The sequence below is a fragment of the Tiliqua scincoides genome, chromosome 6 (genome assembly GCF_035046505.1).
Source record: "Tiliqua scincoides isolate rTilSci1 chromosome 6, rTilSci1.hap2, whole genome shotgun sequence".
In the NCBI taxonomy this organism is placed as follows: domain Eukaryota; kingdom Metazoa; phylum Chordata; class Lepidosauria; order Squamata; family Scincidae; genus Tiliqua; species Tiliqua scincoides.
The window spans coordinates 66361468-66496556 of NC_089826.1; the positions used below are offsets into that span (position 1 = coordinate 66361468).

The 135089-nt window shown below is 44.5% G+C and overlaps 1 protein-coding gene and 3 pseudogenes across 1 annotated transcript; 3 read left to right on the top strand and 1 right to left on the bottom strand.

Annotated features, from left to right (window-relative positions):
* Positions 1-14487: 14487 nt before the first annotated feature.
* Positions 14488-60611, top strand: KDR (kinase insert domain receptor). The gene is made up of 30 exons (XM_066631879.1): positions 14488-14755; positions 19880-19970; positions 20805-21001; positions 22660-22802; positions 23815-23983; positions 25138-25292; positions 25975-26146; positions 27689-27800; positions 28458-28621; positions 30392-30548; positions 34489-34612; positions 35314-35422; positions 37303-37647; positions 39956-40102; positions 40303-40434; positions 42927-43033; positions 43457-43589; positions 43939-44043; positions 44918-45031; positions 46045-46133; positions 48917-49073; positions 50005-50105; positions 50958-51080; positions 51216-51327; positions 52226-52325; positions 52599-52704; positions 54184-54335; positions 58252-58348; positions 58444-58532; positions 59242-60611. The coding sequence occupies exons 1-30, from the start codon at positions 14686-14688 to the stop codon at positions 59453-59455; spliced, it is 4086 nt and encodes a 1361-aa protein (XP_066487976.1). The 5' UTR covers positions 14488-14685; the 3' UTR covers positions 59456-60611.
* On the top strand, positions 41683-41802 carry LOC136656263 (5S ribosomal RNA; annotated as a pseudogene).
* Positions 60612-65342: 4731 nt separating the features above from the next.
* Positions 65343-65463, bottom strand: LOC136656764 (5S ribosomal RNA; annotated as a pseudogene).
* Positions 65464-78510: 13047 nt separating this feature from the next.
* On the top strand, positions 78511-78628 carry LOC136656564 (5S ribosomal RNA; annotated as a pseudogene).
* Positions 78629-135089: the final 56461 nt, after the last annotated feature.

Sequence of the window (135089 nt, forward strand, 5' to 3'; positions counted from 1 at the left end):
TAGTCAGTGTCCAATTTTCCTAACCCACAGTTGGGGAACTGACTGTTGCTTAAGTGGTTTGTCAAAGACCTCAGAGCTTTTGGCATTCTGAATAGCTCACGGTGGCCACCATTGTATATGCAGTCCATTGTTGACTGAAAGGTCATGTCATGATATGAAAGGTCATACCTATATATAATTTCACTAATCCTCATAAAAACCACAAACTGTTGTTACTTTAGTCAACTTTCTGGCTCATGACCCCATTTCACAGCCATTTGCAGCTACATTATGGAAGTGTTTTCCTGTTGGACTGAAGGCTGAACCTGTTTGATAAGAAGTTCTAGATTAGAATATTTACTGCACCTCAAGGATGCGGGACAGAATTTCATGAAAGTCAATGCTGCAATTTTTCAGCTTTCCATATGTGGACAAATACATATGGTTTTGCCCAGTACCTTATGATTCTTGAAGGGCCTGGTGAACTCTCATTCCCTAGGAATAAATGATGACTTAACATATCATTTTGGTGTATCTGGAAGGTTAAATGCCATCAATCAGTCAATCATTTCCTCAGAGGGTTCTATTTGAAAAAGCCACTCCATCCAGTAGAAATCCCAACTAATGGCTAGATCTATATCGGGCCGAGTCAATGATAAGATTTTGATGACCATGTATGAATGAACAAATAATGTTTCCTGTAAACATGAATCTAGTGATGGCTAGACACTCTAATAACCTCTTATCACAATTGTCACTTTGCAACTAGTCTAGAGAAGCGTATGTCATGACTTTGCCGCACACCAGCATGGCACAATTTCAGGGATGGGCAATGCTGACATGAGAATTGTAGTCCAGCATAGGCTTCCCATGGGTTTCATATTGCAAAGGCAATGTGAGAAAGCTTTCACTTGGAGCTCATTTTCCTTCACACACAGTCATAGTTAGATGGGAGACCATGATGAGGTGTACCTGGAAAATCTCAACTTGTTAAGTGTTTCATAAGGATGTGCTAAATCTTTAATGTTTCCTCCTTTCGTGTGGGGAGCAGATATGGGGAGCCTTTGCTGGGTGGAGAAAACACTGTTCTGTCTCACAAAATACATAACAATCCTCAAGAACTTGAGAGCGTGTTCTAATTATGGAAACCAGCACTTAGCAGTTGGGGCAGATGTTTAGTGCTAAGTAGAAATAAGGGTGTCTCAGTTTCAACAGAGGAGCTACAGTTCAAAAACCACATGAAGAGAACTCAAGAGAGGCAATTATTGTGTATCTCTTTCCCTTTCCAGCAAAACCATTTCCTATGAGCTCAGGCATGTTAGGGGAGGCTACTGCCACAGGTATTGGTTACATTGAGCATCTAGGACTGAATTTGTTTTAGAACCCGTAATGTAACAGCTAAATGATTTTTTTGAGCTTTGCTTCTGGCAAGGATGATGCGGCAGGCAAACCAAAACACCAATGCATTGTTCTTTAGTCACAGACTCTCTTCTCTCTTCCCTCCTTTCTGCCTCTCCTGTGCTGCTCATGTCTCTGCCTTTTCTCTTTCTATGAGGGCCCTCTAGGGTCAAACTTCTGAAAAAAAGACACTGGAAAGGAACTACAGCTACAAGGATATGATACAGTTGTTGCACTGTCAACCTAAAAATTATTTTCTGCTCTCTTTCCTTTTTTCTTTTTTATCCTTGGTAAGTAGTGCCAGGTTTCCTAGAAAAGCAGTGGAAAGGTATGGAGCTAGAAACTCAAAAGAAAGGCACAGTAAATGGCCTAAATCCATGTTTCTCAAACTGTGGGTCGGGACCCACTAGGTGGGTTGCAAACCAATTTCAGTTGGGTCCCCATTCATTTCAATGTGTATTTCGTTTCTAATATATGCTGCCATGGTATGTGACTACATTTGGGGAAATGTTACAGATTTGTACTTTTAACAGGCTACTACGTATATGCTTTTAACAATGATAGTCAATGGGACTTACTCCTGCGTAAGTGTGAGTAGGATTGCAATGTAGGATTGTCAAAAACTTTCCTGCTTGATGATGTCACTTCTGGTCCTGACATCACTTCTGGAGGGTCCAGACAGATTCTCATTCTAAAAAGTGGGTCCTGGTGCTAAACGACTGAGAACCACTGGCCTAAATCATACATTCCTGTTATGGCTATTTGCACTACATACTTCCAGCACTGCAGCACTCTGACCAGGATGAGTGAGGATTCATGTCTTCCATAACCAGTCTACTCATGCTGTGGACAGTGATGTTCATATTGGGTGCCAGATTGGGGGAGAGTAGTGAACAGGGTCCCACCACTCCTTCTAGTCAACTGCTGACAGAGCTGGCCTCCTTACCTGCCCCTTCCTCCATGAAAGCTCTTTAATCAAAACAGAAAATGCAGAGTGTGCCACGACCGCTCCCAGCATGCTCCACATTTCCTGCTTCATTGAAAGAGCCTTCATGGAGGAAGGACCAAGATCACTGCATTTCAGTGCTTGGAGTTCAGCAATATGGCCCCTTGCCTTCTCCCTTGGCTCCTTCCTCTGCCAAGTTCTTTAAACAACACCATGCATTGAGTCCATTGAGGAAGGGGCAAGGTAAGAAGGCAAGAGGTCAGGCTGCTGCACTCAGAGGATTGGAACACAGTGATCCTGCCCACTTACCTGGCTCCTTTCATTGCATGGGCTCTTCAAGAAAAGCTGGAATGTGGAATGTGCTGGGAGTGCATGGTGAAGGCTCACGTCAATAGCAGTCAGAGCACATGGAAAGCTACTGCCAAAGTACCAGGAAAGATTGACTAATTGCCAGGAACCCTATCCACTCAGGGAATACAGGACGCCTTGAGTCCAATCCAGAAGCAAAGTCCTTTTTCTTTAACATGATTACTGTTCATTCCAAAGTGATATTGTAAATCCTGTTGTACTTATAAAAGACATTCCTAGCCAAGTGCCCAGATTTTGTTGTATCTTAAAGGACCTTAGAGGTTCACCCATTGTTTTACCAAACCTCCCAGTTAAAGATGCCCTTAATGGGGATGCTGGAATTCAGACCGATTGTGGTCAAAGACCATCGAACAGCACAGGATGACAATCTTAGGGGCAGCCCTACAGCTGTTGCAAGAGTTCAGAAAAAGCCCCATCAGCTCTTATAAACATGCTGATGTCAACTCATTTTAATTTAATGGGCAGGAAACCTCCACCCCATTCTCTCCTCTAGCTTTGATCACATCTATTCAAAAGCTTTGCTGTGGTTTGAGCAGGATTGACCATTACTGCCTAGCTCTCAGCAGAATATCGCTTCTCTACCTTGCCTCATCCTGCACCCTGCATGATGCAAAGCAGGGGATGGGTGTTGTGTTTTTTTGGCTGGTGCAGTGTTTGGGAAGAAACTGTGGGTTTAATTGGGCCAGTCAAAGACCTCCTGACACCTGCCAAATGCTGCCCCCCTGACATGACGTCAAGGGCTAGTGAAACTGTTAATAATGGTGCCCTGGTATGTGCAGATCACAGATTGACATGCAAATCAATGTAATAATTTCATTTCCTAAAAATTTTATAGTTTCGTAATTGTAAAAATTCCAACTTCCATCAATATCTGAAATGCATTCTTATTTATTTTTCAAACATCTTCCCATGTAAAAATGTGTGTGTGTGTGTGTGTGTGTGTGTGTGTGTGTGTGTGTGTGTGTGAGAGAGAGAGAGAGAGAGAGAGAGAGAGAGAGAGAGAGACTATCTAGGAAATATCATAGAAATATCTTCAGATAAGCAGAATGGTGTAAGATCCTTTTGTCACAGGGTTCCTTTTATGTGTGTGTGATATATTTATTAAGCCTTGCTGCTCGTTAGGTGATGAAGCATCTGAACTGGTGTGCCCATAGGGAAATCAGAAAGGGAGAAGAAGGAATGTTTACAGTGAAAATGGTGCTTAATCTCCAGGAATGACAGGAAAAGATTATGCAAGCTGCAGATAACTCACCTTATCATAAAAAGTAAACATGCCGAAGGTAATGTAAAATAAATACACATCTGTCATTGAAACACTTTCTGCAACAAACAGCCCAATCCTATCTTGCGCTGGAACAGGCAGGTCGGTGGGCCTGTATCCAGCACAAGGTTCGGGCAGTTTATGGCTCAGTCTGAAGCAAGGGGAGGCTTTTCCCCTTACCCTGGGGAGAGCCACTGCAGCCCAAATGGGGCTACTTGGATCTGCACCACCTAAATTGGTGGCCCAATCTGAGCAGCTTGGGACTGCCCCGGCTGCCCAGGAACAGACTTAGGATCCGGCACAAGCGCTGGATCATGGCCCCGCCTCCCACTCCCTGCCCGCCCCCAGGAACATAAGAACATAAGAACAGCCCCACTGGATCAGGCCATAGGCCCATCTAGTTCAGCTTCCTGTATCTCACAGCGGCCCACCAAATGCCCCAGGGAGCACGCCAGATAACCTCATCCTGGTGCCCTCCCTTGCATCTGGCATTCTGACATAGCCCATTTCTAAAATCAGGAAGTTGCACATGCACTTCATGGCTTGTAACCCGTAATGAATTTTTCCTCCAGAAACTTGTCCAACCCCCCTTTAAAGGCGTCCAGGCCAGACACCGCCACCACATCCTGTGGCAAGGAGTTCCACAGACCAACCACACGCTGAGTAAAGAAATATTTTCTTTTGTCTGTTCTAACTCTCCCAACACTCAATTTGAGTGGATGTCTCCTGGTTCTGGTGTTCCCCAATGGCTCCATAACACTGACATCTCTAACCAGGTTCTGTGTACTGCACAATATTAAATCCAGAGTCACCTGTCCTCTGGTGGGCTCCATGACTAGCTGCTCTAAGGCACAGTCATTTAGCATGTCAAGGAATCTGGTCTCCTTTTCGTGACCGGAACACAAATTGACCTAGTCTATATGAGGATAATTGAAGTCCTCCATGATTACAACCCTGTCCCTCCTTGTCACCTCCCTGATCTGTTTCCTCATTTCAAGGTCCCCTTCTGGTTTCTAGTCTGGAGGACGATAGTGCACCCCCAGTATTACATTGCTCCACAGGCCTGGTAATTTAACCCTCAGAGATTCTACACTGAAGTCGGACCCGCCTTCAATCTCTACTTTGCTGGATTCTATCCCTTCCTTAACATAAATGGCCACCCCACCTTCAACATGCCCCTCCCTGTCCCTCCTGTTTATAGCCCACTGTTTATATCCCACTGATTCTCCGCATTCCACCAGGTTTCCATTACACCTGTTGTTTGCCCTCCCCTTGCCCTGGAATGCCTCCCTCCTGCATCCTCCCTGCCCTCTCCACACCTTCCCAGTCCCCCGTCCTGGCTGAGCTTGGCTGGTGCGAACTCACCCATCCCCAGGGCCTGTGTCTGTGCAGGGAGGCCAGTGCACATCTGTGTGCCAGCGCATCTCCCCGAAGAGTGGCGCGAAAGTGCTTTACGGCACTTTTGCGACACTCTTTGGCTGGTGAATAGTCTTCGTTATGCAATGAGAAGTTAAGGGAAATACATCATGAAAAACATTTGTTGCACAGATGCCAACGCATAATACAATACAAAGTCAATACAAAGTCTTAGGACCACCTGATGCTACACGTTGGGCATAATGTCAGAGTAGTAGTTCAACACAGGTAGGTCCAATCTGTACAGCAAGCAGACTCATATACTTACAGCTATACTGTAGATACTCAGCAACCATTTATAGTATGCCATTATCAATAATGCCTTGAATTCTACCACCCACACTTCCTTTGAACAGTCACTCTCACCACCTGGTTCTCATTAAGACCTGGATGCAAATCCTATTGACTCACATACATTAGCACATCTTCATTATCAATCTAAGCTGCTTTGGAACTGATAACTCTCATGGCCATTCTGCAGAGGACCCAGAGAATTGTGTGATGTTGTTGTGGGTGTTGTTTGTAGTTAGAGATACTTAGGCCTCCCACAGAAGTGAGCACCAGGCTTGTTGCCTGTGGAAAGGTGGTATAGAAATCTCCTACATCTAAATCTCATGTTGCCCAGTGGTAAGGTGAACATGTGTCACTCAGAGTTCATATAGTTTTTTGAGTTCAGGAATGGCACCATTCAACAAGTGCAGCCATTTCAGTACCATGACAGGAGAAGCTTTCATAAAGTGTAAGAACATTTGGCAGGAGGAGTGTAGTAGGTTCTGGAGGGCTGATGAAGAGGATTGCCAGAGGTATGCAATAACTTTGCCAGGAGAAAGCCATTCTGCTTCCGGGTCACTAACAACACCAAGTCAACCAGTTCCTGCACCTTTTTAGATGGACCTTCACCTCTAGCTGAAGTGAAAGACGTGAACATAGGCAGGTACTGCCTATTAAGTAGACAGTGCCTGTCTCTTTTAACATATTTCACTTCCACCATTTGAGCTAAATGTGCTGTTTCTGGAAAAAAACAAAACATGATATGAGATTCCAGGGGGGAAAAAAAACCCTCATCAGATGCTTTACTATAAAGTCCAAATCTATGATTTGTGATGTGGTCATAGCCACCCTACAACCTCCGAGGCCTGCAGATTAGAACGAATCCACTATCTGGCTCACTTATCTTAAACTTCAGCTTTCTGCTATTGCTCCCTCTCTTTGTAAACACAATTAGGGTTTTACAGATTATAGTTTCAAAAATAAGGGGTGCCTTGGAACAGGAGTGTTCTTGAAAACAGGGCATCCCTTGAATTGCAGGATGTCTGGCCAACCTAATCATAATGGGCTCCTACCTATCGCACTGTGCACATTGTACTTTGAAAGCAATAAATCAGTGTCAGTCTTCAAACAGGGATTTTATTACGATTTTAGAGGATTTGTCTGTTGCCAGCTAAGGAGTCATGAATATTGGGGTCTGCTGGGAGGCAGGATTTAGGCTACTTGACAGATATGCATTCACTGGGTGAATGGCATGGCTACTGGGTTTCTGGCATTTTGGTCTGTGAGCTTCATCTGAGTCCTCATTCTCACATGCAAATTGTGGTAAAGTAGGCACTTGGAAACGCAACACTGGGTAAACGTTAACAACCCAATCCTATGCATATCTGCTCAGTAGTAAGTCCCATTAGTGCCAATAGGGCTTACTCTCAGGAAAGTGTGGATAGATTGGGCTGTAAGGGCAACCTAAATGCAACCCCCAGGCAAGGGAACAAACGTTCCCATACCTTGAGAAGGCTCCCCATCACAGGAAGCTGTGCATACCCCATTGGCACAGCCGCACCGGCACTGGAAAATTGGATTGGGCCCTAAGTCATTTGTGTGAAGCAGCTTTCCATGCAGCTTAGGCTACCTTTCTCACATCAATGCAATTCCCCCACTCACTTTCTCTTAACTGTTTCACATAGGAAGTTGTGAATGCAAGTTGTGAAAGGACGAAATGGAAAAGGTGCAAAAGAGAGCGAGTAAGGTTACAATCCTAACCCACTTTCCAGTACCGACATAAGGCAATGCAGCTTATGAGTAAGGGAGCAAACTTTGCCATACCTTGAGGAGACCTCCGTGACCCCCCCCCCCCCAACTGCAGAACATAGCACATGCCCTGCTGGCACAGCTATGCCAGTGCTGGAAAGTTGGTTAGGATTGTGCCCTAAGGTTATTACTTGGCTGGGGCACCTTCCTTATGAAGAAAGGCTATGGTGTTTGGGCCTCTTCAGCCTAGAAAAGAGGTGCCTAAAGGGGGACATGATTGAGACATACAAAGTTATGCACGGGAAGGATGGAGTAGATAGAGAGATGCTCTTTGGAATCTCACATAACACCAGAACCAGGGGACATCCACTCAAATTGAGTGTTGGGAGAACTGCCAAGATCTGTAAAGAATATTTCTTTACTCAGTGTGTGGTTGGTCTGTGGAACTCCTTGCCACAGGGTGTGGTGATGGCATTGGGCCTAGATGCCTTTAAAAGGGAATTGGACCAATTTCTGGAGGAAAAATCCATTACGGGTTATGAGCCATGATGAGTATATGCAACCTCCTGATTTTAGAAATGGGCTATGTCAGAATGCCAGATGCAAGGGAGGGCACTAGGATGCAGGTCTTTTGTTATCTGGTGTGCTCTCTGGGGCATTTGGTGGGCTGCTGTGAGATACAGGAAGCTGGACTAGATGGGCCTATGGCCTGATCCAGCAGGGCTGGCTTGATCTACACATGCAACAGAATGAGGATGTAGAACAAACTGCACCACTTCAGATGCTCAGGGAGCAGTCATATTTAAATATAATGTGTGTGAAATAAAATCCTTGAAAATAGAAGACCAATTTGGCAGTCAAGGGACTTGATTAACAGATAGGCTGTTTTTGTTTTGTTTTGCTCTTGTTCTTTGACAAGAACATTTGACAATGGAGCATTTGACAATGGTGATATTGCCTACCTATAGTTTGAAGTGGTACAGTCCATCACCCCTGAACTCTTCTACCCCTTCCCAAGATGTTCTGCTGCCTGCTTTAGACCAACCTCTTCAGTTGTGTTTGTAGTGGATTTGCTCTGGTATCTGCCTATGTGTAAATTGGCTGCAACTTTACTGTCTCTTGACCTGTTTCCATGTTTTCTAGAAATGTCACAGGTGTTTTGCTTTTCGCATCTCATGGACTTTTGACTCCTCAGAGCACCATATTTTCCCCAAGATAGCCTTCAGCTGCAAAAAATATTAGTGTGTCAATTGGACCTCTGTCATGGCTTAGTTTTCTTTTAAATGAATGAGAGGGACTGCAAGGGTGTCACTGGTTTAGGAAGGAGTCAGACAATTGATCCATCCGGCTCAATATTGCCAGCACCGAATGGAAGCAGCAATCCAGGGTCTCAGGCAAGGATCTTTTCCAACCCTATCTGGAAATGCTGGGAACTCAACCTGGGACCTTCTGCATGTCAAGCAGATAGTCTAGCTTTGACCTCTTGCGGGTTGGAATGAGGCCTATGGGTCCACTGTATCCACCAGACTAGAAGTTTACAAAATACGTCTAGCCCATGGAAGCCTGTAACAGAATCAATTTGCTATTCTGGCCACCATAGGATATTTGTTGTTTAGCTTTTCTTGATGTCAGTGGACCTGCTTTCCTGCCTAAAAACACTAGTACATTGCAGTGGAGAGGCTGTTGTTCAATGTGCAAGGTGGGTGGCCTGATCTATGTACAGACTGTTTCCCATCTACCAGGCTAGTGCAGATCCAAGGAGACCCATCTAAGGAGACCATGGCAAGGCCATGGGTGAGTAGAGATTAGTCTTACTTCCCTCTCCTATTGCATCATGGCAACCTCTCCCCTGCAGGATATAGCTGAAGCCTCCTTGGCGCTACTGCATCAGAGGGAGAGAAGGATAGGGTTTGTTTGTAAAAGCCCAACAACTGTAGTAGACTTTTGTTAAAAAAAAAAGTTTCTGGATATGTGGACATTGTGATGAAAGGTCTGAGGTGCAGGTGGCAACCCTCCCAGTTGAGAAAGCCGATAGGTCAGGAAACATGTGGACTTAATGGGGAGGAAGTGAAAGTAGTGATTCTTCACTCAGTTTCCTGATGACATGATTGTTCAAAGGGAAGACACACAGCTTTGGAAAACGGCTTTCACTGGTTCTGGACACCATGCAGGAGTAAGAAACCTATTCTTTGTTGCAAAGTCCAGATAATGTTTTTGGTTGAATGGGATGATGTGGTGTAGCAGTGGGCTGCCTTCAGTCTTGAGTGGCCTGCTTTTTTGTGGCCCATTGATAAATGCTATATTTACAAATCAACAGTGCATACTCGGGATCTTTTAACAGTTAAGGCAGTGGTTCTTCAAACTAGGGTGTTGCAATGCCCCAGCTAGAGAGCCCTGGCCTCTGCCCCCTTAAGGATGGGGAGGGGAGGAAGGCAGCGATGCAATGTGCTAGACTGCACCGCTTTGGAGGGGTGCAGGGGCTTGCTGGCACTTGCCAGAGCCTCCAGCAGCCTCCTGGGGATGTGGGGAGCCCCAGCACCAGCCTCCGCAGGGCTCCCCAACTTGCAGAGACAGTCAAAATAGCAATTGTGAATGCAAAACTGGAAGTGGTCACAATTTTGAGAATCTCCGCAGCATGGGGAGCCCTGCATCCCAAGGAGGCTGCCCTAGGCTCTGGTAAGTGGCAACAAGCCCCTGCGCCCCTCCAAAGCAGTGCAATCTAGCGCATCGTGTCGCTGCCTTCCCCCCACCCCTGCACACACTTCCTGTGGCTCAAAGGAAGCTCTTTTTACAGTAGCTCTTTGGCTTGTGGTAAGTGTACCATGAAGAAGTGTGTAGGAGCTCAGGGACACAGGTGTGGAACTACAGCTGCTGCAGAAGTAAATTTTGGTACCCACGGGACACTTTCCATTCTAGTGTGAGGCTAAATACGATGATGCTAATTTAGTGAAATTATTGTTTATATTTAAAAAGATTTTGAGACTTAGGAGTGTGTTTGGTTACTATATCTAGCTGCCGACACCAGAGAGGTGGTTATACTTGGGCTCCACATCAAGAATCCTGGTAGACCTGGCCTCCAAATACTTTTCTGACTGTTGCACTGCCCTGCTATGTTTTGTCCCTCCCTTCCCCCTTGAGAAGGGGCCCAAAAGAAACTTTGTATCCCCTAATATAATAGTCAGTCAACAGTCAACAAAACCTTTATTTGGCATAAACATTTGATAGGTGAGAACTCTGTACAGAAATCGTAGAGAGTATAAACCTAAATAGTACACTAATATATGTATCAGTACACACCTATGTGTACAGACAGATACAACGTACATTACATTTTACAAACAAACATGAATTATTTAAAAGACAGAAACAGTCAGTTATTCTGCGGATCTTGCCAGAATGTAGCCTACTCAGTGATTACTTGGTACAGAAAGCTTGGCTCGATTCAGGATACTCAAATTTAAGAACTGTGCGACTGAGAGGGTTGTATGTTCTACATCACCTGCTAGAAGGAATTGAATTATATCTTTCTCAGAATGCCCTGTTTTGGAATGGAGCAAGGGAGAGAGAAATTGCTGCCTTAGTACTTGATATCTGGGACAGTGCAACATGATGTGTGTGGATGATTCTACTTCGCCTAAATTGCAGCAACATAAACGCTCTTCCCTAGACCCTAATATAATTCTTCTCAGATGCTCTGAGTGTGCACTTACCGTTTAAAATTCTATTTTTTGAACAGTTTCCATTGTTGCCACCACAAAAGATCCTGCTTTCTGAGTAGGAAAATGGGCTCAATAACCTTAACTTTTCACCCAAATCTTACAATTTTATGATTTTATTAAGAAGGAAGATAATTGGCTTAGGGAAATGTTAGTAGTTTTCCGATCTTCTGCTCTGAATTAGAATAGCTCACCAGGACTTGGAAATGGAAAGCTGTCCGTATTGCTCAGAGATCAGCTAAAAAAAGTGGGTTCTGAGTGGGAGACATCTGCGCCAAGACCCTGTTCCTTTATTTCTTCAGGTTTCTTTATTTATTTAAAGGCTGTTTAAAGATTGTCGTTTTCCTCAATTAAGCAAACAAAAGGCAGCTTGTTGTCATCATCCTCTGCTGCCCATTCTGGCCAGGCTCCTTTCGCCAGGATGTGTCTGCCAGTGCGGTGCTGCTGGCAGCTCTGGGAGAGAGAAATCGTGACTGATTCAGGCAGCAGGAGGTGGGGGAGTGCAAGAGAAATGACTGGGAGCTGTCAGCCCCTTCCTCCGTCCCTGCAACACCTTCGAAGCATTTTTTGATCAGCTTCTGGTGTTCTTTATCCATTGTGGGTAATGAGAGTTTGGCAGTAAAGTAGCAGATGCACCAATAAAAGATGGTGAGCTTCCAAGTTTAGCTAATAGGAAATGCGCAGCTCCCTCCCTCCCTCCCTCCCTCTCTCTCTCTCTCTCTCTCTCTCTCTCTTAATCCTACTGAATGCAGGCTAGGCATTTTGGAAAGGAATCTTGAAGTCCACTTCTTCTGCAGCAGTCTTAAAACGGCACATCATTCCTGAGACTGAGATCTTTATTAGAATGCTCACTACATGCAATTAGATGGCCTTTTGCCCAACTGATTATAATTATTTCCTTTATAATGTGTGTGTGTGTGTGTGTTTCTGTCTGTCAGCTGAGTAGACTAAGCCCATCCATTAGGCCAACTAAGGTGGTTGCCTCAGGGAGCAGATGGGGGGTGGTAGTGCCTGCCACTTATCTCTACTGCCCCTTTCCTCTCCCATCTCCTGAATTAGGAGCTATGCAGCCTAATTATAAATATTTTTGAGGTTCACAGCAAAGGTCAGTAGAATCTTAGAGTTATAAATAACATTTCTGCTAGACTTTATATCTCTATGGTCGAATGTAAAGCAATCACAATTTGCTCTTAAAAAGGGCCTGTGAGTTAATGAACCAAACTGATTTAAGCGCATTTTAATATCAAATTGCATACATGGAAGCATACAAACAAACAAACAAAATGTGTACCTTACCATTGATAAGGAAATCGTTACAAAACCACTGTGGATGGGAGGCAGATCCGGCCCAGGAAGGGGATAGGATTGGTGGTGGCAGTGCACACCGAATCCTAACTTCCCCACTTCTGGGCTTTGCAGTCTTATATGGGCTGCTCAAGTTTGCACCAGGTAAATAGCTGACACAGATCTGAGTAGCCCCATTGGGCATGCTGAGGATTGACACAGGGTAAGGGGGAAAATATCCGCTTCCCCATGGTGACCTCCAGCCTGCACTTAACCTGTGCTGGATACAGTGGAGGGCACTCAGCCTGGCTGTTTCAGCACAGGTTAGGATTGCACTCTGAGTGAGTGAGGAGTGTAAGGAGGACATGGCATCACCATCAGTGGTGGAGGGATGCATGTGTACATTAGTGTTTTTTGCCAGGGTGTCTAGGTGTCTTTGCACCAATTTGGGTAGCAGATCTGCTCTGACTACAAACCCCTCTTTTCCACATTTCCTTTTTTTTTTTTTTTTGCATCCTCTTCTTCCTTTTTCAATCCAGGGAGTGGGAGGAACAGAACCGGGTAAAGGGCGGGCAGCATTTTACATGGCACCTCAAGTGCCAGGAGGTCTTGGACAAGCCTGTAACTGTGGATAACACTTCATGCATCTGGTGTTATCAGCTCTAGTCCATGTCACAAAAAATTCTGTTTGTCTTTAAGGTGATTTCACACTTGTGATTTTTGCTATCACAGATGAATACCACTGTTCCTCTGCAATACGACTCACAGCTAGTTTCGGGTTTGAAGTAAATTATTGCCAAGATGGTGTAGTAGTTTGTGAGTTGAACTTAGACCAGGAAAAGTCAGGTTCAAATTCTTGCTCAGCCATGAAGCTTCCTGGGTGACTTTGGTGACCAGGTCACAATCTGTCACCTACCTCACCTCACCTACCCTAACCTACCTCACAGGGTTGTTGTGAGGTGAAAAGGAGAGGAAGAACTATGTATATCACCCTGAGCTCCTTGGAGGAAAAGAGGTATAAAAACCTGAAAAATAAAATATATAGATAAAATTTATTGTGGGAGAGGAATCAGAGACTGTGGGGGGGGGGGAATCAGAATTATTATGGCCCTTATACATCCATCACAATGTGATTTTGAGTAGATATATATTCCTAGTTCTCCCAACTGCTAGTAGAACTTGAAACAGACCATTGTCCATCACTCCCTCAAAATGGAAGACAGGAAGCGTATCCTAAAAGGGTTGAGGCTCTTTCGCATTGGTTGGAAAGCTGACATCTGAGCACACGTCATCTTATCCCAATTGCTGAAAATGTGTGAAAAGAGGACATTTGTGGTAACCTCTTGTCAAAGAAGACATGAAGGGCATGCCAGACTGGTTGATACACTTCCACACTTGCTAGGAAGATGAAGCATACCTAGCCCAGGACATGCTGTCTCCAAACATTAGATGTTTTGACACAGCACATCAGCTAGCACTGTGACTAGTACCCCAATCTTTCCCTTGCACAGTGCATGAAAGGCAGACTGGGAGGAACAGAAGGCTAGAGCAGTGTTTCTCAAACTGTGGGTCAAGATCCACTAGGTGGGTCATAAGCCAATTTCAGGTGGGTCCCCATTTATTTCAATATTTTATTTTTAATATATTAGACTTGATGCTACTATGGCATGTGACTGCATTGGGGAAATGCGTCAGATCTGTACTTTTAACCGGCTACTGTGTATATGCTTTTAACAATGATTTACTCCTGGGTAAGTGTGGGTAGGATTGCAGCCTAGGATTATTAAAAATTTTCCTGTTTGATGATGTCACTTCTGGTCACGGCATCACTTCTGGTGGGTCCTGATAGATTCTCACTCTAAAAAGTGGGTCCCGGTGCTAATAATTTGAGAACCACTGGCCTGGAGGAAGAGTCAGATGATGTTTCTGGTCCAGCTGAACCCAGAGGATGAAGGGGGGAGACATAGGTGGCTTGGGGGTGGAGCTAGAAGTTGTGTGGGGCGGGGCTTGAAGGTGGGGCTGGCAAGTCTCGCTCCTCCTGCCTGCTCATCAAGAGGCGCTGCTCTTGGGGGCTGGTCTGCACTGACTTTCCAAGCCTTTCCTGGACGGGACGGTCTTCCTGGGCTGCTCTGAGCGTGAGAGCAGCAGCTGGAGGGAACCTGCAGCGCTTTCTCCGCATCAGCGGCTGCCTTGGCTTTCGCCCCCACCCGATGCCTGGGCGCTAGTCGCTTGGCCAGGCAGCCTCTCGCCGCGATTGGGGTCTTTTCCTCCCGTTTGCTTGGGGGGAGGAAGGAGAGATGGAGTCGGCCGCTGGACTGATCCTCGCGCTGTGCTGGCTCGTGGCAGAGCCCCAGCTGGTGTCTGCGGGTAAGAGGCGCACGAGTGGTGGGATGCTGCGTCCTTGTCGTGTTCTTTGGAGCAGTGGCGTAACTACAGGGGGGCAAAGCCTTAAGTTTTGCGGGCGAATAGCCTCCGTTTTGCCCCCCCCCCGCCTGGAATGGCTCCAGAGGGGAGGGGAAGGGGCCCCTTGCACGCTGCGGTGTGGCTCCTTGCAAAACTTAGCGCTTTGCCCCCTCTAGCTACGCCACTGCCCCGGAGATCCCTTCCCAGCTGGCGCTGAGCTCTGATCACCCACGCTGGGCTGACATAGATCCCCTGGAGCAATTCCGCTCAAGGGGGCAGCGGTGCCCGACCCATGAGTAGCTGCTGGGGGGGCCGTGAGGGAGAGAAGGGACTGATCCCAGGGAGACGAGACGCCCAGTTAGGCAAGCAGCTCTCATCCAGCAGCCCGTCCTCCTCGACGTGGCCACGTTCTCCTTCGCACTTTTGCGGGGTGCTGCAGTGGAGCGTAAACCTGCCCCAGATGGCACAAGGGGTCTGCTCTGATCGTCTGTATGGACTCCGGGGCTCTGCCCTTGGAGGCCTCTTTCTGCCTGGGAGGAGTGGGGGGAGATAGGGAAAAGGACTCCCTCCCAGGGGCAGAGACTCTTGAGCAATTGAGAGCAGTGACTCTTCTCCCCCTGGGCATGGAGAGCCAGGTCAGATGTTGCTGGGAGTTCTCAATTCCTGGGGAATTCTTGCCAAACCGGCGCAGGGGAGGGGGAGTAGGAAAGGAAAAAGATCTTGTGCATGGAAGGATCTTGAAGAAGCTACTGGACTCAGGTCTGATGTGCTGACTGCAGCAGTGGCTGCTGGAGTGGAGATGCTTTTTCCTTGGGATATATTTCTGATGCCTTCTTATTTGCTTTTGTCCCACCTTCCAATTTAAATGGCTTTGGAAGTGCTGTTTCCTCCGTTTTATTGTGTTGGGCTGCAAATGGCAAGGCAAGGCAAGGTGTCCATCTTTCCAATCCATCGGTAGGGCTGCTCTCTTGGCTCAAAAGAGATCATCCTTGTTTCTCCAGGAAACTGCTTGGAGTAGACCCTGAGCTCCTTTTCGCCCATGGGGTATTCCCCAACAGCAGTGTCATCTCTGTGCAGGGAAAGAAACATGCGCAGGGTGTACCACCTCATTTGTGATGAAAAGGGGTGTGTGTCTTGCTGCATGCAAGATCATGAGAAGCCATTGCCAACTGCAACAAGAATGAACACGAGTGTGTGCTTCACTTGTGTTCATAATAATAATAAACAACGTTTATTATTAGTATTCACGTGTCATCAGCACATGCGGAATGGAATCTAGAATGCTGCACTAGTGGAAACAACAACACTCTCCCCACCCCACCTTCTCTACTGAAGTCTCTAAGTCACACTGAGGCCTCCCCCCCATCCTCAGCAATGACTTTTCAGAAGGGGGACTTGGGGGCTTCTGAAGGGAGAAGGGGATAGAAAAGTGGCTTCTGCTAGTGTAACACTCTGGATTAGTGATTTTTGACCTTTTTCATGTCACTGCACAGTTGACACAAACTGTCAAGGCACACCATTGGTTTTTGGATAAATAACAAAGCACTGCTGGCTGGGGGCTCACATCCCCCAATGATCCTACTAATATATGACCCTAACCTGAACTCCCGTGGTGCACCTGCAGACCATTCATGGCACACCAATGTGCTTTGGCACACTGGTTGAAAATTGCTGCTCCCATGATGTGTAAGTACCTGCACAAATCTTCTATACAGAGATGATTTCCATGCAGGAACTATCTCTTACCTGGAGTGGCCTCCAAGAGTCCAACTCTTTCCCATGCTTAATCCATCAGGATCCTTGCCCTCTTTACTTTGCTACATCGCAGGCTTGAGAAGTCAAGAAGGAATCAGATTGAAACCACTACTTATTTACAACTGTTTAATCAGGAATGCCATACACATTGACAGTGGCAATTGACAATTATGTGAGCTATCACGAAAAAGGAATGATGAAAAGCATAAAAAAAAACTGATCAAAACCCAACTACCTTCATGTTGCTTAAGGAAAGGAGGTTCTTGTGGGACTGAATTAGTCATCAGGACCACAATGGAATTTCTACAGTGCCAGAGGAAACAATCAATATAGCATAAGTACAACAAATGTTTGAAGGAGAATCCTATGGTACAATCTCTGCTCCTATCACTAGCTTGAAGCATGTGGAATGGTGTTTAATTTTAATGTTTTTGGTGTTACTGTGGTGGTAAGCTGTTCACCTTAACTTTGTACTAATCTAACATTAGATAATAAGGGATATATGTGATACGAACATTAAATTCGGGTGCACCCATCTGCAAAGGACAATCCAACTGGTACAGTTCATATACATTTTCACCATTGAGTCAGTGACTACAAAGAAGAATTTTAAAACAGCTTGCACCAAGGACATTTATATGTAGCAAGTCTTGAAATTGTTAACATATCTAAAGCTGGTTCTTTGGTTTTTAGATCCATTTGGTTTTAGTCATTTGATCATGACTAGGGTTGCATTCCTATGGACTCCCATTACTTGGGAGTAAGCCATGTTGAACCCAGTGGGAACTACTCCTGAGTAGACATGCACTTATGAAAACTGCAATTTTTACAGTGCAAGCCTAGGCATGTTTATTCAGAAGTCAACTCCATTGAGTTCAATAGGAATTACCCCTAGGGAAGTAGGATTGTAACCTTAGAAAGCTGCTGAAAAGAAGAGGTCTAACTCTGTTAACATTTCAGCAAAAGACTTCTACTATTTTGCTGTTAGTTATAGGAGAAGCACATATTATTTAAAGGCATTGCATCCAGAGAGTGCCAGTAATGTGGTATTGCCCACCAGCACTTTTCTAGGAGAGGCAAAATTCTTGTCTAAGCTTCTTTCCTCAGTTTGATTTCTAACTTGACCAACTGATTATTAAAATTTTACTTATAAAAACAGAGACACCTCAATATCAGAAAAAGCAGCTTGATCTTCTTGGCAGACCTAAGAATGAGACAAATGTAATGAGTGTTCTCTCATGTGGGTACCCTTATGAGTTAGTAGACTGTTAGTGGGACAACAGATTATGAATGTGTATACTGTATATCAGTGGTTCCCGGCCAAACCTTTTACCACTGGGACCCACTTAAAAATTTAAACTCTGTTGGGACCCACCTAGATTTAGGAGATTAAAAAGAAGTTTCAATTTACCAGCTGTTCAAACCCCTGTTTTACTATTATGGGTGTGGGGGTTATTCCTTGACAGCTATCAGCTTGTCAGTTCCGCGACCCACCAAAAATTGGGTCATGACCCACTGGTGGGTCCTGACCCACAGTTTGGGAACCACTGCTTATGTGGATTCTGCACCACAGTGTTCTGCTTTGCTATGACTGATGGTCAAGAAGACTAAAATATTGATTATCAAATTTATTGATATTAGTGCAAGCGCTTTTTCTTTTTTTTATTTCATTTAACTTCATCTAGTTTCAGTTTTGATTTATTGAATTAGTTTTAGGACCACATGAAAGTTTTTGCTTCATATACAGTATAGGAGATATAGGACATTGGTGCTACTTGAAGTGTTACTTAGAAATTTGACTAATTGAGAAATGAGAAAAAAGTTTACTTAGGCTGTAATCTCATGTACAATTTCTTGGAAATAAGCCTCATTAATACAATAGGATTTATTTATGAGTAGGCATGTCTAGTATCATGCTAATAGTTTGGTAATGAAGAGGGCTGAATATTAGTTATTATTTTCATGTGTTACAAAATTACATTTATTAGACAGACTTCCAATGCTGTTAGAACAATGATGTTCAACGAAAGTTGTAATCAGTTATGGATGAATAGTTGGAATGGCTCAGAACATTAGGGAGATCTTTTTGTGATCTTGTTTCATACTGATGAGTCTGAAGGTGGTTTGGAAGCATTGTAAGTCTACACAGTTCAGACTGCCCCCTTTCTTCCATGTAGATATGGGGGAACTGATTCATCATGCAGTATTGATTTTTATGCAATATTGCTGCATAATGTTCATCTTATATTAGTAAGTTATATTATAACTTACATTATAAGTTATGCCTTGCCAAGGGACGTCTTATATTAGAGTTATGCCTTTTTTATAATTTTAAAAATAATGCCTAGTCTTTGATGTACTCACTGACTTTGGTAGCAGGATATTCACATTTAATAGCTCTACATTATTTTATTTATTACTATTATTAATAATAATGTATTTATTTAATATAATCACTGTGCATAGTGGACAAGGTGTCTCTGTAGGGAAGCTAGCCTACTATTATTGATCTTCTGAATAATGAACTTCTGATAAACTTCAAGGAACAGCTGTGTTTTTTGGAATGTAGTTTAAACATCACTGTCTTAATACACACCCTTACAGTGCAATTTTTTGCATGTCTTCTCAAAAGTAAGCTTCATTAATTTCAGTAGGACTCGCTTCCAGGGAAATGTGTATCAAATTGTAGTGTTTAGTTCCACTAAATGCATAGATCACCTGGCCTGAAATTGTGATAGGAACATAAGCCCTCTGTAATTCTAGGCTTGGGTAACAAAGGAAATATACTAGAAAATATGAACACTAGGTCAGCAGACGTAGCTTTACGTCCGCTAACTTTGCTTGGAATTATTTGGAGACATTAATTAATTAGAAGTGTTAGCCAATTATTGTCTAAAGTATTTTTGTAAGAAAAAATTGAAATCATTCCCAAATGAATGAGATCATTATGTGAAGCCAAGTTCACCATTTCAGTGCCCCACATCCTTTAGCTGGACCTTGAAGTTAGCAATACAACAAAACAGGAACTCCACCCTAGCGTTGTGAATTGCAGAGCAGAGTTGCTCATTTATGACCATCTGCCTATTCTTCCTGTTATGACAGAGCTTGGGGGTTTATGTGGGATGAATATGTGAAAGGCCATTTTTTTGTCCTTCATAATTTAACTCTTTAAGTACACAACCCCAATGCCGTGGAGGTCAGTGGTGGAATTCTCTTTTCCATACATGCATAGGCTCACTTTAAATATACTACTGCAATAAGTTATGCGTGACTTAGTATAATCACATTGAGTACCTCTGGCACATTCAGTTATTAGTATTTGGTATTTTGCAGACTCGCCTGTATCACTTGATCCTCCATCCCTGAGCATCCAGAAAGCTGTCCTTACTGTAACTGCAAACGATACATTGCAAATTGCTTGCAGGTAAGTATGGGGGATCAAGATAATGTCTGTTTTGAATACACAGTATGTCATTAACAAACTGCTTTCCTTTCCTTCATACCTACTATGACTTCCTTTACTATAAAGGTGCATTGCAGGAGGTTACATACAATACACTAGGTCCACTAGGTAACACAGTCCACCATCTATCATTTCACCCATCCCACAGGGTTGTTGTGAGGGTAAAATGGGGAGAGGAAGAACCATGTATGCAGCCCTGAACACCTAGGAGGAAAGATGAGTTTTTTCAAAAGAAAATTAAATACATCTAAAATTAAGTTCGTTGGTTTCTTGGGTGGGGAATGCTTTTCCTTCCCTCATTGCCTAGTTCCAAGCCAAGGAGTCAGATCAGATCCTCATTTCTTTCCAACCCACTAACAGATTAATGTGCAGTCCAACACAGTGCGCCCCAGGTAGTCTGCAGAGACACTCACAGTTCACTCCAGCAAAAGAGTCAAACCACGCATTGCATGGAAAGGTGAAACCCTACAAGAGTACTGCCAGCTCAGTCTGAACGGAAATGCAGGAAATACCTTCCTGATGTGTTCCATGATTCTTCCTGCATCTCCCCTATAAAGTCTGGTGAAACAAGTTACATGACATCATGTCATTGCTCACAGCATTTGGAACCAGTAGCCAGTGACCGGGGAAACATGGAGTGCAATACAGTCTTAACACATTTTGTGCAACTACTGTTACCAGGAAGTCTTGGGTTGGTGCCAACCACCCATCCCACCTAGTTCTGGCTTTGGCGTGTGCCAAGCTTGTGTCTGACATTGCATTTGAATCGCTGTACCCTTCCATTTTTCTCCTTAGTGGCGAAAGACCTTTGGAATGGCTTTGGCCAAACAACCAGAGCAGTGCTGAAAATCGTGTAGTGGTGACAAACTGTACGGGCAACGCCTACTGCAAGATGCTCACTCTTTCAAAAGTCATAGGCAATGACACAGGAGCCTACAAGTGTATTTACCAAGACAACCATGCAATGTCAAGCATTTATGTTTATGTGCAAGGTATGTGTTTACTGGAGTATTACTTTCTTGCTGTTATAGGATTGAGAAATTAAAGATTAAGGTTGCAATCCCATGTATCATTTCTTGGCAGTAAATCCTGTTTACTCTTACTCTGTGAGATTTACTTTTCTGTAAACATTAGGGAAGGACAGTAACTCTGTGGTAGAACACATACTTAGGATTCAGAAGGTTCCAGGTTCAATCCTTATGCCTCCAGGTAGGGTTGGGAAAGACCACCATCTGAATCCCTGGTAAATCATACAATATACAGAGCTGGTTTGTATACTTAGACTGGTTTAACTCGGTATAAGCTCTGGTTTCATATGCATTAAATCAGACATTAAGGTTATTTTTGACAGGGCCCGTGGAGTCCCATACCCATTTGCTGCTGTGAAAACCAAAACTTCTTTGCCTGTTTTGTATTCTCATAAACTACCCTGGCATTTCCCTTCTCATGGAAGATAATGGGTGTTGCGGCCTTTGAATATCAGAACAATGGTTTGTTTGTTTCTTTGGTACTCAATATCATCAGTTAACACAATAAGCTGTGTTGCAAACTGCCACTTGCAAACTGTGTTGCAAACTGTGTTGCAAACTGCAAACAGGTAGACCACAGCTGCGATATGAAGACATCTGCAAGAGGGATCTGAAGGCCTTAGGAGTGGACCTCAACAGGTGGGAAACCCTGGCCTCTGAGCGGCCCGCTTGGAGGCAGGCTGTGCAGCATGGCCTTTCCCAGTTTGAAGAGACACTTGGCCAACAGTCTGAGGCAAAGAGGCAAAGAAGGAAGGCCCATAGCCAGGGAGACAGACCAGGGACAGACTGCACTTGCTCCCAGTGTGGAAGGGATTGTCACCCCCGAATTGGCCTTTTCAGCCACACTAGATGCTGTTCCAGAACCACCATTCAGAGCGCGATACCATAGTCTTTCGAGACTGAAGGTTGCCAACAAACTGCCACTTGCATCTTCTTATCTGCTGTTCTGAAGCACGGCTTTCCTACTCAGCTATAATGTCCATGCAGGAAAATCATCTTGTGTGAAGCAGCCCATGGTTAGGATTGTGTGGAATTGGGTAAGTATTGGAGTATGGTGGTCCCATAAATAGAGGTGTTTGTTTCTGATGAGTAGGATAAGTGTACAGCCCACGTTTCTTAACACAATGGGCTTACTTCTGAATAAGGTAAATAACACCAATAAGGTAAATAATAGATTTCAAAAATCTCTACCCATAAAAGCAAGTGATATTGCATAATACCTTCATTTCAGTTTTGTATACATATGCAAATGACACAAATATCTGCCTAGTAGAAAACGACAAAATTATTATAAAGAAAGGAAACTACTATGTATGTGAGTGTGAAGAAGGATCAGAGACAAATAGTACAGTAGCATGCTTTAAACATTGTTTCTCAAAGCAACTCCTCAACATTTTTTTTTAATCCACTTGAGCATCTAATCTGTCACATGCTGTTGCAGAAAGCCACTCTATGTTCTGCTTAGGACAGTGTGCAACACCCAGCCCATTGTCCAATTCAGAAACATGATGTGTTCTGATGGATTTCAGTCTACCAAGGAGTTCCACTGATGGGCTTCAACCTACTAGGATGGAATAATTCATTTATATTCTGCAGATAATTATTTTTTTTAATTCTTCTAGATTTTACAGATCTTCCAGATTACAGATCTCCATTTGTGACATCAGTTAATGATCAACTTGGCATTGTATACATAACAGGAAACAAAACTGTGGTAATACCATGCCTTGGGTCCACATCAAACCTCAACATAACACTCTGTGCGGTAAGATAAAAGGACAAATTACATTTTCCAGTTGTTTCAGCTGTATTGCCAAATTATTATTGTTATTGCCACAAAACGCATCTGAACTCTGAAGGAAAATGAAATCGTAATGGTATTTTTGTTGCACATTGTTCAAGTTCTTTTTTTTTTAACCTATTGTGGTGTCTGTCTGTCCCCTAATATCCCCTCACCATTTCTAAAATCAATGGGGAGGATGATATTTGAAGCACCAAGAGCAGATATGAAGGAATTCTTTGAGTCTGTACAAATATGGTATAAATTTCTTTCTCTTGGAGATTTGTTAAAAGTCCAAATCCGAGTATCTCTTGACATCACCTACCTATTTGTCTGTCTGGGTATTTACATGCCACTTTGCCACCTTCCAAGAGGCTTTCAAGGTTGTTCATAATTTGTTAAAAACAAAATATAATCAAAACAATGAATTAAAAAACAAAAAGAAATATCGCATAAAAAGGCTGCAAAAGAAAGTGAGCTCAACTAAAAGCCTGTGGAAACAGTAAAGTCTCCACCAAGTATTTTATTGTCAATTCTGTTGTGAATGAGAGTGGGGCAGAAACTGGCTATGAATGTGATCCAGCCAACCAGAAGTACTTTTATATTCCTTTGATTTCAGTGGGAGAGTTATAGATGTGCTTAAAAGCCATAGGACTTAGGTTCCAGCTAGATGTTACATAGAATGTGGAGTGGTGGTGGTGGGTAGTGCGTGCGTGCGTGTGTGTGCGTGTGTGTGTGTGTGTGTGTGTGTGTGTGACAGACAAAATTTCTGGTTTAAATAGTGACTGGAGACCTGCAAACACTTCCTTATCCCGAGAAGACCCCAGTGATAGCTTTGCCGCCCACAGGATGCATCCGTCACCATTTTGGCACCTCTGTAGTCCTGGGCGCCGGAGGCATTCAGGATTGGGCTGTAAATTATCCCCTTAAAGTGATTTTTATTTTCTGTTTCCAAAACTGTCAGAGTTTAAGTGGTCATTGTACTGTTTTCATACAGAAATATCCAGAGAAAGTATTTTTTCCGGATGGTAAGGCAATAACCTGGGACCGTCAAATCGGTTTCACGATTCCCAGCATCTTGATCAGTGACGTGGGCATGGTTTTCTGCAAAGCTAAGATCAACGATGAAAGCTATCAATCTGTGATGTACATTGTGGTGGTGATAGGTGAGACATATGCTACGAACTGTCAGCTTCTCATTGATCACAGAGATTTTATTTAATATCATGGAGGGTAGGACAGAATGACAGCTGTACTGATTACAATGCAAAGCATCACTATGATTCCTGAGAATTCATATATATTTGAACTATACATCTGTCTGGTAGAGGGGCAAAAAAAATAAATACCACACATATTCAACAGAAGTGAGTATACTCTTGGAAGTGACCCTGAAAATAGAAGAGTTTCCAATAGGAAACTCTTCCTGTTTTACTTTATCATCTGCCTTCAAATTCAGCCATTTCTCATTTTGGTGCATCCTCTCTCTGTGTTGTACTTATTTGCACCATCAAAAAATTTTTTTGGTAATGCCAAGTTGTATCAAGTATCAAATCTACACTGTCTCAGTTCATATCATGTCAAGAACCATGACGTTGTAGAGGTTCCACCTCCTTTCTTGTACATGTGTGCAGTTGTTCCTGTGTTCACACTGAAGAATTCAGCCTACATTTTTTGGGTTTAATTATATCCCTTGCTAGACCTGACAGTGGCATTGTTTGTGTCTTGGAATGTGGGTTATGGAGCAGAATTTGAAGGCAAGATTGGAAGATGTGGGAATTATTAAGACAACTATTTCTCAACAAAAAATTTCACAGTTTACATACCTAAATAAATAAATGGCTCCTTATCTCCAACAATTCAGGAAATCAATAGCGCAGTCCTATCCATGGTGGCGCTGCCAGGTGCAATGGCACCAAAATGGCTACTGCTGCATCCAGCAGCACTGCCAGGGCCACCGGATGTTTCCCCAGGGGAAGGGGACTTTCATCCCCTTTCCCCCAGGGAAAGCCCCAAGCCCCACAATGGGGCTTCTCAAGTCTACTCCAGCTATTTTGCTGGCATAGGCTTGAGAGACTCCGTGTTGGGCTTTTCAGCTCTTAATGTGCATAGTTTATGTGGGTCACATAATTCAGTTTTTGTCATTACAGGATTTGCTACTTTGATTTTTATGTTTTTCTTGTTATGGACAGGCCCACTTTCCAAAGCCATTCATTCATCCAAAATTTGACCCTTGTGCGTTCCACTGAGGGAAAAACAATATTTTTTCCAACATTCATTGTGGCTTTCATTCACAATTGCTTTGTTTTTATTCCTTCAGGTTATAAAATTCACGATCTCACTATGAACCCTTCTCACCAAGTGGAGCTGGCAGTGGGAGAGAAACTCACTATAAACTGTACTGCAAGAACTGAGCCCAATGTGGGAATCGAATTTGAATGGGACTACCCCTCAAAAAAAGCAACAGCAAGCAAGGTAACTTCTGTTTAAAGGAGAAGTTGTTTGACTTGAACTTTAAAAGGTGCTTGTGTGTTCACTTTTCTTTTGTTCAGAAGGACGTTGAAAACAATTACATATAAGTCATGTCTAGTTATCCACTGGGGTTCTGTTCCAGAACCTCTAGTGCAGGGGTGTCCAAAGTTTTTGGCAGGAGGGCCACATCATCTCTCTGACACTGTGTCGGGGGCTGGGGAAAAAAAGAATTAATTTGCATTTAAAATTTAAATAAATTTACATAAGTTTACATAAATAAATATATTAAAGATGAACTTATATGAATGCATGAGGGTCTTGCAATAGCTCAAGGCCTATAAAAGGCCTGGCACAAAGCAAGGCTGGCCTTTCCTTTGCTTCTTCTACTGCATCGCAGATGTGAAACAGCAAGCAGTGGAGGAATCCCTCATCCCACAGCTCACGCAAGTGGTCAAACAGTCACTCTTACGCTGAGAGCAGTTGCATCGGGCCAGTGCAGGTTCCAACAAATCTCCGGAGGACCAGGGTCTCATTGGAAACTGGGGGCTCCCTGAGGGCTGCATTGAGAGGCCTTGAGGGCCTTATGTGGCCCCAGGGTCGGGGTTTGGGCACCCCTGCTCTAGTGGATAAAAATAATCCGTGGAGAGAACAGTTTTGGAATGAACAACTTTGAACTCTGTTCTAGAAAAAGCATGTTTCCATCCGGGATATAAAGACTTCGCTGGGTACTGAAGTGAAGAAATTTGTAAGCACACTCACCATAGAACAGGTGACCTTAAATGACAGAGGCCAATTTAGCTGCACAGCATCCAGCAGCCGAATGACGAAGAAAAACAGCATTAACGTCATCATCCATGGTAAGGTAGTCCTCTGGCTTGATTTCTGCTTGATACTTAGGGTAAAGAGAGCCTGGGGGAAAAGGAGACACTGAATAAAACACGCTCCTAGAAAACTCAGAAGAGTTAAGTTAAAGTGGTACCCCAACTTTTAAGAGATTTTTGGCATCCTTCCTGTTTTGTGGAAGGACATTACTAAGCATGAGGAACTAGGAGCCAAGGAATGAATGATGCATACTTGGACCAGGGGGTGAAACAAAATGTTACCAAAAGCACAGGGCTGCTGTGAAAAATCTGACCTTATCTAGTATATCTGGTTATTTATTTTTCAACTTACATCCTACCACTCGCTTCTAAAAAGTGTCAAAAACCTTCAGCATTTTAAAATAAACTGAAATACAATCAATGCAATATAATAAAGATCAGTTTTAAAAAATGATCACTTACCTTATCACAGATCCCAGGAAACTTGAATAAAGTTCACCCTTCCCCCCTTGCTGAACAGTATCCTCTTAAAAATCCAAACCAAGTGGATTTGCTGCACCGGACTAGGTAGCACCACGAAGTGTGTAGCATTTGTGGCTATATAGACAAATGCTATACATCTGGGGGTGGAGACAGGACTTTGGGAAGGCTCTATCTTGCCTCCTCTCCCAGCGCATGGAGACTAATCAATGGAATGTAAAACCTACAAGTCTGTAGAGTTTGGCCTTTCTGATGACCTAGCACAGGGGCTGCCAAACCACAGCTTGTGGGTTGGATCCATTATCCCCAAATTACCATCTGGGCGTGACGCAGTAGTGATGGAGGTGTTCCATTTTGCCCTGCAGCCCCTTTGTTTTGTCGCCAATTTCTGTGGCCCAGGGATTTTGGAGAACATCCTTCAAATACTGTGTACGAGGTCAGTAGTCTTCAAACCACAGCCCACTGTGCCCCCAAATTTCTGTCTGTCCAGAGGCTTTCCTTCCATGCCGCAGCCCCCTTGTTTCATTGCCGATTGTCTCAGAAACTTGTGCTGGGCTACCACTGCCCATTGCTCCTGCAGGCTCTGCACCTGGATTTCCAGGTGGAAGCAACTTTCCAGCATGTGTTCCTGAGATGATCATTGAGAAAACAGGGGGCCCTGAGGCATGGAATGAAAAGCCTCCACCCAGCATGCAGCACCCAGACAGTAATTTGGAGACACAGGCAGCCGCACCTTGGAGACCACTGACCTAGCGCATAGAGAAGTTAGTATTTGAGGGCTGTTCTCTGGCATCCCTGGACCCGAGCCCTTTTAAAGGTCAAAAGGAACATACTGGATTACACCCAGAAACCTGCTGGCAGCCAATGTAGGTTTTTCAGGCCAGATGTCATGTGCTCCCTCCAGCTGCTTCCCACCAAGACAGGCTACCGCCTTCTGCAGTTTCCATCAGCCTTCAAAGGAAGCACCATGTCTTGTTTAAAGATGCTGCCTTTGGCCTCCATTTCCCATCTCTGAACAATCAGATAATTTTCATTTCTAGAGGAGAAGAAATGAAATTCATTGTTTAAAATGATTGCCTTCTGTTTTGATTTTGTCAGAAAAGCCTTTCATCACTTTGTTCAGGATGCAGTCTTTGGTGGAGGCGAGGCTTAACGAACCAGTCAGAGTTGCTGTGAAATTCTTAGGTTACCCACCTCCAGAGGCAAAATGGTAAGAATCGGAGCAGATCTTTCTCTATATAGCCAGTGTGCTATAATAGCCCGAGCATCATACATAGTTTCTTTTGGGCCCCTTTGCAAAGAGGGAGGGGTGAAACAGAGCGGGGGAGGGTGGTGTTGGGCAAACAGAATAGGGGCAGGAGGGGCAAAACAGGGTAGGGGGAGGGTAGAGACAGCTGGAAAAGTCTTTGAAGCCCAGGTCTACCAACCCATGTGGCATCAGTAGTGTCCCCAGCATCCCCAGTCATTGTAGTGTCCCCAGCAGGCAACAAGTCTGAGTAGATAGGAAAACGTAAGATCCCAGGAAATTTCTGGGCCCCCTCCTTTGGCTCCAGGGCCCCCCTTTTGACCCTGGGCCTGGCTACAAATTACCCCCCTCTCCTAGGCCCTGAGCCAGAGTATCTGGTTCAGATGTGGGGTCCCAAATTAAGATTCTTCTTCAGTTGGATGGCTGTATGGGCAAGGCACTCCTTTCTCAACATAACCTACTTTGAGGGAATGTAGTGAGGACAAAAAAAAAAAAAATTCTTCCATGTCTTCTGCCCTGAGCTCCTCAGAAGATTAGTTTCTTATAAATGTGATGCTGTATTTATTCTGTATTCTGCTACATTTAAAACCTACCTACAGGTCTACCACCTTTCTTTTGCAGGTTTAAAAACGGCAAAGCCATTACTGCAAATCGTACCATTAAACTTGGTTACGCCTTAACCATTACCGAAGTGACTGAAAGAGATGCCGGCAACTACACTGTGGTCCTTACCAATCCTGTTAACAAGGAAAAGGAGATGCACACGTTTCATCTGGCTGTGAATGGTAAAGTCCTTTGTCCTAAATCTTTGCTCTTTTCAGATTGAAATTCTGCTCTTGTTGCAATTGATGACAAACTGAAATGTCATTCTCTGTACACATTTGGCAAATCCTTCCTAGGTTCAAATTTACAGACAACAAGGGCTACCATATGGAACTCATATCTTGACACATCTTCTGTAGCAAGCCTTTATAAATTGTGACCCACTAAATTCAACACAATCCACAAGCTATGAATGACTGCCTACCAGTCATTCAAAACGTATTTTTTTCTGTGCTTCACTATACCCTGTTTTGGTAATTCCAGGCAGAACTACTAAGGCTGCAATCCTAAATACACTGGCTAGGGACCAAGTTTCATTGGATATAATGTTTCATTGGAAACATTGGTAAGTTTCATTGGGAACTTACTTCTAGTGACATTCCTAGCCACTAGTGTCAGGGGGCGGCACCCCTGAAGATGTGTCCAGGGCCACACCTCCAAGGATACCACTTCCCCACTTGGAGGTGCTGCCCTCTTGCACCTGCTGCCTCATCCCCAGAGGCGGTCTGAGGGCTGGAGAGGCCACCTGCACTTTCCATGGCCCTCAGAACACCTCTGGGAGGAGGCTCTCAAGAGGCAGCCCTCAGATTGGAGTACTGATACTATTGGTGGTGAACTGAGTGCTGTGGAACCACCATGCGGAGGAGTGGATGGTGGCATGGTGCCACCCCCCCAAGCATGGTGCCTAGGGCATTTGACCCCCTTGCCCCTCTCTCAGGTATGCCACTGCTTACTTCTGATTAATTATGCATAAAGTTGGCCTGTGTTGTGGGCAGTGGTCCCCCACAATGGAAGACTACAGAGTTGTGTTCACCAAGTTGTGTCTGCTTCCTCTAACTGCTTATTTCCAGCATCCTTCTCAGTTTATTTTGGAGGCTTTTGATTTACCCAGTTGTTGTTTTATAAAAAGTTTTTTTTAATTTACTGTGTATATTCTTTAGCCTTTGTGTCCTGCTCTTTTCCTGTCTTCAGAGCTCTCTCTGACTCTGTGACATCATGCATTCTCTCCTTCTGTCCATGTGGGCCTCACCCATCCTCTTCTCTTCTCTCCTGACTGTCCTGTTCAGCTTCACCCCTTAAGGCTCCTCCTCTGTTTGGCAACTCAAGAAATATTCTTGTCCGCTGCTTCCAAAATAGCTAGTTTTTAAGACAACAGCTGCCCTTGGGTATGGTGGCATCGTGATGGTATATAGACTATGTTGGCTGGACCAATATCTGTGTAATAGCTTGATATGACAAAAGGAGAAAAGAGTAGTCTGGATGACAACAGCCAGATTCTGCCAAGACTCTTAGATGGGAGTATATAGCTTGCAACCCGTCATGTAGAGTGCAGTTCACCAGATGCTGGACTAAATATCTGTTTGTGCAAGTCCTAGGATTATTGTGCAAGTCCTACAGCAAAGCCGGGATTATTATCATGTCTGTAGTAGGCTGTCATTTATAGCCAATAATTGAAAACAACTATCTTTTGATAACGTGAGGAGAAGTTGTGCGTAGTTGGCCCTTGCAATCCTGCTGAACCTTGCACACATTTGCTCTCCACAGAGAGTAAATATCTAAAAAAGTTCTGAGTATTTTGTCACATCTATCTCAAACTTTTTTTAAAAAAACCAGCTTGGTCTGAAAAGGAGGTGATCCTCTTCACCCTAAAAAATCAAACAACATCCTTCATAAGCAAGATTGGATTGTAGGAATTCACTAAGTAAATCTTGTCTCTCTCTCTCCTCCTGCAGTTCCACCTCAGATTGGGGAGAATGCTCTTTTAGCCCCTGTGGATTCTTATAAGTATGGCTCCACCCACACCCTCACATGTACAGTCTACGCTGTTCCCGCTGTGGCCAAGATTCACTGGTACTGGCAGTTGGAGGAAGAATGTTCCTTCAGCCCACAGTAAGTACCATGACTTGCTAGTTATTTAGCACCGATCCATTGTGCTGGCTTCTTTTAACACCCACTTCTAAAAACAACTCAGCTGATGAATGAATGTACTAGTCACCCTTTTCTGGTTTGGGTCCAACATACTAAAAAGGCTGTTTTCTCTGTTGTGTTCCATAAGGATTCCTGTGAGTGCCCTGTTTTATAATGCCATCTGCATGCCCAAACAGAGTGCTGGACATATGTAGAGGGGCATTAATCTTTCTTGCCAACTGTCCTGATACTATAGAGTTCCTTTTCCTCTGCCCAGGTTCAAGCCTGAGCAACATTTGGAATGGCTGAAGCTTTTATCCACATACATCTTTGTCAGGACACTTCTTGCTAGACATTGCCCATATATTGCAAAGTATTTCTTCATAGTCGTATGAAGTCACGCTGGCTTACCGCTGGCATGCACTGTTGCAAACATGCCATAAAGCATGTTTGCAGGGGTTAGTGCTGGCTGAGCACCAGAACTTGCCCAGTGTGAGCCCGCGCTGGGACAGCACCGGTGGGAGGCTGGTGATCTGCTGCTAGGCACTCCTTGTGAAGTGCCTGGCGGCAGAGAGGTAAGACGGGGTGGGGGGAGGTGGAGAGGAGGTGTTCCAGGGCAGCGGAGGACAAGGTGAAGACGTGGCAGGGGAGGGAGCATGCAGGAGGGAGCCGGGACTGGTAGAGCTCACCTCTGTCAGATCCAGAGCCTGTGTTGGACCATGGGGCCCGACATGGGAATCCTTGATTCTGCACTGGGTAAAGAGCCGCCGCACATTTGAGTAGCCCAGTTGCAGGGCTATTTCCCTTACAAAAGCCCCCGTCCCCCAAGGAGCCACTGGCGGCTGCCCACTGCATACAAGATACAGAGCTGAAAATACAGGTTACAGAACTGCTGGGCAGGGTGGTCTCCCTCTGGGAGAGAGGCATGGTGCTTTGAATAGCCCTAATGGGAAACTGGAAAGGAAGGAGGGCTCTCTGGTTGGAGAAGGAACCAAGTCTGTGTTCTGCTTTGACTTGTGCGCTGGAATGGTTGAATTTCAAGCTATGCAAAATAACATCATGAATGCTGTTATTGGAACCTTTGGCCGATGGGACCTTTGTCTGATTGTGGCTTAGGTTTGAAGTCTAAATTGCTGATATAACTTCTGGCCATGACATAGACTTCTGGGTTAATAACATCACTTTTGGTGGGTCCTGAGAGATTGTCATTCTAAAAAGTGGGTCCTGGGGCTAAAAAGTTTGAGAACCACTGCTCTGTCTAATGCACCATATGCATTGATGGTGTACTGTGTAACAATAATAATAATAAGTTGATGACATACAACATCCATAAGCCCAAATAATGGTGAGGAAAATTCTTCCTCCCCTTCTCTGAAGGGAAAATACTTTTATCCTCTTCTCAGTCACCTCTGAAATATCTCCAGAAGGAAGATTGCTTTCATGTAGGGGGAAGATGCGGATTGGCAGCTTTCATAGAAAAAGCATATCCCACAAATTCCCATTTCAGGTCTGTCCTTGAATATTTAAAACCTTGAGCCTAACTAAGGGCCCAATCCTATCCAACTTTCCAGCACTGATGTATTTGTGCCAATGAGGGATGCGCTGTGTTCTGCAATGGAGGGACAGTCACAGAGGCTTCTTCAAGGTAAGGGAATGTTTGTTCCCTTTCTTTGGGCCTGCACTGGTGCTGGAACGTTGGTTAGGACTGGGCCTTGATGGTTAAAAAAAAATTATTTCGTTGAACTTTGTTCACTAAAATCGCTCTTGGGGATGCTGAAGCAATACCTAATTTTGGGCTGGAGGACGAGCAGAGACTGTATAAAAATATTCACTTCCACCTTTTCCTGGCAATAGACACAACTTCCTCCATCTCTGCTTTGGCTTTGTGTTGAAGCAACCCCCCACCCCACCCCACCCCCAAAAAAGCAACGTCCGGCAACATAGGTTGCTGCACACACAAATTAGTGGACGGCTTCCCTCCCCTCCTCTTCCTCACTGCGCTTTTTGTGGCAAAACTCTCTGTGATGTCATTGGAATTTCCAGCTTACTGTTGATTTGAAGAAACAGACAGTATTGTACTGTGTACCAACACTGTCTAGTTCAGCGATTTTCAACCTTTTTAATCTCACGGCACACTGACAAGGCACTAAAATTATCAAGGCACACCATGCTGCCAGTGGGGGTCTCACATTCCCATTGGCCCTACTAATAAGTGACCTTCCTCCAAATTCCTGTGGCACACCTGTGGACCACTCACGGCACACCAGTGTGCCATGGCACACTGGTTAAAAATGGCTGGTCTAGTTTAATGTGGTGGGCATAATGAGGAAGTTTATCTTATGTCAAGGAAACCCCAATTCCTGCTTCTCTGGTTGTTGTGTATGTTTTCTTGATTAATGGCTCAGTGTTCTGTTGAATTTGAAGCCCCTCCCTCTTATTCTCTGGATTCACAGTCGTCCTGGATTGAAAAGGTACATCCCAGTCAAGCTGCTTAAATCTCACTGGAGGTTGGAGGGTTTTAGCTCTCTAGGCAAAGACTAGTAGTCAGATTGGTGAAATTCAGAATGCTGTGTTTTTTTGTTTATGGTTATGAGAGATCCTGGTGTCAGTAGCTTAGCCGGGGAGGGTGGTGGGCAGTAAGTATCGCAAGCACCACAACATGCCTTGTAAGCGGCCCTTCCCAGTCACTATTGGGGTAACCATTTGGGGCAGGCTACTGCCTGGTGGTGTTGCTCTGGTTTACTTACAGCCCTCCCCCACCAAATGTGATGCTGCCTCTTACCTTTGTGAAAGTGTATCTCAGAGGAAGCGCCTTGGCGGATGTTGGAGAATGATAGAAAGAATCCCTGGCCAAGGGCCACTCCACTTCCCTTATCTGCGCTTTACATAGGGCCAGACTTCCTTTTGGGAATATTTTTTTTTTTAAGTCAGGAAAAATGGTCCCCTTTCCTGTTGTTTTAAAAACAACAGCCACTGTCCTTTTCCTTTGGTGCCCAGTCATTTCCTGCAGAAGGTCTAGTGTCCTCGAGAAATACTTCAAGGAGTTCAGTGATTTCTGTGTCACTGTCTTCTTTTTGCACCGAATTAACTCTGATTGTTGATTTTATGAATGGAGCTTTGTTCTTAAAAATAACTGCTTCCCTACTCCCCACCTCTATTCAGTAACCGGATTGGTCTGACCTACTCTGAGTAATGAAGATATTTACCTCTAGTCCCAGGGAATTTCTATTTTTATGTAACTGGATGGTCTTGGATAGTTGGGTGTAATCTGAGCTTATTTACACACACACATGTATGTGTTTTCTTACATACAACTCTTTTCTTGTTGTCTTCTGGTTTACATGGTGTTCCCCATGGTCTTGAACCAGTAACATAGCAAGCCCGGTGCAAGGGAGGTGGACCACCCCCGTGGTGTTCTGGGGGTTTGCTGCACTTTCTGCTTGGAGGAGGTGCCCTGGGCTCACCACCCAAGAACTCGGAGTGGTGAGTGGAGCAAAGATGGGCCCTTCTGCCCACCCCTGTGTCAGTTTGGCTCTAAATCTGAACCATTCTGGATGTGGGGGGGAGGGGGGATGTGACGCAATGATTCTGCCATCATCACATTCCCCCTCCCCTGGCACCGGCCAGCCCAGCTATGCTACTTACCTGATTCTAGACACTGATCAGTTCCTTACTTGATAGACTTCAACAGTATTAATAATTTCATTTATTTATTTAAAATATTTATTCCACCTTTCTTCTCAGTCGGATGTTTGGGTGCTCCCAGAGTGTTCACTAGACCGTAAATGTTAAGGCATGTTCCTGTCTGTATCTAACCCTCTCTCTACATAAGAAGCATATAACTTGGCTATTTGGTTCCTTGTCAAAATAAAAATAAAAAATATACTTATTTAGTTAATTTTCTATTATCTTTCTCTTTCAGTCAAGCCGGACTGGGCAATAATCCCTATGCCTGTAAGAAATGGAAAGTCATAACAGACAAAAAAGGTGGAAATGGGATCGAAATAGGAAAAACCCAGTTTGTTGCTATTGCTGGAAAAATGAAGGTGGGCCTTTTGTCTATATGTGAAATGTTGATTGAAAAAAAATTTGCAGTAGAACCTGATTCATTTGTTTATTTTGACAAAACTCCCTATCCCTCGAGAACTGGCAGTTCTGATGGTGTAGCTGTATGCAGTGGTAGCCATTTTGGGGGTGCCCAATTGTGCCACTGGGAAATGAATTGGGCTGTAAGACTGCAATCCTATCCACACTTTCCTGGGAGTAAGCCCCATTAACTATAATGGGATTTACTTCTGAGTAGACCCGCATAGGATTGGGCTCTAAGGCTGCAGTCCTAAATACCCTTACTAGAGAGTAAGCATCATTGAACTCAGTTGGTCTAACTTTTGTATAATCCTGCATAGCAGTTGACCTGTATGAAACTGAAGGAATGGTGGAGAAAGGGTTCTATTTTAAGAATTATTGAATTTAAGGCTGTTAATATAGACAATCTCTATTGTGGCAAGATGGTTTAGAAAGGTTAAATAATTTCACTTTTGTTTGCCAGAATGGTTAACCAGAGGGCCATGTAAGCTTCAGATTCTAACAGGATACCTAAAACAATGGTGGGTTGTGTTGCAGTGGAATTTATGGTAGCCTGGATAGCTACATGGTAGCAACATGTTCAAGTGACTTATTGTGCGAGATTTAATTAAGCCCTTCAGCATCAACGTGGCATGAAATTGCTTGACTTTTTCTCTTGTAGACTATAAGCACCCTTGGAATTCAAGAAGCAAATGTATCTGCTTTGTACAAATGTGTTGCTAGTAACAAAGCTGGAGAAGGCGAGAGGGTCATCTCTTTTCATGTTACGAGTAAGTTTCATTCACTGATTATATTAGTGTTTCTGATGAATGTGTCTGTTTCATTAAGCATACTGGTATCTCCTTGCCCTTCTATTGCGTATCTGTATATGGAAAAGTATACAAACAAAGTTGAATATGACTCTGTTGTCTGTATGTAAAAGACACATCATGAGTGTATGGAAGACGGCTGGTTCGTGTGCATTTCCTACTTAAAGTTCAGATCAGAGCACGTTTTTTGAAGACTCATGCTATTTGCTATAGAAAATGATACCCTGATAATGATAAATGCAAAATTGTTACTTATTTTTAGGATCATTCTTACAAATTTATTCTACAAGTTGAACTCTGAACATTGCCTATTCTGATCTTTTGTAAAAAGTGAAATTTCAATTAAATTATGCCCTTAATGCCACAGAACAGAAACTGATGGAATCACAAGAGGAATCATGTTAAAGTTGTCTGTCTTGATATCAGTGATTGTGATTCTGGATCATCTTAGATCCTCTCTGATGGGAGGATACTATGCTCTGAAGGATACTATGCAGGGTATCCCTGGGGGCTGGGGCTAAGAATAGGCCCTCAGTTTGGCTGTACTTGTCGTAAGAGGCGACTAAACAGCCACCGGGTAGATGGGACTTGTTAGCCTGGGAAGGCAGCTCATCTGAGAGAAGGAAAACTCTGATCCCAAACCTCCACTGCCTTGTGGCTACATCCAGTTATGGAAAAGGCTTCAGGAGTCAACCTCAAGGCAAAATCCGGAGCCAGAGTCCATAAGGCAGTTCATGGCTGAACACAGTCACGTTCTGGCAACTTCTGCTACGCTGCTGGAACCAACCATACTGGCTTATGCCTTTCCATTGGACCATTTCAGCGATGTGGAGAGGGGGAATTTGCTGCATGAGTATATCCTCCATATCTACCTTACCCAGGCTTTGCGCACTGGAGAGGACACTGTTCCAGAACCACTGTTCAGAGCGCAATACCATAGTCTTCCGAGACTGAAGGATGCCAACTATGCAGGGTGAAAGGAACCTATACAGTGGCTGTAGATGTGCTGTGCACTTACTGCCATGTCTACAGTTAGCATTGTTGGGTCTGACTGCACTGTTCAACTGTATGTATGTGAAGGGGGGGAATGGTTGTAGTTATCCCCTTCCCCAAATTAGGAGTTGTGTGAGGAAGGGGACTTCTGATGATTGGCAGGGGGATACATCCTTAAAGTGGTGACGAGAGGATAAGTGATTGTCAGTTATTTTCTGTAGACAGAATCATAAAGGTGAAGGGTCAAATTCTGCCAGACTGCTTTGAGTATTGCAGTATTCATTAATGTTTTATTTTTAGGATGTTGGATTTCCGAACACTTCTGTAGCCCTTTTTGAGTAACACTCAGTGTGCATGTTGCTAACAATGAGTCATGTCTTTATTTACCTGTCCACTTGCACAGAGGGGTTTGTGCACATGGCTGTGAAAGTGTGAGGTTCTTGAGCCCAGAAATCCAAATGGACTCCTGATTTGGCTTTGTGCTTGTGCAACAGCTTACACAATGCATTTTGCAAGATGTCGCATGCAAACGGTTGGCACCTCATTGTTGCACAGTTTCTTCTGTGTGGGCTTACGTGACTACATGTGGGGCAGTACAAAATGCTGCCATATTTTCACATATGCTTCTCGTGATAGAACCCATGGTTTTTTTAGCCTCTTTGCTAAGTTAGATTATTGATTCCTTGCACTTAGTGCTAGCAAATACACAGATCGAAGGTAAGAAGAAGTTCTTTTCCAAACTGCTAATGTCACCCTGAACATTATTAAGTATCAAATCTCCTGAGGGTTAATGAAGTTTCTGTGCACGAGTGATGCATTCTTTTCTAATAACTTCATTCTGTTCACAGGAGGCCTTGAAATTAACCTTCAGCCGAAAAGTCAGCTTACCGAGAAACACAATGTATCTTTGCAGTGCATGGCTGACAAACGCACTTTTGAAAACTTGACCTGGTACAAGTTTAACCCTCGTTCCTCTACGACACGGTTGGGTGGGTTACCCATGCCTGTATGCAAAAACCTGGATGCTCTTCAGAAACTGAGCACTGTAGCAGCCAGTGCCAACAGGGAGAATGTGACCATGGAACTCCATCTCCGAAACATTTCCCACCATGATAGTGGAGATTATGTCTGCATAGCCCAGGAGAAGAAGACCAAAACACGGCACTGCCTAGTGAAACACCTCACTATTCAAGGTAATTCCATGCTTGGTGAAAACAAGACGGATGACCTCCTATTGAATAGTGCATTGCATTTGGACTGTGTGTGGTCTTCAGTAGAGTTTTGTGAAGCTTATGTGTTGTTGCTAAAATCTTGAGTGTTCTGGAATAAATGCTTGTTGATAGTTCGGTTGGTTCACAGGTGGTAAGTTGACTGTATAGGCACAACAGCACAGAGAACAAAGAAGAGGATGAAAGAAATGACCTCTTTACACAACATACAATTCACTCATGAAATTAATTATTGCCAGATATAGTAATGCCCAAGGCTGGCCCCAAGAGCATCCGAGCCCAATGCAGGACATTCCTGCGGGGCTTCCCACCCTTTCCAAGGGCTCCCACTCATCATGTAGCCGTGGTGACTGCCACCACAGCAAGAAGAGAGCTTGTGGTGCTGCTGCAAGTGAAGCATGGCACCTGGAAATAGTTATCAGGGATGTGATGATGTCACTGCCAACTACTTCTGGGAGACCCATTTCAGAACTTTTGGAAGTGAGAGTGGGTGGGTGACCAAATGCACGAACGCTCCTCTCACCCACCCAGCCCTCCAGGATGTAGAGATACAGGTTGCGGCAGCAGCTGATCCGCTTGCTGCCTTGAGTCCCCCCCTCCCCCCCAAAGCGCAGGGCCCGATGTGAGGACATTGCCCAGATTGGACTAAAGCTAGCCCTGGTAATGCCTAATAACTTAATGCGTTCTTAAAAGAGATTCAACAAATTAATGGAGGATTATTTTATCAATGGTTACTAGCCAGGATACTAAGAAGGAAACCTCTCTGTTCAGAGGGAACACACCTTTGATTACCCTTTACAGGACTGACTATATGTATTGTGGTTTTCTTCTAAAACCATCATGTCATCTCCCTGTCCACTGTTGGAGACAGAGTGCTGAAACCGATAGACTTTTGGCTTATGTCCAGTAATCCTTACGTGTTAGAGATGGTCCCATTTATTATTCTTTCAGATGTCACAGTTTCTAAGCCTGTCTTATGCTTTCCAGAAGCTGACTCATCTGTTTGAACATTAAACATTATCAAAGCCCTTCTTTATCCCAACTAGTAAATCTGGGATCAGGCAAAAGGAGCTGCACCTGCATTCCCAGAAAGAGGTTCTTCCCAGAACTTGGAACCTATTCAAAAGGCAACTTAGCCATTTTGTGTTAATCATCCAATAAAGAAAAAGGTGCCTTATACAGAAATGTATACTGTACTGTAGTGTTGGAAGAGTTAGAACAGGCAAAAGAAAATATTTCTTTACTCAGCATGTGGTTGGTCTGTGGAACTCTTTGCCACAGGATGTGGTGATGGCGACTGGCCTGGATGGCTTTAAAAGGGGATTGGACAAGTTTCTGGAGGAAAAATCCATTACGGGGTACAAGCCACGATGTGTACGCGCAACCTCCTGGTTTTAGAAATGGGCTATGTCAGAATGCCAGTGCAAGGGAGGGCACCAGGATGAGGTCTCTTGTTATCTGGTGTGCTCCCTGGGGCATTTGGTGGGCCGCTGTGAGATACAGGAAGCTGGACTAGATGGGCCTATGTCCTGATCCAGTGGGGCTGTTCTTATGTTCTTGTGGCAGGGCCTGATGTTTTTCCTGAGGTGAATACATGGAGTGTGCAGGCAGTATATAACAATCCATGTAATTGCACTAGAAAGACCCCTCCTATTCACTGCCAGAGAAATTCCGAGCAGTGACGGCAATGTGTAGGAGATGTCGGTTAATTTGGTGAGTGCCTGCGCGTTGCCGTCACTGCCTGGAAAGGCTCCAACAGTAAGTGGGAGGGGCCGCTTACACAGCGCATTGCGACACCTGCAGTGCTTACCATTTCCCTCCTCTAGCTATGCTACTGGTCCAGCTCAGGAAGGGTTGTTTGAGATCTGGCAGCCGCTCGCTCTGCCTCACCCCACCCCGCCCCACTCTCTGCCTATTTCCCACCCATCTGCTGGTTGGGTTATGCTTGGCAGCCAGTCTGCTTCCTGTTGCTTGTGGCAAGTGACTATCCAGCTGCTGCACTGGTATCTTCTGCAACAGGCAGGCCATTGTTGCACTTGCATATCGTGTGGTATGCCAGCATTTGCTGGGGATAGAATTGAGCCATTAGAAAGATATATGCCATTATTTTAGTACTAGTATTTTTGGAGTTTACGTTGTGAGGGTATAAATGAGCTTAGATTTTCAACTCCCAGTTCTAATTCTTAACCACTGTGGTACATATTGCTTCAGATGTGATTCAGAATTCCATTTTCAAATGCTCTATCTTCCTTATTTTCTTCTTTATCAACAGAACCTGTGGCACCCACAATTATAGGGAACCCTGAGAATCAAACAGCAAATATTGGTGAAACAATAGAAGTATCTTGCATGGCTCATGGAATTCCTTCTCCACTTATCACATGGTTTAAAAACAATGAATCCCTCTTTGAGGATTCAGGTAAAAGTGAATGTTCTCTGTTGCAGTTTCACTTGTAGAGTTGCTTACATAAGATTCCCCATTGACTTCATTTTGCCTAATTTACAACTTGTCCAGGAAGGGAATTTAATGTGATTTGCCTTGCGTATTCCCTGCTGTGGCATATGGTCATCTGGATGGCAGATAGACTTACCGTTTTGTGTGTTTGTGTCCTCTGCAAGGTATTGTTTTGAAAGATGGAAACAGAACTCTTATCATACGAAGGGTGAGAAAAGAAGATGAAGGGCTCTATGCTTGTCGTGCCTGCAACATCCTTGGGTGCACAAAAGCAGCTACATTTTTTGAAGTGGAAGGTTGGTACCAATGGGGGGGGGGCAGTACCTCAGTGATAAAGCATCTGCTTTGCATGTAGAAGGTCCCAAGTTTGAACCCCAGCATTTCCTTGTAGGGCAGTGAAAAAAAGTCCTGTTCGAAGTCTTGGCAAGTCATTGTAGACAACACTGAGCTAAATGGATCAGTGGTCTGACTTAGTATAGGGCAGCTTTGTTTTTACGTCCCTGGTTTCTTGTGTCCCTGGTAAGCCTCAGTTTTGCTCCCCCCACCTGGAATGGCTCCAGAGAGGAGGGGTAGAGGCCCCTTGCACTCTGCAGTGAGGGTCCCTGCAAAACTTAGTGCTTTGCACCCCCTCTAGCTAAGCCACTGCCTAAGGTCTTTCACAATATACTACGCAGTTAATTTTTTTGACCACATGCCAATTCACATTATGATATAAATAGTATATTAAAACAAAAACAAAAATATGAACACATTATCTCTACATACAGTCTTTAAAAACTGTTGTCAAATAGCAAAAGAAACCTTGCCCCGCTGTGGTCATTGTTGAATTTTTACCAAGCAAGCCAAAGCTACATCCTGTTATTCTCTTCTTCCCCAGCAGGACATTGGGGATGAGGTGCCATGTGACCTATTTTTGTTGGATGGAAAGTGCCTGTAAACAGGACTCATGTAAATACGTGTGTTATCTAACAAATGTGACACACTGAAATCTAGCTTAGTGTATTTCTTAGAACTGGAGACACAAGTTTAGTTCATACAAGGGAATTTACGACCTGTCATGTCATAGGTCATGGCATGAAAGTGAATCAATGAACCATTGTGAGACAGAAATTGTGTGAGGGAAGAGCTGAAATATTAAAGCACATGTTGAGATCTTGTGTAGAGATAACTGCAAAACATGTCATTGCAAAAGGCTTAATATGTTTTTGCCAGAGTAAAGATATTTACCATAGAACAAGGTCAGGGCTAGGCACTTAAGGGTTCGGCGAAGGGTTAGGCACTCTCTCCTCAAGACCAACTGAAGATGTTGCCTCAGGTAGCAGATTGGAGGGGACATCCATCTCTGTCTCCCCACTTGCCTCCACTGCTTCTCCTTCTCCTTCCACTCCCTGGTTTGGAAAAGGAAGAGGGGAATAGAGAGGAAGGAGAATATGAAGGGGAGGAAAGTACTGAGCTAGAATTTTGGTGAATGGGAGAGCAGAGGCTAGCATGTCATGGGGCAAGGAGGGCATCTGGCTGACTGACCTTAGGACTGACCTAAGGTGTCAAGCAGCAACTGTTACCCTGCACGTGCCCGATCTCATCTGATCTTGGAAGCTAAGCAGGGTCAGGCCTGGTTAGTACTTGGATGGGAGACCGCCTGGGAATACCGGGTGCTGTAGGCTTATACCATAGTCTTTCGAGACTGAAGGTTGCCAACCAAGTAGGTGTCAAGAGGTGTTGTGCTGGCTCTGACTAAGAAAAAATTGAAGTGGAAGTGTCCAGTAGATAACCAGATGCTCTTGGCTCTGTCAGCACCATCCCACTTGGCGTATATCATGGTAAATTACGTACAAATAGCGTCTCCATCATTCATGTCATATATGCTCATGGTCAAAACCAGCCATCCTTTTCTGGATTCTGTCACAAACATCCTCCCATGAACACCTTGCACTGAGCATGGGCTTCATCCTAGAACGGGATCTGTGTCACGCACATCTCTTGTTCAGGCTGGTTTTACTGCTCTCTTCACCCAGATGCTTCCAATGATGTGAAGATCTATTGCCAGTCACAATTTTTTTAAGCATTCAACCTGTCTCCATTTATTTCCTTCCAGAGGTATAGAACTAAGAGAGATTTTTCAAGAGTTGTGCAAATATAACTGGTATCAAAGGGCATCTTCAGTCAAAGTTAAGCATCTTTAAGTCCCTTTGGGCACAATCCTAACCAGGTCTACTCAGAAGTAAGTCCTATTTTGTTCATTGGGGCTTACTCTCAGGAAAGTGTGGTTAGGATTGCAGCCATTGTTTTACTGGGTAGATTTAAGCATGTACTTAAATTGTCAGTTGGAATCCATGAGACTTATAGCACAGTCCTATACATGCTACTGAGAAGTACGCCCCACTGAGTTCAATGGGACGTACTTCCAGGTAGGTGTGTATAGGAATGTGGTATTGAAAATGCTTAACTTTGGTCCTCGATGCCCAGCAAATGTTGCTTCTAAGCCAGTGTGACCCCTTGGTTTATTTCATATTCAAAGGAGAAGATGAATCCAATAATGCATTGACCAGCATTATGGATTGCTCCAATCACCACACTTGGGTTATGGTGGGGGTATTTGTGTTTAAATACTGAAGGGTCCAGGCTTCCTAGGTTTTCCTTGACACATTTTTGTCTTAGTTGGCTTGTTGCAAGTGGGCTTCTAAAGTTTCTTTCCTGAACAAGGAGACCCTTTCAGTCCTTCAACTGATGACCTATCCCAATAGGCTCTCAGCAACTATCTATGAACTGTTCAATTGTTTCTTCCCAGGCACTGACGAGAAAACAAACCTCGAGCTCATTATTCTGGTTGGGACTGCAGTAATTGCCATGTTCTTCTGGTTACTCCTTGTAATCATTCTCCGGACCGTTAAACGGGTAATGAAACCATCCTCCCTCTGTCCCATCAGCATCAATCTTGCATGACAAATGAAAACTGACTGGCACTCTTTTGTGTTGTTCCTTGCATTGTCCTTAAATCAACAGCCACATTTTTCTCACTCTGTACCATCACATTCTTGCCTGGAACTGGAGGCCAATAAAATGTTTGCTTTTTAATTGACCAGGCATTTGCTGCAGGGGAAAGAGTCCTTTTTTATATTAATAAAGCAAGTAATTAACAATGAGTTGTGGGTGCATGTCTGCTAATGCAGCTGTGGGGATTGGGGTTTGCAAAATTGCATTCCTGTAGACAAAACCCAAAATTGTTCTAGATCTTAATGAAACCAGTAAACGTGACCAACTGCGCATTGCCCAATCTGTAAGGATAATTTTATTTAACTAGTACATTCTTTTATTCAGGCCAATGGAGAACTAAAGACGGGCTACCTGTCAATCATCATGGATCCTGATGAAGTCCCTATGGAGGAACAGTGTGAACGTCTCCTTTATGATGCCAACAAATGGGAGTTCCCCAGGGACAGGTTAAAGCTAGGTGTGCCTTTTTCCTGTGAATAGAGAGCTGAAGTGCCCTTCAGAGCACAATCCTATACTTACCTTCTGCCAGCACAACTAGCGCAAGGTCAAAAACGTTACTTGATCCACAGGGGTAGCTTATGTGCTGGAGTGGGCAATGGAGTGGCACAGTCTCGTACTTCTGTGATTTGCATTCTAATAACCAGCACTGATATAAAGTTAGCCTAGTATAGCAGTGGTGTCCCCACACTACTTCCTTATGTCTGCCCCCTTCATAGGCCTGCTTAGTGATTGGTTAGCTTTCTTCCCCATAACTTTGGATAGTGGAAATTTAAAAAGTTACCCTGTACTGTTCCTTTTATGTTCAGGTAAACCCCTTGGTCGGGGGGCATTTGGTCAAGTCCTTGAAGCTGATGCATTTGGAATTGACACGACGACTACCTGCCGAACGGTTGCTGTCAAAATGCTAAAAGGTAAAAATCAAGCTATAACAGCCACACATGGACTATGTAGGCAATTGAGGTCACCACCAGACTTGTAGCCTGCAAAGAATGAAATGGGTTGGGCTGTCAGCATGTATGTATGACAATGTAAGACCTGACTTGATTGTAGCAATTGGGCAAAAGGGCATGTTGGGCAATTGGGCAAAATTGGGCATGTTGTATGCTGCTCCTTTGCAGCTTTAGACTTTGCAGATGTTCCACATCCCATTATGTAGAACTGACCAAGTATAAGTTGACATTAATGTGCATTGTACTGTATTCACCTTACTGGCAATGTGTACATTCACATGAAGTCATGGAAAATGTGCGCATATTGACCACATCAAAAGGGAATTTTACAGACCCTGTTCGTGCTGGGGGAGGGCAGGTGACAGGCAGGCCAGTGGGTGGGCCGGTCCTGGGAGTGGGCTAGGACTGACCGCTGGTGCTTAGACTAGATCCTAACTCCCCTCCCAAGCAGCCTAGCATTACACAGGGTTACTTGCATCTGTGACAGCGATTTTGCTGGCACAGATCTGAGTAGCCCCATTGAGGTGGTAGCCGCATGACATGGGTAAGGGGAACTAAATCCCCTTACTTCGAGTTGCATGGGATCCACCACCTACTCTGTGTTGGATAAAGGGCAGGCCAGCCGGCCTGCCTATTCCAGCACAAGATAATATCGGGCTGCCCATTCTTTCATGTTATATCTAATAAAAAACTTCCCGCTTACTATGTCACTGAGAAAAAGCTGTTCAGGTTGTCTAGGATTGTAAATGTCTTCCCTTTCTAATTTGATGGAAGGTTAATTTCTATTTCTACTGTTTGTGCCTAGTTAGGGCAACATTTCTCTTTTGGTTTACAGAGGGTGCAACTCACAGTGAACACCGGGCCCTGATGTCTGAACTCAAAATCCTGATCCATATTGGTCATCATCTCAATGTAGTTAACTTACTTGGAGCCTGCACAAAACCAGGAGGTAAGTGTTGGAAGACCCTTGACACTTTGTGGAAGAGGCAGAACACAAGCATGGTTCTTTGGTTTAATCTTCAGAGTCCATCATCCATGAATTCAAGCAGTCAGGCTGGCAAAGACTTCTGACTGTAACTGTGGAGAGCAACAATCAAGGAAGAAAAGCTACAAAAATAGAAATAATCATATAAAAACAAACAAAAACACAACAGAATAGATGCATGGATGTGACTGCAATCCTAAACATGGTGGCGTAGCCAGAGGGGGGATGGAGCGCTCAGTGTGGCAGAGAGCGTGCAAGCGGCCCCTCCCCTTCAGAGCCATTCCCGGCGCGGAGAGCAAAACGGAGGCATGCGCCTCCGTTTTGCTCTCCGCGCCGGGAATGGCTCCGAAGGAGAGGGGCCGCTTGCACGCTCTCTGCCACACTGAGCGCTCCACCCCCCCTCCGGCTACGCCCCCACCTAAACACACTGACTGGATTAAGCCCTAGTTTAATTAAAGCCCTAATTAATACACTGGGACTTACTTTTGAGTAAGCATAGGATTATACTGCATATGTCAACATATCAAGCCTTCTTTCCTTGGCTACTGTTGATTTTGTAGAGTTGCCTTCTCCTCTAGTACTTCTTGTGCACCCCTGGAAAACCATCCTAATTAGAAAATGCATGCTATCGAATGCAGCACCTCCTTCCCCATGCAAGCTACTCTCACCTTTTTAGGATCAAACTAGATGTTATCACAGCAAATGCATTGTCTAAGAACTGGATTTTTGTGGTGCAAACGTGTGTGACATTTCACCAGAGCAGGCCTGTTCAAGTTGTGAGTCATCCAGCACAACAGAAGGGAAAACCCAGAAGCCATACTAAGCTCCTGGCTGGCTGCTATTCATGACTGGCAGAGTGCATACAGTTTGTTGGGCCACACGTTTTGCCCATCTGCCACAAAGCCCTGCTATAGGAGAAAGCTACAAAAGAAATATCTTTTTATAAATCTACAGTTATTCTTGTATTATTGATACAGGTCCACTCATGGTGATTGTGGAGTATTGCAAGTTTGGAAATCTGTCTATGTATTTAAGAAGCAAGCGAAGTGATTTTGTTATGTGCAAGGTAAGTTCCATGCATATTGTATTGGCAACCTTCAGTCTCGAAAGACTATGGTATCGCGCTCTGAAAGGTGGTTCTGGCACAGCGTCTAGTGTGGCTGAAAAGGCCAATCCGGGAGTGACAATCCCTTCCACACTGGGAGCAAGTGTAGTGTGTCCCTGGTCTGTCTCCCTGGCTATGGGCCTTCCTTCTTTGCCTCTTAGCCTCAGACTGTTGGCAAAGTGTCTCTTCAAACTGGGAAAGGCCATGCTGCACAGCCTGCCTCCAAGCGGGCCGCTCAGAGGCCAGGGTTTCCCACTTGTTGAGGTCCATCCCTAAGGCCTTCAGATCCCTCTTGCAGATGTCCTTGTATCGCAGCTGTGGTCTACCTGTAGGGCGCTTTCCTTGCACGAGTTCTCCATAGAGGAGATCCTTTGGGATCCGGCCATCATCCATTCTCACGACATGACCAAGCCAACGCAGGCGTCTCTGTTTCAGCAGTGAATACATGCTAGGGATTCCAGCACGTTCCAGGACTGTGTTGTTTGGAACTTTGTCCTGCCAGGTGATGCCGAGGATGCGTCGGAGGCAGCGCATGTGGAAAGCGCTCAGTTTCCTCTCCTGTTGTGAGCGAAGAGTCCATGACTCACTGCAGTACAGAAGTGTACTCAGGATGCAAGCTCTGTAGACCTGCTCTTTATAGCCTTCATAGATCTCATAAAGGCTTTCGACCTGGTCAGCAGAGACGGCCTCTTCAAGATTCTCCCCAAGATTGGATGTCCACCCAGGCTCCTCAGCATCATCAGATCTTTCCACAAGGACATGAAGGGCACTGTTGTCTTCGATGGCTCCACATCAGACCCTTTTGACATCCGAAGCGGAGTGAAGCAGGGCTGTGTTCTTGCACCAACCTTGTTTGGGATTTTCTTCGCTGTCCTGCTGAAGCAGGCCTTTGGAACTGCAACAGAAGGCATCTATCTCCGGACCAGATCAGACGGAAAGCTCTTCAACCTCTCCAGACTGAGAGCAAAATCCAAAGTCCAGCTGAAATGTTCCATGCATAGTGCTAGGAAATAATGCATTTCTTTTTAATTTCCTCCCCACTCCTGCAGCTTAAGCCCATTAGATCCAGTCTTCCTCCCTGGGGCAGCAGAGAACAAATCTTTGTTCAGCAGAAGCTTTGGGGGGTGATAGTCTACTTTATCAATTGAAGTTGACTACATTTCACCAAAGCTTGACTGAAATAAGCTGGTTGATTTTGCTGCAACAAAGACAGCAGACTGTCCCTCTGGAAATAGCATGGAAACCATTCCAAAACTAAGAGGTCACAAAATGGAATTTGGAATGGAGAGCTGTGTTGCTTGTAATTAGGCAGCAAAACTATCCAACAGGTACCTGGGACATTTGCCCAGACACTTTCCACACCAGGGCTGGCTCAACACCTCCTGGCATTGAGGTGGTGCACCAAATGCCATCCCGTTATCTAGTGGCACACTTGCAGCCTCCATCACTCCTCTTCCTCTGCCCACTCTCTGAATTTGTAAAGAAAGAGGGGAATGGTGCTGAAGAGGAATTGTGGAAGTGAGAAGATTGCCTCTGCCTGCCTGTTTGTCCTCTTTTCCACTTGATTTGAAAAGGAAGAGGAGAATGAAATAAAAGTGTGGAGAACAGTGCTAGGCTAGGCTATCTTTTGCCAATCTGTTGCCTTAGGAGACCATCTCAGTTGGTCTCATGTGTAATCCAGACCTGTTCCATACAGCACTCATATTAGCAATGAATGTATTACATGGGCAGCCCAATCCTAACTTTCACTGGAACAGGCAGGCCAAGTGGCCTATGCTGTATCCAGCACAAGGTGAATGCCAGTTGGAGTGCAACTCAAGGTAAGGGGATTTTCCCCCTCACCCCATGTCACCTACCAGCCATCCCTATGGGGCCACTCAGATCTGCGCCAGGGATTTAACGGATGCAAATCTGAGCGACCTGTGTAAGGTTGATTGGATTGGGAGTGGCAGTTAGGATTTAGCCTGTGCTGCTGTAGCTGCAGCTGATATGAACCCAATCTGCCTTCTATGCTGCGGCCCCTCCTGGACCCAATCTGCCTTCCAGTCCGTCCACTCCTCCCCATCCCTGGAATGCCTTCCTGCCACCCTCTCCAATTCCCTGCCCCAGCCTGCCTTGGCCAACCTGCCTGCCTTGCTGTGCACAGATCCAGATCTGGCATGGGAATGCTGGTGTGTATCCCAGCCTACTCTAAAGGAGGTGCAAATGTGCTTTACGGCATGCTTGCAACCCTCCTGGGCCAATGCAGGGACTTGTGCTGGCTGAATTCAGAGACAGGATTGTGCTCTTAGATGCTCAGAAAATCTTATCCCTGCAACAGAATGCTATTCCAACTGAAGGTATTTGAAATACTTGGTGTATTTGCAATTAATACACCAAAAAATGATCACGCTTGGTCTCCTTATTTGTCTGATTGCATCTCTTCTTCCCTGTTGTAACTGAGCTAAGTATATGCAACTACAACAATTGTAGGTTTCCCCCATTCTACATCTCCTTCCCCCACCCATCCTTGTTGCCTCCCTTGTGTCAGAATTCTAGACACAATTCTCTTGGGGCAGTGACCTATCTTTTCACTTTGTGCCTACAGCACCATTCATCTTGGTGGCTCTGTATTAATACTGATAAAAAATCTAGTTACATTGTTTCCAATAGTTACTTAAAACAGCCTGTTGGGTTTCTGCTGTATCCACCCTCTGCTACAGCAGGCTACAGAAAATTCCACTTACCTTTTTTCAACATCATAGACCAAAAATTCCCGGTTCAGGCAAGGAAAAGACAACTGTGTCGCTGAAGTCCCAGCAGACCCCAAGAAACGTTTGGACAGCATTGCAAGCAGCCAAAGCTCCACGAGTTCAGGGTTTGGTGAGGAGAGATCCCTTAGTGAAGCGGAAGATGGAGAAGGTGAGATTTATCTTCCAACATTATCTAAGAGCCCAGTCCTATTCTTTTCCAGCTCTGCACCAAAATGGCTACCTCTGGGTGGAGGTTTCCTCTGAATAAGGGAACTATTGTTGCCTTACCCAAGGTAAGTCTCTGCAAAGTGGGGCAGGACAGGGGTATACTTGGACCTGCACTAGCTAACTAACAGGTCTGTGTGGATGCATGCTATGGAATCAGGTACAGGAACGGGCTTAGGATTTGGTCACTCCTACCCCCAAACTCACCCTAGACCCTCCCTTCCACACCCCTGTTCCATTGTCTCCCCATCCCCTTCTGCCACTCCTGCTGACGTACTTGGTCTGATAGGCAGCAGGACAACTAGTGCAGGTGAGAAGGCTCCAGCCTTCCTTCTAGCATCCCCAGCAGCATGCTATTAAGTGCATTGTCAGAGTGCCTTTTACAGTAGTGTGGACAGGTCAGTGTCAGAGACGCTCTAGCTTCAGCCAGTGAGTATAGGATTGGGCCATTGTCATTAGCAGGTTAAGCCTCAAAAGAATTAGAGGTCAAAGATAAAACCTTCATGAGCTTACATTCAAAGCAATGGGTAATTTTCTAGTGAAGTGAGCATCTCTTCCTAAACCTTAAGCTGAGATGAACTTTTAAAAAACTCCATCTTTTTTGTGCCATATTGTGTCCATTCTTTACCAGAAAAAACAAGATGGAGTCTTCCTTTAACAAAATGGCATCCTGACTGCTTTTCTTCAGGGTGGTGCTGACAGTTCATGGTGCTGATGGTAGTTGTACAGGTCCAGCACCCGTAACTGCAGAAAGCAAGAAACAAAGTAAGGCAAATTGGAAGTCAGGATTCCTGTGTGCCAATTCCAGCACCATGCAGCATATTGTGTACATTGTAATGTAACACACTTGTCTGTGTTAATCCTTCCTTTTGTAGCCACTTCTGAAGATCCTTGCAAAAACTCTCTGAGCCTGGAGGACCTCATCTGCTACAGCTTCCAAGTTGCCAGGGGAATGGAATTCCTGGCTTCACGGAAAGTAAGGAATTTTTCACAGGGAAATGACATTTGTTATTTGTAAGATGACTATTTCCTTCAGGAAATGATGGAAGGAAACTTGTGTGCTCGTGCCTGGAGTTCATTCAGTATGTTCTGAACACTCACAAGTCTGAGCAATTTGTATTATAGTACAAAATGGCATACCTTAGTACAAAATGATATACCTATAGTACAAAATGCATTTCTCAGCCAGTGGGTTGGGACCCTGTAGGTGGGTTGTGAGCCAATTTTGGGTGGGCCCCCATTCATTTCAATATTTTATTTTTAGTATATTAGACTTGATACTACCATGGTATGTGACTGCGTTTAGGAAGATGTTACAGATCTGTACTGTTAACAGGCTACTATGTATATGCTTTTAACAATGATAGTCAATGGGGCTTACTTCTGGGTAAGCGTGGGTAGGATTGCAGTCTTTGGGATGTTTGGGGAAATTTTTGAACAGATCAGTAACTCCATGGGAGGGTTTAGGAGGGTTCTGCTTTATTTTAAACAACCAGGTTCTTTGTTTACTGGTCAACCACAAACAACAACACAGTAGTCATAGCTACTATCTAGGACTAAATAGCCCCTTCAAGTTGCTGAACTCCATTCAGGAGCCCCCTAAGTGATTCAGATGTTGAAAATAGAAAATTCTACAGAAAATAGAAAATTCTACAGGCCCAAAATAGGGGAACATCAGGGATTTGGAACTGGGCTACGTGGAACAACATGGATATGTAAGCGCCTTGTGTGGTAATGCCAATTAAGGGAAGCTTCTGCAAAACTGGAAAGGCAACCAACTTTCTGGAAGAACTTCAGTTTAATGCTCCTATTTTTCATCTTCTTGCAGTGTATCCATAGAGATCTGGCAGCTCGCAATATCCTCTTATCAGAGAGCAATGTCGTCAAAATTTGTGATTTTGGATTGGCTCGAGATATCTACAAAGATCCAGATTATGTCAGGAAAGGAGATGTAAGTATCAGTGACTGAAATATGGTGAAACCGACCTGCAAATGATACTAACCATCACATCAAAGGGTATATTTAAGGGAACCCCCCCCCCCCGCCATCACTTTACTGATATACTGTTGCATCTTTAATGTTTAGGCTAGGCTACCTCTGAAATGGATGGCACCAGAAACCATTTTTGATAGAGTATACACCATTCAAAGTGATGTATGGTCCTTTGGTGTTCTGCTGTGGGAGATATTTTCATTAGGTAAGTAATGTTTCTTTGCTGCTAAACTTCTCAAGGTTTTAATAGACCTACTGAAATCAATTTATATTTAGCTTATCTTGCAGAATTATGACAAATACCAAACTTGAGCCAAGGGGGTAAAGTGCCCATTTTTGGGAATGGGCTTATAGCTCAATTCTCTGCATGCAGAAGCTCCCAGGTTCACTCCTTAACATCTCCAGGTAGAGCTTGGAAAGACCCCTGCCAACCTGGAGACCTGCTGCCTGTCAATGAAGGCAGTCCTAGATTAGGTGGACCAATGGCCTGATTTGGTATAAGACATTATAAGACTAGGTAATGAAATTCTAATGAAGGCTAATGAAATTCTTGCCAAACACTTACAGTCCAATTCTATGCATATCTACTCAAAAATAAGTATGTGCGCATAGGATCAAATTCTTAGTTTTTTAAAGAAAAGTTTGGGAGCTTGCGATTTGGTCTTCAGTAAGAAGCAAGATGGAAATGTGGAATGGGTTAATAGAATCAGTATGATTCCACTTGAGATGAGTGATAGAGTTCCCATTTGGAAATGTTGACAATGATACACAGTTCAATTCTCTTGATGTTTGAGCTGTTCAATCTATTAAAAAGGCTATGCTTCTACAAAGTGAGGATATTCACATGTGGTGCAAGCAACCTCTTTGAAAATGAATAGCCTGGCAAATTTGTTCTGAAAACTCAGATAAAAATCCAGATATTTCAGAAGCATGATCTGAATGTTTACGAGGAGGACCAAGTTGTTGTCCCACTTGCAGGTCCAATCTCAGCAATCCTGTACAATGTGTGCTTTGTTAAAAAGCAAAGCTGTGAAATTTACTGAGCTCAACATCCAGGCCAGAATTTTGATGACACCCTATTCAAAGGAAATCTGTCCTTTTAGGGGCCTCGCCATATCCTGGTGTAAAAATTGATGAAGAATTTTGCAGAAGATTGAAAGAGGGAACAAGGATGAGGCCCCCGGACTATACAACACCTGAAATGTAAGAACTTCTACTGGTATGAATGTGCTTTGTTGCAGAAGTGGATATCTCCCTTTGGAGTGGCCTAGGATCAAATAATTTCTTGCTGGTATTAGTGGGGTAGAAGGGAGGAGCTGCTCAAAGCTCTTGTTTTCCCATCTGTCTGCCCTGCACAATTCTGATTTATCTACTATTTCATTCCAGCCGTAACTGTCATAGTGATAAACAAAAGGAATTGGTTGAAGGTTGGTTCATCTTTGGAGCAACGTTGTAACTATGAACTTATTTCTCCAGGTATCAGACAATGTTGGACTGCTGGCATGGCAATCCCAAGCAAAGACCAACTTTCTCAGAATTGGTGGAACACCTGGGAAATGTACTGCAAGCAAGTGTTCGTCAGGTACGTTGAAGCTCCTTCAGTGGTCCTCATCGATGGCAGACTCTGGCACAGTGGCATCAAAATTATACAGCAGAACACATGTGGTAATGATGTATTGGTAAAATATATAGTGGAAACGCAGCATACAGATAAGAGAGTGGGCCCAGATCTCTGTAGGTTTGCCACTTCACCCACGTAGCCATAATCTGTTGTTGAGAGAAAGAAGCCTCTGCACTTGTGGGGCTCTAGTTAGTACTACATATGTGCAAAAACTGCATCAGAGGATTCAAAAAAATATTGACCTGAATTGCTGATTGTGGCCAATGTTTACCTCTTCGTCTTTGTATCTGTCTCCTACTTTTCTGCCTAAGAGTATTCAGAGGCAAATGAGATATTGACAGAGAATGAAAACACAGGACAATACCAATCCAGTGTAAACCTTAAAAAAAATACAACTAATGCACAACTAAATGCTTTTTAAAAAATTCTCCTGTATAAGCTCTCCAGGAATATTACAGTGAAGTGATTTTAAAATAAAAGCATACTAAACCAAAATATATCCACTTCCCCCTGTTGAACTTTCTGAAAGAAAATATTTAAGTGGTGGCATAGCTGGGGGGGGAGAGCACCCGGTCTGGCAGGGAGCCTCAGTGGGGCGGGCAGGGGCCGCTTGCCCGCCCCGCTGAGGCTCCCTGCCGGACCGGGTGTTCTGCCCCCCTCAAGCTATGCCACCGTACTTAAGTTAGAATTGTAAGATATGTTTTTGTGCATTCTGAGTGCAGAAGTACTTCACATTGATTTATTAATGAATTGATGTATTAATTATTATGGTTAATCTTCAGATGTATTATCTTTACAACAACTCTTTGGAAGAAAAATATTCTTGTCCCCAGTGGCACAGCTAGATGGGATACAGAGCACTAAGTTTTGCGGGGAGCCTCACTGTGGTGTGCAGGTGACCCCTCCCGCTTGGAGCCATTCCGGGTAATGGGAGCAAAACAGAGGCAAATGCATCCCATCTAGCTACTCCACTGTTCCCATATTCCAGCCAAGACTGAGAGGAAGTGGCTTGCCCAAGACCTACCTGCTGAGTTCATGGCAGAAACAAAATTTGAACCAAGGAAGTTCTGAGCTCAGTCCCTCAGTCATTACACTAGACCACAACTGGACTTAAGGTAGACATACATAAGATTGTGCTGTAAGTGGTCTTGGCTTTCTTCTGGACTAGATGTTCTCTCTTTTTCAGAGAGCTGAGCATTGTTTAAGAGAAACTTCACTCCCAATGGTGTACACGCCTTTTGCCCACTGTCTCCTCTGCTTGAACAGGTGTTGCAGGTTTTGGAAATCATACCAAATCTACAAGGCCAAGTGAAAGTGGGAAGGGTGTCACCAGTACAAGCAGCAATCGCTCTTTTAAACTGCAGCCAACTCCCTGGGAAAGAAAAAATTTGTTTCCAGTCGTAAATTCTGTCAATTACTATTTTGGACTCTGTTTTACAGGATGGTAAGGACTATATTGTCCTTCCTCAAACAGCACTGCTGAACATTGAAGAGGATTCTGGGCTCTCGCTACCAACCTCACCTGTTTCCTGCATGGAAGAAGAGGAAGTGTGCGATCCTCAATTCCATTATGACAATGCATCAGGAATGAGGTTTGTAACACAATGAGCATTCCACTGGGAATGTTGGGTATTCCCCCCATTTTTATTTCTGTGTGCGGGGGGTACACCAAAGGCATTTTTGCTGGTTGTTATTTACGTTTAACCATTTTCACTAGGACTGTGCTATTTAGTCATGAATCAATTAGATGTATTGATTAAAATACATTTTGGACTCCTGAAAAGGTGAAAATGGCTACTTTTAGGATAAACAGCAGCTGGGGGTGGAGAAGCTTTTGGTGTGAAGGGAGTTCTGGAGGAGAGGATTAAATCCTCCCTCTCAGTGCTCCATGCTGCAGTCTGAAGTGGGACCTGCCTTCCCAGGCTGCTTTTGGTTAAGAGGAACTTCCACTTTAAGCATGCCTCTTAATCTAGTGATTAGAGAAATGTCCAGGTGGTTTGACTCTGGTTGTCCAGATTACTTTGTAGCACAAGCAAACATGGACTGTCCATACTATTGATTTAACCTGATTGAGTCCATAGCTTTTCTCCAAAGATTCTCTTCAAGCAGAGATTGTCAGCACTCACAAAACTATAGTTCTCAGGGTTTTTATTGTTATTTTTGAAGTATGAGTGTGTGCGTGCACATAGTAGTTAATCACTTTAAAACTCATCTTTCTACTACAGAGGTGCTATAGGAGGAACCAAACTGCAAATGCCAAATATTAATGTTGTGTTACAATGGAATAGATCTGTGAGCAGGAGTGTTTATTTTCCTATCAGTGACTTGCAGTCAGAGAAGGCAGACCTGCCCCTGTCATAGTCCACAGAAAAGGGCCACAACCTCCTCTGCGATTGTGCATGCAGAAGTCAGAACACATGCAGAGTCAGAAAGTGGGTGCAGCATGTGTGCAGTCACCAGACTCATGGTCTATGACAGGGGCAGCCTCCTCTGCCTCACCTCATTGCACATCCCTGTTTCCTCTAAGGCCCCATCACTGCACTCTAAATTAAGTGGCTCACAAAATCCTGGCTCAGAAATGCTTCATCATGCATGACAACTACTTCTATGCGCTCACCTTTTATGCACTCGGGTGTAGCACCAGAAGCTTTCCAGGTTGACTACTGGTGAGTGCCCACACCACTTGACCAGGCTGATTCCTGAACCCCCAGGACTGTAGGCAATGGAGGTGTCCAGTAGGCTGTCAGAGGGCAGTTGGGGTTGTCTTGGGGGTTCAGGGCTTTACTCCCTGATCTCCAGCAACCTGGTACTGTCCCTGTATACATGTTAGTAGATGTGGACTACATATGGCTCCCAACTTTAAGGAGATCCTACTTTCATCATTTTCAGAAACCAACTGTCTTTCCCCCTTGAGCCTCCACTCCCCTCCCCTCTTCATATCTCCCCTCTTCATCCCAAATAAAGCATGCCCAATTGTCATCTGTCAACTATGGCATTGTCAACTTGGCAACTATGAGAAATGATGTGTGTTTGTCAACTTGGCAACATTGTCAACTTGGCAACTTAAGAGAAATGATGTGTGTTTGGGAGCAGAATCTTCCCATATGGCCCCTTCTCCCAAACCCAGTTTGACTTCAGCCCAAACCATTGGGCACAAATGGAAAGAGAGGTCCACTGGACTCATTCTGGCTGGTGACCATATACCTCCTACCAGAACATTGTCTAAGGACTTTAGTGCTATCCAAGAGCAATCTTTGTATTGTTTCTGCATGTTTTATTCTGATTGGAAACAGTCAGAGAAGAAGCAGCTGTCAGGCATATTATTGGTTTATTTCTAAAGTACCTAACATTGATGAGGTGCTGTATATACGTACATAGACTTGAAAGATGTTCAGTGAGTCACATCAATAGCTATTGCTTTTGGGTGCACTTAATTTTCTGGAGGCCCAAGATAATATTTTAGCATCATAATATGTTTTTTGTTCACATTCTCAGTCTCCTGCTAGGAGCTATTCTGGTTTAGTTAGGGAGGAGGTTGGTTTTGGATTCCACCAATCTTGCTACAGATCTGCCTACAGGCTAACTGCCATTTCATGTTATTTGTCTTGATGGTAATCCCTACTTCTCCCACTTTGATAGTGGTGGTAGGCTTTTGGGCCCTCTTATAATGAGAAAGCAGTGTGTTGATTGTCAGAGGAGTTCTTCCAATTCAGATAGTTTATTTTGGAGGAAAGCCTTTGGGAAAGGGAGACAGTGGAACATTCAATGCCAACTTCAACAACTTAACAGAGGGAAAGTTTGTTGAGTTTGCTTTCACTGTCCCTGGTCCAGTCGGAGGTCTCAGAAGCAGGGGTCTAAGTCTTCTTCATTTTATTTTGCAAAATAGTGTTGAGAATAATGGAATAACATCCTTAACTCAGAAAGCAACTGACTTAAAACAATTCTTTCTTGGGTTCACTTCAGGGGAAATATTTTCAGCATCAGAGGAATGAAGGACTGTTTAATACAAACTCTCTGTCTGGTGACACTTACTTCTGACTAGGTTAGAACAAACTTGAGACGAACAGTCCATCTGAACTGTGTGCTGTAGGCATAAACCTGAATGCTCCATGCCACTAGCCAGACCGTATTTAGTTTGAAGTGGCATGAAAAGTTGTGGGTTATGTTCATTGGAAATGAATTGGACAAGTTAGTCACCTAGAACATCTTATCCAGATGGGAAGAAAAATGCCTGGCCTCAGAACTAACCAGGCACAGAAACATAAGCCCTGCTGGATCAGGCCAGTGGCCCATCTAGTCCAGCTTCCTGTATCTCAAAGTAGCCCACCAGATGCTTCAGGGAACACACAAAACCAGGTACCTGTATCCTGTTGTCACTCGCTTGCATCTGGCCTTCTGAGGTTGCCTACTTCTAAAACCAGAAGGTTGCATATCATGGCTTTTAACCTGGATGGGCTTTTCACCATAATCTTTCCAATCCTCTTTTAAAGGCATCTACACCAGGTACTATCACCACACCCTATGGCAAGGAGTTCCACAGATTGCATTTTTACTCCCATCTGGATGAGACCTTATTCTAGAACTTGTCTGAGTAATTTGTGATGAAAACAAACCCACAGCATTTCATGCCACTTCAAACTAATAGGGTCTTTGCTAGTGGCCTGAAGCATTCACGTTTATGCTTACAGCAAGCAATACAGATGAGCTGTTTGTCTCAAAGTATGTTCTAATCCTGTCAAAAGGAAGTAAGCATCAGAAGACACTTTCCTTGCTGACATTTTCCCACATGAAACTCATGAGCACTCTGAAGATCGAGCCTGTATCATCAAACTGAGCACACCTCAACAAATTGTGAGAAAACTGTATTGTGTTCTTCCAGATCCAGGGTGTCCAAACTTTTCGGCAGGAGGGCCACCTCACCTACCTGACACTGTGTTGGGGGCCGAATTAATTTACATTTCAAATTTGAATAAATTTACATAAATGAATATATTAGATATGGAACTTATAAAAATGAATGAGGGTCTTGCAATAGCTCAAGGTCTATAAAAGTCCTTGCACAAAGCAAGGCTGGCCTTTCCTTTGCTGCCGCATCACAGACATGAAACAGTAAGCAGTGGAGGAAGCCCTCATTCCACAGCTCATGTGAGAGGTCAAACAGTTGCCTTCGCTCTGAGAGCAGTTGCTTAGGGCCAGCATGGGCTCCAGCAAGCCTCCAGAGGGCCAGAGGCTCATTGGAGACTGGGGGCTCTCCGCGGACTGGATTGTGAGTCCCCGAGGGCCACAAGTGGCCCCGGGCCGGGGTTTGGGCACCACTGTTCCAGATTGATGGAGCTCCTTGTGGTCTACCATACATGGCTGGTGGGCTCCATTTGGTTTAGTTGGTTACAAACTTTGTATGTATAGCATAGGAAAATGGTGTTGATAGGCAACAACAGGTTCAGGCATCCTCTCTTTGCTGTTAATGGCCACATAAACACTCAAAAAGACAACGTTTTTGTTTTCCAGCCAGCACCGCAAAGGAAGCCAAAGACAGAGTCGCCCTGTGAGCGTAAAGACTTTTGAAGACGTTCCTATAGAACCAGCAGTAAAAGTAGTTCAAGATGTAAGTTGGCTTCACGTCGCTTGTGCTCTTTTGCCCCTCTTTGTACTGTTCCACTGATGGATTGTTTGTGGCCTCTCTTTTCTGGGGCCTTTCAGGACAATCAGACGGACAGTGGGATGATTCTTGCATCTGAAGAGCTAAAGACACTAGGAAATAACCCTGAACAATTGATGTTGCCCTTTAGGTAAGTTTGTAGAAAAAAAAACCTTAAATATTTTTATTTTGAGTTTATTTGCTCACTTCCACCAAAATGCTAAGCGGCCACATTTTTCTTGTTTTTCCTCCATCTCCTTCTTTGGTCATGCTCCTGTTCCATCTCTTCCCCCCCCCCCAATATGGATGCTCTCATCTTTGTTTTGCAGTAGCTAAGCACTTCCAAAATGTGCATCATGTGTATGTTTTTTAGAGCAGCGTGTCCAAGATGGCATCACCTTACAGTATCAGCTCTAGCTATCCTGTACATCACGTGCATGACAGCACCATTGTGAAGTCACTCCACGCCTTCCCAGTGGCATAGCCAAGAGGAGAGTGGCATAGTTAGTACTGCAGGTGCTGCAAAGCACTGTGTAAGCAGCCCCTCCAACTCGTCACTGCAGCCATTCTAGGCAGTGATGGCAATGCGCAGGAGATGCCTTGACAGTGCCTGTGCCTGTGCATTGCCGTCTCTGTCCAGAATGGCTTCGACTGTGAGTGGGAGGGGCTGTTTACATGGCACATTGTGGCATCTGCAGTACCTACTGTGCTATCACCCCTCTGGCTATGCCACCCTCCTTCCCATTGTAGGCTTTAAGAATTTTTTTTTAAAAATAGAAACTTGTTCAGAAAAGGTAATCAGAAGTAAATGTTCAGAGAGTGATGTAAAGTTGGTAAATCTGGATTTTGATTTTTTCCAGTGGACTAGTCTCCAGTAAAAGTAACGAGTCTGTTATGTCTGAAGCATCAAACCCCACAAGCGGATACCAGTCAGGATATCATTCTGATGAGATGGAGACCATAGTTTTCTCTGGTGAAGAAACAGAACTTTTAACCCTCAGGGAAGATGCTGCTCAGACTTGCTGCACACTGGCATACGATACTGGGATTCCACTGAGTTCGCATCCTGTTTAAGACATGGGGACCGGAAAAACCCTTCCAAAACAAGTAATACCTGGAACTTGTTCTGAACATTGCCTTTTTCTTAAACCAGTGGTATTCAATGCCAGAACATTCACAGGATTAGAAAAAGTATGTGTTGCCTACATCTTCTTTGATAAGAAGGACACAAAGTGTTATATGGAGTACTGGAACCAAAGGTCATTGTTTAAGAGAGAGCTTAAAACCCTATCTAGGGTCACCAAGCACTGGTTGTTGCCCTGACTAGATTGGCTTATATAGTCTGCTTACAAAGACAACACTGTGAACTTTGAGACGCCAACGACATAATCTGGTGACATTGCATTTTGATACAGTCGTATGAAGATGGAACCATGCTCCAATAGAATCTTTTAGATTTTCAGATTTGTTGGCAGTGAAATTTCTGCAGTACCTTCGCTCACCTGGTTCTGAGGGATATAATCTTGATAAGATGAAAATTGCCAGCCTCATTGAATTCCCTTTCATTTACATTTCCTCTTTCTAAATTACCATGATTAATATTGGTGAACAATTCTCGTGAACAAACTGGTGAATTCTGGTGAAAAGCAGGCAGAGTAACTGTCCTTCATTTCACGGTAGCTCAGATTATGGCTGTGTGTGCCTTGAACGGCTATGGTTGTTCAGATGAATATTTTTCCGCTGAAACAAACTATTCTTTCTTGGCTTGGTCAGTACATACAGCAGCTGTTAAATGATCCAGGAGTTTTTACTTTAGGTTTTCATTATCTTTGCTTTAATTGATCAACTAGGTATGATTCCCTTTGAGATACAGATTCAAGCAACTTGTTGGGGAAAGAAAACAGCCTTGGGGTAGTTCTAAAGTTATCCAGCAATGAATTTTGTCACAATAAACCTCTGTGTATCAATGACATGTTATATAACTGGCTACTCAGATATTTTGAGTGATGTTTTTTTAATAGTAATTGTTAAGTTTCAATGAATTTTTTTTTTGCCCAGAGTTTTAACAACATTTGATGTATATTACAAGATTTTTTTTTTACAAAAGATATTGTAAAGCTATTTTGACTGGTGCTACTTTTGCATTTTTGTTTATAGTCATGTTTTTCTACTGTAACATTTCAGGAACAGAGACCTCATGAGTGATTAGAAATAACACATACAGTATTTATAGTATGGTTGTTTAGAAAGAAATGTAATATATTATTCAAATAAATATATATTATATACAATGGAAAATGTACTAGTTACATTTTGCATCAGCTATATCATGAAATGTCATTATTTGCTGCAATATTTAGGATTGATGCACAAGTTTTGCTTGTGTATTGCATGTCTCCTGATCAATACTGTAAATTCTGAAGGGAGATGTATGTTTGTAAACCACTGTTGTGATATAACAGGACACTGTTTTCATTGTTTCTGAATGAAAATGGGAGGCATAGTCTCTCTGCCACCAGAAAGGTTGGCTATAGGAGGACTGAAAATTACCTGCCCATGGAACAGACTTCTTTTTCTCGGCATGAGTCAGTGTTATGGCCTTGCCTCCTTCCAATGGGTCTGGATACTAGGTGGGTAATTCTGCTGTCTCTGTGTTATGGGAGAGATCAAGTAAACACACCTGAGGCAGACACATGACATTACTACCTGCCTCCCACGCAAACTGATATGGAAGGAAGGCATATGACCAGAATGGTGGATGTTGGAGAGATCAGGCAGCAGGCCTCTTTTGTGAATGGGGGTGTGAGGGAGCCCAATCATATTTCCCACCAGCCTATAGCATGCAGCACTGCTGCCAGAGCATATGTGCATGCTATGGGGGGGATCAGATGGCCAAGAGAGGTAAGTTAAAATCTTTGTTACTTACCATCCTGTAGGCCGCCTAACCTCCAGTAGGTCTCCTTGGACTTATGCCAGCTACTTAGTTGAAGTAATTCCAAGAAGAGTAGGGGCAGGGAAAGAGGGGCATGTGTGGCTGCCACTGAGCACCTCCTCCTCCCACCCCCTACCTGGCCTATTCCCCTCCCTGGACCACCCTGATCATCCCCTGAACTTTCTCCATCGCTGACCTACCTGCTCTGGCAGGGCATCTATGAACTGCTGGTTGTGCATGTGGAGCCTCCAGCCATCTGTGCTGGTAGCCCCTGCATGCATGACAGTAGAGCAGTTTTCACACTGTCTGTCTGGGACTTATGGTAGCAGAATACAGATCCATTACAGAAGCCCTTGATAAGATCAGGCTGTCAGACTCACAGGTCATTAAATCATTTTCTTGCAGTTCACTAATGGTTTTCTTTTACACCTATGGTGAACATTCTTGATTCCCTCCTTTTTTTGCTGTTTCCCCTGTTTTTTGAGCCTGTCTAACCTCCTGCCCTGCAATAATTCTGTGCTGCGTCAGCATCCTAAAAGAGGCTACAGAAACATCCCACTGCCACTGTCCTGGGTTGCTTCCAAGAGAGTTTTGTAGTTCAGTGCTACTGCAGGAAGGTCACATAGAAGGGTTGAGAGGTAATTTTTGGATTGCTTGTCTCCATGTCTGGCTTCCCCAAGAACAAGAGACCCTGACCAGCCTTCCTGCTGGCATTGGCATGCGGCCATGGGTTTAGCATGTCAGGTAGGTGTGCCCAGGTTGAGAATAAGCCACCCAATTAGATGGATCCATGACATCATCCACCCTAGGGTTTTTGTATGTTCACACAGAAAGATATGGGGGAGTGTTGCCCCCAGTCTGTCCAGCAAAAGGCCTGGCCAATCACTCTGTGAGTTCAGGGAGCAGGTGCCTAGGACAGCATAAATAACTAGGATAGGGATAGTGTGTTGTTGGCATCCTTCAGTCTCGGAAGACTATGGTGTCATGCTCTGAATGGTGGTTCTGGAACAGAGTGTCCTCTCCAGTGCGTGAAGCCTGGGTAAAGTAGGTATGGAGGATAGGCTGTTACCCATGCAGCAAATCCCCCCTCTCCACGTCGCTGAAATGGTCCAATGGAAAGGCAGAGACCAATACGGTTGGTTCCAGCGGCGTTGCAGGAGTTGCCAGAACGTGACTGTGTTCAGCCATGAACTGCCTCAGGGACTCCGGCTCCAGATTTTGCCTCGAGGTTGACTCCTGAAGCCTTTTCCATAACTGGATGTAGCCACAAGGTAGTGGAGGTTTGGGATCAGAGTTTTCCTTCTCTCAGATGAGCTGCCTTCCCAGGCTGACGAGTTCCATCTACCCGGTGGCTGTTTAGTCGCCTCTTACGACAAGTACAGCCAAACTGAGGGCCTATTCTTATCCCCAGCCCCCAGGGGAAGATAGGGATAGTATTCCATTAGTTTCATAGTGAAATCTGTTTTATTAGCTGCTTGCTTTATCTTCTTGCCACTTTTTGCCAACTCTTTGTTAGTCCTGTTGGATTTTGATATGTGTCTTGCTTTGATCCTTTGCACCCCCTCCCCATTTTTAATAAACTTCTCTTTTTATGGCCTGACCTAAGTTCACTCAGGAGAAAGTGGGCTTGCTCCAGACTCTCTCAGACTGTCACTTTCCACTAATGTTGGTGACCTCGGTCTAGATTTAGGGGCTCTCTGTTAACCTGGGATGGATCTATCCAAGCCATCCTAATTCTGTCTGGGCTTCTTAGACTTGGTGGCAACAGCATGTAGACTACCAATTTCCCAGTAAATCCCAGTCTGACCTGGAAGAAGAGTGAAAATCAAGGGAGAAAGAATTGTTGCTAACAAATAAGCCAGAGGTTTTTTTTTACATTTTTCTTCTCTGACATCCACACTGACTTCCATGGTCTTCTCTATGGTCTTTGCCTCTTGTAATGTCATTTCCAGCTTCTGGGAGGCTTATCTGGGTTCTGCAGCTCTGTTTCTGCGACAACTCTCTGTAGTAATGAATTGTCTGTCTCTCTTCCTCCACCAACAGAGCTGCAGAACTCAGAAGAGTGTTTCAGTAGTTGTCAACCACTGTGCTCCAACCTCCCATTGCATACCTGCAGACCTGCAAAGATTTTAAAAGGATTTATCTCCTACTGTGAAAATTCTTACAGTGATTTACAAACCATATCTATTATTTTCTAGAACTACTCTAGCCTACCAAAAGAGCAAGACCGACAGCCCAATCCTAACCAAATTGCCAGAGCCGATGCAGTCACAGTGCAACCCCTAGGTAAGGGAATAAACATTCCCCTACATTGAGGTGACTGCCCCCTACCAAGAACACAGCATGTGCCCCATTGGCTCAGTTGCATCTGAAAAGTTGCACTGAAAAGTTGGTTAGGATTGGCTGTGAGTGATGTGACCCTGGCAGCTGAAAGTTTGGAATCCCCTGATCGAGTGGAAAGTTCATTTGCACAAATAAATTGAGTTGCCCAGGCAAAAGCCATTGACATTTCTCTGGGGAACATGTGCAACAGCCAGGCTTTCTTTGATTTGCTCAACACATTCAGACAACCAAATCAGCCCAAATTAAGGCTACAATCCTATCCACACTTTCCTGGGAGTAAGCCCCATTGACTATAATGGGATTTACTTCTGAGTAGACATGCATAGGCTTTAAGCTGCGTCATCCCCACATAGCTTGGCCAACTATTCAGCCAGGGAAGTAGAAATTGTTGCAAGCAAAACCATATGGTTCCTGCAAGATGCTTTGTTTATTCACATGAGGTGTGTGAGTATAATCACAAGCTGTTTCCTTGCCATTCCAACTCAGGAATCCAACTCAATTTATCCAGGATTGCATGACTGAATTGTAGCCTGGTATTTCCATCGTTTAGAAATGCCCAATCTTTTACCAAGTCTACATTCTGGAACAAAGCTCATGTGCACAGAAGCACACTTTTGATGAGTGTCCCTAGCTGAACAACAACCACATATACAATAGTGCACTGGATGTGTGGCTCATTCTTTATTTAGCTGTTGGTGTTAGACCTTCTGATTTTATTTTATTTATTTATACAGGTATATATATACCGCCTTTCTTTGGCCGTCAGATTTCTCCTCAGACTTTAATCCAAGGCGGTTTACATAGGCAGGCTGTTCTAAACCCCCAGCAGGGATTTTTACAATTTACAATCCCAATTAAGCAGGGATTTTTACAATTGAATAGTTCTAGCCTTTCATAGAACTCCTCGTTCCAGCTGGATTCCTTCCCGGTCTGGCCTCTCTCTGTCCCTTCTCCTCCCACGCTCCACTGACGGCAATTCCTCTCTGCCACCGAGGGTCAGCTCATCAGTATATCAGCGTCGTCAGTTCTAGGGTACTTCCGGTTGTTTCGAACTTGCAGCCTCAGATCTTCAGGCATACAAGGCGGCAGCTCTACCAACTGAGCCAGACCTCCTGCCCTAAGGCAGTATGCCAAATGCTACCCCCCTTACCTGATGATATGCCAGCCTCTGTTCCTCCCAATGGCCAGTGTTCTAGCTCAGCATTCTCCTTTCCACATCTCCTCCTCCTCTCTATCCACCTCTTTTGCTTTCAATCTAGGGAGCAGGAGGAGAAAGAGCAATGGAGGCAAGTGGACAGAGATGGGTGCCTTCTACTAATCTGCTACCTGAAGCAACTGCTTCAGTTAGCCTCATGGATGGGCCGGCCCTGGTACTGCATATGCATAGTTCTATTAGCATTCAGGAATAGTGCCACTGTGCTGTTCAGAACAGTGTCTGGGACTTGGACTTCATAGTGTGCCTCATTCGCTTCTTGCTACAGAACAGTTAATGGGCTTATTTGTTTTTTTGTCAGAGAGCATTGTGTGCGCATGGTGGACATCAGAGACATGCAGTGCAGGGGTGGAAGGTGAGGCAGAACTGCCCCACTGGAGTTCTTTGAAAAGTGCTGCCACCCCTATGATCACGTGAGCAACCCATTGGCTCTAAGTGGTTGGCAACCTTCAGTCTCAAAAGACTATGGTATAAGCCTACAGCACCCAGTATTCCCAGGTGGTCTCCCATCCAAGTACTAACCAGACCTGACCCTGCTTAGCTTCTGAGATCAGACAAGATCAGGCATGTGCAGGGTAACAGTTGCTGATTGGCTCTAAGTAGCTGGTGCCCATGGGATGTAAGTGTTTGTGTGATCACAGCCACCACAGCGGAAGTGACTGCACTTTTGAAAGAACTCTGGTGAGGTGGTTCTGCCTCACCTTCCACCCCAGCACTGCATGACGCTGGTAGACATGGAGGAGCAGCAAGCACCTAATAAGACAGCGTTGGTCTTAAAGCAGTATTATCTCTCTCCCTCCCCATAAGAAACATCACATAGCCCTTGACAGCCACTTATGGATGCTAAGAATTCTTTCTACTTCTTGGCTACTTCTAAGTTGTAAACTATCTCCTGGTACATAACCTGGTTTGCAGATTTAATCTGCATGATCCAGTAGTGCTGAATAATAGCTTACCACTCTCAAGCAAACAAGCAATACGAGAGAGAGAGAGAGAGAGAGAGAGAGAGAGAGAGATCCTGATCTCTGTGTGATACTTTTGCATTCTGGCTCCAAATATTTTTCTTTAAAAGGTTGCATATAGCAGATCCATTCCCAGTGATATATCACATTCCCTATGCATGTCTACTCAGAAATAAGCCCCACTGTGTTCAATAGAGCTTACTCCCATGAAAGTGTGCATAAGATTGCAGTCCCAGTGGTATAGGACAATGTAGTCCATTTTCATATGCAATGGGCCAATAAAGCCAATTCTTTACCATTTGCAATGACATAAATTTTTAGATTTTATTAGGCAACCAATTTGGTTCCACTAGTACGAAAACATTTTAGAAATAAGCCCAGTGAGAAAGAGAACAACCTCACAGCTGCATGCAAAAGGAAACTGGCTTTGCTTCTGTTTTTACATGTATTCCATTTCTGGAACAAGTCAGAAATGTGTTGATCTATTTAGTCCTTGTGTCTGTAGTTTTTCATTGATAGGCACCTGGTCTGTTAAATATATATATATATATCTTCTCAATGTAGTATTCTTGGCTAAACACCAGTTTGGTCACATCTGGCTCTGCAGATGTCAGTTTGTAAAACATTTTAATTATGATATGTATGGTAAGAATGACCCAAGTAAAGATTGTTGACTCATGATAGATCGTATCCTTCTCCCTCTCCTCATCATTTTGATATTTAGTGGGGTAGTTGTACTGAATGCTACAGTTGTCTCACTCAACCTTTTTCACTGCATAGTAGCACCCAGAAAATGGTTGCTTCTCTCAGTCCTTGGCACTGATTGCCATCCATGGGCTACCAAAAATGCTTGGATAACAAACTTTGCTTTGCAGTGATGTAGCAAAGTCAAAACCTATATGCACTGTCAGATATAGGGGACTGGTTTCCTAGAATCAAATGGATGATGACAGTTAAAATGAGGATGCTGGGTTAAATGGAATTTGATCCTGTTCAGTGATGGGCAGCCCAATCCTAGTCTGTGCTGTATCCAGTGCAGAGTTGGGGCTGGCTGAGGCTCAGCCCATGGCAAAGGGAATTGATTCCCCTTACCCCAGGTAACATGGCAGCAGCCCCAATGGGGCTACTCGGATCTGCACCATCTAAAGAGGTGGTGCAGATCCAAGCAGCCCAGTGCTGTACTTGGCTGTCTAGGAGTAGGGTTAGGATCTGGCCCAAGTGCTGGATCCTGGCCCCACCCCCACTCAGCTGAGCTGCCCATGGGCCCACCCACTGCCTGCTCTCCCCTGTTCCAGAATGTCTCCATTCTGCCCTCTCCCTGCATTCCCCAGGCCCCCCCCCCCCGGCCAGCCTGATTCAGCTGACATGAACTCACCCATCAATGGCAGGAGCTGGCATGGAGAGATTGGTGTGTGTCCTTGCACCAGCTCCCCTAATTCACAAGGAGCTGTAAACATGCTGTAAGGATTGCACTCTGAATCTCCTGAATAGAATGGGCAAGACCTGGCCCAAGCCAAGGCAGCATCCAAAGGGGTGCCCAATTTTTCAGCTTCCCTTTTTGGCACAAAAATATGTGCATTAGTGCATGCACGTTCCTACTGCCTCCTTACCTCTCTGCCTTTGCTTCCTCACCCAGTGCTTGCCACTTCTTCAAAATAGGGTGGGTAGGAATAATAAGCTGAGAGCTGAAAAGCTTATTCCTGCCCAGCTTCTTTTTTTTTTGAAGAAGCAGCAACTAGGTGGGCAGTGGAGGAGAAGGCATCATGATCCTTTTTTGATCACTCTCCTGCTTCCTTCTCCAGCCCCAGTATTGTGATTGTTTGCTCAGGGCAGAACTGCTGGCAGAAAAGGCCTGATGACAGCACTCCAACCCTCTTCTTCATTGCTCTCCAAGAAGAGTATTGGGGGGTGAAGTGATGGAGTGGCCAGCAGGCCAGTAGAGATGACATAGAGCAATCTACCCCTGCTAATTGGGTAAGAGGCACTTTTTCAAGTGGGTGCTCCTTTTTTTTAGCAGGGGGAGAGTAACTGGCCCACCTCACCCCAGCACTGTCTGTTCTAGTGGCTGTCTGCTGGTATTCATTTGCATCTTTTTAGATTGTGAGCCCTTTTGGGACAGGGACCCATTTAGTTATTTGATTTTTCTCTGTAAACCGCTTTGTGAACTTTTAGTTGAAAAGCGGTATATAAATACTGTTAATAATAATAATAATAATAATAATAATAGAGGTATGGGGCACCCCCCCTACCAGTTTGTCACCTTTCTCATCCTGCTGCTTGAAGCACCTGCTTCATGTGGCTTCTTGGGTGGCACAGCTCTGATGGGTAAGACTTCAACCAGAGCGGGGCGGTGCAGTAAGTATGGAAGGTACTGCACCAGGCTGTGTCAGCATCCGCTCCCACTTGCCACCAGAGCCTTTCTGGACAGCAATGGCAGTGCATTGCTGTTGCTGCTTGGAATGGCTCCAGCAGCCAGTGGGAGGGGCCACATACACTGTGTTTCAGTGCCTGCCTTACATACTGAGCCATCCCCCTCTGGCTACACTGCTAGGAGTATGAATCCTGAGTATGAAAAGTGACAGGAAGGCATGAAAATCACTTCCGCACACAGTTTCACCATAATCTCCAGCGTTTCACAGATGACATCAGAGACATCACTTTATGAGCCTCAGCCTCTTCTATTATGCAATGCTGAAGGCTGTCCACTGCCTGCTGGATGCTACCTTCATTTATTTCGCAACACCTTTGTGCTTTCTAGCGATTTAAAAGCCAAGATAATATTTGTTCTGCTTGTTAACCAATTTCTGCCCAGCCCACAGTACATATTTGATGCTTTTTGCATAGTTGCAACGTTGGGCAGAAATGGCTTAAAAAATATACGAATAAAATGAGACAATGTGACATCAACAGTTCAAAATATATTCAAACAACTGCAACATGTGAAATGGTGAGCTGTGTGCTGCACGGGGCCTTAGTGTTCATGTATATGTACTTTTATGTTTATATGCACTAGAATAGTGGTTCCCAAGCTTTTTAATACTGGGACCCACTTTTTAAAATGACATTCTATCTGGACTCACTTAGGTTTAGAATACTTTAAAAAAAAAAAAAAAACCTAGAAAGAAATAATATTTTTATTTATTTACATATTATAATAACCAGAAAAAGATGCTCTGACATTTATCTCCCTATATTTACACATGCTTGCAAACTGCAGCAGCTCTTTGCAGGGCTATTCAGATTTTTGAAAAGCCTCGGGGTTTGAGATCTGATCACCTGTATTTTCTATGATGTAATAATAATAATAATAATAATAATAATAATAATAATAATAATACAGGTATTTATATACCGCCTTTCTTGGTCTTTATTCAAGACTTTATTCAAGGCGGTTTACATAGGCAGGCTAATTTAAATCCCCGTAGGGATTTTTACAATTGAAAGAAGGCTCTATCTTTCAAGAGCCACAACAATTCAGATGTTTTGTTCTGATCTGGCCTCCATCCTGGCCTCCATCCTCCCACGCTCAGAGCAGATGGAAATAACTCGGCTCAGCTTGTCAGCTGCTTCAAGGTCGCACGGTGCCAGTGGCCTCGAACTGGCGACCTTGTGGATGTTATCTTCAGGCAAATGGAAGCTCTACCCTCTAGACCAGACCTCCTATGGAGGCTCTGCTCAGCTGCTATGGGATCCAACAAAAATCAGATAGTGACCCACCACTGGGTCCTGATACAGAGTTTGGGAACCACTGCCCTAGAAAAAAAGATGCATTCGCCTACCAACTCAGAAATAGAACTTTCTATCTCAAAGAGTGAGTAAAACCCTAAAGTGGGCCAATGCCAGCAAACCACACTAGACAGGATGAAGAATGCACCCTCCCAAAAGCAAGAAAAGGGAAAAAGTAGGAGCAGATCCCCCCTCCCATGACTTTCACCTTGAAATTAGGAAAAGCTAGAGTGTACAACTTAGAATGCCTTATATTTAATTGTAGATTTCTAATAAACCTTGTTAGAGCTCTTTGCCTATGGCTCAGGTAGTTGACAAAACTTCTGCGGGAGGAGGACTGGGCCTTCTTTCAGAGCTTTCCAATATAATGTGCCATCACAGCATTTATGAAATGTACAAAGGACTGTGGCCAAGATCAGAGGAAACATTTGATCCATCCCAGTGGAGAAACAACATTTTTAAAAATAGCCTTCTTGTCAAACAACTTTCTGATTATGCAAGAATTATAGATTTACCCCTCCGGCCATTCAAACAATAATTATAAGGCTGCAACCCTTTGCATGCTGGCCAGGGAGTAAGTCCCATTGATATCAATGTGCTTTAGTAGACTTAAGCCTAGGATTGTGCTCTCAGTCTTGATCAGCTCATGTGTTGTGAAAGAACCCACACTACCATGAAGTGCAGCTTCTTCACTGCTAGGAAAACAAAGCTTTCACCATAACAGCTCAAACCAAATTCAGCACTGAAACTTTGCCTGCATTTCCTTGTATTTAAGGTCTGCTACAATTAGGTTACAGAGAGAACTTCTGGATGATAGAATGCCTTCATTCTTTTCAGCTGTGTGTTTTCCTAGGGGTGGGTGGGAGTTTAAATCTCATCCCACTAGCCTTTCAGACAGATTAAATCCTGGCAAAGCTTCCATGGAGTCATTTGGGAAACTGGGAGGAGGCCTTTAACATATGGTGCTGATAAGCATCTTAGAATCTGAGATAAGAAATTGTTTAATGAGATTTGAGGACCTTTGTGCTTTGTTACCTTAAAGCCGGCCAGCCTAAAGCATAATCCTTACACTGATGTAATTAGCTGTAGTGCTAAACCCTCCAGGTTCATACTGAGATCTGCTCTGCTAGCTCCTGAATTATAGCCCAGTGATCCCCAGGAATCCTGCAGAGTCGGTTGAAATTGTTCAAAAATGAATAATGGGCTGTCTGATCCTCCATTTGCCCCAGTTAGCAGCTCCTATCTCGGAGGAGCAAGGAAGGGATGTGGTGAAGATTGAGGGCCCAATCCTATCCAATTTTCCAGCCCCAGCACAACTACAGTGCAGCCCCATGGTAAGGGAACAAATGTTCCATACCTTAAGGAGGCCTCTGTGACTGCTGCCCCACTACAAGATGCAGTGCATGCCCCATTAGCACAGTTGCACTGGAAAATTGCACTGGCACTGGAAAATTGGATAGGATTGGGCCCTCAGTCTTTAAACATGATCACTGCCATGTATGCTTTACAGTCAAGCACTAGGAACATCTGACTCATGTGATGGCTGATGCTGCTGTGCAAAACTTATTTTGTGGGCTTATTTTGTAGCTATGAAATTTCCAAATGTTAACTGTCTTTGTTATCAAGTTTCATGTTTGTTATTGTTGCCAACAGGTGCATTATTTAGTGCTTTCTCCTTAAGCAATTCCCTTACCCCTGTTTCTTCTCCCGCTCCCCAAGCTCTTACCTGCCTCCTTGAGCAGTTTCACTTTAAAGCTAGCAAGTGCTTTTCTACCCATGAGATGCTGACTGTTTGCAAGATCAAACACACACGTATGTGTATGTGTGTGAAGGGGAAGTAGTGTAAAGGAAGAGTTGCCAGGGAAAAGTGGTGGTGGAGGAAGATATAAGCACATCCTATCAGGGTTCCCAATCCTCCAGAACTGACCTGGAGTGCCTAGGAATTATCATCAATCTCCAGGTGACTACCAACAGCAATTCTGGAGATTTCACTTGGCCTCTCTTGCTTCAGGGCCCAATCCTATGGGCCTTTGCACCAGTAGTATGCTGATACCACTGGCCCTGGGTATCACAATAATAATAATAATAATAATACAAGTATTTCTATACTGCCTTTTTTGGTCCTCAGATTTCTCCTTAGACTTTATTCAAGGCGGTTTACATAGGCAGGCAAATTTAAATCCCCGTAGGGATTTATACAATTTGAAAGAAGGTTTCTATCTTTCAAGAAACCACAACATTCAGATGTTTCTTTCTTGATCTGGTCGCACATTCTGGCCTCCATCCTCCCACACTCAGAGCAGATGGAATAGCTGGCTCAGTGTGTCAGCTGCTTCAAGGTCGCATGATGCTGGTGGCCTCAAACTGGTGACCTTCAGATGTTATTTTTAGGCAAATGGAGGCTCAACCCTCTATACCAGACCTCCTGCCCAAGCATGTAGTACATCACAAGCAACCATCACAAGCATGCAGTAAAGCACGTTTGTGGCACCTTATGCATGAGTAGTGCTGGCAGAGAGGCCTGCACCACCCCATCGGTGCCATGGAGGAAGGCCTGGCTGCTGTCAGTGACCAGGTAAGCACTAGATGGCTCAGGGGCATATAGAGGGAGGTGAGAGATTTTAGGGCAGCAGAAGGGCTGAATGGGGGAAGGGACCTGTCCAGGAGGGGGATGAAATTGGCAGAGCCTCCTCTACTAGATCCTATGCCCTGTGTTGGGCTCAGCCCATGCAAGACTCTGGGGAGGGCAGGGAGGAGATGGGGAGGAGGGAGGGGGAAGACAGTCTTGGGGGCGAGCGGGAAGGCAGGGAGTGGGAGGCAAGGCTGTGACCTGCTAGATATGCTGGATCCTAGCTCCTGTTCGGGAGACCCATTGAAGCTGAGGTGGCTTACATAGGGGTAAGGGGAATAGTTTTCCCTTACCTTCAGCTGAGCCACTTTGGGCCCCTATCTTGCACTGGATATAGCACAGGCCTCCTGGTCTGCCTGTTCCAATACAAGATAGGATTTTGCTGCACATCTACTACTATATCTATACCAACTATGTCTACTTTATTGGCTGAAATTAAGGAGCACCTAGAAAAAATGATCCAGAAAGATGAAAGTGAAAAAAGTAGGATTGAACCAGGGAAACGAAGGTAATGACATCAGCAGCAGATGGACAAGTGATGTCAAAACAATGAGGAAATTGAATCAGTCCAGGATTTTATCTTCTTAGGTTAAAAATTGTCCACAAAGACAGTTCTACACTTGAAATTGTAACACAGAATAATTTTAGGTGGCACTGCAATGGTCTGTATGAATAAGATCTGGTAAAGCAAAGACAATTGCCCTAAATACAAAAGGTAGGCTAGTTAAAGCAATATTCTTCCCTATAATGTTGCACGTGTGTGAGAGTTGGACAATGGCTGATCGTAGAAGAATTGACTCATTTAAACTGTGCTGTGGTAAAAATTGTTATGTATAACCACAGAGAGCCAGAGAAGTGAGAATATTTTACAGTTGTTCACAATGAATAATGGACTTATCAGAAGATGTCTGCTGTATGCTTGAATATGCTCTCACATATTCAAATACTACAAACCCAGTGAGACAGACTTGGTCTGTCTTATTCTCCAAAGTCCTGTTCTAACAGAGGTATGTTAATTGATTATTCAGTAGATGCTTCAAACAGTCTGTGGATGGGCAACAATTGCTCACCCAACAGAAGGTGCTAACTCATGCAAGAAGGAGATCCGATTTATCATGGTAGATGTTTCAGGAATAAAGTAGCGTGATAAGAAATTGGCTGCTCCTGGCAACAGTTTAGTTGAACTGCCTTGAGAATCCCCTGCCTGAAAGCCAGAAGACTCTGCTGTGGACATTTTAGTAGCAAATAAGTTGGGAATGCAGGGAACAGGGGTAGCAGAAGGGATGGGTAATGTAAGGATATGTTATTGATGGTCTACTTGTATCCATTGAGGGCCCACCTGGCCAGGCCAACTTCTGAACCCTCAATATCAGTGCCAGTGTCCAATGTGTCATCATGACGGGTGAGGGGTGCCATGGGGGACCCAGTGCAGACCTTTACAAGTAACCTGGTGCTGGGATTGCTAAGGAAACCAGGAAGGTGAGCCAGGATGCTGTAGTGGTTCAGGAGATCAGTTCTTGGAGGATTACCTTAAGGAATATAACAATGAGATCAGTTCTTGGAGGATTACCTGCACAGATCGCCTGAATACATGTGATTAATTCTGCACTGAAATGGGCCAAACTAGGAAATGCAAACCATTGGAACGGAGAAATATAGCCTTTAGTTTGCACTAATGATTGTTGAATGAGCTTTGTTACGAGGCATAAAATTTAATGCTTTGGCTACGTGGGAGCCTTCAGGAGATAATTTTGCAATAACAACTCATTGAGCATGCTTAAATGTTTAGTTTTAAATTACAGTCGCCAAGGCTTCTATACATGTTTCTGATAAAACGGTTAAACTGCCAGCCACTGTTTAAAGTCCTAGCTTGGTTAAGTACTAAACCAGCATGGTGTATGCAGATAAGGCAAATGCAATTATAAACACAAAGACCAGTGGTATTATTCAATCACCAGCTTTTTCAACCACGGTCCTCCCATTAACTCTGCTGTTTCCTTCATGAAGATAATTAGGTCTTATTAGCAATTTGCAGTTCACATTAATTTTATGGGCATTGCAGATAGTGTTGCTGTATAAGGTTGATTTGCCACAGTGATTACACCCTGTTCGACGCCATCTTAAATGCATAGATTTATGCAGAAATAGTGATGGTCTGAAAGGATCAGTGATGGCATCCCAAGCTGAAAAGCCATGTTGAAATAATGCAGGTGGCTTCTAACATAGGGTGCATTCCAGGGCCCATGAGAGGGAGTTCAGGGGGTAAATTATATCAAGGCCCAGGGTCAAAAAGGAGGATCGGGAGCCAAAGGAGCAGTTGTGGACCCCCCCCCAGCCCTGTGCCCTGGGGTAAAGGTCCATGATGGCACCCCCCCCACGCAGATGTTGCTGAACCCCCGCGTGCAAAGCCACCCCCTCCACTTACCTGAAATTACAGAATCTTGCATGACCCCAGGCTGCAGCAGGAAAGCTTCTGGAGGCTTCCCCGATGCTTTAAAGTGTGCTTTCAGAAAATTGGAAGCCTAGTTTCCAAACCTGTTGGGAGCCTCAGAGAGGCTTAAACAGGGTCCTAAAGGCACGCACCCGGGGCATTTGCCCTATCAAATGAATGGGAGGTCCACCACTGCAAAGGAGGGGCGCCAAAAGTTTCCTGGCATCTTACTTTTTCTAATCTCAACAGGGCCCATGAGAGAGAGAGGTGCAGGGAATACATTATACCTGGGCCCAGGGTCAAAAAGGGGACCGGGGAGACAAAGTAAGGGAGCTAGAAATTTGCTGAGATCTCAGAAAATGTTTGCATGTATTGTGTGAAGATGTTTGCATTCACATTTTGTGTAGGCCTACATCATTCTAGATATCACAATGTGTAGGAATTATGATGCAGTGATCATATGAAATTATAATTTAATGGAAAAGGGAACAATATGCTACTGCCTTCAGGCTCTGCTCAGCAACCTCCATGCTTTCATCCAAACACAGCCTACAAGATGTACAAACTCTCTCATCCTTATGTAGTTGGGGTTTTATTTTATAATACAACAACAGTTTTCAAATTGTGTTCCAAGAAACCCTGGAGTTCCTTTGTTCTGCCAGATTCCAAGACCAAGCTCTGCCTGGAGAATTATGCCCACTTTAAGCAAATTAGCTCCCCTTCTTTCCCCCAACAAATGACCCTGGTTCTGCCTTGCAGTCCTGCTGGACCCCACCTCCAGGGTAGCTCGCCTGTTCAACCTGCAAAGGTCCTCTCTCCTGCCAGCAGCCTCCCACCACTACAGCAGCCCCTTGGTCCTCAGCAGGTCTTGGGCACAACAGCCACACACCAAACTCCAGTGTCTCCAGCAGTCTGTTCCAGCAGTCCCTTAGTCAGTCCATTGGTCACAAAGTCAGTCAGAATACCCAGGGCAAAGTCAATAAGCCAAGTCACAGTCTGAGGTCAGATTCCAAAGTCAATAAGCCAAGTCAGTCTCCAACCTGCACTCCTTCTACAAGCCACAAACCCTTCCTGCCTCAGGTGTTCCTTATATCCCTGAGGGCCCTATTGCCTTCAAGTGGCTGCAGTTGTGCAGCACACTCTGCTGGATGCCCAGGCCTTACCCTTAAAGGGGCCACTGCTGACACCACATCTACCTCCTGGCCAGATCTTCTGCAATTCCAATATATCCTCTGAAGTTTGACAGGGTTCTGAGTAGTCATTGAGAAGATCTTTCATGTCAGACAAGGTTCTTCAAAAGACAGCTTACTCACTGTAGTTGACCTGCAGCTATGATGCTGACCCTTGAGAATGACTCTGATCACATTCTATGCACACCCAAAACATTTGGAGGAGGCACAGTTTTCATGCTATTAATCATAATATAAAATATTTCACAAGATTTTAAAGGGTGGTTACCAAGTGCCAGGTTATTTGCTCTGTTGCATGGAGTGCACTTAGTACACCTGGTAAAAGAATTTGGCCTCATCATTTTCATCTCTCCGTTGTAAATACATCCTTAATACTTCAATTCAAAGATGTTACAAGGCCATCAGGGTAGCAACAACCTTCAACAACTGTTGTCAACGGAAATCAACTACAGACTCAGGAACCATGGAGCTTCCCATGCATTCTCAACTGGTTGGGAAGAATGCAACTGTTCTAACTATAGATATCCTGTACATTTCTACTGCCTTGGCAATGGCATCTTCTTTTTTTGTTTTTAAACTGAAACTAGTGACAAAAAGACAAAAATGAAACCATTATTGAATGAAATGTGGAAGCACCAATTGCTTTGCTCGTCATTCCTCATTTTCATTTTGGATTTTAAAAGAGCCACCAGATGTATTTGCACATCCTTTTCTGGGATGTACAGTATAATCAGGAAACAGTTTCTATTGCAAAAAAACACAATTCCAGCTTCACAAAGACATATGAAGCAAGTGTTCTCTAATTCCTAAACATTCTTTGAAAGAGTTCCACATTCGTACAAAATCATTATACAGTACTCTCATAACAGGTATTTATAAAATTTTCCTGAATAACACAGGCCTACAAAATTGAGGGTCAGAAAAGTTTCTTCCATTTATGGTGGTTTGATATGAATCTGGGGTGCAGATTCCAAAAATGGCATCCTTTTAGTATAGTATAGTATATAGTATAGCCTATTTAGTGAATAGTTCAAGCAGCTTCCTCACGAGGAAGCTGCTTGAACCATTCACTAAAGAGGCTATGTCATGTCTCCCAAACTAGACGTGATAGGGCAAAACGGATGCCATTTTTGGAATTGGCACCCCAAATATACCCAGGAATTGGTGCAACGTTTAAGGAAGTAAAATGTGTGTTGGCCTGTGTAAGCACTGGACTGTTAAGGTAAAAACTAGACACTGCTTCCCTTGGTCAGCCAGCCTTCTCTGGAGGATGAACTTTCACTACAAATACATTGCTTTTTCCATGGAAGCAGCTCTTGATCATGAGTTCCTGAGTTGTGTGCAGGCATTGGTGTCGCTAGGGGATGTGGGCCACAGTGGGTGACACACTCAATGGTTGGCAACCTTCAGTCTCGAAAGACTATGGTATAAGCCTACAGCACCCGGTATTCCCAAGCGGTCTCCCATCTAAGTACTAACCAGGCCCGACCCTGCTTAGCTTCCAAGATCAGACAAGATCAGGCATGTGCAGGGTAACAGTTACTCAGGGGTAACACAATTACGGGCCAAAAAATTTTAAATCTTTGTATTTTTTAATAATACCATCATGTTATATACCAATTTATGTGTAATTACATGCAGAATGCAATGAAATGAACTGAGTTGAAATAGATCTATTCTAGCAAAAGTTATAGTCAAGCAGGGGTGGGGCAATGCGACATCACTATGCACATTGCCAGGGACATTGCTCCACCTACTGCATGGGAGAAGGTCCATCATAGATGATGCACTGGCGTCCTTCTGTACCGGGTGATGCAAACCCTAGTGATAACACTGTGTGCAGGCATTTGTGAATCAGCCTTGGGTTGTTCTAATTTCTTATCCTGCAATGTTTGAAAATGCTCCTTGGGAAGAGGAGGTTGCTTTGTTTCTTTGGTAGGTTCATTCCACAAAGTAAAGTTCCTTCCCCCCCCTTTTTTTGTTTTGGGCGATGGAATCCCGAGGCATTTTCTGCAGACAAAAACAAGAGTATGAAAAACAATACCCCAATACCCTTGCTACAAAACAGCCCTGCACTGAGCTTCCCAGCCCAGCTAAAGGAAGCAACAGACAGGGCTGAGAAGGTGAACTTAAGAACCAAAGGAAAAGAACTTCAGGCATTTATAAAAATATCAGAGGTTCACACGGAAACCAAATTACAACACAGACCCTCCCAAGGCTATTTGAGGATCTGAAGTTGCTTGCCGATTTTCACGTAGCAGGTTTATTCTGGTGTGATTGTGTAATATCTATAGGCTTCTGAAATCTTCATTTAACAAAACTGTCAGCTGTGGTCTTCTGGCTGCCGCCAGCAGCAATGAGGTGAGCAGCTTACAAACACGAGGAAAGCAGATTGAGTTATAAATAAGCCTCTTTTTCCATTAAAGAGGAATTTTGTATGATGCACGATGTAACATTTCACACATAACACATCCAAAAGCAAGTCTCAGGGAGTTATAAAGTGGACTCTTCTGCAGATGGAATCACTTTGATTTGTGTAATCCATGTAGCCTAGAGCAGTGGTCTTCAACCTTTTTCATGCCATGACCCCAATAAATAAATGAAGTAGGAGACTGAGGACCCACAGTTGATCCTGCCCCCTTCCCAGCACCTTATCTACCCACTTCCTGACTCCATAGCCACCCACTTCCTGCCCCTTTACACCCTTTCAGCACTGTTCACTGCACATGCCCGATCTCGTTTGATCTCGGAAGCTAAGCAGGGTCAGGCCTGGTTAGTACTTGGATGGGAGACCACCTGGGAATACTAGGTGCTGTAGGCTTATACCATAGTCTTTCAAGACCGAAGGTTGCCAACCAGCACTGTTCACTGTAACCAAATATGTATTCACATTAGAGACAGCAGAAAAAGTCACCATGAAACCTGGCGCTAACGGAAGCTATTTGAGCACAATTGCTAAGAGCCTGAGCAGAACTTGGACACAATTTCCTGGTACCTGAAGGGGTACACCAAATGCCTCCCCCTTTACCTGGTGATGCTCTAGTCCAGTAGTCTTCAACCTTTTTCATTCCTGCAAGTTGCTGCGACTCCACAACTGAGGCTTTACCATGCATTCCCCAATAAATACAGCCGACAACAGGTATGGGATTAAATGGGCCACTTTATTAACTTACAACAAGTGCAACAAGGCAAAATAGGAAACACTACCCAAACTAAGTGCGGGGTTCTAAATGGGGGAAACGGCCTAGCCGTCTACGTCCCCCAGTCTCATAGGGCGTCCACCCAACTCCAGGCATAGCTCAATTGTTATTAAGCCCGCCTTTCACTGTCGCCCAAAGAGGGTAAGCCAGCCAAACTACTCTGCCTTCAGGTCACCCTTGCAAGGCCCCAAAGTTCAGACCAGGGGCTAGCCAGCCTGCCTCCCCGAGCCGGTCAAGCATCCAAAGAGCGGTTCTGGTTCACCCCTGCCCTTGCTGGCTTAGATTGGACGCCGGAGAAGGTCTTCTGTCTACCCACCCCGCACTTCTACCGCCACAAGGGGAGGTCAGCCTAGCGCTTGGCCTTCCCTGCACCCAAAAAGAGGTTCAAGCCTTGTTGCAACTCTGAAAGAAAGCGCCCATAACCTATAGGAGAAAGGTGAACACCATCGCCACGATAAAGAGCAGGCTCCTCAAAACCAATACTGGGATGATGGATAGCCGCTCCACCAAGCTCCGTGACGACCTGCCCAGGTAAGCGTTGATCCTTTTGCGTGCTACCTCGATTCTTTTAACACTACTCGCCCACCGCCAAACTCGCCTAGGCAGCATGTCAGACCACAGGATAGTGATCCCGGGAAACTGACGGACTAACGAGTTAAAATCCTTGCGGGCCTGGAGCCTCAAGGACATGGACGTCCTCTGACCCAGGTCATTTTCGCCCAAGTGTACCACGATTACCTGCAGCAGGGGGTTGACAGCAATGTACTCCAAAACGGCCGGGAAAAATTGGCCCCAGCACATACCCTCTTGGCCAACCAGTCAATGTGCGCAACATCACCCAGCGCCAGCTGAGAGCCAAAACTGGATGACATGGCATGCTTCCGAGCCCAAAAAACTATGGAGTGTCCGCAGATCAAGACCCTGGCTGGGCAGCTCCTTCGTGGACCTGTGGGAAAAAGAAGCATATCGTGAGATAAGCTCACTGGGCAGGCCAAGAGAAAGGAGGAATCCTTCCTCCGCTCTAATACTCACTCCCATGGCCAGTCACGGTCAGTGACCTGGTCTGCCTTACTAGGATACCCCACCTACCCATCACGCCGACACTGGCGCGGCAAACGCCCTCCAAGCGCTGCCAACAGAGCCTACGCGGCTCTGACACATCTCGCCAACACTGGCGCGGCACATGCCCAATAAGCGCTGCCAACAGAGCCTACGCGGCTCTGACACATCTCGCCAACACTGGCGCGGCACACGCCCTCTGAGCGCTGCCAACAGAGCCTACTCGGCTCTGACACATCTCGCCAACACTTGCGCGGCACACGCCCACTGAGCGCTGCCAACAGAGCCTACTCGGCTCTGACACATCTCGCCAACACTGGCGTGGCACACGCTCACTGAGCGCTGCCAACAGGGCCTACATGGCTCTGACACATCATGCCAACCTGGCAGTGCACACATTGCGCCCACTGGCGTTGCACACGGAGCCCTGGGGGCACCTTTACGCACGTAGTATTTAAAGGCACCAGAGCGCCATCTACCGGACAAAGACACCGGCTCGGAGACTGTTACAACTGAATCCACTGCCCACGCCCTAACAGGTATGTTATGGAGGGATAAACTCCCAGACCGTGACACACAGTCCCCCCACTGAAGGACTCTGTCAGTGGGGGCAAACTGTGACCTAACCAAAGCAGCCGTGGGGGCCCAGGATCCGGATACAGCCTGGCCTCAGGGCCAGCAGCCGAAAGCGTTCCCCCTGAAATAGAGAGAGAGCGTCGGCTATGCTATTTTCAAGCCCAGGTCATGTCTGGCTGACAAACAGTGGTGATAGCAAGACACTGTTTGACAAAGACTCCAACCAGATTCATAACCCGGGACCCCAGGGCGCTAGTCAACATCCCTATCAGATTATCTAATTTGTCCCTTGGCAGGCAAGGGACTGTGTAACCGAGTCCAGCTCGATACCTAAAAGGTGAGCTTGCCAAGGGGGGGGCCTCTGTCTTCTCGTGTGCCAGGGGGACCCCCAGCTGCTCACACAGCGCTGTAAAGTCACCCAGGAGCCGAGCACAGACGCCAGATCCAGATGGTCCCATAAAAGGTAGTGGGCAGTGGATCGTAACACAGTTCTGAAACGCACAGTCCATTCCAAAATGTACTGGACGCCTCAAAAACCGAACAGGAAATTGAACACCCCATTGGCAACGCCCTATTGTCTGGCAGAAATCATGGGGGTGCACTAGAAGCAATCAAAAGGCAGACTGAATATCTGCCTTGGCCATCAAGGCCCCAGGGCCACACTTCTTGAGGCAGGCAACCGCCTCGTCTAAAGAAGTGTATCTGACTGAACACCGGAAAGGACAGGTGGTGAATCAGTCTAAATTGGCCCTGGGCTTTTTTAGGCACCACACCCAGGGGGATACCTGCAGTTCCTCCATGGAGTAACCGCAAACGGTCCAGCTACTCTACCCGCTTCTAACTCCTTGGCTATTTTTACCTCGCACCACCTCCTCCATGTCAGTCACGGACTGGAGGTTGCAAGCGAACGTGAGGCTAACTGGGGCGGGGCTAGGATCTTGAAACCAAGCTGAAAACCCTCAAACAATGCTCTGGCTGCAGAACGATCCGTATAGAATTGTAGCCTGTAAACCAAGGAGGGAATCTCAATTGGCGTCGGGCCCTTTGCCAACACCAGTTGAGGGAACACCACCCGGCTTTTTTCCATGGAAGGGGCGGAAACCTTGCCGTGGTCCACTAATCCGTGGACATTTTGCCACGGGATGCCCAGCCCCACACATGGGGCAGCCATGGGAAAACGAACATCCCGGCCTTTTGCATTTGCCCGTGGCATTAAATTGGAAGCAAGCACGAGGGGTTTGACCCCCCTGCACACCCTCAGGTGCCACGGGCTGCTCGGGTCTGGAACGAGCAATCAAATGCCCGCTATCCGCCCTATCCCCCAACATTGCCCTAGCCGGCAGGACTAACTGCACCCAGAGTTCCCACTGGGGTATAGTCCAGTCCAAAGATGGGTCCTGCGCAGCTCTGATGCGAAATTGACGGTCATAAGCCATCCAAGCCGCACCAGCATGATCACGCAAAGCGCGATGAATAATGTCCAGGTATTTGAATAGTTTCCCCGCCTTTTTGGGGTGCAACTGGACAGTGACCCCAGCATAGACAATGAACCCATTCAGCCAATTGGTCCAATTCTTGTCTATCTTCCTCTGCCTGACGGTTTCCTCGTCACGCACAGGGTCTCCCACTTTGGGGGTAGGCTCAGGCTCAATGTGAAGGAGACTGAATATGTCCACAAAGTCACCCCGCCATATCTTCTCCTTGACCGACATGGCGAGGTGAGAGCCCAGAGGGATGGCGATGATGCCATACGAAACCGTAGGCTTCTCCCTCTCCACCACCAATCCCAATGACTCTTCCCCCCAGTTCACATCCTGCTGGTCCAACTCTGTGTCGGTCGTGGCAGGATAATGACCACACTGGGGGGGGGGGTGCCCTTCTGGCCCTGGGACCAGATTTGGGACAGGGATATGTCCAACCCAGGGCCCAGGGGTACTGGGGGTAATTGGGCCCCTGCCAGAAGGAAGGAGGCCCCCAAGGAGACCAGGGCTGATCTGGTGTAGCCCGGCTAGGTGCCCAAGGAATGCCTTCCTTGTCTTCCCACACAGACTCTACATTGTGAGCATAAACAGAGGGTTTATGGATTTGTGCTATTATACCTTTGAGCTAGTTTTATCATAACCTATTTTAACACAAAGAATGCAAAGAGGGAAAGGGCCTAACAGTTTTCCCTCCGAATGCAATAAAATGACATTTCTGGCTTCAAAACAAGGGCATTTCCTGAGGAAATGTAAATCTGACATCCTGCGCAAGTCAGGTGGGCATGAGCATTTGACTACGCAGGAGGTGAAATAGATCCGAAGTATTGAATCTGGGCATTGGGGATAAAACTGTGTTTCCCACTAATCACCCTAAAATGCTTGGCAACTGTAATCTCAAAGTCTGGGGAATAAGCCTACAACACCCAGAATTCCCAGGCATTCTCCGTGGTATAAGCCTACAACACCCAGAATTCCCAGGCATTCTCCGTGGTATAAGCCTACAACACTCAGAATTCCCAGGCATTCTCCATGGTATAAGCCTACAACACTCAGAATTCCCAGGCATTCTCCATGGTATAAGCCTACAACACCCAGAATTCCCAGGCATTCTCCGTGGTATAAGCCTACAACACTCAGAATTCCCAGGCATTCTCCATGGTATAAGCCTACAACACTCAGAATTCCCAGGCATTCTCCATGGTATAAGCCTACAACACCCAGAATTCCCAGGCATTCTCCGCGGTATAAGCCTACAACACCCAGAATTCCCAGGTGTTCTCCCTGTCCAGCAGTAACCAGGCCTGGCCCTTGCCTAGTAACAAAATGGCCCTGGGCCCTTATGGCCCCCCCGTGCCATGCGGCCACCCTAAAATGCCTCCGCTGCCCATAAGGCGTGCGGAGCCCGCGGCCTCCATGCCGGGTGTGCGACTATGCGGGCGAGCCTCAGCCTCCCCCTGCCTCGCCTTTCGACGGGCCTTTTCTTTTTGTCTCGTGTCGTAGCAAGCCAAGGCCTGCAACTGTGGCATTTACTCCTTATCATCCGATAAGGAGGGAGGGAGGGGAGGGGGGGCCATGCTAGAACCATTTTTTTTTTTTTGTGGCCTTGCCTCCCAACTTCCGAACTTTCATCCCCTTGTCCACCCCCCAGTGACTGAACATCCCCAATGGGGGCCCACCACCCCTTGTGTTCTAATTTGACAGTATACAATACGGTAGCCCACGAAAGGGCACGATCCCAGCAGTGACGCCGCAGCAGCACTTTGTCTCGCCCCACCGTGCTTGCATGTTGGTTGCTGGTAGACCATCCAACCCTGCAAAGGAAAAGGCCCCTTGGGATGCAAAGCTCCTAAAATGGCCACCAGGCTATTTTTAAATTTGTAAAATGGCGGTGCACCATGAGGCAGGAGCCTAAAATGGTGCCCAGCCATGAGACGCCCCGCCCAATAGCCGCCAAAATGCAGCCTGAACCAAGTGCCCCAGGCAGGCAAGGGCCCCTTGGGAGGCACCCACAGCTGCCACTCCCCGCAGCGCCACAGGCAGGGTGCGCAGCAGGCCACCCTCTAACATTGCCACTCGGGCAGAGCGCGCAACGGGCAACCCCCCACTAATGCCGCTCGGGCAGAGCGCGCAACGGGTTGTCCCCACTGTGGTCGCTCACGGGGCTCCGCGTCCTCCGCGCCCCGCAACGATTGCAGAGTGCGCAGCTCACCTCCCCTGGAGAGGCTACCCACTGCCGCTGCAGACGGGAGCCTGCAAGCATGGGTCCCCGCGCTCCAAGCCCCGTCGTGGGGTAGCCTCTCCTCCGCTCCTGGAAAAGCGACCTACTAGGTCACTTCCAGGAACGGAACTGAGCCGGGTTCAGCGCCTACGCGCTAGATCAGGCTCAGTTGTCCTGCCCCGCAAGGCCAGCCAACCAATAAGCTGGCAGTAAAGACCTGCTGCCGGCTGATAGGGGAAGCAGCCTGGCAATCATTGCTAGCGTGCCTATACAGGCACGCTAGCTGCCTTTGCTTTGCTTGGGGTCCCAACCCCAAGGTTGAAGAACGCTGGCCTAACTTTACAACATGACAGTCCAAAGTCTCTTTTAGTCCTGCTCCTGGAGGCACATGCATTCCCAACATTTACCCCTATTTACGTGCATATACACAAAGGTCTCCTCAAGGTAAGCGAATGTTTGTTTCTTTACCTTGGAGCTGCATTACCCTTACTTTGGTACTGAAAAGTTGGTTAGAATTGCACCCTTAGACTGCAATCCTATCTTACTAGAAACAAACACCTCTAGTTATGTGGTTACATGCACAATTAGGCTGCAATCCTATACACCTTACATGGAAGTAAGTCTCACTGAAATTCATTGGACTTACTTATGAGTAGGTATGCATAGGATTGTGCTATAAGTTGCCTAAGGATGGAGACAGTTAGTAATGAGGTGGGGGGTACCGTTGAAGGTGACTTGAAAGAGGGCTTGCTGTTCATGATGGAGGGTACAGTCATTCCAATTCTGCATCTAGTAACAGGCTTTGAAGATTTTTGTGGTTAAAAAAACAGCTTAAGGATTGTTACTCAGTGGTAGAGCATCTGCTTTACATATAGAAGGTTTCAAATTCAATGCTCAAGTAGAAGTAGGAAAGACTCCTGTCTGACTCTCTGGAGAGCCCCTGTCAGTCACAGTAGGAAATACTCATGTAGATGGACTAATGGTCCAACTCAGTATTAAGGAGTTTCAGAAGTTCACCAGCAGAACAAAATCAATGTATGTATGTGATGCAAAACCACCACTTCTCTGAAATCATATATTCTCTTTTAAAAGTATTTACCTGCCTTTAGCCTGACCACTTGGAAAATAGCCATCTGTATTTAAGCTCTGAGAAGTGACCCAGGCATAGCTATTTATGGAGCCCCCCCTCCTTTTGAAACAACTTTGATTTAATCTTACATGAGCTTTTGAGCCTAAGCACTCTCTTGGACCTTTTGCAGTGAAATGGCACATCTTATCCTATATGCCATCATCCAGTGGCGTAGCTGGAGGGGGGAGGAGCACTCAGTCTGGTAGGGAGCCTTGGCGAGGCAGGCAAGTGGCTCTTCCCTTCAGAGCCATTCCCAGTGGTTTGGAGCAAAAGGGAGCCTTATGGCTCCGTTTTGCTCCCCCCGCCGGGAATGGCTCCGAAGGGAGGGGCTGCTTGCCCACCCTGCTGAAGCTTCCTGCCAGACTGAGTGCTCCGCCCCCTCCAGCTACGCCACTGCCATCATCTCTAAGGAGAATCCGTAGCACTCGTTGAGAGCATGCCCTTAATGCACTCATGAGACCAGTCTGCCAATGATTTTGCCATGTATGGATTCAAATTGAAAGTCCATCTCATATGAATTGACTCAAACCATTTACTTTCTAACCAGAGTGGTTACTTCCATTTTCAGTTATCAGGGACATAATTGTTCCATGGAAAGAAGTAAGATGGTAAAAAATGTTTGGTATATAATCCTCCCAGCCGTAAGAATTTGTCCCTTCTGAAAAGGGGTGTGTTTTTTGAGCTTATGCCCCTTTGTTCTGAAATAAGAGAAGCACAGACCCCTTTGCAGCATCTCTTAGTTTATTTGTGGGACTGCCGGAGTCTCAGGAGACCTTACCGCTGCTTTGGATCCTGAGTCGTGGTCTCCAGTTGTTTGTTTTGAAAACAAAATGGTCCGTGAAGTCCTGCAAAAAGAGAGCAGTGCACTTTAATCATGTTATTATGCAGTTACTTGATACTCCAGCCAAGACGAATGGGCTTGTTGGTGTTAACTGAGGTCAGTTAAAACATGTTTTATCGGTTTCTGGTTGGTTCCATTGCAATAACTTGTACTACTGATGGTTACTAAGTCAACGTTCCAACCTGCCACTGTAACTAAAATTTCTTTACTGGTGGTGATGTGTAGTAAAGGATAAAGTTTATCACCATGCTCTGAAGTTTCATCAGTTCTTTTTGGCTCACTACAATGCCATAAGGCACAAGAGCAGGCCATGCAGGTTATTTTTCTGGCAATTGCTATGGAAATGAGGAACATGTTTATTCAACTAAGGGCGCAATCCTGAGGGGCCGTTTGGCCGGCGCAAGTCCCTTGTGCTGTCTCAGGAGGGTTGCAAACGTGCTATAAGGCACGTTAGTACCTTCTCATGAGTCAGGCTGGTGCACAGAAGCTGTATCCAGTGTGAGATAGGGCACCACAGTGGCTCAAACAAAGGTAAGGGGAAACTCTCCCCCTACCCCCAAATGTGATTTGTTTCAGCACTAACGAAGTGCTGAAATCCTTCCAGACTTATCTGTGAGACTATCTGTGATGCTGCAGAGAGGGGCCGATTGAGATAGTTGGAGGGAGATTTACAGCAGTGGCGCTTATGCTGGCTGATCCTGAGATTCACTGTCATGAATTCCCAATAGGAATTGCACCGTTCATCATCTTGCTGTAAAAAAAAAGAAAGATGAACTTAGCTGTTTTCCTGCTGAAAATTGTTCCTTCCCAACACACCTCTTTTCCCTTTTTGCTACAAATAGATGCTTTAGGAGCAAATTACAATTTTGTGGGGACATTTTTAACAGGGGATTAGCCCCTCCCTCCCTACTTGCCAATTGGGCATCCCAATGAGGATAGGCTCCCCCATGGCCCCAGGACTGGAGAACAGTGTCTTACTGTTCTGTGCAGGGTGACCAGATATCATAATAGCAAAAGAGGACCAGGCATCCCAAAATGTAGGACATCCAAGAAAAATGTAGGACACGACAAAATAAAAGCTAAAAACACGTGTATATTGTTGTGGTTAATTTAATCACTATATTACTTATTAAACTTAAAACCATATTACATATACATTATTAGTTATAGGAAGGCTATGTGCTGCCTGAACGGGCCTGCTCACAGAGAAAAGGAGGACATTTAAGTTCTTTTCCAGGACAGGAGGCTAAAAAGAGGACATGTCCTAGAAAAAGAGGATGTCTGGTCACCCTGGTTCTGTGTGTGTATACTATTTGCTTGCACAGAAGAAAAACACTGACAGTGGTTAAAATTTGTGATTATAGGCATAATCCACCAAAATTTAACTCTTCTTGATAACAATCTATTGAAATAACTGGACCAAGTCTAGATACAATTATGTGTGAGAAATTCCCATTTACTTCTGTAGGATTGGCTTCCTAGTAAACAAGCTTTGCTTCTCCTGGAAAAGCATGCCGCATGTCATTGCTTCCGATAAGATGTGATAGCCAAAGACTTCAGCTGTATTGTCCTTTCCGTTCACATGCATCTTAAGACCCTTTATAAAAGTAACTTTAGAAGCAAACTTTAGAAGCAAACTGTAGGCTGGACCGAAGCCATTTTTATTGAGTACATACTTAAGAAAAATAACAGATTGCGACCTGACATCTGCTTGTGTGACTAATAATATTTTCTGAGAAAATATTTTGACCCAGGAAAGGTTGTCACTAATGGCAACAGGCCAATGATTCTTTTACAAAATGAAGCTTAAACTTTCAAGAGCAGGTCCTCTAACCTCAGCTTGTTGAAAGACTCTTAAAAAAAGTTAAAAAAAAAAAGAAAAAAAAAGATCACTGTTTGTCTTTCAAGTTGCTCTTCTGTTGGCTGGAGTTACTTCAAAGATCATCTTTCTGTAGATAAACAAGAGGAGCTTATGAACCACTTTACCCTGTGTTTGTACAAACTAAAGTGTGAGGACCACAGTTTAGGTACAGATCAGCAGTCGATTTCATGGGATATTAGCCTCTACTTCCATAAACTAACAAGGTAGTAAGTGCTGAGTATTTCAAGCTGCCTCAGCAACTTGGGGGATGAAGAGGTATTATATGGGGCAGTACACACAGAAATAGCTGAACTGCTTTGCTTCCAGACAATTGTTTCCAGGCTTTTAGGCAATTAAAGAACAGTGCATCAGAAATGTAACACAGTCTTCGCATTTTAGCTGTTTATGGCTTGTACTAGGTGTTCAAGGCTGACCTTAATTAGCTCCAACCTATGGGCTGATAACAGTGCTTATTTTCTCCCTGCCAGAGGTGCACAACCATGTACAGAGAATTGGCATGGGCATACGTCATCAGTACCCCTAGCATGAATAGGCCGTAGACTAGCAGCATCTTCGTCTTGGTGTTCTCCAGCACATTTTTTCAATGGCTGCTGTTTTATTGTGGGTACCGCTTAGTTCACTGTCTGTCTGTCTGTCTGTAGATTTATAAGCAGTCCTAGAAGCAATTACATTACAATCCTATTGGGCTGCCCTACTGGCCTGCCAGCACTGGCTGCTGTCAAGCAACCATAAAGCGTGCTCTGGCATACTGACTAGTGCACTGCTTGAGTGCCAGCTGGAAGCACACCTTTGTGCTACTCGTGCTGTCCCCTCCCTGCCCCCCCACCACTCACCTCATGCTAGTGGGCAGAATTCTCCCTGTTAGTGTGCATGACCACCAGCGTGGTCAGTATACGTGGCCAGCAGCAATTGCACTGGTGGCCTTGCTGCACTTTACCAGTGGAAGTGATGTTCCGTTGGCATCTTTTTCCTTCCCTTCATTCAGATGTCTGAGCGGCACCCCCTTCGATGTGGCAGCCTTGTACAGTGCACAACCATGCGCAATGGCCCTAGGTGTGAAGCCTCCCCTAGCCTGGCACATGAGGTGAGAGGTTCAACCGGTCTCATGGCTGTGTCTCCCCTGAACAGAAACATGTCCCTTGGCTGCCTTAGCACACTGAAGTTCCAACAGTCCTGTGCACCTTTCACCATTTCATATGTACCTGCTTCAACTAGTCTGACACATGGGATAAAAGCAACTTTTAATTAAATATTTCCTATTTAACCATAAAAACTAGCTGCATGAAAGCAAAATGCCTGGTCAGAGAGATTTTTGGGGGCAATCATTAATCATAAATATCAAAACTGGAACATTTCTCCATTCAGTAATCTTCTGGTCATGTAAAACTGATAATGATGCCTAATGAGAAAGAAATGACTAGATCAACTGCAGACCATAAAATGGATTGTGGAAACTATTTGCCCTGTAAGTTTTCCAGAAATCAGCTTCTTTAGAAAACGGTGCCAGCGTTTTCAGACCTGACAACCCACCTATCTTGACAATCAGTAATGTAGCTAGCAGGGGTCAAAGTGCTAAGTTTTGCAGGGCACCTCACCACACTGTGCAAGTTGTCCTTCCCCCTTGGAACTGGCTTCAACAGCAAGGGGCAGGGACAGCTTGCACAGAGTGGTGAGACACCATGCAAAATGTAGCGTTTTGACCCCCCTCTAGCTATGCCACTGCTGACAACCCATCTCTCTCTCTCTCTCTCTCTCTCTCTCTCTCTCTCTCTCTCTCTCCATTCTGCAACAGAACCCCCACCTATGTGGTTGCTTTGGTTGATCCTCAACTCCCATTCAAACCTTCCTCTCCAATACAAACGCCTAACTCCATTTGCTCACATTCTACCCTTTCTACGCATTCTACACATTCTACTCTTCCTACCAGGAACACTGAGAGCTGGCATTGGGCCCAGAACATGATGCCTGATTGAGCCCCCCCCCCTTCCTAAATTTGTTTTGCAGTGTATAGTTTGTTTTGTCATGGCCCTGGAAACCTGGGCCCTGGGGATTCCCCCACCCCAGCCTGTTCCCACACCTGATTGGATGTTCCTTGGAGAGAGTAACCTACATGTCACTGTCTTGCTTGTTACCCTATAAAGCAGTAGATACACTGACTGTGCTTCATTATCAGGTCTATTATCGGGTATTTTATCAACCTTCTAGAAACTGAATCTTACCTGGGCTTCCTGCCAGTCATGCAAGCCAGTGGCCAACTGAGAGGGCCATGTTCTTCTTGATTTAGAACTGCCAGTGTATCTCTTATCTCTTTCCAGTTTTCTTTCCCCCTGAAGTTTGTTCCTGGAGGCCCTGGGTAGTAAGAGATGGAAGAGAAAGAGCAAGGAATATTGGAACAAGCAGACAGCAGAAATGAAGCCAAAACTAGAACAGAGTCTGAAAAGAAAGAAACCACTTGTTGGTGCCCAAGCCTTGCCTACTGCATCATTCATATCAGGAAGAAGATAAAATTTTTGGAGGCTCTGGGGCTTGTAACAAATAATTTTGGATATCTGTTTCCCAAAACATCGGTAGCTCTCAGGCTGCAATCCTCTCCATACTTTCCTGGGAGTAAGCCCCATTGACTATAATGGGACTTACTTATGAGTAGACATGCATAGGATTGGACTCTTAAGAACATAGTTGAGGCTGAATGTAGAGGATGGTAGAGAACAGAAAGTGGGAAAGAGCCATTTTAGATCATAAACCATGGGAAGTCCCTGTGATTCTAAAACATGTTTACTCAGTGGTGAGGCTCCTTGAGTTTAATGTGATTTATGAGCTGAACTTTGAGCAGCCTCAGAAGACCATACTCTGTGGTTCTGGAGACACCTAGCGTCAGATGAGAAAATCTGCTTTAATAATTCCACAGCAAGAAATTCTTTTCCTAAGTTTATTAACTTTTTCTGTGTTAATAGGAAATTCTTAACATACTACTCAGAGTCTGTATTGTTACCTGGTTTCACATGTTGGCAAACACTAAAGCTTTGGAATAAGTTGTTTTTATGTTATTTTCAATTGGCAGAGTTGTATTTCTATCCCAATCCAACCCTTCCCACACAGAGCATTTTATTTGTTAACCACACAATCACTCCATGAATTAGGTGAGGATGGGAGATTATTTATTTATTTGAAAGCTTTTATATGCTGTTTTTCTGGTACTCAGAGTGGTGCATAACAAAAATAAAACACACAGAAAATAAAACACCTTACTAAAGAAAACACAGTAAAATAAAACCGATAAGACAGTTAAAAATTAAGGGACAATACAAGAGCAAATTAAAATGTAAAGCAGCCTTAATATAACAGAAAAGCAGGAGCGGTACTTAAAAAGAGGTCCCTGGGAAGTTCCGCCCTCCACAAAAGCCAAGCGAAACAGATAGTTTATCAGACATTCTGCCCTCAGTTAATCCTTTCCATATGTGTACATACATTGCAGTAGCCCCTGCAAATTTGTTCCAGTATTCTGGGGTACTCACTTCATATTGAGCACTGACCAGTTCCTGTGGAGTCTTTCTGTTGACCCAGTTAGAACACAGTCAATCTCCTCCTGCAACTTTTAACCCTAGCAGAAGATCGGTAGTGGTGGGTAAGCCACCATATACGGAAGTTTCCCATTACTGAACCTCAGGATTCCCTGGGAACATTTGAAAACTATAGTCTTTTACAGGGTCAAACAGCAATGATTTATTTTTTTATTTTTCTGAGGCATCAGATCAGTCATTATAAAATTTACAATAAACAGTGTGTCCACTGGAGGGCTCTGTTTGCCACACAAATACCAGAGACATTTGCTAGTCTAAATTCAGCTAAGTTGTTAGCTGTTACTTGGCATAGGCAGTGATGCAGTAATAAGTTTTGGAGTCTAGAAGCTCACTATTACACCTCCCATAGCCTTAGTCCACTAAGACCATTTTTAAAAAAATCAAATTTAAATGACTGTATTAGAACTCTTTATTCTTTATAAAGAATAAACTTTACTTTGAAACTTTACTCTACTTACTCTAGACTTTATTCTACTTTGAAAATTATTATACCCTTTTGAAGATCTAGTTCATTTCATTCCAGACTCTTGGAGTGGGTTGTAAATCAAATGTATAATAATTGAAAAATGGAATTTAAAAAAAACTCAGATAAAAAAACTTTAAAGCAATCAGAAGGTATATTCAAGTGCTGGTCTCTTCATGTTTACTCAGAAGTCCCACTGTATTCAGATGGACAAGTAAATTTGCCCAGGAGCATAGCAGCTTAACATGAGCTGCATACTATCTCTCAAGCAGCCCTCGACATTAACATATGCCCACTGGCAAATTTTGTAGTTTGCCTCATGCTGGCCTGATCCTCCTCCTCAGTTAAGGTTGTTTTGAGCACCTTTGAGCACCTCGTGCTGATGACATCACCACTTCTGATGTTGGATAGTCCCATAACTCTCTTCCTCCTGCCATTTTCCTTAAGCCACATCCCTCTTTGTCACAAGCTACCTAACTGGTCCAAGTCTTACTGCCCCTCTCTGAAATTTTCCCCTTACTCCCCTGCCGTAGTTGCTATATGTCTGTATCTCAAAATAGCGTAGATGCAATTCCCAGTGATCTGTCGTCTAGCCACTGGTTGGAGTCAGGTGCTCACAGATTCAAGGAGCACCTCTGTATTTGAGCCATTCACACAGCCATCATGATATGTGCAATGCTGGTGACCCTTTGACTGAGGCTTGTTCTACCAAAGTTGAAACCAGAGATTCTGGGTTTCTTATCGGTGAGAGAAATGTGCCCATATATCTTCTTGCCCTCTTTCCATTCGGTCCACACACAGCAATTGGGGAATCCACCATTTTGGAAGAACATCTAAAGTTGCACCAATCACAGCCAAGTGTATAACAGAGGCACCCATTCATACGAACTTGGCACTTCTATGCAATCCTGGACACACCATGAGCCTATTCATGGCCCACAGATTCTCAGGTGTGAGTGCATCAGGGCCAGCTGATGTGTTAACTCCACTTTCTTGGAAGACTTTTGTTCCTCAACTGGCCCTTATTCTATCAAGACCATGTGATGTATGGAAATTATGCCTTATTAGGTCATTGGGCATGATCACATATTCTTGGCAAGCAAGTCTCATTTTTCCTTCAAAGGGAAACTGAGAACTGTATGCTATCACCTAGCTTTGTTTTTGCTCCAGAGTTTTGGGAAACATGGCTCGGGTAGCTACAGAAAGCATCCATGACAGAAGGGTCACTGTGTCCATCTGTTGCGTAACCAACCAGTGTCCTGCAGCAACTTGCAAGACAAGCAAAGTTACTGCTTAAAGCTCTTGCACGCAGCTTCCTCTTTGTCAGGTGCATGCAGTAATCTCAAAAGTTCACGGTAAGAGCAGGTCAATCTCTTGAAAATCAACCTTTTTGTCCTTCAGGCAATGTCATCAGCTAATCAAGGCAATAATAATAACCTCAAACCATGTGGCGATGAAGGTTCATTCATTTTATTACACTGGAGTGCTGTGATTGTTCCAAAATAAGTACAAGCAATCAGAAGACTGTATCACTCTGAATTAATAGAGAGCAATGATCATCAGCTGGGTTGAGAGTCTTTCTGCTCTTCTGAAAATTTGTACTTTCTTCCTGTGGGGAAAAAAGGTTCAGATCTCTACTATTTAAATATATCTGGAGTCGTCAATGTTCATGCATTTTATCTGTATAATAGGAGTGCCAACGAGGTACATTATTGCAGGAACCAGGGCTTTAGAACTACCCATCAGTGCATCTATCTATACTTGTTGCAGTTCATGCCTCTGTTCCTAACAGCTTAGAACAGTTACTTCTTTTTCTCAGGAATGGAGTAAAGGTTACCAACTTTTCCTTACCAGCCTTTGATTTTTTTAAGAGCAAATGGATTTGCAGACATTCACAGACAATAAATAGGGATGTCGCTTCCTGGTTTAGGAACATGAAGCATGACAGTTTGTAAGGCTAAGTTTATTGTAAGTACACAGAGAGTCAGTGGTGTAGCTAGGGGGTGCAAAGCAGTATGTTTGCAGGGAGCCTCACCAGAGCGTGCAAGTAGTCCCTCCCTCTCCCCTTCAGACCCATTCCAGGTGGGGGGAGCAAAACAGAAGTGAATGGAATGGCTCTGAATGGGAGGGACTGCTTCTGTGCAGTGGTGAGGCTCCCTGCAAAACTTAGGGCACAAGCCTAACCAGGTCTACCCAGAAGTAAGTCCTATTTTGTTCAATGGAGCTTACTCTCAGGAAAGTGTGGTTAGGATTGCAGCCTCAGTGCCTTGCACATCCTATGTCACTACAGAGAGCAACATGACTCCAACATTTCTTCAGTTCACATTTTAATCTAGCCCAGTGTTTCTCAAACTGTGGAATGGGAACCACTAGATGGGTCGCAAGCTGATTTCTGGTGGGTCCCCATTCATTTCAATATTTCATTTTTAATATATTAGACTTGATGCTACCAAGCTATGTGACTGCATTTGGGGAAATGTTACAGACCTGTACTTTTAACAAGCTATTATGTATATTCTTTTAACAATGATAGTCAGTGGGACTTACTCCTGGGTAAGTGTGGGTAGGATTGCAGCCTTGGATTGTTAAAAATTTTCCTGCTTGATGATGTCATTTCCAGTAATGGCAACCCTTCCGGTGGGTCCTGACAGATTCTCATTCTAAAAAGTGGGTCCTGGTGCTAAATGTGTGACAACCACTGATCTAGCCTTATCACCCAGCTGTTTTTGTATGCCTGCCTCAGTCTTCTTCACCCACCCATTTATCTTGTTTGGCAGTGGATGTGTCAGAGGAGGTCATTTCTCCATCTCTACCATGCTGCTGCAATTGTGAACCAGGCATCAAGAGTGCTGGGAAATGGGGTTGCCCTGAAATTGCAGGCATCTATTCATAATTCTGGGAAAACTCCATTTCTTAGCACTCTTAGGACGCAATCCTGACCCAGGCTTGGGCCAGTGCAAGTCACCTCCCTCAAGAGGTGGCGCAAGTCTGAGGAGACCCATAGGCACTAGCGGGCCTTACCCAGAGGTAAGGGGAAATATTTCCCCTTGCCTCTGTCTGAGCCGCTTATGGCCACAATCCTGCACTGGATACAGTGCAAGCTTCTTGGCTTGCCTGTTCCAGCACAGGATAGGATTGCCCCCTTAGTACCTGGCTCACTGCTGTGCTAGAGGATGAGTGAAGAGGCCTCTCTTCATTCCTCCATTCTGCCCTTGCTACCACTGTAGCAGTAAGCCAGGTGCCTGAAAGGGAGGGGGCTTGGAGACCACCATGGGGTGGGGGAGAGTGAGGGATCAGATCCTGTCATGCTCTTGATGATGTTTCTGTCATGCTGCTTATCAGCAACATGACAGGGTCCAAGCCCTCCCATGATGAGTCTCCATCAGGGGAAAGATGGGATCTGATTAGGCTCAGAATAGAAGAAAGTGTGGGGAGAATAATTTGATTTTCGGAGCCTAATTCCAGTTGCCCATCATTAAAGGTGTTTAGCTTTCTACCATAAAAACTCTTCCTGATAATACGTATCTGCTGATTACACAGCTATTAAGAGCCTGACTGGTCCCCCCTAGTCAAGCAAGCACCAATGCATGCCTACTCAGAAGTTAGTCCCATTATAGCCAACGGGGCTTACTCCCAGGTAAGTGTGGATAGGATTCTCAACAGTGAATTCCTAGAAAGCAGTATTCCAAGGCTCCCAGGGAGGGTGGGAGCAGCACCCATCTAATGCGATACTATAAATACTCCACTATTCTACTAAATATTCCACTACCTGCTCACATGACTCAGCATGTAATCTTTGAGGCTACTGGAAACCAAGACATCAGGGACAATAATCAAGGCAGTGCCTTTGAGCATGGAAAAAGTTCATTTTCCTCACAATGGAGGAAGCCATAATCAGCTCGGAACTACGGAAGACATTCTGCAGGTCAAACAATGGATTTCCAACATGAGTCAGTGATTTTTATTTCTAAAACTAAGCACTGTGGGAGGGATTGGGAAAGATGGTGGTATCTATAAGATCACAAATTAGCTACGTAATTAAAGTCATTCTGAAAATTTGGCATTATTGTTTTGCTTTTTCCGAGGCTTCACCTTCAAGTGTATATGCATATACGTATATACTATTTATTTTCCTGCTCTGTCTCTTGTAATGCTCTTTGGGGAGATACTTGTGAATGGCCTTGAATTCTGCTGCTCTCCCATCCTGCTTCCAAACTGGCTTTGTGCCTTAACAACAGGCCAAAATACTGCCCCATCACTGCACCTCCTGCCAGGAAAACCGTCACTTCCTGAATTTCTCTTTGCTATGCAACTGTCACAGACACAGGAGCCCTCTGGAAAAATCACATAGCAGCCCTATATGGGCAGGATATGATGCTTGAATGGAATACAGCAAGTGTAACATATATAAGGCAGTTGTCTTCTCACATAACTGAGCACAAACTGTAGCCTTCATTTGCAAGTAATAGAATTGAGTGTCAAAAGGTCCAGGAAATTAATCATGAATAGAAATGTGGCAAATACCAATAGCTTCTAGCTAAGTCATAGCCCAGTCCCATTCTATCTGAACGCCAGCGCTGGGTGTTGCAAACGTGCCTTAAAGCACATTTATGGCACCTTTGGAGGAAGGAGTGTTGGCGCTAGACCAGCACCAGTTGGCGCTGGGCTCAGCTCTGGAAGGAGGCTGACTGGAGGAATGTAACTTTGGGGACAGGGGAGATGTTCCAGGGCAGGGGGAGGAAGCGGCCCAGGAGGAGGGTAGAGGAGGAGCCTTGCTCTGCTGGGTCCTCCTCTCCATGTCAGGCTGCACAGCCGAACATGGAGGTTCTGTGCCAGCAAAATAACCAGTGCAGACATGAGAAGCTCCATTGCAGCGCCTGGGGCTTTCCCTCAGGGGAAGGGGTCTCCATTTTGCCACTCCTGCCATTTTGGCGCTGCTGTTCTCCAGTTGCTGGGAAGCTTAGGATTGGACTGTCCAGTAAAGATACATTAACTTTACTTTTACGGAATTTTTAAAGCTCAAGGAAAATGCCCCACTCCCCAGTTTTTCTGCCCTATTTGTAGGTGGAAAAATGGAGAGGGGGAGATGTTCAGAAGGACAAAATGGGAATAAAAATGGAGATGCATTATCTGCAGAAGTGGTGATGCCCTCCTTCTACTGGGTGGTGCACAGCCACCAATCCTTCGCCCAGGGCTGGCCTGTCCCTGAGGCCAACTACTAGCCCAATCCTAACCACATTTTCAGTGCAGATGCAACTGCAACTTAGCTCTGAGGTAAGGGACAAAGCATTCCCTTGCCTTGACAAGGCCTCTATGACTGTCTCTCCACCACAGAATGCAGGCCATGCCCCATTGGCACGACTGCGTCAGTGCTGGAACGCTGGTTGGGATTGGACTGTAGGGCAGTTGCTTCAGGCAGTACATTGTGGGGGTCAATTGGAGGGCGACAGAATGGAAGAGGATAGTTGAAGTAGGGAAGATGCTCTAGCACGTTATTCTCCTCTTCATTCCACACCATATTCCATTCGTCCCCACTCTTCTAATGCAGAAAGTGAGAGGAGCAGAAGCCAGCATATCGTCAAGTAAGGGGGCTGGCTGCATTTGGCACACTTCATGCATCAGGAGGTCTTGGACCAGCCCTGCCCTCCTCAATCTGCTGGAAAAAATGTTTTCCCATATAGCTGTACAATGACATCGTGAATTAAATAAAGACCTTTTAAGCAACAATCATGAGTTCCCTCTTTTTCATTGCTTACCATACAACAGGTATGGTGTTACAACAGGTATACCTGTCCAGGTATGGTGGACAGGTCGATGAAAGTGTCGACCCAATGTGCGGCGGCAGTGAAGAAGGCCAATTCTATGCTTGGGATCATTAGGAAGGGTATTGAGAACAAAACGGCTAGTATTATAATGCCGTTGTACAAATCTATGGTAAGGCCACACCTGGAGTATTGTGTCCAGTTCTGGTCGCCGCATCTCAAAAAAGACATAGTGGAAATGGAAAAAGTGCAAAAGAGAGCGACTAAGATGATTACGGGGCTGGGGCACCTTCCTTATGAGGAAAGGCTACGGCGTTTGGGCCTCTTCAGCCTAGAAAAGAGACGCTTGAGGGGGGACATGATTGAGACATACAAAATTATGCAGGGAATGGACAGAGTGGATAGGGAGATGCTCTTTACACTCTCACATAATACCAGAACCAGGGGACAACCACTAAAATTGAGTGTTGGGCGGGTTAGGACAGACAAAAGAAAATATTTCTTTACTCAGCGTGTGGTCGGTCTGTGGAACTCCTTGCCACAGGATGTGGTGCTGGCGTCTAGCCTAGACGCCTTTAAAAGGGGATTGGACAAGTTTCTGGAGGAAAAATCCATTATCCGGTACAAGCCATGATGTGTATGCGCAACCTCCTGATTTTAGGAATGGGTTAAGTCAGAATGCCAGATGTAGGGGAGGGCACCAGGATGAGGTCTCTTGTTATCAGGTGTGCTCCCTGGGGCATTTGGTGGGCCGCTGTGAGATACAGGAAGCTGGACTAGATGGGCCTATGGCCTGATCCAGTGGGGCTGTTCTTATGTTCTTATGTTCTTATGTTATGTAACACTTATAGATACTGGAGGGGGTGGGAGAATCCAGTAAATGGAGGAGGAATGAAAATAATGCACAGAAACAGTTTGAGAAAGATGATCTTAATTTTTTTTTTCCAATTTCTAATAACTTCCTTTAACATCTGCAAGTTTTTCCATCCTACCATTGTAGTGAGGTCCATTATCCAATACAGAACAAATCAGAATATTTCTGATTTCCAGTGAGGCTTTCTTGCTATTAGGAAGGTTCAGTTTAACCATAATTCTTGTTCTATATCAGGGGTGTTCAAACTTTTTGGCAGAAGGGCCACATCATCTCCCTGACACTGTGTCAGGGGCTGGGGAAAAAATAATTAATTCACATTTAAAATTTGAATAAATCTAAATACATTTACATAAATGAATATATTAGAGCTGGAACTTATATGAACGAATGAAGGTCTCGCAATAGTTCAAGGCCTATAAAAGGCCTTACACAAAGCAAGGCCGGCCTTCCCTTCGCTGCTGCTGCTTCAAATATGTGAAACAGCAAGCAATGGAGGGAGCCCTCGGACCGCAGCTCATGCAAGAGGTCGAACAGTCACCCTCGCGGAGAGAGTCGCATCTGGCCAGCAGGGGCTCCAGCAAGTCTCTGGAGGGCCAGAGGCTCATTGGAGGCTGGGGGCTCGCTGTGGGTTGTATTGGGAGGTCCCTGAAGACCACAAATGGCCCCTGGGCCAGGGTTTGGGTACCCCTGTTCTATATCAAGGACCTCAATGTCTGGAATATTTCAGATACTGCTTTATTTCAGATCACCCAGATTCCAGGCAGATTGCAATGTGCCTCAAGGGGATTCTGAAATTCTGAAATTTTGTCCAAGTTGATTGTTTCTGGTTGTGGCCTCAACCTACACCTCTGCTGTTTTCACAGTAAACATTGCCCTTGAAGCACTTATTTGACCACCCCAAACAGTTATCTGAAACAAATTCCCTCTTCTACACAACTATTAAAAGTTTAGAAGCTCCAGTGTCCACATTCCAGTATAGAGTTAAGCACACTTAAGCTGACAGAAATTAATGGGCTTTATGGCACTTAATGTATTGAATTTTGGCTTCTCTGTGTATATCATAATGTAACAGTGTTTTAGAATGGCCTCATAACATGTACAGAGTAGATCTAAAATCCGACAGTCCATTCCTAATATCATATGAACATCAGCCAAGGGACCCTCCCGGAGCGCTTACAGTCATATTGATTTGAACTGGACCTGTATTTATTTGTTTTCAAAGAAATGTACTTATCAGTTCAATAACACCTAATTTTATATGTATTGATCTAATGACAGGCAGAAGGATCAGAGGATGCCAACTAGAGGAGTATCTTGACATATCCTAGGTGAGATCCTACCACAAGGAGGCAGCGTCTACCAGTGTGAAACAGCCAATGAGTTCATGGGAAGTAAGTACTGTAACACATCCATAGGAAATTTCTGTAAACTGAAAAACAGATTCTTATGTGGTTTGTTTTAGCAAATGGATCTAATCTGTTTTGGAAGTTTCAGTATTATGTATGCACTGCTGACAATATCAACACACAACTGGGTTTCACTGATGTCATAAAGAAATCAACATGCAAATCCTTATCATGTTTACTTGAAAACGAATCCCACTTATTTCCATGACACATGCAGGCAAATGTCTTTAGAATGAGAGATGAGCCCAAATGGACTGTGTGCTTTGCAAACACTTTTCCTTTCCCAAAACGAACTACTGTACTCCATTGCAAGTTTTTAGGGGCATCCATAAAGACAAAGGATGCAGCAAGGATGGGGATCAGTGAGAGGATGCTGCTCTAGTCTTGACCAAACAGCTTCTCATCTTCGGACTGTCTCTTCACCTATTTAATAGAGCCTGTATATTTATGATTATAATAGACTTTCCCTTTTGGTTTTATTACAATGGAAGCTTCCTTATGTAATTATCCAGTGGGGCTGTTCTTATGTTCTTATCTGTAAATAATAATCAGCAGCTCCTTCCCTGCAGGCCAAATCACACAAGAAAAGTATGTGTTGTTATTTTATCTATAAAACTAACCCCTACTGTGCAACATTATGCAATCAACAGCGCAATCTTATGCACATTTACTCAGAAGTAAGCCCCAATAAGACCAGTGGGACTTACTCCCAGGAAGGAGCATCTAGTATTGCAGCCTAAAGCACATCTAGTTTAACTCTCCATCAAGAGTTATCCATCAAATTTAACTCTCAGAGGTCACCATCCAGTGAACCAAATAGTATCTTATTTGAATCTCCACAGAGGAACAAAGAGAAAATGCTGAATAAAGCCCTGACCTTATATTATGCATGATGTATTTTTATCCATTTTGACTACGTTTTATGTATTTTTATACTTGCTGAGTGCTTGTGAATTCATACAATTATCAATAATCAGGATCACCCAGTAAACTTTATGGCTAAGAAGGGATTTCAATCTGGGACAGTGATTAGATGTAGGGCTTGCCACCTCTTCCCACTGCTGCCAGCTTGACATCTCCTCTGACTTACCACTCAAAATGACCATTTCAGATGACCACATGGATGGGTTGCTTCTATCCATAAGAAAAAGAAAATTGTGTTCGAAAGTTGTCAGAGACATAAATATTATGCTCTTGTAACAGTACCTCTCTCAGGTTTTGTATGTTATGCCCCAGTCAGTAGACATCATCAAAGCCACTGATTAAACACTGAAGGTTAAGGATGGGATAGGCTATTTATTATAAGGCAGAATGCACTTTGGGCCCTCTGTCATTCCTAGGACTGTGGTCCCCCAGAATAAAGAAACTGCCTGAGATTTCTCTCATGCTTTAGCACTAAAAACCAGCCTGCCATTTTCTTTTTTTAAAAAAATCTAAACTCAGGAAGAATACCATAATACTGTTTATAGTTAGTCATGATCCTTTAAAAAATAATATAAAAATGGGAACTCCATGGTATTCATGAAGGGGAAAAAGCCTCAGATTTCCACCTGCAAATCAAGGATGTTTTTTTTCTTCCTCTGCGTACATAATTGTATCAATTAGATTCATTCATTGTTTCAAAATGAACAAGGAACATTCAGCACACTGATGTCCACTGATTAATAAAAGGGGGGGGATTAGGTAAATAAATCCGCATACAAATTATCCCTCTCAGCAAACACCAGCTGCACAGGAAAAGGAAAACTGTTAGCCATCATCTCTCACTGATGTGTTGTGCGGATCTGGTGGATGCTTCTTAAGTAACCAGATCGCGGCTGCAAGCTACACTATCCGACCCGATACAGGAAAGAACTATGCAGGAAAACAAAGCCGGAGAAACAATGGTGTGAATTCAACCCCCTCTTCAAATTGCTGGCAACATCTGGTCTCCCAAAGTTTCATTCATGCACTTATTTATTTATGTGGCGCAAACCTGCCAAATAAATGGGGAAAGAGGTCATGGAATTCAATCAAGGTGACTAAAAAAAAAATAAACAAAGTGGCCCGATAGTGGAAGAGCTGTATCCAGGGCACGAATATGTCAAAATCAGAATTGAGATTAGAGTTACAAATGGATCAGGAAAAGCTCCCAGCTGATCCTGTCACAAGATTAGTCCTACAAAAATCACTATCCTGAGGAATATTGAGATAATGGGATGCTGTGTACATTTGCAAATCTGTCCCAGTGACGCCCAAATGCTGACAGGTAACTGTGAGTCACAGCTGACTGAAATGCTCAGTGTGGACCTAAGCACAATCACTCTGTGGAGTGTTGGGGGGAGGGGGAACATTCTTGGAGTTTTGGAGGCGGACAGGAGGACTCTGTGACTCTTCACTCCCAAAGCTGTTGTTGGAAGGGGGGGGGTCTCTGACAGTGTGCCCAAGGAGTGCGCCCTTCTGCCTGTGTGCCCTTTTGATTGGAGGAGAGGGCTTTGCCTCCCTCTACCCTTGAGGTGGCTATGGAGAAGAATGCACATTGTCTTTTGTTGTTCAGGGTAGTATCTCCTGGTACAAGTGTACATATGCCACTCCCTGCCTGAGCCTATTGGGAGGACAGTGCCAGGGCGCCAAGTCTTGCACCTACCCATCCACTGATGGCATATATGGGATACTGCCATTGCTTCCAGTGCTGAAAATTCAAAGGTCAACCATAATCTGATGGGTGTGGGCTCTTGGTTGATGTCTGATCAGGCTGAGCACTGATGTGGCCCCTATTTTGAGATCTGGGGAGTGGTGGGGGACACTAAAAATGTAATATGTCTCTGGTATATTTCAGTTTAACCAGTTTAACTTTCCTACAGGATCATGGGAATTGTAGTTTAATTTCATGGCTGAAGTTCTCTGCTAGAGATTACTAGCTTGCACGCTCAACTGAACTTCTCAGGGTATCCTAGAGACAGGAAAATACTGTTATTTTGTCATATAAATGTTTTTTTTTTTATCTCAAGGATGTGAGACATTAGAAGTACTGAGAATCCTGTACTGTAAACAAAAAGCTTTGTGAAAGCAAGCAGCCCTACTAGGAATGTGTTCTGCTGATAGACAAATGCAAAAGAGCTTTCTTTGCTGAAGGGTTAATCAGCTGACTTCCCTAAGAAAAAATTATTCATATTCTGTAGATAACATAACAAAGCCTGGAAATGCAACCATATTCAGAGTTAAAAAAAAAAATTCCTTTGACTGAAAACCTTTCTGAAAGCTGTTATGTTCGTGAGGCTTAAGAAAAGCCCACACTGTTTATTATAAATGGCGTTTGTCTCCACAGATGCCAGTGAATGGCTGACAAGTTTATTTTAAAGATTCCGGACTGCACATTTTTCTGGTTGTTGCTTCTCCAACTCAGTTGCTTCCTCTTTGCAAAGAAAAAAAAGATACAAGTGATGCATTTTGGAAAATGTTTCTCTGCAGTGGGTTAACTCTTGGCCAGTTGAGTTGGGAAACTGATATCGGTCTGCAGAAATTAATTTGACAGCTCATAAATACCAAAGCCAATTGGCTGCCATTGTATTCCACTTTATTTGGCTTTAATAGGCCATTTGGGTTAAGTAGGCAAGCGAAACAGTGTTGGATTTCAGAGTGCTTTTTATAAAGATTAGCTGTCTGTTTGCAGAGTCCCTCAAGCTTAATCTCATCTTCAATCCAGTGAACTGTGTCTGAAACAATTGGTTTTACCCACAATGTCCCATTGCAAGAATGCATTTTTAGGGTACTTGACAGTGGCAAAACCTATGTGGCCGTTATATTTGCCCACCAGTGTTTTCTGCCATGAACTCAAATGGGTATGTGACCCCAGACTGTGAGGAACATGTATCTGTCCTCCACACAATTGCCATGTAACAAGTGCATGGAAGCTGTCTGTTTAAACTGCTGCTTGCTCATAGGCTCGGATAGGTGATAAACAGTGTAAAAAAACAAATAGAAGAGAACAGGCAAAATGCAGCAAATATTTGTTGTGATGAAAGCAGTGATTCCCAAACTGTGGACCCACTGGTGCACTGCGACCTGATTTTTGATAGGTCACCAAAGGGTGATGGAAAGATCAGACAACTAATTGTCTCAAGCCCTAATGCTATTTAAAACTCCTTCAGTTTGGGAGCATGTGTAAATATAGGGAGATAAATGTTTGAGAGTCTTTCTTCTGGTTACAGGTTGAGTCTCATTATTCGTGAGGGTTCTGTTCCCAGAACTCACATGGATGGCAAAAATTGCATTCCAGCAAATTCATTAAAAAACAATGTCCCTTTGGGTGCAATCCTAACCCCGTATGTCAGTGCTTTCCCAGCACTGACATAAGGGCAATACAACTCTGAGGTAAGGGAACAAACATTCCCTTACATTGAGGAGGCCTCAGTGAGTGACACCCAATTGCAGGATGCAGCACAGGTCCCATTGGCATTGGTATGCCAATGCTGGAAAGTACTGACATAAGGGTTTAGGATTGTACCCTTTGCTAGGTAATTTAAAAACAACCTTGCTGACCTTTGTGATTGAAGACCGAGTCATTAGGCAGACAATCCAACAGTCTCTCTCCAGGCACTTAGAAAGGCTTCACTCCGAGCCAGCAATCCCTCCCTTCACCCAGAGCAATGTGATATCTTTCTTTCATATGCTCTGGGGGAAGGGATGGGTTACTTGCCTTGGAGTAAAGCTGGTCTGAGTGCCTGGAAAGAGAATGATTGATGGATTGTCAGCCACTGCCCTTTCTTGCATTAACGAGGCTATTGTTAAACAACGTTTTTCCTTAAATTCAAAGGGCCTTTCTCATCGCATTGAGATAAAACAGCGGGTGAAAAATCTGTGGATAATTAGGTTGTACCTATATTATTAACTATATATAAATAAATATTTTTTTCTAGATCTCCTTTTATTAAAAAGCCTCATAAAGCTAGGTGGGTCCTGTTAGAACAGCTATTTTCAACCACTGTGCTGTGCCACACTGGTGTGCCACAGATGGTCTGCAGGTGTGTCATGGGAATTGGGAGAATCGTTTGTTAGTTGGCCACTGGGGGATGTGAGCCCCTGCTGTCAGTGCAGTGTGCCTTGCCAATTGTCAAAAAACCGATGGTGTGCCTTGACAATTTTAGTACCTTGTCAGTGTGTCGTGAGTGAAAAAGGTTGAAAATCACTGTGATAGAGTGTCATTTTAAAAAGTAGGTCCTGGTGCTAAAAAGTTTGGGAACCACTGGACTAAAGCAGTTGCTTCCTCTCCATGGAGTATACAGGTCAGCCTGTCCCCCGCCCTGCATTCTACACTTGTCTGCAGAAGCAAACAGGGAGAGTTTCTTTATACAGTTGTAACCCTGGAATGCTCACGCTAGTAACTCTTTTCACATTCAGCAATTGCTAAACAGGAGGTGAGCAAGACAGTGACAAGTCTAATCTTCACATCATTGGGGTGTGGGGGGGAGTGTAGCCAACTCACCCATTCCTGAGAAGCTCCACATGTGTTTCCTCTCCAAAGAGAGGAGAGATGGCCCAAGGCAAATTGCTGCCTGAACCCTCCTTTGGTTCTGCTGCAAATCCCCCCAAATCCACCACCCTCCCCTTTCCCTGCCAGTGTGCACAATATTGTGCCAGTGTGCATTTCCCCAAGTACACACCACTGATGGTGTGTGCCAAGGTGGTGCACACCTACCCTGGTCACTCCATCCTCTTCTTTTTGGTCAGAGGACTTGTGCAAGTTGTGTGTCACGTGTGAGGCAAGAATAGTGACACTCCCCCATCAGTGGGCTCTCTGTTGACTTCCTCAACTTGCGGACCTGGAGTGCTGTGTTATCATCCATGACTTTGATAGCGTTTGTAACGCTTTTATTTAATATGTTTCAACAATACAACCAGAGCAGGCCTTTTCCTTCCTCCAAAGGACTGTATAGTTGCTAGCAGTACAAAAAGGTGATGCAATCCCCTCGAAAGCTATTGGGAGTCTTTCCAAGACATCCAGTCTGACTTGGATTGGACCTGAAGTGAGCGATTATCATTGGGCACCAGAAAGGATTTTTTGTGCCAAGCCGAGACAGGCTAGAAAATGAATACCTGATGTCAGTCCTGGAGTAAAATTCTGCTGTAATGCATATCCCTCAAGGAATAGGCTCTTCCCACACTGGTAAGTGAATGCCAGGGTGCTTAAAAGTATGAAATTACACTGATGTTCAAACATGAAAGTGAGCTGTAATTGCCTGCCATGGTGTGCTAAAATGGTTGAACAAAGGGGCTTAACTGCCAGATGGCATTTCTCACAATGGAGCACAGGGGAATATTGGAAGGAATGAGCTTTTCAATAGCACCAACAAGTGGCATAGAAGCCACTAGGCCTCTAGGGTATGTTCCCCTTTAAATCTTCATATCCCGCTTCATTATAGGCAGATGGCTCCTTATTTGCTCTTTCTGACCAATCCAAAGGAGCATTGCGCTATCACTTGAGCCAGATTTAATGTTACTCCACCTGAAGTTATATTGGGAAGATACCATAAGATCCCCCATTCAAACCATCACTGCCCCTATAGCTCGACATTGATCAAGACCTAACTCATATATTTTTTTTGCTGCCCAATCCATGTTGATATGTGTGCTGTCCATTTAGAACAAGTAGTAGGAGTAGGAGTAGGAGTAACTTTACTACTAGTAGTAACTTTATTGCCATTGTGCTTCATTGCCATTGTGCCTATAGAACAAGACTGGTTTTACGGATCTGGTGAAACTTAAATATCTACTTACAGTGGTCCAGCAGAAGTGATGGTGCGAGTTGCAAACTTTCTGATGGTGGTTAAAGTGAAGTACAGTGATAGGCCTGTGTGATACGCTCCATATATGGATTTTAATTTTGTTTTCATTGGTTTATTTATTGGAGCTGACAGCTTTTGCAAATAAAGGTATTGAATTTGTAAAAGGTAGTATATCACCCTTTTGAAAAATTATTACTGTTATTATTCAAAAGTTCACAAAATGCTTTACAGAGAAGATCAAATAAATATGAAAAATAAGAAATAATTTAACTAAGAACACATTTTTAAAAAAATGCTTTATCTGGGGTTAGTAGGAGACCACCACAAGCCTAATAAAGCTTTTAGCAGATGAACTTCTCAGAGATGAATGCTGGAGCATCATGATCCAGAACCAGGGTTAATGCATAGTCAGGCTGAGACTCAGAACTTTGGAGAGCTCCAGCAGAGCACCTTGCTTCCACAAGATCCAGTAGACAGAGGCCTTAGTCCTTCAAGGCTGAGATGATCCTTCCCTACCTGCAATGAGGAGTCTTAAAGGGACAGCCCTTCCTCTTTTCCATTAAGTACTTGAACACTTCTAAGACTTCTGATGTGGAAGGGACCAGTTCTGGGGAAGGGGGGCTCAAGCACAGAAGGTCATGTCTCTGAAGGCTTCTATTCCAGGGTGCTTAGGCTGAGGCTCAGGTTCCAGGTCAGTGTCAGGGCCCATAGCTGAATCCAGTTCCAGTCCTTCCATTCCAGTTGTCTCAGTTTTGTCAGAACCAGAGTCGGACTCTGCAGAAGCTGCAGTTCTGAGCTAGAGTCATGATCTTGGCATAAAAATGGTGGCTAGAATGCATTTAGACCCCTTGAAACCCTATGCTTTTAAGATTCTACACACATTAACATTCTAATAGGAAACTAGTCACACACATCTTCGGCAAGTGCAGTCTAGGACTTTCATGCTTGTCCATCCAGCAGTTCAGGGAAAAATGGGCATTCAAGATCACCACTCTCCTCCTCTTCCTCTTCTTCTCCACTCCCCCCCCCCATATCCTCTTCCTTTTCCAATCCATGGAGGAGGAGGAGTCAACAAGTGAGGGGACAGAAGTGGACAGCCCACCCCAACTTAATGCCTGATACTATCACCTCCGTTCACCTTATGGATGGTCCAGCACTGCATGAAGCAATACTTCACCAGTTGAACATTACAGTCCCTGCAAAATTCATGCTGAAACACAGAATGAAGGGAAAAACCAAGACTGGATTTGAATCTGGTTGCGGGTATCAACAGAGGAATGAAGTATGAATGGTGCAGCAGAGCTCACCCCACAGCAGAAACTCTACACTGGCTCCACTTCACAGGTCATCTTCACACACCTTAATAGTTTCAGGTTAACTGGGCTCACATGGGCTTGAAATGCAGAAATAATGGAGTGGACATAGTCGGTGGATTCAGGTAGGAAAAAAAGCAGGTCTTTTTTAGCCTATTGCCACAAAGCCTTTTGCTTTTACAAATGTAATTTTTCCCAGATGTCACCTACTGATTGGCCACTGGTTTCTGGTTTACTACACAGCAGCACAGAAGCTCACAGAATTTTCTCATATACTGCTGGCAAAAAGCACTTCTAGCGACGGTTACCATCTGCTTCCTAAAAAGCCAAGCTGAATCTCGGAGCACCTCTAGGTTTTTTCACATCAGTCAGGTAAATTGTTGTCCTATTTATCACTGACATGTCAATGCACTCCAAGCCCCAAGCATTCTCAGCCAGTATCCGCAGGTTTCTCCATTAATCTATTCACCACATGCTGTCAATTAGAGAAGGGGGTGCTCTTTGGGACTCCCTATGGGGGAATTCTCCTAGTGACAATTTTATTTATACAGGTATTTATTTATATACCGCCTTTCTTTGGTCATCAGATTTCTCTTCAGACTTTAATCCAAGGTGGTTTACATAGGCAGGCTGTTCTAAACCCCCGTAGGGATTTTTACAATTGAATAGTTCTAGTCTTTCATTTTAAAGGTCTTTCAGTTTTAAAGGTTTTACAGTCCAATCCTACCCATATGGCATGGTACTGAATGTTGCATTGCTGCAGCCAATCTGATGACAACAATGTGGCAACCAGCAAGTTCCATGCTGGCAGCAGCTGGCTGCAGACTAGCTGTCAGTGCAGGCAAGGTAGTGGCAGGAGCAGATCATGGGTGGATCAAGGCTGGGTGGGTGGATTGGGGATGAGTCAGACAGAACAGGGACAGATCTTAGAGATAGCAATGTTATCAGATCAGGAACCCCTGTCTGGAACCTGACATGCTCTCTGTGGTGGTTCAGATCGATGCCTGCAAAATAGCTGCTGTAGATCTGAGTAGAGCCATAGAAGCCCAGGTAGCAGTGGGAAGAAGTAAATAAAATAAAAAAATTTACTTACCTCTTTCTGTTGGCCTGATCCTCAGAGGCTTCCTTCCTCTGGTTGGCCTGGTGCTGCAGAGGCTTCCTACATCACTAAGGCTGGCCCTGGATAGGATTGGGCCATTGTGAATTAATTAATGGACTCTAATTTGTCTACTCCCCCAACCCCTATGATTGAAAAATCACCTCTGTAAACCTATGGATGATCAGACCACAAATCTAACTAATGAAATCTTTAGAAGGAAAGTGCAAATACCAAACTGAAATGCATACAAAACTTTTTATTTTAAAACAAGAAGATAACTCAAGATCACTGTATATAATAAAAAAAATAACAAGTAAGCATTCATAGTTACATAATCAAGTACAACTATCTGGTCAGGGCAGATGTCAGCTATCAAAAGCTTAGGTGTTGGACTGAAAGTGGGAGAATGGCAGTTGCAATCTTCAGCTTTCTGATGCATCCTGTTGATCTTCTCTGACATAATGATGTTTGACTCTAATTTGTTTTTTGTTTTTTTATCATAATGCAATGGTTCCCAAACAGTGCACTGTGGCATCCTCAGGCAAACTCACAGGGGTGCCCCAGGATATCCCCAGAAAATGCTTCTTCCCGGCTCTCCCTGGTGCCACCATCTTGGATTACACAAGACCTTGCGAGAATTGTGCAAGATCTCACAAGAATCATGCAAGATCTTGTGATCCAAACTGATGGAAACCAGGAGAGCTGAGAAGAAGAAGCTGCTGTGAAAGAAGGGTGCCATGTCAATGCTAAGTATGGGAACCACTGCCATAATTCTAGAGGTTATGGTTTTTAGCTCTTCCTAGTAGCAGCACAGGGAAGAAGCAATGGGATATTGTCCTAGATGTTTACACCTCTGAGTTTCATCTGGGTCAGACTGACAATGGCACCTTGCTAATCCACCCCCAACCAATGTGTCATGTTGTAGCACCCTCCCTGCTCGAGTTCTCAATCAAGGACTCAAAAATGTATTATTTTATTAGCCTGCTAAAGCAAGGATGTTCAAACATTACAGGTCATAACATATTGGTACAAGTTCAGGACAAAGTCTTTTGGCCAACTTTGGTTCCCTGATAGTTCTTTCTTTTCAACCTTGCCATGTGAAAATTGAAACGTTGAAGTTTCAATATTGAAATATTGAAGATTCTCATAGTTCAATCCTATCCTATCCAATCCTATTTTGCAACATGATGGTGGATCTCACAATTGTGAGGGCCATCATCATCATATGAACCGTGCAGACAGCATGGCAGCTGGTAAGCCCCACGCTAGCCATGGTGCACAGCAGACTAGCCTTCCAAGTAGGGAAGGTGGCAGCAGGGCAGATGAGGGTGGGGATCAGACCAGGTAGGGAGTGGGCTGCAAGAGGGTCTGGGGTGGATCTTAGTGGCAGCAGTATCCATGAGATCTGAAGCTCATGGAGTCTTCCTGGCCCAGGCCTGGCATGCCCCCTTTGGCCTAACCACTATACAAGTGGTTCCCAAACTGCGTGTCATTGTGTCTCAGGGCGCTGTGACACACTCACAGGGGCACCATGCAGCCTCTTCCCAGCTTGCCAGGCCAAAATTGTGCTAAATCTTGTGCGATTGCATTAGATCTCACAAGATCTCATGTGATGGCACTGCCACAACAGGGTGCCATGGATGCGCTGCAGCATCAGTAAATTTGGGAACTGTTGTACTACACCATGACAAAATAGCTGGCATAGATCTGAATAGGCCCATTGGGGATCAGAGAATGGTGGAGGAGGTAAATAACAATTTTCTTTACTTACCTTTCCCCACTAGCTGGTCCCCAGTGGCGGCTGCATCAACAGTTTTGGACTGTACAGTCAAGCCAAGGATAAGATTGAGCCCCCAAATTGCTATTACTTCTTTATTAGAAATAGGGAGTGGAAGTCACTTCTAGCTATATATTTACATCAAAAGATTTTAAATCAGTTAGTAACTGTCTTGCCAGAGCTCCTCCTCACTAGGCCTCATGCTCGCTTAAGGCTAATTAGTTTCCCTTGTCAAACTCACAAGTGCAGCAAGCAAAAGTCAGAGCCAAGTCACAGTCCACAGATTCCAGGTAAGTCAGTCAAATCAGTCAGAGCATCCAAGCCAAAGTCCAGAGTCAATAAGCCAAGACACAGTCCAAGGTCAGATTCCAGGTAAGCCTGTCCAATCAGTCAGAGTTGCCAAGCCAGAGTCAGTCAACCTCCTCTCCAACCTGCACTCCTTCTACAACCCACACCCCCTAGTTCCTCCAGGTGCTCTTTTTATACTTCTAGGTTCACTTTAGCCTCTAGTGGCTGCAGCTGTGCAGCACACCTCCAGCTACCACCTGGGCTTTAACCCTGTATTTACTTAGAGCAAGGGGCACTGTGGACACCACACCCAATCTCCTCAGTCATTTCTTCTGTGATTTCGCTACAGTAATGAAAAAAATTGAAGGAATACACGCTGTGGCAAAAAAAAAAAAATCAAATCAGTAAAAGCCAAGAAAAACACATTACTGACACAACTTTACAATACTAAAATGAAACTTTTAAATTTTTCAACCTGCATTTGGATTTGTGTTGTGGCCATGTGTCTTCTTCCTGAATATCTGACAGACTTAGAGATGGAGAGCCAGAGAAATTCTTCAAGGTCAGTCATGCTGGGTGCATAAAGCATAATATCCCAGACAAAGAGAATAGGCGCTTTCCACTCTGAAAAGTGTTACAGGATTTTCCTGCCTGACAGTACAAGGTAGTCTACAGTTTCCCTATCATCCCAAGACAAAGAATTGGTTTTTTGACAGGGTCATACAAATAGCCTTTCATAGACAGAGGATAAAGGGGGTAGAAAAGCTGGTGACACTTGGAAAAGAGGAGTAGGTTCACAACCAGGAACGGTTCGAAATGAAACAGGTATACACAGAAAAAAGAAGATAGGATATTTATTTGAGTTATTTCTTTTTTGCAGGGGCAAATGTGAAAATATAAACTGCCTGCTCCATCATCAAAGAGCTCTGCTTTTCCAAGTGAATGTTGGTTGTATAATCTGCGTATTCTGAGGATTGAACTTTGTTTTAAAGATAGGAGAAAGAGCCCTTGTTCAGGACCTGTACACATGACACTATCATTGCCTAATTACAGTCATGCCCCCGTATCAGTGGGGGACACATTCAAAGGACCCCCATGGATACAGAAACCATAGATACAGGGGACACCTTGTATAAATAGAGGCCACCATGCACACCCCCGTGAACTCCCTGCACCCATTAATGTTCTTTAAAGTTTTCCTGGTGTTTCTTGCTTTAAACAGGGGGCTATAAGCATTCAAGCTGATAGCACAAAGAGAACAGGCTGCCTGAATAACTAACAAAAATAGATCTAATATTAAATAGGAAGCAGTTAAAGAATGCTCCATGCTTATTACTTGTGATAGCCATCTTTCTAATTTGACCATAGATCAAATTATTCCATGACAATTAGTATGTTGTCCAATTTCAACATACTATGTAGAAACAGTCTTTTAAAAAAATCTGTGTTTAGTCAAATACTGACTACTTAAGGGAATGGGAATAGAGTGACCAGAACCGAGCACCATCCAGAATCACGAAAAGAATTATGACTAGGATCGAAAAGATGTCTTGTAAGACAACCCCAGTGCCAGTTTTAATCTACACATGAAACAACTGGAAGCTTTTCAGAAAGGCTCATGAGAAGGCTATTACGATTCCTCTTCTTGCAAAAGATAACCACATCCTGGATCACAGAGACTATGCTCTTATTTAAAGAACAAATGTAGTACACAAAAAGGGCCATGCGGCACAACATCATAGCTGTCTTTTTCTTCACACTCATTAAGCATGTGTAAGTTTAGTCAGGCAGGAGTCATGCTACATTCAGCGCCTCTGATGCTCTCAGTCTGAAGCTCAGAATATTGGCTTGTGATCATTCGTGACATGCTCACCCTTAAGCATATTTTGGCAAAACAATAACCTTTCCTTCTCCTCACATCTACACTGAGTAAGCTAATGCTCTCATGTGACAGCAGCTTTGGTGTGGAGGGGGCTCTAATGTTTTTGAACATCTCACCACACAGGGCTGGTTCACACACTGATCCAACTGCAAATCCACTTTGTGTGGTGAAAGAAAAAGCACATGCCCATCTCAACCACCATGCCCACAATGTGACATGTGAGGTGGAGAAACCTGCACAGAGGCTCATATAAGAGAACGTTGGGTTTGTGAAATTCTTCCCATCACTATAAAGAACAAAGAAAAGTGGGCGAAAAATCAGGCTTCTGCATGTTTGGCCTTACATATTGCCTTAGGTATGTGCAGTGGAGAGGGACCGCTTGTTCTCCTCGTGAACCTGGATAGTTGTGTGAACCAGCCTGTAGAATAGCCCCACTGTGTGTAGAATCTTCACGACAGCATCCTGAAAGCAGCTGGCTGGGACCTTGTATGGACATTTTCCATGCAACAAAATTGCCACATGATGTGGTGATGGCGACTGGCCTGGATGCCTTTAAAAGGGGATTGGACAAGTTTCTGGAGGAAAAATCCATTATGGGGTACAAGCCATGATGTGTATATGTAACCTCCTGATTTTAGAAATGGGTTATGTCAGAATGCCAGATGCAAGGGAGGGTACCAGGATGAGGTCTCTTGTTATCTGGTGTGCTCCCTGGGGCATTTGGTGGGCCGCTGTGAGATACAGGAAGCTGGACTAGATGGGCCTATGGCCTGATCCAGTGGGGCTGTTCTTATGTTCTTATGTTCTTATGACAATGGGAGTGAGCTACTTGCAAGAATTATGGTCCATGGAGCCCTTGTCACATGGATTTGATTCTCAGGGCAAAACTAGATGTTTCATGAAGTGATGGTGCTATGCTGTGTTGGGCCTAACGGATTGAGGCCCATGTGGCCTCAATCCATGTGGATTGAGAATTGTCCTTTGAACACATGATCCTATAGCTGTGCACTGCAGAGGAAGGTCAGTATCTGCAAGTAAGCTTTCATTTGGGGAAACTTGACCGCTATGAATGATCTTCTCAGTGATTGGAACCCTTGACAAGCTTCTGATGAACCCCAGGGTTTCCTGGAGCACAGTCTGAAAACCACTTAAAAAAGAAAACCACTGTTAAAAGAAAAAAAGAAAAGCCTAACACAGGGTACAGGCTTGTACACATGTAGACTCTATTTGGTTGAATGCATGAAAGCTTCAGGGCAGGGCCTGATGGCACAGTCTGGCTCCCCCTCATAAGAAGAGCCCTGCTGGATCAGGCCAATCTAGTCCAGCCCCCTGTACCTCACAGTGGTCCACCAGATGGACAACAGGATACTCAAGATACCCTGTAGCCACTCTCATCCATCTGGCATTCAGAGATAGGCTACTAATAAAAATAAGGACAATGTGTATGGCTTGTAACCTGTGATGGACTTTTCATTCATAAATCTGTCCAAACCCCTTTTAAAGACATCTAGGCCAGATGCCACCACCACATCTTGTGGTAAGGAGTCCCACAGATTCATTACATACTGGGTAAAGAAAAATTCTTTTTTCTTTATAGTAGGGCATGGCTATGTCACCTGAATAGATCTAGTATTATTGATTCACACCTGATTCTGAGACCCTGGAGAATGTCGCTTCCTTTTTATCTGGGGTAATAGCCAGGCAGAGCCCTGGGACTTTGGGCAGTGTGTGAGGAAAAGACTGATGTTTATGTTGTGTTGTCTTTGTATATTTTTGCTTTGTTTTGTTCTTTCTCTGTATTTTATGCCAATAAAGGTCTTACTGAACCAAACTAGTATTATTGATGGCTTACATTTCAAGCTGATTTGTTTTTTGTATAGTCTTAGTGGAGCATGGCTATGATAGAAGTTAATGGGTTGAAACTACAGGGAACTAGATTTAGGCTACACAGGAAGAAGAAAGTCCTAACTCTAAGGGCAGTTCAGCTCTGGAAAAGTCTACCTCACACAGTAATAGGCTCCCCGTCACTGGAAGGTTTCCAATGGAAGCTGGACAGCTACCTGCCAGTTCCTGCACTGAGCAGATGGTCCGGATGACCTCCAAGGTCCCTTCTAACTCTAACATTCTACGATTCTATGAGTGACAAGCTGTTGCACTTTAAAACTACACTACAGCTCCACTCACTCCAGAGAGACACTCCACTGTCTCAGCCATCTCCCGTGACCACTTTTGCTTAATGAGAAAAAGCAGAGGAAAGTAACATGAATGTCTGCATTAACATCTAGTTTGGCTCTGTAGTCTCTGCATAGCTGCCATAAATGACAACACAGTTTTTCGTTATGCTTGTGAAGGCTCAAACCATCTGACATTGGGGTGGAAAGAAAGAGGCTTACTATGACATAAACTTCTACTTGAAAGGAAGAATACCAAAAATAGTAATAATAAAAATTCCACAGGCTAACATGATTCAGTGAGATTATACTTCCTTGGGAGTTCTCACTTCTCTGGGAGGAATCATAACATTTTAGTTTAGTAGATCAAACAGTTTTGTTTTAAAAATCAAGCTTTCCCATTTGCTTGTTCAACCAAGCAATGTTAAGACAAAGGGTCCATCTGCTATCTCTTCAACTCTGCTATCTCAACGCGATTGCCCGATTCCATTTTTATAAGGGCAACCAGTACATCCCTGCTGCCATTCATGCTCTCCAAATTCAAGTTTTTCCTCAATTACTTTATGGAGTAGTTGTTTGGATTGAAGCAGCTAACCAGGAGATAGACAAAGTAACTGCTAAATTTTTGAGAAGAATTCTTGGAGTTCTAAACTTAATTAGGCTGTCCACTATGATTTTGGAACTGGGTATCCATCTCCCCACTACTGTAGCTTGGACTTCCACTTTTAAGTTTTGGCTTAGACTCCATCTTAATATCCATTCAAATTCTATTCTCTTAGATCTATTAAAAGACTCTTTTTCATCAAACTGGTTTAAACTCATTGATGCCAAACTATCTTCTTTAGATCTTTCTCCTGAACTTTTAGCTGATCTGGACCAAAAAGCTGATCTGGACCAAAATGCATCATTAAACTCAAACTTTGGGAGCAAGAATACACAATTTTACTGTCTAGCTTAAATCCGACCTGCTTACCCCTCTTTTTTGGTTTGTCCCCTTCTCTTGGCCGTCCTGCAAATTATTTCACCCAACTTACTAACCCTAGTAAAAGACGGGCTTTTATGCTGGCGAGACTGAATATCTTTCCATCTGCATTACACCAAGGGAGATTCTCTAAAACTCATCGCCCAAATAGATTATGTTTATTTTGTTCAGTTGAACCAGATACTCTGGATCATATCCTTCTTCAGTGCACTGCTCATCACAAACCTTAGGTCTCACTTATTTGACTCTTTTCTTTCTTCTCTTCCTGTTTCTCTTGTTGATCCTTTTCCAATTCTTCTTAGTGATTATTCCCCTCCTATTACCAACCTGGTGGCGGAATTTCTAGCGGTAGTCTCTAAGGCCAAAGTCTGAAGTTAATATCTTTAAAGCTGTTTTATTTTATTATGTTATCTATTCTCTGTAAACTCTTAATATACCAATAAAGGTATTGAAGTGTGTGTATGACAAAGGGTCCATTTGCTCATTGACCAGTCTAGAAATCCTGACATGCCCCCTCACCCACATCAAAGGAGGCCTCTTACTCCCTCTTCCCTCACCCAACCAGACCTCTCCCTCCTCTCACTGGTCCCCTCCTGTCTCATTGAACACACACAGCAGAGAAGTAGGGGACAGCAGAGAAGCCATGTGGCAGCAGTAGGAGTTCCCAAGTAAGACGATGGTCCAAAGACTTCTGAGGAATACTCTCTGTCTGCTCAGGCAGGGGGTCTAGCTAGTTGAGAACGGAGTGCAAGTCTCTCACATGCGGAACAAGTGCATGTGGAGAACAGAGCCGGCCAGGTGAAAAGCAGTGCATGGGAAACTCTTGAGCAGCTCCCAACTTGGCTGGCTCACCTCCCCACATCTTGCCAAGTCAACGTGCCAGAAAGGGAATGAGCAGCAGGTTTATTTCGAGCTTGCCACTTGCTTGCTCAGCAACAGCCTGGCTTGGCAAGGGCTGCAGAGGGAGCGAGCGGTCTGACTTGGCAAGGAATATGGTCATATGGAAGCGTGTATCCATATAATTGGAGAGTCTGTTCCTTTTCTCGGAAGCACACAAAACTCCACTGACATATATTTACGGGCTCCTCCAACTTTTCATACAAACTGACAGACTCAAACAGACAGGAAGTTCAACGTGCTCTACAGTTCCATAAAATGCAGATATATGTTTTATTAAGTTACAGTCTATTACCCCAACACCTATCTTATATTTGTTCCCTTACCTCGAGGCTGCGCTGCGGCTGCACTGGTGCTGGAAAGTTGGGTAGGATTGGGCCCTGAATCTGCTGCAAATAGCAGCAAGCTCTTCCGCCTGCTCCAGCCTGGATTTTTGCACCTCTGCCCAGTGCAAAGGAGAGGCTGGACAGCACAACAGCAGAGGAGAGGATGGCCAGGCACATTCATTCAGCCAACCAGCCAGCTTGGAATGGTGCCCCTCTTTTATGTGACACTTTTTGCCGTGCACAAATCGAACACCTGAATAATGCAGCCTTAAGTTCCAAGAATAAATACTGGACTAGATATGACATGAAGGACATATCATTGCTTCTAAATTGCTTTTCCATCATGTATCTCCCAGTAATAGTCTAGTACAGTGGTTCCCAAATTTTTTGAGCACTGTGACTCTGTTCAGTGGTGGGTCATGATACAGTGCTCAAATCTTCCCCCCAAAGCCTTACCTGGAGGCTGCTTCTGAATCATACTGGCCCATTGTGATCCTCCATTGGCCTCTGAGGGTCTCAGAATGCGTCCTGGTGGTGACAGGAAGTTGCAGAAGCAAACCAGAAGTGGCTTATGTGAACTGGAAGTAGCTTCTTTTGTGTCTGGGAGGCATTCTGAGGACCATAAAGGCCAATGGAGGCCTGGAGCAGGCCTACGCAACCTGGAAGCCACCTCCAGGGACTCCAGGTAAGGCCTTTGGCACAGATTTGAGCATTGGGTCACGACACACTGCATATCGAGTTGCATATGCCGTGTGTTGAGTCACATATGCAGTGCGTCATATATGCACAACCACAACTGGTCACAACCAGTAGGTCACAACCCACAGTTTGAGAAATGCTTATCCACTAAAAGAGAAATGTCTCATATTGTCATAACATTCAATGTTTTCCTGCTCCCTAAAACAGCAGCTGACCAACTGAACCAGAGACATGGTGATCATGATGAGATTACGTCATGAATGGATTTTACTCGACATTACCAAGGAGACAGATGGGGGGAATGCAAGTTGACAGCAGCTATTCCCTCCCCCCATCCCACCTAGTTAGACAGCCCTAAGTGATTACTGTTTTGCTTCTTCGAAACACACCTGAGAAAGTACAACGTATGTGATTACCGCTTGTCCCAAGGAAGCATTCTGTGGGTTAGGACACACATTTTGATTTTGTAAGAGGAACGTCTTTGGGGGGCATATTTGCCTGCAAAATGTTGCCTAGCAATGTGACAGATATTGACATGTGACACGGCTTTCCACAAATTGGCAGGCCTGCCATATGCTCGGAAATCTGGTATATTCGGCACAAAGAGTACTTTTTCAAAAAGACAAGGTTTTGGCTCCCAGCAATTCCTCTCGCTGATGGCAACATTTGTCACGGTCTAAACTGCGTCACTTTTATGGGATTTGTACTCAGTGCATCAACAGAAAATTGAAGGAGCTGAACAGGAAGAAACGGCTTCCACCCCATGAAAGATAAATTGTAGTTTGACGCATCTAGCTGGGCAATTAAGCAATTTGTTTCCCAACTAGCATAGAGCAATTGCGGTATGATTATTGCAGCATTATTGGGATTCATATTGGAGCAGTGATCATGAGCAATGTACCAGGGAGAAAACAAGAACTTCTTAGCTAAACAATGTAACTTTCTAATTTGTCAAGGTGATTAAATTGAAAATCTCTGCACCAAAAGCTCTTCTGAGTTTTGAAAATGGGTTAGTTAGATTAGGCACAATGTACATATTGGTTTAGTGGCACGCAGACACTTGCAAAATAGCACATGCAGCACAGCTTATTTACCCCCAACAGCAACATGGGTGAAGTCTCCACGCCCAACTGTGCAGACTGGCTTGGCGTGAAGGCCACTGCCAAGCCAGGCTATAGAAGACCGGTCAGCTGACAGTTGCCTGCATGCAAGCCATGCTGGGGCACTATCTCCCTGGCCCTTCATTGGTGCAGTGGAGTGGAGTAAAGGTCCTGCCTCCACTGTAGGCAAGTGGACCTGGGCCCCACCCCCTCCTGACAGCACCCAGGCAAGCTGCACCCAGCAGTCATGCCCCTGAGAAAAGTAGAGTAGCAAGTATGATTCTGTACATAAAATGTGGCACATAGCATGCTTAGGGCTGCCTACCCTTGGATTAGGTCAAACACTAACCTTTGCACATTCTCCTGTTGGTAAACAAAGGCTGGCAATTCTGCACACAGGCTACTTAAATCCTATTGTCTTAAATCTGTGCAGGATTGTAGCCAAAGCCAATGGGTACTTCCATACTAGCTGTTTTCTCTGCAATCAGAATCCATCATTCTCTTATTTACTGAGGACCATCTTTGCCTTCATGCAAATATATTGCTAGCTCATCTAGAGTGGAAAGGCAAAGCACTACTGAGATACTGGGTAGAGGAGGGGGAAAGCTAGTTGATGATATGAATAGTGATGAAGCTCAGCCATTTCCTGGCTGCATGGCCAATAAGAACCCATCACCCTATTATTTTTAAGCAGTTCTCCATTTCCAGCAAGAAGGAAGGGCTGTATTTGATCCTGCAACTGCTGGGAGACAGGCTGTTGTTACAAGGAAATGGAGAGGAATGGAAGTTCCCCTTCCTTCTCAGCATTTGAGCTACCATTGGACCAAATGGGGCTTACTCCTATCCTTGAGATCTTGCTACATGGTTGCAGTCTTAGCTCAGTAACACCCATCCATTTTTGCCTTTGCTGTGTGGATGAGCTTTGTGGAGTTGTAATGGGGATAAAACACTATATTCAGCGCAGCATAGAATCACTGTGGCAATTCTGTTTGCAGCTGACCAAGCAGGAGCAATGCTTCGGCTGTGCTAAAGGACCCTGTACAGAAGAGCCTCCCTCCACAATTTCTTTTTGTAAGACTGGCAGCACTTCCCTCTCCCCAACCCCTCTTAAGAACATCATTAAAATACAAGGCATAGATGTAGCTGCAAAGCTGTTGTTTACTTCAAGGAAGCTAGCATTTATTAGGCTGTCTCTACTATTCTTTTGCTTCTAGACATTCAAACACAGACTTAAAAAAAATAGGGATCTGGCCCTATGCATTGCTGCCCCACTGACAGAAGCATCACTAGGGTTTGTGTCACCCAGTAAGAGAGCTCTGTACGGACCTCCTGATGGACCTTCTCCCATACCAGACCATATAGAATGAATTGCAATATCATATGCACAATCTAAATGCAGAGGCATGACTAGAGTTGGTGTCACCCCATTAACTTTATTTTCATTGATAATAGTGAACAGTTTGGTCACCCAAACAGATCAGTAACTAACAACAAACCAGTGGCCAACTTGATGACACACAACTGAGTTAAAGTAATCCATTTTTTTTTGTTACATAAGGCAGTTGTGTTTTATTTTTCTGGTTAATTGGCCATACCTTTTGATAGAATACAGATATTTCAATATAGTTTGTTTCATTACATTCCACATGAAATGACCTTCCCGCTGGTATACACCACGATGGTATTATTCATAAACACAATTTTTCCAAAAGGTTTCCAAAATGTTGGCCACTTGTGGTGTCACCCCTTTCCCAAGGGTGTCACCTGCTTTGGTTCTCACAGCCCTAGTGACACCATTTACCACTCATACCTTTCTTTGTCTTCCAGTGCTCTGATACACTGCTGTCATTATAGATATTGTATTGCCTTAACATCCACATATGCAATATAGCAGCAGACACTATAGGAATAGATCCTGGGAGCAGTGGAGGATCAGCCAGGTTTCCTGATGGGGGGCAGGTCCAGATCTGCTCTGGGAACAGATGTGGAGGTTTGGATCTCAAGCACGAAGCAGACATTTTGGGGTTGTCTGCTTTTTGAATTATTTAAGGTTGCATGCACCCAATATGTATGTGACACAGCTCAAGCTCATTGAATACTGCTGACCATCAATGAAGAGTGGCATTATCCTTGCCATGCTGGACTTGTAGTAAAAGAGACACAGAGAGGATTGCCAGGTTTTTTTTGGGGGGGGGGGGGCCTTGACCTCATCCTGGGTCTTTAACAACAATCTGAAATGAAAAAATGTAACAGATGAAGCTTGCCCTGTCACTTTACCTCGAAGCCAGGAACAGATTTACCTGCTAAATTTCTCGGTGCCAGGCTGTTCTTACAAACCCAGGAGCAGGCCAGTAGAAAATGAGCACCTGTCAATTCAAAGAGACTAACTGCAATAACCAGGCAGCACTAGATGAGATAACGAGTATCTAAGGACAGAGGGCATTTTCAAGGGAGGACTGGCAGAATGGATGGCAAGACAGTTAAGCACTCCATGCCTACCAATTCCCCTTAGCCCTAGTCTCAGACAGGTTTGCTTCCAAATGCAGAGCCAGGATGGGAAAAGCATGATTGTACATTAAAACTGCTTGTACTAAGGCACATGCAGGACAGAACTGGCTGGTGGACAAAGAGTCAAGCAACTGCTTCAACCAATTTTCTCCCTATAAGTCTTCTATACAAGGGAAACCCAAGGTTGATCACTCCATGTTTCTCTTGTAATGTCTAGTTTCACCAGAGAAGCATCGAAGAGTTTGGGAGTGGCAAAAACTATGATTAGAGAATTAGTGCTATCTAGGAATTTAATAAACATACTGAATGCTGAGAGACTGACAGGGGAATGGGAATTTTTTTGGGGGAGGGGGAATACTACCCACAATCACTTGTTGCCCATTGGAGTTATTCTTTAATTCCACCCTCCCACCAATTGTTGTATAGGAGGCTGTGCAAACTTTTGAGATTCGCAGAGGTGTTCCTTCTAACACAAAAGATTGTTTGAAGACCAGGGACGTACAGTGGGTGGGGAGGCAGGTGAGGCAGAGCCTCCCCATCAGAGTCCTTCAAAAAGCGCCACCGCTGTGAGAGACTCTCAAGCACTCACAACCCATGCACAGAGCACCGTGGGTTGTGAGTACTTGAGTGCCTCACATGGTGATGGCACTTTTTGAAGGACTCTGGTGGGGAGGCTCTGCCTCACCTGCTACCCCACCCCATCCACCATCCCTGCTGAAGACAAATATTTTCTGTGAAGACAGAATACTTACACACGCTCACAAAAAAGGCAAATTATATCACCCTTTCTACGTGATCCGTGTCCTGTTCTTCCCTATGTGATTAAAAAAAAATCCAAAGAGAAAGATACCAGGTCCAGTTGGCACTCCATTATCTTAATTATCCTGCAAAGAAATTAGGAAGAGATGTGATTCTGCAACCGTCCTTTTCATTTTCTAAGAGCCGGATACAAGTCCCAAGCTTCCTGAAAGTCAGAATCAGAATTCCATGTGCTGTTAAATGCGTGCTAAAATTAGTGTCTGGAGAAGAGGCAATGAAAGCAGGACACTTTCAAAAGGGACAGAAGGAGCTGTGTAATCGGCTTCTCCGAAGGGCAATGTGCAATCCCAACACTGTGGCTCTTCTGTGACTTCCACACGGAGCCAGTACGTGCTGTGTACTATGCTGTACAACTTAATTGGACGGCTGCTTGGAATCAAACTCTTGGCCATCTAAGCAATGTCTCAGACCAGGGCAGAGAAATGGAAGACTGTTAGAAGCATATCCCATGCTTTAAATGGGGTTTCCCCTCAAACCATTTTTGTTTGTATGGGAGGTTAGCATGTATTGTGGAAACTGCAGTCAGTACAAAATGCAGCAGCTAGGATGCTTTGTGACACCTGCTGGCCAGATCACTTTGCATCCATGCTCTATGTACTATCCAGTATTTTGTTACATTGTCAATATTTTATTTCTGTTGAATTTGAGGCATTCAGGAGACATGGATCTATACATGTGCAAAGCGTCTGGAGAACAAAGGGCGAGACTGGTAATGTCACTCTATACAGAACTACTGTCAAGAGGCCACAGATCGACAGATTCCCCTTTCCTTAACTGGTCCATGCAGTCCAAATTTGAATAGAGACTTGTTTACTCCTTAAGTTCAAATGGAGTTTTCACACCTCCAAAATTTGAATAAAGCCTAGCCACTTCAAATGCTGCTGGAACAGCACATTCATTACCTTGTGACCATAGTAATCTCCTAAGATCTCCTGAGTTTGGCAAAAGCAAGTCTTGCAAAACCTATGACAGAATCCTATGGGCCTTGTATGACAGTAGATCTGACCTTTTGACAGTAGATCTTTTAGGCCCAGCGATGGCGCAAATGTCAGGCTGCCATTGCATGTGATGAAGCCACTGGTGGAAACCGCCAGCTGCTCTCCACTTGTGGCATCCACTTGCCACAATGGAGCAGGTAGGTTGGAGCATGGGTTGGCAGCATGGGCTGTTTAAGGGAGGTTCAGGGCAGGGAGGGGGAGGAACCAGGGGAGACTTGGGAGAGGGAAGGGTTAAATCCCAAAGGCAGCAACTTGCACAGGATGCTTCAATGCCTGCCATGCCTCCTTCCTCTCCTTGAACTCAACTACATACCTGGTGTGATTTCAAGGAGACCCAATGCCAACCAGATGTTCTCAAGTCTTGTAGAAACAGGAGAGGTAAGTCCTTGGTCCTAAGTGCAGCCATGCCAAAGCCAACTCCCCATTATTTTCTTTGTGTCTGCTTGTGTGAACATTACTGCAGGTTTAGTGCTTTTCGCTCTCCTTCTCTGTGAGTGCTGCATGTGAAGCCATTTTCTGTTTTTGTCTTCTAACCTCTTTCTCAGGGCTCTATTCTATGTGTGCCTATTAAGCACTGAATTCCCCCCCCCCCCAAGTATGAGCACATTATTTCAGTTAGGCCCAGTTTGAGCTCCCTTTTTGGTCTTTGAGCATTACGTAAAATTCTTTTGCACCTTATATCCTGCCTCTATTTTTATTTGTTGGTAGATCAACAGCATGTGGGCAGATCCACCCTGTATATAGCTAGAAAGGATGTAAATGTCGGCCTTCACCAGGGTTTTAACCTATCTTGTTACTTGGTTAAAGGCTGGTGGTTTGCTCTCTCCTACTTTCACTAGACCTCTCATCAGTTTCTTTTTCTTACCTTGTTGCTCTGCCTTTGTAACAGAGGCTACAGTTCTTTCCTTGCTGCAGTAAAGTTCTTAATAAAGCTCAGCATTGCTGTGTGTGGGACTGATTGATTCCCTCAGCTCTTGCCCCACCAAATTACACAGCTGTGCCATTGGCCACTATACAGGATCCCTGCGCATGATTGTTTTTCCTCCATGTGCATGTTACACATATTTTAAAAGGCACCACCTGTAGCAGTTTCCCAGCACAATTCAAGGCGCTGGTTTTAACCAATAAAGCTCTACATGGTTTGGGAGCTACAGATCTGAAGAACCATCACCACCAGTAGCAAGGGTCTTGTGTCAAGTGATGGATTTTGGCCTTTCAACTAAATTACACTGGAAAAGCATGTAAGGACAACAACATGAATATTAAAGCAGAGCATCACACATCCATCAAACCTTGAATGGTAAAAATCAGTCTATTTGTCTTGGAACAGTTTTATTGTCCACAAATGATATACAGTATAATTTTAGTCCTCAGAGATCAATGATGAAATGATAGATAATATCTGACTGCAGTGCCTTAAAAGCTTTTCTAATTTTACTATAATTAAAGTCATCAAGCTTCTTTACGGAGTTGTGTATGACTAGCTGTGCCAAAAAGACACCTATTCATTGGCAGCTGCCATGAGGTCTCTATTGCCTTCTGACATCTACTCTGAGTATACCAAGGGACTTGAAATTCTTGGATGGTGACTGCATTGGACTCATTCTTGGTTTCCAGAATGCACAGGAGAGCTATGAATGGTACTCATATGCAAACCACAGGGGCCTTTTGTGATTGATATTTAACACTGAGTTCCCCAAAGTGACATTTTGGCAGTGAACTTAAATGCATGTTTGGTTCTCTTGCCAGGAGTGTTGAAAAAAGCAACTTTTGCTTCAGTCTTTTAGACCAGAGACAGATGCAACATTTTAAGAGCGGCAGGGGTGGTTTAATAGTTCCAACCCTGCCTCCAGATTGTTTCTGTATGTCTGTCCAAACTGGTTCTGTTGGTTGTCAACCTGGGTTCCAGTTGAATGTAGAAAGACCTATAACTCTTCTCAAGAAGAGAGACAAAAGCTGGCATAGCAATTGTGTATACAGCTACTGGGTGCATGTTTGCTTGTATCATGACACCATTGAAGGCAGAGTGTGAGAGCAGGAGTATACATCATGCAACCTGTCAGGATGCCACAAAAGTAGCAACCCTGTTGGTTGGTTGGCAACCTTCAGTCTCCAAAGACTGAAGGCCTACAGTCTCCAAAGACTGTATAAGCCTACAGCACCTGGTATTCTCAGGCGGTCTCCCATCCAAATACTAACCAGGCCTAACCCTGCTTAGCTTCCAAGTTCAGACAAGTGAACCTGCTATGAGCTCCCCTTTCCCTGTTGGAATGACTTAGAGCACTTACTATGTGATGCAAGGTTGCCACAGGGCTGAACTACACACTATGAAAAATGCAGGGGTCCTGCCCAGTTGTACTAATCACAGGCACTGTACCAAGGTAGAGCATCAACAAGTGCGTGACCAAAATCCCCACCCTTGTGCTGACGTGATCCTATGCTCTGCCCACTGGCAACCACAAGTACAGTGTGTGCCTGCACTGCAGTGACAAGTAAAATATCTGGGAAAGAGCCTCCCTGTGATAAGGCGCACTGGAAGTCCAGACCAGACATTACTGCATCCAGGGTGAGGAACATGTGGGGGGGGGGAGAAGCGGGGCAAGAGTGTGCTGGTGAGGCCTGGAACCCAATGCCCCTATTTATAGGAAGATCTCCAGGACAGGTGGGCCTATAGACTACATCAGTGGTGCAGGTGGACATGGACCACATTGGAATGCTCACTTGCATCATGAAACTGCAGAGATGCTCACAATGGCTGTGTTGGGACAGGTACTTTCTTGATCCTCCTTTTCCTGGGTACAGCATTTGTCAATGCAGATAAATGCTGTACACCTGGTCAGCATGGGGCAGGGCTTCAAAACTCATCAGCACAGGATTTGGTGCATGCACTGGGTGCAGAGTTCACAGTGAGCATGTTGTTTGAAAAGGGCTACAGTTTTCAGCAAAACTGACAGTGCATCTCACAGGCAGAGAGACATAGTGTGATGACATTAGGCCATGGGGACATCTACTACATCTATCCAGTGGCGTTGCTAAGGGGATGTGGGGGTCACCATGGCCACTGCTGAGGGTGTTGCCCCACCCACTGTATGGGAGGAGGTCTATCGTGGGGTGAGGCACTGACCTCCTGCACCGCTGATCTGATTTACTATACAGATAATAGGCCATCTATTGACTTCATAGTGTTGGAGCAGGGGTGGGGAAAGATGTCAGGCAAGAACCAAACCATCATTACGGATTCGTTATCTGCCTTCTTTACACAGTGTTCCCCTATCTTAGCTGAAGAAGAAAAGAAACACTTCAGAATCCTCTCAGCTTTCCAAAATGATTAAAAATGTTGCTAAGCAAACGGCCATCTTCTGGAAGCTTTGCTTTCAACCCTTTCACTGAGATATCTCAGACATCCAGGAATGGCAATTAGTACAGTCCCAATGGGGCCGATAACCTCTCAGAATGCATGCAGGGAATAGTTTATTCGAAAGCATCTTCCACACTAAAGTATAATTATTGGTACAAAAAACTTATTCATAGGAGGAAGTCTTGTTTTCTTGTTCCACAGTGCAGGAAGATTCCGATATGGGGAACTAACAAAACAAGCAGTCTGCTATCAGCCCAGTCCCAAGCATGTTGACTCAGAAGTAAGCCTCATTCAGTAGGACTTACTCCCAGGTAGGGAGCCTATGTGTAGTTAAAGGTGAAAGAAGTATATGAAAGGGAATCGTCATTAGGGGTGCAATCAAAAGGCATCAGGCAGAAGCAAAGCTCTGGGACGTCTATAGCTGGAGTGGTAATGTAATCAGCAAGAAACCTCAGGTGCTGCCTATAAAACTTCTCAAAGGAACCGAGTGAGAAGAAGCATTTGGTTCCAAAGAAGGCAAACTGAGAAATGTGCCTAGGGGTATAAGTGCCAGTCTTCCTTGCTGTCAGATGCAGATGATGATGGATAAATGGGGTGGCCAATGGATGAACAGGCAGGGGATGTGGTTGGGTGAATAAATGGAGAAGGTGAGACTGGATCATGTCCTCCACGGAAGAGAATGGGAGCTTTTTGTTTTATTTCATTGGATGAAGGGCCTCAGGAGACACAGGCAGAGGAAGTAAGTGGAATACCCTACATAGGATTTCACTTGAATGTATTGTTATATTTATTCATGATATACATTTATTGCAAAGTATGGTAAACCTCCAGAAAAGTATGGGATGAAATGCGCTGCTAGAATCTTTAAATCAGTGGCATAGCTGAAGTGGCATAGTGCAGAGCACTAAGTTTTGCAGGGAGCCTCACTGTGTGCAAGCAGCCCCTCCCCTTCTGAGCCATTCCAAGCAGTGGGAGCAAACTGGAGGTGTACTACACATAAGCTGCTCTCCATTTTGCTCCCACTGTCTGGAATGGCTTCAAAGGGAAAGGGCCACTTATACACCATGGTGTACAGCAAGGAAATTAAAAGTTGGATTTTTTGGTTACATAGACTTAGTGGATCTCCTCTATCTCCATAGAGAGATATAGAGATATAGAGAGATATAGATCTCCATAGAGGAGATCTCCAAAGGATCTCCTCTGTGGAGAACTTGTGCAAGGAAAGCGCCCTACAGGTAGACCACAGCTGCGATACAAGGACATCTGCAAGAGGGATCTGAAGGCCTTAGGGATGGACCTCAACAAGTGGGAAACCCTGGCCTCTGAGCGGCCCGCTTGGAGGCAGGCTGTGCAGCATGGCCTTTCCCAGTTTGAAGAGACACTTTGCCAGCAGTCTGAGGCTAAGAGGCAAAGAAGGAAGGCCCATAGCCAGGGAGACAGACCAGGGACAGACTGCACTTGCTCCCGGTGTGGAAGGGATTGTCACTCCCGGATTGGCCTTTTCAACCACACTAGACGCTGTGCCTGAACCACCTTTCAGAGCACGATACCATAGTCTTTCGAGACTGAAGGTCTCAATACAAGACTTAGTGGGGTGTGGTTATGAGTCTGTCATGATGACACGCACTTGCATTTCAAAATTTACCACTCCATATCATATCAGAAAAATAGAAGTCAAGACTGGCCCTTTGTGCAATCAAGGGCCACCCCTAGTCGATTCCAACAGCTACAGCTGGATATGGGCTGTGCCCAAATGGCAGTTTTACAAAACTGACCCAGTAGCCTTCTATTTTTGCGCTGTAATTATTCTACCAAAGATCTTGGAGATAAAAAGCACAGTTCACAAGTGAGAAAGCAAATATGTGATCATCTGGAATATTACAACCCGTGCATTTTGGAGTGGAATAAAAAGTTATTGATATTGTTTCCAGAGAACAATATCATGCATATATTCTGCTCTGTAGCGCAGAACTACCAATTAAGTCAAACGATTGCTAAAAATAGTTGATTGACCGGGACTTGTCTATTTTTGGTCCCAGATAATTAGGATTCTTGGGGGGGGGGGAAGAGTTGTGACTATATTAAGTTGCATTTTTTAAATCAGTTGTGGAACAGTTAAGGAAACAATCTCCCCCTTGTAGTTTTCCTCATTTAAAAACTGTTTATAATAACCAGACTTTTCCAACTGTGTCTTTCACACGGAGTGGCAGTTATGCACTGTTAATTATTTTATCCTTTCTTAAGATCCTCTGAGGTACGTGGTTTCTTATGCAACAAAGAGCCAAATTGCCACATGTCACATGAGAGGACAAGGAAACCAGGCAAAGCCTTAGATAAACAGGAATTTTACTGGGTTACAGTTGTTGCTGGTGGGCACACCAGCAGTGGGTGAAATCACCCTCCTTTTGAGGGGACAATATATTAGTTTAGAAGTTCCGTATAAGCAACCCACACAAGTGCCACATTTCCTGAGCATCTGTGTTTCATGACACCTTCAGATCCCCTAGATTTCCTTGGGAAGGCCTCTAGCTTCCTCTCTGTGGAGTCAAAACCTAGAAAACTACCTCAGTTGTGCAACATTGCAGAGGCCCCAGTGTGAAACCAAATGGGAGCTTCAGTTGGGTTGTATTTCACTTTGAGGTAAACAATGTAACATCCAGAAGAATGTCATAGATAGCTGATGCTGCTGAACCACAAGATAAAGCCTTGGGATAGCACATTTGTTGTTGAGTTTGAACCAAACACTCTCTGGCCATAGATTCAAAGCTCAAGCACTGGAGTAGACTAAGGTAGAGTATTAGAGCAGGGGTGCCCAAACCCCAGCCCTGGGGCCACTTGCGGCCCTCAAGGACTCCCAATCTGACCTTCAGGGAGCCCTCAGTCTCCAGTGAGACTCTGGCCCTCTGGAGACCTGATGAAGCCCGTGCTGGCTTGATGCAACTTCTCTCAGCATGATGGCCAACTGTTTGGCCTCTCGCATGAGCTGTGGGACAAGGGCTCCCTCCACTGTTTGCTGTTTCACATCTGTGATGCAACAGCCATAGCAAAGGAAAGGCTGGCCTTGCTTTGTTCAAGGCTTTTGATAAGCCTTGAGCAAGACCTTCATTCATATAAGGTCCATCTGTATTGTGTATGAGAAAGTTGTGTGCAAGTCCTAGCACTGTCATAGGCTTTGTGAAATATTTGGGGAAAGCTTCTTGCCTCAGTTTCCACTCTGCAAAATGGAAATCATGACCTCCTGTACACAGGACTTATCTCATTCTTCCTCATAAGATGTGCTATTACCCTGCCTTAGCAGGATATAAAACCAACACAGGCATCTCTTGTTGTTGTTTTTTTGTGAGGTTTACATTCTTGAAAATCAATGTGAGTCTCAAAAACACATAAATCAAAAATATTTTTACTGTAAGTGGCTATGTAAATAGTACATTTGAGGGGTCAAGTTATCTCACACTTATGTTGAAGACTGGCAACTTCTGCTTACCCAAGATGGTGTCAGCAGAAGGCTGATGAGGGAGGCGAGTGGGAGAGGGTGGCTTTGACTGAGAAACCAAAGAGGCTGCACAAGGAAACTGAGAAAGCAGTAAGTGGCAGCTCTGTGAACATCGTCACACACAAGACGATGTGGAAGCAGGAAGTTTGATCATGTTATTTCAGAAGTTTGCTCATGTAAATTAACAGCCCAATTTGAACTAAAATGCCCTGCTGAAGCATATCCTGCAGTCACAGAGATCTCCTGGTGCAGAACCAAGGAGGCTAAGGAAGAGGGAAGAGGAGAGGGAATAAGGTTAGGATTCTGGCTCATGCTGATGTCACCAGAATCTGTCCCCTCCCTCCCCAATTTCTCCTTCCCCACCCAGTGACTTCCTTGTTCCTTCACCTTTCCATTCCTCCCACTCCTCCCCCCCCCCAGCTTACCTGCACTCCTGCCAGCAGCAGGCTGCAGCAATGGGCCACTGACAATGTCACAGTTTGTGGTGGCAGTCACAAAATGACTGCTAGTGGTGCACACAGCACACCACCATATGGCGATTTACAACAGCAGAGTGCCCGCTTTGCTGTCATAACTCTTAGCTAGGATTGGGTCATAGTTTTTGGTACTAACTAAACAAGTGCATTATTTCAAAAACGTCTAACTCAAACACATGTAAAATGAGAAGTACCTGTACATATCTAATAAATCTGTTTTAAGGGCACTGAAATATATTTCACAATAGCTTCTTTATCCTACTATGTATACTGTATATATCTTGATTCATAGCTATTTGTTGCTGTGTTTTCAAATACACTGGATCTTACAAAAAGCACATGCTTATTGAAATCAAAAGTCCTTGGAGCATCTGCTCGAGTACTCATTTCACCAAATCACTTTTCATTAAGGAGCACCCATTCAGGATTCATCCACAGTGTAAAAAAGTCTATAGATTTCCCCTCTCCCCCAAAAACCCAGCTCCTTTTTATTACAAAAGCATTTGAATCTTGTATGCAGGACTTCAAAGTCAAGAAGCATGACAAAGTCCATTTGCCTTTGAACACTTTGAAGTGTTCACAGCAGCCACTCTTTGAGATTTGAAAGTCGTGATTTGAAGCAGTATATATTAAGTCCACTAACAGAGAGGCAGACGGATAATTGCTTTCATGGCTGTGTTTTGGAGACAGCTCCATCATTCCCATGACAGAAGAAAGAGCATATGCAAGTATTGGAAAGACTAGACATGCGGCAGATGAGAGGTGCTTGACTGGTGGATAGAGCATGGGCATAACTAAGGGAGGAGCACCTGGCCAGGTTATCTTCATCTGTCTGTGTCATGATCACCTATGACAGTAGCATCACATTATAGCAGGAAAGTTACAATGTCATAATATATCACTCCTGAACCAGTAAACGGAAACTGGTGTGCTGTATTTTGTTGAAAGCTCTGATTACCTTTCAGCGCTTCCCCTGTTTCCCATTCATTTTAATTGAGAGAGCAATTCAGAATATGGATTCTCAGTTGAGGGAGATCAGCTTCCTTCACAGAAATGAATTAGTGATGCACAACTTTTATGTGAATGGGGGAGCTATGATTACATCATTGCACAATAATGGTTTAATACGCACATATCAAGCACTTAATGCTTAAAATAATGAGACTGAAATAAAGGAGGGAGGCAAATTTGTGAATTTCATACTGTTGTAGGCTTTAATGTATCCATTTTAGAGAATCATTTAATTGACTCAAACCACAGTTTTTCCCCTAAAGACTGCTATGCAGGTAACATTTCAACCCTGAAAGCCACTAAGTTGGGAAAATAATCTTTCTAAGCCTAAACTAAGTCGAACTAAGCCAGAAAATGTGACTTGTGTGATAATTGTTGTGTATTAAGAGGCCCTTTGACAATTCACTATTTATATCAGACCAATCCCCACTGCAGTCAACAGGGCACTCAGCAGTTTATTTTCTACAAGGATCAAAAATTATGTTTTCTCCCCCAAGAAGCTGCCTTAATTTCTATGCTATGGTAGCTCATATGTGGTCATCTAGCCAATTATTCAGCATCAACCCACCCCATATGTCAATGGTCTTACCACACAGTAAATGATTACATACTAAAATTTGCTTTCATAAACACACACAGTTGATTTAACACTCTAACCCAGCTTGATGATCTTTCTATGGCTTAATGTCACAGCCTGCTGAGGAGTTCACCCCTTGCATGTAGCCCCTGGCTCAGCCATTCACTAATTCACCTCATTAGTGAATGGTTCAAGCAGCTTCCTCATGAGGAAGCCATGGTGTAGGCTTGCTCATGAGGAAGCTGCTTGAACCATTCACTAATGAGACTATACTATATCTCCAAAACTAGGCATGATAGGGCAAAGCTGATGCCATTTTTCAGATTAGCACCCCAAATATACCCAGGAATTGGTGTAACATTTAAGGAAGCAAAATATGCGTTGGCCTGTGTAATTGCCAGTGAAATATATCCACCTTCCAAACTGAAGGTGGAGGAATGCATTTTTGTGTGGAATTTGAAAACAGAGTTTATGCATCCTTTCTCATGAGTTTGAGAGAAACAGACAACTCGAGCTCTAAAAGCTGGCACAGAAATGGATAGCACCTACGTGTACATGCTAGGCCTTTAAGAGCCTGATCCTAAGGGGTGTACACTTTACAGCTGGGGGGCCATCCAGCAGCAGTGGAGAAGCCAGTGCCAGTCAGCACTGAGCATCAACACTGGGAAGACACCCAGCAGGAGCACTGGGCAGTGAGTGTCCCCACCAGGTAGTGGGGGAGGGGGAGGGGAAGGCGGGGAGGGTGGATTGGGTCGGGGAGGGGGCAGAGACGGCCACAGAGGCTGCCACCAAATCCTATGCTTCTTCCTGACACGCCCTCTGATGGAGGCCTCCTCAGTTCTGCACCTGCTGAGTAGTGGGCCTCTTCAGCCTATAAAAGAGGCACCTGAGGGGGGACATGATTGCAACATACAAAATTATGCAGGGGATGGACAGAGTGGATAGGGAGATGCTCTTTACACTCTCACATAACACCAGAACCAGGGGACATCCACTAAAATTGAGTGTTGGGAGAGTTAGAACAGACAAAGAAAATATTTCTTTACTCAGCGTGTGGTTGGTCTGTGGAACTCCTTGCCTCAGGATGTGGTGACGGCATCTGGCCTGGACGCCTTTAAAAGGGGATTGGACAAGTTTCTGGAGGAAAAATCCATTACGGGTTACAAGCCATGATGTGTATGTGCAACCTCCTGATTTTAGAAATGGGCTATGTCAGAATGCCAGATGCAAGGGCGGGCACCAGGATGCAGGTCTCTTGTTATCAGGTGTGCTCCCTGGGGCATTTGGTGGGCCGCTGTGAGATACAGGAAGCTGAACTAGATGGGCCTATGGCCTGATCCAGTGGGGCTGTTCTTATGTTCTTAAGGGCATAGCTCCGAGGAGACCCACTGGCACCAGTGAAGTTCTACCTGGGCTAAAGGAACCAATGTTGACTTACCTGGAGGATACTCCGGCAGGATACAGCGGGCCATTTCGGTGTCTCTGCACCTTGCAGTGTCACCAAAGCATAGGATTGGGCTGTGACATAAAGATAAAATACACACAAAAGCATGAATGAATGCAACATAGGGCGAGGCCATATATTCAACAAACCATGATAACTGGGGTGTTTTGGCTTTCTCCAAAGAGGGCTCTGTGTGTGAACCTTTGTTTACATATTATCTGAAGTCTTTCCAAACACTCTAATATTCAGCATGGGATTTCCTAATGGATATGTAGTCTAGAAAACAAGCTCTCAAGAACCAGCATCAGTGAATGACTCTCTTTATACTAGTTAGGTAACATGCTGTTTCATCTACAACACTTTAAAACAAAAATAGTTTATGGAGGCTTTGGGAACACATATTACGATTTGTATCAGCAGTCATATGCATGATTATGCATGAAGCAGTGTTATTATGGGCGTGTAAAAGCTTTGAAATGACCTATTTCCCTTTAAAACACTGGTAGAGCTTTCACCCTGTAGAATAAGCATTACACTGAAAGTTCTAGAGGTCCTTAACATTTTGTGCCTCATACACTCCCAGGTGAACTTTAAACTCCTCTTGTACCTCCTACTATCTAATTTATTAATAAATTATTTGTTTTTGATAGCTATTTTCTTGTTTTCCTGAAATTGCATTGGACAAATGACAAAAAAGAAACTCCAAAAAACATTAAATTTCAATCATATATTAAAAAGTGCTTGCTTTGTAAAAAGCAAGGCATTTAAAAACTCACAAAAAATAAAACTGAATTGATTGAAAGGATAATTGAAAAGTCAATGAGAAGC

Excerpts from the sequence above, each read along its gene's own strand:
- KDR (XM_066631879.1), top strand. The coding sequence starts at position 14,686 with ATGGAGTCGGCCGCTGGACTGATCCTCGCGCTGTGCTGGCTCGTGGCA. Across the intron at positions 34,613-35,313 it reads CTATTGCTGGAAAAATGAAG|ACTATAAGCACCCTTGGAAT; the intron begins GTGGGCCTTTTG and ends TTTCTCTTGTAG. Across the intron at positions 45,032-46,044 it reads AGCCTGCACAAAACCAGGAG|GTCCACTCATGGTGATTGTG; the intron begins GTAAGTGTTGGA and ends TTATTGATACAG.